General features: G+C 38.7%; 11 protein-coding genes and 1 pseudogene across 24 annotated transcripts in view; 5 read left to right on the top strand and 7 right to left on the bottom strand.

Annotated features, from left to right (window-relative positions):
* LOC122047602 (puromycin-sensitive aminopeptidase-like) overlaps positions 1-1,015 on the bottom strand; it is a 17,571-nt gene extending 16,556 nt beyond the window's left edge. The window contains exons 1-2 of one of the 2 annotated variants that reach the window (XM_042608988.1): positions 878-1,009; positions 534-638 (exon numbers count right to left, since the gene is read on the bottom strand). In XM_042608988.1, the coding sequence (XP_042464922.1) occupies positions 534-629 (96 nt within the window). In that variant the 5' untranslated portion in view covers positions 630-638; positions 878-1,009. Of the gene's footprint in view, positions 1-533; positions 639-877 lie in introns of both variants that reach the window. The other variant, XM_042608989.1, reaches the window with a different exon arrangement.
* Positions 1,016-7,249: 6,234 nt separating this feature from the next.
* Positions 7,250-8,140, top strand: LOC122049632 (annotated as a pseudogene).
* A 26,104-nt stretch (positions 8,141-34,244) lies between these two features.
* On the top strand, positions 34,245-47,559 carry LOC122047600 (N-acetylglucosaminyl-phosphatidylinositol de-N-acetylase-like). Of its 7 annotated transcripts, XM_042608983.1 has the most exons (15): positions 34,245-34,632; positions 34,712-34,765; positions 34,852-34,960; positions 35,034-35,116; positions 36,038-36,095; positions 36,591-36,761; positions 36,856-36,913; positions 39,148-39,218; positions 42,057-42,121; positions 42,228-42,272; positions 42,349-42,429; positions 44,226-44,293; positions 45,778-45,826; positions 46,509-46,669; positions 47,209-47,559. In XM_042608983.1, exons 6-15 carry the CDS (start codon positions 36,647-36,649, stop codon positions 47,279-47,281), a joined length of 786 nt encoding a protein of 261 aa, XP_042464917.1. In that variant the 5' UTR covers positions 34,245-34,632; positions 34,712-34,765; positions 34,852-34,960; positions 35,034-35,116; positions 36,038-36,095; positions 36,591-36,646; the 3' UTR covers positions 47,282-47,559. The 7 variants fall into 7 exon arrangements, with proteins under 7 accessions (XP_042464917.1, XP_042464920.1, XP_042464918.1 ...); XM_042608986.1 differs by lacking the exon at positions 36,038-36,095 and having other exon boundaries at positions 35,060-35,116; positions 36,617-36,761; XM_042608984.1 differs by having other exon boundaries at positions 34,245-34,765; positions 35,060-35,116.
* A 2,285-nt stretch (positions 47,560-49,844) lies between these two features.
* On the bottom strand, positions 49,845-50,882 carry LOC122049630 (RING-H2 finger protein ATL16-like). Its single transcript, XM_042610993.1, has one exon. It carries the CDS (start codon positions 50,765-50,767, stop codon positions 49,853-49,855), a length of 915 nt encoding a protein of 304 aa, XP_042466927.1. The 5' UTR covers positions 50,768-50,882; the 3' UTR covers positions 49,845-49,852.
* Positions 50,883-52,780: 1,898 nt separating this feature from the next.
* LOC122047599 (thioredoxin-like 3-2, chloroplastic) lies at positions 52,781-57,619 on the bottom strand. Its single transcript, XM_042608979.1, has 5 exons — positions 57,248-57,619; positions 54,955-55,029; positions 54,782-54,848; positions 53,203-53,220; positions 52,781-53,122 (listed from the first exon to the last, which is right to left on the bottom strand). Exons 1-5 carry the CDS (start codon positions 57,589-57,591, stop codon positions 53,024-53,026), a joined length of 603 nt encoding a protein of 200 aa, XP_042464913.1. The 5' UTR covers positions 57,592-57,619; the 3' UTR covers positions 52,781-53,023.
* Positions 57,620-57,789: 170 nt separating this feature from the next.
* Positions 57,790-65,735, top strand: LOC122047597 ((R)-specific enoyl-CoA hydratase-like). Of its 4 annotated transcripts, none has more exons than XR_006130599.1 (5): positions 57,790-58,364; positions 64,668-64,783; positions 64,865-64,986; positions 65,052-65,151; positions 65,563-65,733. XR_006130599.1 is itself a non-coding variant. In XM_042608977.1 (4 exons), exons 1-3 carry the CDS (start codon positions 58,053-58,055, stop codon positions 64,977-64,979), a joined length of 543 nt encoding a protein of 180 aa, XP_042464911.1. In that variant the 5' UTR covers positions 57,790-58,052; the 3' UTR covers positions 64,980-64,986; positions 65,052-65,735. The 4 variants fall into 4 exon arrangements, 2 of the variants coding, with proteins under 2 accessions (XP_042464911.1, XP_042464912.1); XR_006130600.1 differs by lacking the exon at positions 65,563-65,733 and adding an exon at positions 65,322-65,555; XM_042608977.1 differs by having other exon boundaries at positions 65,052-65,735.
* Positions 65,736-67,199: 1,464 nt separating this feature from the next.
* LOC122047596 (heavy metal-associated isoprenylated plant protein 3-like) lies at positions 67,200-71,369 on the bottom strand. 4 transcript variants are annotated; one of them, XM_042608974.1, is made up of 9 exons: positions 71,052-71,369; positions 70,600-70,735; positions 70,404-70,524; positions 69,474-70,047; positions 68,780-69,093; positions 68,470-68,689; positions 68,194-68,402; positions 68,014-68,101; positions 67,200-67,626 (listed from the first exon to the last, which is right to left on the bottom strand). In XM_042608974.1, exons 5-9 carry the CDS (start codon positions 68,786-68,788, stop codon positions 67,271-67,273), a joined length of 882 nt encoding a protein of 293 aa, XP_042464908.1. In that variant the 5' UTR covers positions 68,789-69,093; positions 69,474-70,047; positions 70,404-70,524; positions 70,600-70,735; positions 71,052-71,369; the 3' UTR covers positions 67,200-67,270. The 4 variants fall into 4 exon arrangements, with proteins under 4 accessions (XP_042464908.1, XP_042464909.1, XP_042464910.1 ...); XM_042608975.1 differs by having other exon boundaries at positions 69,474-69,831; positions 69,955-70,047; positions 70,404-70,735; positions 71,068-71,369; XM_042608976.1 differs by having other exon boundaries at positions 69,474-69,826; positions 69,955-70,047; positions 70,404-70,735; positions 71,068-71,369.
* Positions 71,370-74,256: 2,887 nt separating this feature from the next.
* LOC122047595 (3-ketoacyl-CoA thiolase 2, peroxisomal-like) lies at positions 74,257-77,915 on the top strand. The gene is made up of 14 exons (XM_042608972.1): positions 74,257-74,418; positions 74,613-74,689; positions 75,118-75,202; positions 75,285-75,411; positions 75,495-75,593; positions 75,674-75,741; positions 75,811-75,918; positions 75,999-76,076; positions 76,229-76,361; positions 76,448-76,544; positions 76,748-76,871; positions 76,948-77,056; positions 77,397-77,480; positions 77,564-77,915. Exons 1-14 carry the CDS (start codon positions 74,338-74,340, stop codon positions 77,671-77,673), a joined length of 1,380 nt encoding a protein of 459 aa, XP_042464906.1. The 5' UTR covers positions 74,257-74,337; the 3' UTR covers positions 77,674-77,915.
* A 391-nt stretch (positions 77,916-78,306) lies between these two features.
* On the bottom strand, positions 78,307-81,093 carry LOC122047594. Its single transcript, XM_042608971.1, has 4 exons — positions 80,935-81,093; positions 80,667-80,846; positions 79,915-80,102; positions 78,307-78,825 (listed from the first exon to the last, which is right to left on the bottom strand). Exons 1-4 carry the CDS (start codon positions 81,039-81,041, stop codon positions 78,626-78,628), a joined length of 675 nt encoding a protein of 224 aa, XP_042464905.1. The 5' UTR covers positions 81,042-81,093; the 3' UTR covers positions 78,307-78,625.
* A 22,024-nt stretch (positions 81,094-103,117) lies between these two features.
* On the bottom strand, positions 103,118-109,449 carry LOC122048811 (the record flags this gene model as incomplete). Its single annotated transcript, XM_042610334.1, has 9 exons — positions 107,368-109,449; positions 107,195-107,281; positions 106,615-106,767; positions 106,286-106,449; positions 106,056-106,203; positions 105,670-105,792; positions 105,501-105,588; positions 105,211-105,352; positions 103,118-103,151 (listed from the first exon to the last, which is right to left on the bottom strand). Coding segments are annotated over exons 1-9 (3,021 nt in total), but the record flags the coding sequence as incomplete, so codon positions are not given.
* A 10,986-nt stretch (positions 109,450-120,435) lies between these two features.
* Positions 120,436-123,411, top strand: LOC122047593. The gene is made up of 4 exons (XM_042608970.1): positions 120,436-120,838; positions 122,253-122,323; positions 122,403-122,535; positions 123,192-123,411. The coding sequence occupies exons 1-4, from the start codon at positions 120,685-120,687 to the stop codon at positions 123,269-123,271; spliced, it is 438 nt and encodes a 145-aa protein (XP_042464904.1). The 5' UTR covers positions 120,436-120,684; the 3' UTR covers positions 123,272-123,411.
* Positions 123,412-127,572: 4,161 nt separating this feature from the next.
* On the bottom strand, positions 127,573-130,182 carry LOC122047592 (trihelix transcription factor DF1-like). The gene is made up of 2 exons (XM_042608969.1): positions 129,529-130,182; positions 127,573-129,351 (listed from the first exon to the last, which is right to left on the bottom strand). The coding sequence occupies exons 1-2, from the start codon at positions 130,089-130,091 to the stop codon at positions 128,115-128,117; spliced, it is 1,800 nt and encodes a 599-aa protein (XP_042464903.1). The 5' UTR covers positions 130,092-130,182; the 3' UTR covers positions 127,573-128,114.
* Between the last annotated feature and the right edge of the window lie 13,108 nt (positions 130,183-143,290).

Below are 143,290 nucleotides of genomic sequence, written 5' to 3'. Positions count from 1 at the left end.
CATACAAAACTACAGAACGTGGATTCTAGAAAAGTATTGGATGTACGCTTTAAGGATACAAGAATTGGAAAAAAAAAAATAACATCATTTGGCAATTTTATGATTCTAGTACTGCGATCTGGGCTAAGAAAAAATAATTGAGAAATAAATGAAAATTTGTTCCACTGTATGATCGTCATAAAAAAGTATCTTGCAACTTACCAACACAGCATGTCAACGTAGAAAACCAAGGGGAAAAATGCAAGACGAATGTATTAACAATTCATTGAGCTTAACTGCTTATTAAGTTGCAGCACACATCTGGTTCATCTAGTACTGCAGGAACAACAATGAAGCATGGTCCGCTTAAACAGAAACTTCCTTATATTGAAGCAATATTACACATGTTTGAAGGTAGATGAACCCAATAACAACTGGAAGGTGGAAACAACATGATAGTCTCCTTGGAACAAGAACAGGTGCTAAAAATATAACTTCCAGCGCGAATGCAAAACAAACTAAGGTAAAAGAGGGAATTAGGTTGAGATGATCACATGAACGGAAGAAAAGACGCCGAGAAACCGATTCTTTACCAAACTCGAACCTTTCCACTGGACTACCAAACGAGCCATTTCGATCGAGACACCCATCGCCTATTTCTGATAAAAAGAACCAGATCAACTCCTAAGCATCAAAAATAGGAGCAAAAACAGACGCAGGGCGAGCGAGGGACAGGAAGAAGATAAGAAAAAGGAGCAAAGCAACTCCAATCTACGGATAACCCAGATACGGACGAGATAAATCTAAGAACATCCGGATCATACAACACGACAAATCCGCAGTTGTTGGTGGCAAACAGATCATGTGGAACCCTAATCAATGAATTCTTCCTCATTACCTCAAGTCCTCAACCGATCACGATCAGGACGGGATCGCCGGCCTCCTGCGGAAGAAGAGAGAATGGCCGATCGCCTGTGCGAGCAATTGGGTCCAATCGCTAGGGAAGGACAGGGAACGAACGGAATTTAAGTATCGCAGTCATTTTTTCTTTTAGGTCCTTTTCGTAATTTGACGTTTATCTTTTACTTTTTAAATTTCAATGTTATTGTATTTACTCGTTGCTTCCTCTGAGTACGATTTTCTCAAGCGGAAACTGTAGTCGGAGAGTATTTGAGAAAAACGTAGGGGGCAGGTGCATAAAAATGGCATTATTATTGATGGGATATTTGATTTTGACAATCACGTTATCTCTTCGAGTATGACGATGAGATAGAAAGGCAAAATATCTCTGGACTTATTACAAAAGCACCCTCTTAATTTAAGGCAGCCTTTTCATTATTATCCTCATAATTTTTTCCTTTTAAAAAGTTTAAAGAGTAACAGTGTCAATTTCATTTGGAAATGAAAAATAATTAGAAAGTCATCCCGCATTAGGTAAATATTAGGAATGAAGCTTTTTCTAAAAAAAGTATAAAAAAACTTTATCAAATATTTTGTATAAAAATCCCTCAAATTCCAATGTTATTATGAGAGGAACTAAAAAAAAATTAAGTATTTAATTTTAATCAAAATTAAGATAGATATATAGCATCCTGTCGCGACTTGTCCGTGGACGGTAAATCCTATGATATGTAATCTCTAATTTTTTTTCTAGTCCTCTTCCCAATTTACATATTGAATCATGATTGAAATACGATTAAAATTAAGTGTGATCTTTCTTGAATTTATTCTTCTATCTAAATTATAACTTAGTTCAATTAGACGGTCAGAAGTAGCCGACTGTGAATGACACTTGTATAGCACCGAGCAAGGACGGCTTGCCCACTATTTGCAATTTTTAGTATTATATTTCAACTCAAATTATAATCGAAATGGGAAGATAAATCTAAGAGAAATTATAACCAATTTTAATCATGATCCGTACAAATTACGAAAGGATGAAAAGATCAGATATTACGGACGAAGATCTGCATGCTCGTCCGTGTCTCCCAGATTTCAAATTAAATATATATATATATATATAATTTTAAAAAAATATCAATTTAATCAAAATTATGTAAACATTATTGATATATCGATCGAAAACATTTTTAAACTGTTCTAGCAACTACTTAAATAAGTATTGTTACCGGCTTAAATGTTAAACGCTGTTATATAAAAATATTTTTTATCAATTAAAATTATTTAAATTTTATGAAAATTACTTAAAAACATATGTAGGAGTCCAACAAAACAAAAGTAAAATATGTTATCCACCAACCCCTCAATCATATATAAAGAGATAAATTATCCCCAGGGCGTAGCACAGACTCCTCATGATTCTGTGGCTGAAAGATCCAGGGGTCGATCCCCGAGGTGTCATTGCCTGGAGTTGACGTCTCCGTCATGCACTTTCCACATGTGTACCTGCATTTACCTCCCTCCATATCCGTGGCACCGGCTCTATGGGGTCGCTGATGTGGCGGTTCCACATATATAAAGAGATAAATTGTCCCCAGGGTGTAGCACAGATGGGGAGTGCATGGTTCTGTGGCCGAAAGGTCCAGGAGTCGATCCCCGGGGTGTCACTGCCTGGGGTTAACGTCTCCGCCATGCACTTTCCACCTGTGTACCTGCATTTACCTCCCTCCATATCCGTGGGACCGGCTCTAGGGGGTCGCTGATGTGACGGTTCCACATTTTTTTTATATATAAAGAGATAAATTGAGAAATTATAGTTGGTCAATACCGAGAAAAAAATTTTCTTCTGCTTTATTGAGATCCAAACCTATCATCTTTTTGGATAGGATAACTAAAAAAACTCTGCTTCCACTCGTTCCATAAAAAATTTTCCTTAAATTTATATTTGAAACTTTTATTTTAAAATTAAAATAATATTTTTTCAATCTCTCTGTTTCCACTAGTTCCATAAATATAATAAAAAAAAATAAAAGAAAGGAAAGAAAATAATAAAAAAAAATTAAAGATAATAGAAATTTTAGGATTGTTGATATAATATGTAGTGAAAAATTATTTTCTAAATTTAATAAATTAAGTTATTTACTCTTAAATTTTAGATATAGACATATAGTGATACGTAAACTAATGTGGATACTCTTACCCTATAATAGTAGTTAAATCCCGCTGTAACCAATTCAACCATGTCCCGGGACACTGTAAAATAAATATATGAAGTATGATGGACTAGTTCATGTAACGTTGAACCCGGGATGATCGTCCCGACTCCATGAAAGACGGATGAGAACTTTTGATGGGTCGGACCGATTACCTTCAAAATTAATCAATTTAAATATTACATTATGATTGTTAAGTATTACACCTACTACAACAATATTGAAAATAATTAATCGCATCATCTATAATAGCATAGAAGTAAGCCTCCAAGGTTATAATGTAGTGGTACGGCATCTACGTTGTCACCGGGTACCAATGAGATTAATTGAATTTTTTTTTTTATAGCGTAGCTCTAAACACATATTAGAGCTGTTACAGCAGAACTAAAAATAGAAGTATTGTCGGTATAAAATATATAATGGGGGTTCATTCCATGATTTTTATAAAAAGGAACATCAATTCGTTAAATATGACATTTTTTTTACCTTTTAAAAATTTTGAAAGGGTCCATATTAGCTTAACAATATCAATTAAAAAGGAATATCAATTTACTAATCAAATTTTAACATTTTGACTCAAAATTATAATAAGTAAACAGGGCATTTTCGGCAATACATTTAATAAATATAAAAACATTATGCACATTTTAAGTTGTTTTTCAAATTAAGTAAGATCACGTTTCATATATATTAATTTTTAATATTTATATCCAAATTGATTACTTATTGCGTAAGTTTACAATAAATAATAATAAGTTTACTTTTATATTGTTATTACTGGATTAGACGAAAGATAGAAGGAAGTATAACATTAGAAATTATTATAAGGGAACTATTTATTGCTCGTGCATGTAATATCAAGTGTCAAATGAGTCATATTAACTATATTTGACATGATTAATATGGTTTAGAATTTTAGGGTGCTATTGTCTCTCAAAATTGAGAATACGAAGGGGCATTTGATAATTATGCATTTTTATCATTTAAAAAAGATTTTATTTTTCATAGCTGAAGAGTAGTAGGTTTTTAGATTTTTAATTTGATATATTGTGAATAAAAAAAAAACTTAACACAACTCCAATTAATGTAATTTTTTTACCTAGGAGTTGATACAGTTGGTAATTTTGTGATCAATTTTTAGCCTGTTCAATTTTCTCTATAAAAAAGTCACTATGGTAGAGTAAATGATCTCTTATGATTTACTTATCTATGTCATTCGTTACCTTAGCAGTCCCTTTAGAATCGGTCTCATATGATCCTATGGATATGAAGGAAAGTTTTCAGGTGGTCCCATGAATATGAAGGAAAGTTTTCAAGTACATAAGCGTTGAGCGCGTGATGGGATCGACCATGTCGGCCATCATCCTAAGGGATCGACCCCTAATCATTACGTCAAAATTATTATATATCCATCGTCTACACTATACCTGAGGCCATGATTTACTTATCTATATTTAATTGTGAGATTGATTATATTAAACCGCTTAAAATTAACATATCATATTTTTACTTCAATACAAAGTTAAAATAGTTAAATTTTTCTAGAATGATTTCCTTTCTTTCAAATGAAATTTAAACATATGAATTATATATAACAAATATAGAGTTAAGGATAGGCTAGACACAATATATTAAAAATCGATTCTATATGCTTTTTATATATATATATATATATATATATATATATATATTTCTAATGAAGAATGATTCAATTAAATAATTAACAAGATAATGATGATGACATTTTAAGTATATGTTTAATTAAATAATTAACATGTGACTAAACAATATTTATCTTTCTTTTTTTTATTTTTTTTTTAAATTATTTTTTTAAATGGTAATTTATCAAAAAGGGCATGTAGATTTATAAATTTATCAAAAGACATATGTTACTTTAGTATTTACCCAAGAATACATCTTTTTAAGTGCATTTCTCATTTTATTCTTCTAATAGATTTGACTTTTTCCTTTTAGTTTATCACTCTCTCTTCTATTTCCTCTCATGCAACAAATCTTATTTTTCCTTTTTTTTTTTTTACACACGTGCATGCATAGCATATGTCTAATAAACAAATCATATCATAACCACGACGTTTAGAGTTTAGTTAAATTTTTGATAATATTTTAATAAATATGGAGAAGTCTAAATAATCAATAAATAGCATATTTGAACTATTTGCAACCCAGAAATCGATAGAAACTTATTGATTATTTATTTTGACTTCTAAGAATGTGTAAAATTACAATAATGATGAATCGATAAAAATCCTCATGAGTGGGCATGATATAAATCATATCAAGCCCACGTTGGGGATGATATGATTTATATCATGTCCAACCTGGAGGTTTTTTGCTGATTCTTTCTTATTATATTTTAACACTTTCTAGAAGTCAAAATAAATAATGGATAGCTTATTTGAATTCCTTACAACATCAGTAATCCATAAGAATTGAAATGAGCGCAATCGAAGCTCTCTAGGTTCATCAGTAGATTTTAGTTAAAATTCACTAATGGACCTAGAGAATTCCAATTGCACTCATTTCAATTTCTGTAGATTTCTGATGTTGCTAGTCGTTCACATATATTATCCATTGTTTATTTTGACTTCTATAAGGTGTTAAAATATAATAAAAAATCAATAAAAATCCCTATACGTTGGCCCTGATATGACCATATCAGAGCCAACATGGGCCTGATAAATTTCAAAAGTGGTCATCCAAGAAAACATGTGATTAAAGGTTTAAGTTTTGAAGATGACAGGCTTATGCATGGAAATTGGACAAAGGAACCCACAATTGATATCATTCTCCTGTTCTTCAGGATCCTTGAGTTGTGTCACAGTGCAATTCCTGAACTAGATAAGAAAATTGGTGGCTTTACTTATGAATAGAATCAACAGATGAAGCAACATTTCTTGTTGTTGCCAGGGATTTTGGATTTGAGTTTTGTAAGAGGACTTAATATAGTATATTAATTAGGGAGAAATATTCATCTTCTGAAGATCTTATTGAGAGGTAACAATTTAGTTTACATGTTTTAATCAACATATTCTTTTTTTATGAAGATCTTGGTGACTTAATATTTTATTCTAATATAGGGAGTTCAAGATTCTCAATTTGTTGGAATTCAATAGCACAAGGAAGAGAATGTCTATAATTGTGTGTGATGCAAGTGAAAATTTTTTTCTTCTTTGCAAAGGTGCTGACGAATTTTTTTAACTTTTATACAAAGAATTTTTGTTGAATGATTAGAGATGTAGTTTGTGTGGATTGTCTTTAGTCATATCTAAAATCACTGATGTAGATGGTAAATACAAATTGAATTGTTATTGATATTTGATTTTTTTTTAAAACTATATTTTTTTTTAGGCATCATCATATTTTGGCTTCTGAAAAGTCTTAAAATTTAATCAGGAATAATCGACAAAAATCCCCATGCATTGCCCCGATATAAATCATATCATACCCAACGTATGGAGATTTTTATCGATTATTTTTATTATATTTTAACACCTTCTGTAAGTCAAAATAAATAATGGATAGCATGTTCGAATTCCTTGTAATATTAGAAATTCAAAGGAACTAAAATGGATGCAATCAGAACTCTTTAGGTCCATCAGTGAATTTCAGTTAAAATCCATTGATAGACCGAAAGAGCTCTGATTGCATCCATTTCAATTCCTATAGATCTATGAGTTTAAAAGAAGTTCAAATATGTTATCTATTATTTATTTTGGCTACTCGAATGTGTTAAAATATAATAAGGAATAATCGACAAACACCTCTATGTTAAGCATGATATGAGGCCCAATGTAGACATTATATGAAATATAGTATATAGGGCATGTTTGGTTCGGGGTTATCTTTGATAACCTTGATTATCCAACCAAGGTTATCCACCAAAACCTTGTTTGGTTTTGGTAATTGATGATTCCTAAGTTATGCTACATGCCTGACACATCAGCAAGTTGGGCATATAGCTCGGAATCAGAAAACCCCATAAAACTGGGGTTTTCTTTGATTCCCTGGTTAACCAAAATATTAAGACAATATTATCCTTCGTTATTTACCCTTTGAGACAAAAATAACCTTATAGATTTACCAAATTTTAATCTACCCCTCTAATATAATCAGCGATCTTCTGATCTGGCGATGGGATCGCCATTCCTCCTCCAACCCTCTCGCTCGCTGACGGAAGAAGCTATGGCGGCTGCCGGCCAGTCCCAGGATGACCTGAAGCGCATCGCCGCCCTCCGCGCCGTGGAGCTGGTGCGGTCCGGCATGGTCCTTGGCCTCGGCACCGGCTCCACCGCCGCCCACGCCCTTGACCGCATCGGCGACCTCCTCCAGGCGGCGACTCGGGACATCGTCGGCATCCCCACTTCCGAATGGGCCTCACCGATCTTGCCGCGCACCCGGTGGTCGCCCTGTCCATCGACGGCGCGGACGAGGTCGACCCGGCGCTCAACCTTGTGAAGGGCCGCGGTGGCTCCCTCCTCTGGGAGAAGATGGTGGAGGGCGCCAGCCGCCGCTTCGTCGTCATCGTCGACGACTCCAAGCTCGTTCCGCGCCTCTGAGGCAGCGGCCTCGCCATCCCCGTGGAGGTCATCCCCTTCGGCTGGGCCCTCACTCTCCGCCGACTACAGAACCTCTTCGACGGCACGCCCGGCTTCAACCTCAAGCTCCGTACGGCTTCAATCAACGCCAAAGCTAGCGCCTTTACCGAAAAAGAATCCGAAATTGAGCCATTTGTGACGGATAACAAGAACTAAATCGTGAACCTGTTCTTCGAGGATGGAATCCACGGAGATCTACAGGCCATCAGCGATGACCTCCTGAGGATCACCGGCGTGGTCAAGCACGGAATGTTCCTCGGATTGGCGACGTCCGTGATCGTAGCCAGGAAGGATGGGGTGGTGTTGATGGACAAAGAGGCGAAGTCAAATGGTTTCTGAGAGGCATGTGATCGAGTTCAAAGCTAAATTATGTGTTGTTTCAAACATCATAAAGAAACCAGTTTTGACAGTAAGGAAACATCAACTGTCTCCATTAAGCTTCGACTACTAATTCAATGATGGATAAACAATCAAGTTTCAGTAGATTTATTTTGGATTACAGCATTACAGATCTCTGTCTTGAACTGTCTTTTCTTTTCTTAGTTTTCTAAGTTGTGTATCAACTATCAAGTTTCAGAGATTGAAATGCAGTGGATAGCTATCAGGAAAATCTCAAAAAATAATAATCTCATTTAATCCTAGTAATATATCTAATCTGTGAAACACTTTTCTGTCTTTTTTACAAGTCCTCTGGTGTTTTCTTTTTCAGTTTTCTTTTTCAGTCTTCTTTTGAAGAAGCAGCGTGAATTGGTTCTGGTTGATTTTGCTCGAGATTTTGACAAAGTCAACCCTCAATTCCCAGAGTCTACAATTTCATGAGCCCTTCTTTTTTAGAATAATGCTACGCTGTTCATCTGTAATGAAAAATCTATTCTCATGGAGTCAAATTAAATTATTGGGAGTAATCTGAAATTTAAAAAAAGGAAAATAAATATTCTTTCCAAAATCTCGTTGGTCTAAAAAAAAGTCAAAAATCCCGCACATCTATTAAGGGAGTGCATTGAAAACTTAGTAAAGATTTGTATTTTTAAAATATATAATAAATTAACAGGAGACCTTTAAATAAAATTTTAAATTTCAATATCAAACCTTACCTTTGAGTATAGGGGTATAAATAATTTCAAAAAATAAAAAATATAAATTTTAAAAATAAAAATTTCTATGTATATTAATAAATAAATAAATAAATAATAATAATAATACTATGTATAGTTGGTTTTGTAATTGAGGGTAATACGGTAAAATATTAAACCAGGGTATTCATTAAAACCTTCAAACAAATAAGTTTTTATTGCATTACCTAGGTTGAACCAAACAACATTTGGTTATGTTTTATTCCCCATAACCTTGGTTATGTGATTACCTGGTAATCACATAACCAAGGTTATATATGATGACTTGAATCAAACGCACCCATAGAGTATAGAGAATAGGTTTAGGGTTCAATTTAACTAATCTAATTAATTCAATTTAACCGATCTAAGCCAACTAATTAATTTAATTCAACTAATATAATAATTAGATTAATTAAATGTAATTAATTAGATTATTTAGATTAGTTAGTTTAATTCAGTTAATTAGATTAGTTAGGTTAATTCGTTTAATTAGATAGTTTAAAATGCTAAGTTTAATTTGGTTAATTAGAATAATTGAATTAGATAATTAAAATAGTTAGATTGATTAGGCTAATTAGATTAGTTATGTTAAGTTGGTTAACTAAATTAATTATATTGAATTAATTAGATTAATTAGGTTAGTTAAGGTAATTACATGGATTAGATTAGTCAGTTTAATTCAATTAATTAGATTAAATAAATTGAATTAATTATATTAGTTAGTTTAATTTGGATAATTAAATTAATTACATTAATGAGTTAAATTAGATTAGTTAGATGATTTAGATTGATTAAATTAAATTAATTAGAATACTTAGATTAATTAGGGTAGTTTGGTTAATTAGATTAATTAGATCAGTTAGATTATTTAATTAGATTAATTAAATTAAAATAACCCCTTAATATCATAATTTCATTAATCCCCTTAACACCATAATAAGCTAAACCGCAATTTAGTCTGACAAGGGCGGATCCAGTGGGGGGATGGCATCGACGGTCGCCCCTCCTTACCGGCGGTGGAACCCCTAGTATTATGGGGTTCCACCGATGGAGATGGAGGATACCGCCCCTTGTTTATCGTGATCGCCCCTTCATACTTGAATTCCTGGATCCGCTACTGGAGCCTGATATGAATTATATAAGGCTAACATGGAGGTTTTTTTTTATTATTCCTTATTATATTTTAATATCTTTTATACGCTAAAATAAATAATAGATCGATGACATATTTGAACTCTTTGCAATATTAAAAATCTATAGGAACTGAAATGGATGCAATCGGAGCTCTCTAGATCCATTAGCGAATTTTGGTTGAAACTCATTGATGGACCTAGAAAAATCCGATTGCATCAATTTCAGTCCATGTAGATTCCTGATGTTGCAAGAAATTCAAATATGTTATCTATTATTTATTTTACTTCTAAAATGTGTTAAAATATAATAAGAAATAATCAGTAAAAATTCTCATACGTTAGGCCTGATATTATATCAGGCCTATGTTGGGCCTAATATGATTCATATCAGGTCGACGCATTGGGATTTTTGTCAATTCTTTCTGATTAAATTTTAAGAACTTTCAGAAGTCAAAATATGATGATGATCAATTTTTTTTTAAAAAAATAAATATTAATAACAATTCAATTTATATTTACCACCTACATGATGTGATTTCAGATATTACTAAAGACATAATTCATACAAACTACATCTTCAGTCATAACAAAAAAATCTTTGTGTAAAAGTTAGACCTACTTATTAGCACCTTTCAAAGAAGAAAATTTTTTCCACTTGCATCACACACAATTACATATATTCTCTTCCTTTTGCTATTGAATTCCAACAGGTTGAGAATCTTGAACTCCCTATGTTAGAATAAAATATCAAGTCGCCAAAAACTTCATAAAAAAAGAAAATTTATTGATTAAAACATACAAGCTGATTGTTACCTCTCAATAAGATTTCCAGAAGATGAATTTTTCTCCCGAATAAATACACTAAATTGAGTACTCTTACAAAACTTGAAGTAAAATTCCTTGGCGGCAACAAGAAATGCTTCATCTGGTGATTATGCTTTATAAGTAAAGTCACCAGTTTTCTCATCTAGTTCAGGAATTGCACTATGACACAACTCAAGGATCCTGAAGAACAGAAGAATGATATTAGTTGTGGGTTCCTTTGCCCAATTTCCCTACATAAGCCTGTCGTCTTCAAAACTAAAACCTTTAATCATAGGTTTTCTTGGATTATTACTTTTAAAATTTATCAGGCGACCCTGATATGGTCATATCAGGCCCAACGTATAGAGATTTTTAGTGATTATTTTTTATTATATTGTAATATTTTATAGAAATTAAAATAAATAATGGATAACATATTTGAACTACTTGCAACATCAGAAATCTATAGGAACTGAAATGAGTGTAATTAGAACTCTCAAGTACATAGTATATTTTGACTAAAACCCACTCAAAAGCCACCGATAAACTTAAAAAATTTCGATTGCACCTATTTTAGTTATTGTAGATTTCTGGTGTTGTAAGGAGTTCAAATATACTATCAATTATTTATTTTAACTTCTATAAAGTGTTAAAATATAATAAGAAATAATCAGTAAAAAAACCTCTAGGTTGGGTCTGACGTGAGCTTGAGATGATTCATATCATGCCCACTTATGAGGATTTTTGTTGATTCATTATTATTATAATTTTATATCTTCTTATAAGTTAAAATAAATAATCGATCAGTTTCTGTCGATTTCTAGGATTGTAAAAAGTTCAAATATGATATTTATTGATTATTTCGACTTCTCCTAATATATTAAAATGTTATTAAAAAATCAACTAAACTCTAAATGTCGTGGTTCTGATATAATTTATTTATCAGGTTTATGCTATGCATGTACACATGCAAAAAGCGAGAAAAAAGAGAAGAGAGGAGGGGAAAAATAAGATTGGTTACATGTATAAGAAAGAGGCAATAGAAGAGAGACTGAGAAATAATAGAGAAAAGAAAAAAAAACATATTTATTAAAAGAATAAAATGAGAAATATATTTAAAAGTGTGCATTCTTTGATAAATTCTAAAATAATATGCATCTTTTCATAAATGAAAAAAATTTATATGTCCTTTCATAAATTATCGTTTTTAAAATTATTCAAAAAATGTCTTTGTCTCTGGCGTAGTTGGTAGTCGCACGCCCTATCCACGTGACCAAGTAAGCTAAAAATGTCTCTCATGGTCAGTTTACTTGGGAGAGCGGAAGCCAAAATTAAGGAAAAGTTTATGCAATGGAAAAGTTTTCGTTATTTACTTCATTAAAATTTTCAGATGGAAGAGTAACGTAATCCATCACCGAATGATTTTGGAACCAAAATCGATCACTTCAAAATTAGATGGAAAGCAGCGTATGGAAAAGAAATGATGCATGTACCCCTTTTCATTCACAAAATTACACCATATATAAAAAAATGGCGCATGTACTCTTTTTAACTTATAAAATTACACCATGTACCTAAAAAATGACGCATGTATCATTTTTTATTTACAAAGATAGATCATGTTAATGGCTTTAAGGGAAAAACATATGTTGTATTTGTTGGACATGAATCAGGAATTTATGAAACGTGGGTAGAAGCTTCTGATCATGTTAATGGGTTTATGGGCATCATACACAAATCTTTCAAAAGTAGAGAGGAGACACAAAAAACTTTTGAGGAATACTTCGAAAAAAAATCTGCACTAACTTCCTTTGTATCTTGTCGAAATAAAATATCATGTGTAATTTCAAGTTCAAGGTTAAGGTCAAGTTCAGATTTAGAGAGAAAACTTTCAAAAACTTAAAAAATTATTGAGTTGAAAGATGCATTAAAAGAGATAAAGCATCAGTTAGATTCTCTTATGATCAGTGATGATAACTGTTAGCTAGAGCCCTAGAGCCAATCATTTGATGATTGTATTTTTGGACTTATTGTATCATATTCTATATAAATAAAGGCATTTGGATTTTGGTTATTATACTTACTTGTATTGGTACCAAATAAACTAAGTATAATAATGTCCTTGAGTAGACGGTTCTCACCTATATCAATCGGTTAGTTGAACCGATAGTGAGATGATATAGGGAACACCACTCTTAATCATTCCTAGTCGAGTATTAACATTTAGGGACAATGTTAATGTAATAAGACTAGCATGTAGGCCAACTCGATGACTTGATCTCACAAGTCATGGATATAGAGATATCAAGTTGACACATGGGTATACATTAGAGAATGTATACTGAATGACCCACCATGAGAAAGTATCATGGATCGTTATATGAGTGTCATATACTTTCTCATGTGGCTATTAGTATGACTACTAGTCCTTAGACCTGAAGTCACCATAGATCCCTACATAAGGAGTTATGTACTTTAGTTTCATCAAACGTCACCTGTAACTAGGTGGACTATAAAGGGGATTACTAGGTATATAACAAATTATGCAGAGGGATGTGAGTGATGTAGATGGGATCTATCCCTCCTATATGACGGGAGAGACATCGGTATTCTTGATAGAGTGAGACAACGAAGTGCATGGTCATGCCCAAATGAGTCAATATAGGATATTGAGCTCATTTGATTTAGTGAGTCTACTTGGAGTTCAAGATTTAGATTGGTCAGAGGATGACACGGTCTATGCCTCACATTGACCAATCTAGATGTCTAGGATAGAAGGACACTTGTCATATATTGTGAGGAGTCACAATTAGTAGTCACAAGGTGATGTTGAATCTCAACATTCTTGTAACTTGGGTAGTAATGATGTGTTGCTAGATACCGCTCATTACTTATGCTCCTAAATGAGTTTAGGGCATTGTCAACGTTACAAGAACCTATAGGGTCACACACTTAGGACAATTAGATGGAGATTAGGTTCATATGATGAATCAAGAGGATTAGATTCATTTGATGAATCAAATTGGATTAAGAGTAATCCTAATTGGGCTAACTTGAGTTGGACTCAAGTGGATTCATGTATTCAATGAGTCTAATTTAGATTATGACTCATTAAATCAACTTAATTTAATGAATTAGATTCATTATATTAAGTTGGCTTGAATCAAATGGTTAGATTAGATCAACCATGGAAGAGATTTGGTCAAGTTTGACTTGACTTGAGAGGAAGATTAAAAGTCAAGTTTGACTTGACTTTATGCCACCTCATTGTGAGTTGACATTGATGTGGACCAATGATGTTACTCCACATCATCATGGGTGCCACCTCATGGAAGTTACAAAGCCATTTTCTTTAATAGCTTCACATTAATTGCACTTAATGTAATTTTTTGGGAGTTACACAACTTGAAAGTGGCCGGCCACTTTTGAATGGGAATCAAATTGATTTTCCTCATTCAAGTGCATTATTCCTTCTTCTTCCTCTTGGAGCTCTCTTCCTCTCCCTCTCCTCCTCAACTTGGCCGAACCACACATAGGTGCTAGCACACCTCTTTGTGTGTTTTTCTCCACCTATGAGTCCGTGTGGATACTTCTAGAGGAGTATCTATCTTGATACTCTTGAGATCCGGCACCGTTTGGACGAGCGGGAACGCGAAGGGCTTCGCTTCAAAGGTATAACTCGTTTCATGTAGATCTAGGAGTAGATCTAAGTAGAAACTCGTACTCGTAATTTTTGTTTTTAAATCTTTTCTTCGCACGAGATCCGTTGGCTAGGGTGATTCGGGGTTTCCGCGATGCGAAAACGCGATTTTCGCGGCCCGAAAAACCCAACAATAACGATGATGATTAGGCATGTTGTTTGAAATTGTTATATGAGTTGAATTTCAAACACTGATTTTAGTTTGAGTTGTTGCAAGTGTCGTATCGAAATTAAAACGATGATTTAATCTAAATTGTTTTATCTACGTTGTTATAAGTAATGTGATTAAGTTGTGAATTTGCTTCATGGGATGTGCTTCAAAAACGTATTACAAGTGCACTAAAATGGGATGTGCTTCAAAAACGTATTCAAAGAATCCTCATATGCTCAAGTTGCCATTATATATAGTTGATTTTTGTATATTGAAAGTGCAGTTGATCTAAGTTGTCTAGTATCGTCAACCCCACAACAAGATATAGGTAGGTAAATTACAGAGGTATTTTACCCTAGAGCAGTAACTCTTTAAATAAGGGAAGTCAAACATTCAACTAGGTATTTTATATCATCCAACAGTTTCTTATAAATTTTATTCCATGAGGTCTTTGTTTTTTTGGATGGATGTTTGAAGTCACAGAAGAGTTATATTCCACTTCTATATTGTAAGTCGAGTATGGTTTGACCCAAAAGTATGATTATGAGATTGAATGACTATTCATTTAGAAGCCCTCATGAATTGAGGTTTTTCTTTTTTGTTGTAGTAAAAAGGTGATTATGTTCATTTCAGACGTCTTTTATAGTCCGTCCTTCAGTTATTTGAAGGGAGATAAATCACATGGTGAACTTATAGCTGATCGTCAAATAGCTAGGGGATGAGAGGAGTTTTTTCCTGAGGGTATGTGTCTGTCAGGAATTGATCTCTGTCCTATTATAATAAATCTGCTACCCTCTATCTAACTGAGCACCCCCGTGGGGATGAGGCTTTTCTTTTCTAGTTCGTTATGCTTATTGTGCATGATCCAATTTTATGAAAGTAGATATAATTATTAAGTGGTCATGAAATAAAATTATTTTATGTTCATATTTACTTTTTTCAGTTGGGACAAGATATTCAGCTTACATTGATTAATCCTAAAGTGATTGATTCCACCATATAAAAAATTTTCACCGGCCACTATGATAAATTATGAAGCAATCTTAAGTCAATTGTACATTAACAAACATTCACCCATTAATTCATTAATTCCATCATTAATTCCATCCTTAAATAATTAAACAACTAAAAAGATCTCCTACCATTACTCATGTCTTGAGCCCTCGTATTGTTTGTCCTTTAAACTTATTGTTATTCATCTTCTTTGAATTTATTTATGACAAAAATGATTAATAGAAAATAAAATATAAAGAGGATGAAAAGGGTACGAACTAACCTAAACGGGGATAAATATATATAACCAAAAGAATTTTATGTCGCATACCTCATGCACACCTGAATTTTTTTATTTAAAATTTTTTTATGCTTAATACTATAATCTAACCCCCAAACTCAAAAGGCAAAATATTATTGACATAATCGAAAGGTTAAAAAAATAAAATAAGAAATAAAAAAATCATGTTAGGGTTGGCCTCGTCTGCAGCGTAACTAATTTGTGTGTGTGTAAGTTTCTTATCGTAAGTGCCCACGGTGGGAGACTCTCATGCACGGAGACGACTCCAATGATCGGAGACACCTCCTGAGTGAGAGGCGCCCATACTGGTAGCCCAGTGTGGGTGTGCATATATATAGGATTTTGATATATTACATGCTTCTCTTCGCACACCTATGCAGGATTGAGGCTCCTAAAATATATCTAGGTGCCTCAATTATAAAACCAAATATTTTTTTATTTTTACTCAGGCGATTAGAATTGATTCAGGTGCCTCAATACATGTACATATTCTATTTTTTTGTTTATTTCTTTTTAGATCAAGGATTAAGCCAATTAGATTTTAATTTTACGATTTATGGGTTGGGTTATAGTGTTCAAACTAAAAAAATTAAAATGAAAAAAATAGGTGCATATGGGTATATATTTAGGGTGCCTAATAGTATTTTTTTAATTTATTTTTTAACTTCGGGGTTAAGCCAATTATATTTTATCTTTAGGACGTGTTTGGTTGGGGATTATTGCTTATAACTTGAGTAGGTTACCAACGACAACCTTTTTTCGTTTAAGTAATCAATGATCCCCTTCAATGCAACATTCCCGCCACATCAACAATCAGGGAATATAACTCAGAATCAGAAAACCTTAGAAACCTTAGGGTTTTTCACAATTATAGGGTTATCAATATTTTTCCCAAATTTCCCTTAGAGATGAACAGGAGCAAATTATAAGAGATGTCGATCGCTGCGTCATTGTCGTCGGCCTTTGCATTCTACTCTCCGAGCTCCTCTACGAGATCTTCTTCCGCCTCGCCCTCCCGAAGCTTCTCCGTGTCTGATCCATCTCCAAGGCATTTGCCTCTCTCGTGTCCGCTCACGATTTCAGCCACCTCTATGAGGGACGCTTCGATTGCGGCGGCTGATGACTCTTCATCTATAAGCAGAGGCCGCTAGGTATTCTGCACTATGCAAATTCAGTGACTGATTAGGCTGGTGGTTCAAGATCCCCGTCACGAGCGCGACTGTCGCCCCCCGGTGAGGACCTCTACTTCCTCACTAGCTCCAGGGGCATCTTCTTTTTTGCCTCCAATGGCCTCCGTGAGCTCGTCGTAGTCAACATCGCCACACACTTCGTGTGGCCGATCCCGCCCAGTCCCATGGGGGCGTGCGACACCGCATTGTGGAGGAGATCGGGGTTGAAGCTGGTAGTCGATCCCCCGTGGAGGAGATCGGGGCTGAAAATGGTTCATAACTGTTCCATGCTCTTCAAGTACCAATCAAACTGACTCATGGCGCGCCGACGACTTGCAAAGGAGGCGGTGTTGCTGCGTAGGAGAAGATGCCCGCATGAAAAAATCGGACATAAGGGAGAAGCACAGTAAAAAGGAAAATAATTAAAAAAATTTAAACACATATAAATATATATAAATTTAAAATATATATAATCAGTTAATCATATATCTAATTATATTTTAATATATATATATATATATATATATTGAATTTTAAATATTATAAATCAATTATATTTATTTATTATATATATTATCAACTTATTAATTAATATAATTATAATTAATAATATTTTATTTTATTTAAAAAAATAATCATATAATTGAACAAGGGGTAATATAGTAAATGTCAAATTAGATTATACCATTACCTAAGTTGAACCAAATAAAATTATGATTATGTGTTATTCCTCATAACATTGGTTATGTGATTACCTAGTAATCACATAACTAAGGTTATGTATGATAACTTGAACCAAATACATTTTTAGGGTTTAGGGGTTGAGTTATAATGTTCAAGTTAAAAAATACAATAAAATAAAATAAAAAATTAGATTCTTACGGAGTTATCCTTATATACCTACGACAAATTCTTCAATCTTAGGATGACATCCAGATTCTGGAACTACTCATCACGTTACATTAGATTATGACATTCTTACAGAGGTCTCCTTCTATCATGTTCCTGACATTGTACAAGTAGGCAACGGTTTAAGTTTGCAAATTGCTCACCTTAGAAACACATTTTTTCATTCATCGGGTCGACTCTTTTCCATGCGCAATACACTTCATGTTAAAATTTACTCTCAGTTCGTCAATTTGCTCTTGATAATAATGTGTTTTTTTAATTTCACCCTCATTATTGTCTTGTGAAGGATCCCACAACCAGAACCACCCTGCATAGAGGAGAAATTAGAGATGACCTTTACTACCTTCAACCTACATCCGCCAAAGCTCTAATTGGAGAACGCACAAATAAAATCTCTTGGCATGCACGGCTTGGTCATCCATCTCTATGTCTTGTTCAAGGAATCATTAATCAGTTTGACTTACTGACATCTTTGTCATCCTCATCTCATTCTTGTGAAGCATGTTTGAAAACAAAAAGTCATAAATTGTCCTTTGTTTCTTCTTCTCATATGCCCAATTTTCTTTTAGAAATAATTCACTTTGATGTTTGGGTCCTACTCCTATTTTATCAAATCAAGGTTTTATTTATTATGTGATTTTTATTGATGACTTTAGCAAGTTTACTTGGGTATTTCTCATGAAATGAAAGTTTGATCTTTTCGATATCTTTTGCCAATTCCAAAGACACGTAGAACATTTCTTTGACCGTAAAATACTCTCTCTCTACTCTGATTGGAGTGGAAAATATCAAGCACTTCATCGTCATCTAGGCTCTTTAGGCATTCTCCATCAAGTCTCATGTTCTCACACTCCCGAACAAAATAGTTCCGTAGAAAGGAAACATCGTCATATAATCGAAACCGTCTTAGCTCTTCTCAATCATGCATTAGTTCCACTTAAATTTTGGGATGATGCAGTTCAAGCTACAGTCTATCTTATTAATCGTCTACCTACTCCATTGCTTCACCATAAAAGTCTCATGGAAAAACTCTATAATCAGTCTCCTAACTATACCTTCTTACGTATCTATGATTGCGCATGCTATCCATGGCTACAACCCTACTCTAAACATAAACTAAATCCCTATTCTCAATAATGTGTTTTCCTTTGTTATAGTAATTTGCACCATGGGTACCGTTGTCTATATATACCGATATGACACATATATATTTCTAGGCATGTTATTTTTGATGAATCTCTATTTACTTTTGCAACCTCAACAACAACTCCATCTTCAAACGATGGTACCTTCTTGACACAACCTAATATCCCATCTGAATTACCATAGGTTACTTATCCAATTAAATTCATGGGAGATGCAAGAGGAGATGACATCCTAGGTACTGCTCCAGAACTCTCCACAAATTCTCCTCGGTCATCAGAATCAACCCAAATGACTACTCCATTGAGAGCAACACATACTGATAAAAGGAACGATGTTATGGAGCTTATTTTGTGTCCAACCTTGGAAGCATCGCCGGTCGAAGATAATATGCTCTCTAGTTCTGGATCCTCAAATACTACAAGTCTATCATCTAAATCACCATGGCAGCCTACTTCCTCGTCACCATCAACAAGTGATTCAGATGATAATGCTCCTCATCGCATGCCTCCTTTAAGTGACATCTATACACGTTGCCCCCCAATGACAACTCGACATCCCCTTCCACGAGCTCTAGTAGTTTCTTCAAAATCTATTGAACCAACTTGTTTTACACAAGCGAACAAAGATCCAAATTAGCATAGTGCAATGACTACAGAATTTAATGTACTTCTCTGTAATGGAACATGAAGCCTAGGTCCACGCACTCCCTCCATGAATGTTGTAGGGTCTAAGTGGATATTATGTCTTAAGCATCGAGTTGATGGTTCTTTTGAACGACACAAAGCTCGACTTGTAGCTAAAGAATTTAGTCAACAACTAGATATTGACTTCAATGACACTTTTATCTCAATCATCAAAATTACATCTATTAGACTATTATTATCGGTACCTGTTAGTTCTAATTGGTATGTACGACAATTAGATATTTTAAATGCATTTCTTCACGGTCATCTTGAGGAAACTGTATTTATGGAGCAACCACCTGGATTCATTCATCCATAATTTCTATCTCATGTTTGTCAACTCAAGAAATCCTTATATGGTCTTCGACAAGCTCATCGTGCATGGTTTCATTGATTATCTAATTGGTTATAAGCTCAAGGATTTCTATATCAAAGACTGGCTCATCTCTATTCCACAAATATAATGATGGATATATGATATTTTTTCTTATTTATGTGGATGACATCCTAATAACCGACAATGATTACAAGGTATCAGAACTTTATTAAGTCTTTTCAATTAAAAGTTTCCTACTCGAGATTTGGGTATTATTCATTTTTTTCTTGGTATTAAACTTATTCCACATGAGGAAGACTCTCTTCTCTCTCAAAGTAAATATATTACTAGGCTTCTTCAAAGAGCAAAAATGGATGGAGCACGTCCGATCTCTACACCAATTACTATAAGCAACTCTATAACTACATTCTCTCCTGCTCTGTCTGATCCACAAATTTATCGAAGCATTGTTGAAGCCTTATAATATGTCACTATCACATGCCCTGATATTACTTTTGTAGTAAATCGTGTTTGTCAATTCATACATGCTCCAACTGAATAAAATTGAGATAATGTAAAAAATAATACTTCGCTATCTCAAGGGTACTATTCTACATGGTCTTATTTTATATCGTCAATCGTCTTGAGATTTACGTGTTAGAATGTATACTAAAAGCCTAGCTTTTTGTATGAACATTTATTTTGAAATGAGAATCACATTGGTCAAATATCTGCATTTATGTTAAATGTAGTTGTTCATTTAATTTATATTGTAGATAACATGGTGTGTGGTGTCACACAGAAGATCGTGTTATTAGTTCCTTATAAATTATAAATAGAATAGTAGCTCACAACCAAGATGGATTGGGACAAATCATTGGAATAGTTGTAGTGTAATTTGGTATTAGTTTATCTTGACTATAAAATTACACTAATACACTATGTGTGTATTGAGCAGGACCATCTGAGGTTGTTTTTTTTATACTGACTGCATAAAAGAACAAAACCTCTGTTATTATGGATGTGCGTATTCTTAATCCCGATATAATAACAAGCGCATATACTTAGTATTTATTTCTTTAATTTATCAATGCGTGAGATTTATTCAGTTGGATCAATAGGCCCAATAGGTTGGGAAATAATATTATTTATATGGTGTGTTATTGATTATAGAAAGAAATTGTGTCCTAGTAATCTAGGTTGATGATGTCCCCTTGAGGAGCTCATAAGGATTGTCATGTAAACCATGCAGGTGGACCTAGTCCGGCATGACAATGAAGTTGAGTAGTACTACTCTTGGAGCTAGATATTAATTAAGTGAGTTGTCAGTAACTCATTTAATTAATAGACATTCGATATCTTAAACACAGGGAGATTAATGTACTCATGATAAGAAGGAGCCCATAATGTAATATGGGATTTGTGCGGTAGTTCAATAATAACTCTTTAGTGGTATGAGTTATTATTGATGAACTTGAGTTGGGTGTTCGGGTTGAACATAGGAAGCTTAAGCTCATCAGGAGGTCAAAACCAATTTCTCCTCTCGGTCCCTGTTGTAGCCTCTATAAAGCCTTGAATCCACCAAATCTACTTCTTACCGAAGTAATGGGCCGACCACTTCCTTGCTTTGTGCAAGGGCCGACCAAGCATTATTTGGAGCCCAAGAGGTGCCCGACCCCAAGCATATCTTGGTGTTCAAGATGTGGCCGGCCACACATAAATTAAAAGGAAGTTTTAATTTTGTTTTAAAACTTTCCTTTTATAGCCATCAACAAATGGATTTTAAAAAAAGTTTTAATTTTAAATTTTTTCCTTTTTTGTAATCATCTACAATGGTTTAAAAGAGAGATTTTAATTTTAAAACTTTTTTTTTGTAGCCATGGTTTTAAAAGAGAGTTTTAAATTTTAAAATCTTTCCTTATAGAGAGATTTTAACTTTGTTAAAAACTTTCCTTTTTTGTAACCATCTACAAGGGATTTAAAAGAGAGTTTTTAATTTTAAAATCTTTCCTTTTTTTAGCCAATCTACAATTACTACAAAAAAAAAACCCATATAGGGACGATTTTTTTGACTTTTAAGAGCGGTTTTCAACCACTCCTACACTTTTATCAATGGTTTGAAAACTACTCCTCTTGTCGCCATCCCTATATCCTATCGAAGCGATTTTCGTAACTGTTGGTAAAAATTAAAAAACCGCTCCAATTATACTTTATAGGTATGGTTTGAAACCGATCTTACACGTTATATATATAACAACGATTTCAAACCACTTCTATAGCTATATATTCAGAGCGTTTAAACCGCTCTAAAACTCTTTAAGACTACGTTTGGTAGGGTGTAATCTGCCTTGTAATGTAATCAGGATTACATTACAAGGCTGATTACTTTGTTTGTTTTAACTTTAAACCTGTAAAGTAATGTAATCTCGATTACAAAAGGTAGTGAAGTTTTGTAATCTGAATTACAAAACAAATACTATGTAATCCGATTATATTACGAGGTCACTGTTTAACTAAAATTTGAATGTCGAATATATCCCTAATCAGTCGTCGCCCGCCAACCGCCCGTCGACCGCTGCCCGCCCACCGCCGGCCGGCGCCGGTTACCGGTCGCCGGCCGCCGGCGCCGGTTACCGGTCGCCGGCCGCCGCCGCCGGTTGCCGGTCGTCGGCCGCCACCGTCGGTTGGCGATCGCCTGTCGCTGCCGTCGGTTGGTCATCGACCGTCGCCGTCGGTCGCCGGTCGCCGACCGCCACCACCACCGGTCATCGGCTGGCTGCCGGCAACCGTCGTCGCCGGTCGCCGGTCATCGGCCGCCGTCGTCGGTTGGTCCCCGGCCGCCTCCGCCGCTGGTCGTCGGCCGTTGCCGGTCGTCGGCCGCCGTCGTCGGTTGGTCCCCGGCCGCCTCCGCCGCTGGTCGTCGGCCGTTGCCGGTCGTCGTCGCCGATGACTGCAAGCTCCGACAAAGGTGCGGTGGCCATCGATAGAAGTCGCAGGATATTTTTATCATTTTATAATAATATGAATTACATTTCTTATAAAAAAATAATGGATACCAAACGTAGCCTTAGTGTTAGAATAGTTTAAACCGCTCTTACATACCATGGATATAGGAGCGATTTCAAAATCGCCTAAATGTCATGATTATAGGAGCACTAATCCTACAAGTAGACTCGCCGACCTCGGGCTTATACCGAGTCAATGGGTCAAGTGCCCGTTAACTCTATTTTTATTTTTATTTTCTTTTAAAGTTGGAAAAGAAATTAGTTGTTACTGGGATTTGAACCTAGGTCTCCTAAATTATAACCTAATATCCTAACCAACTAAACTACAGTTATTAATATTTTTATGTGTTAGTTAATTATTTAATAACTAGTCAATAGTTTTTTTATTATATTGTTTTTCTTAGTAATTAGGAGAAGATTAAGAAACATATTTATTCATTTATTTATTAATTTATAATCACTTACTGATAGATAATTTTATATGCTAGTTAATTATTAAATAATTAATTAATAAATTTTTTTTACTATATATTTATTCTTAATAAGTCCAACAATGTTAGGTTACGATTTTGATTACCTATGGAAATATGAGACTAAGATGATCTATGAAAAAGACTTTGGTTCTAGTTGATGTTGAAAAGTGGAAAGGAAAAAAATTAGGTTAGCTTTACTTGCTATTAGAGGCTAATAAAAGCAAAAATTTAAGAGAAAAAAATAATAAGGTTAATATGTTTTAAAAATAATGGTTCAATATAAATAATAATAATATTTAATAATATTCTGATAATAAATAATCTAATATTATTTTTTAATTTTAAAATAAATAATTTTTAATAAATGTCATTATAAAATATTTATAAAAAATATCAAAGTTATATTCTAGTGGTGCGAATTGTAGGATGGATAAAATCGAATAAAGAAAGAGAAAGGTTTTTCATAGTGAGATTTAGGATTTTGGAGTTGAATAGAGGAAGAAGAAAAGTTTTTGACGTGAGATCTAGGTTCGGAGTTGAATAGAAAAAGAGGAAAGATTTTTCACATGAGATTTAGAATTTCGGAGAGAGATAGAGGAAGATGAAGGTGTGGAGGTTGCGTGCGATGCCAGGAATGAAAGTTATGTGTTTAGGGAAAAAATATTAAAGAAAAAAATTAAGGAAAATACATATAAGAAAAGAAAAAAAATGGTATATATAAAATTAAGAATTTTCTTTTAACAAAAATAAAAATCAGAAAAGAATGGAAACCAATATAAATAAAATTAAGATTTTATAAGTTATTTAAAGAATAATTTGTTTGACTAATAAATATTTATATTAAATAAATAAATTTAAATTTGAGATATACAAAATAAAATTACATTAAGTAAATTGTACACTTTAATTGTTATTTTTTTAAAAAAAATATTGATCAATTTTAACTTCGATAAGAATGGTTTACAGAATGATTGCTAAAAGTGTACTGTTTGATAACTGTTATTAGAAATTAGAGCAATAGAAACAGTTAGTAGCAACGTTTAACATAGAACGGTTGCTAAATGTACCCAATATCAGTAGTTTCAAGATTGCTTTTAATAGTTGAATCATTAAGAGTGGTTTCAGCAACGGCTTATTCAAATCAGTGTTAGAACTATTCAACAAGAGCGGTTGCAAAACCATTCTAAAAAGGTAAGACATTAGAAATGATTTAGTTCTAACAGTTTCTATTATTTTATTTTCAAGAGCGGTGTTAAAATCGCTCCTAATAAACTGCTCCTATACAGGTATTTTTTTTGTAGTGAATGTTTAAAAGAGATATTTTAATTTTAAAACTTTCCTTACTTGTTGTACAAAGTTATGGCCAACCATGATAAGGAATAAAAGGAAGTTTTAATTTTTGTTTTAAAACTTTCCTTTTTAGTCATTAGCAAGGATTATAAAAGAAGAGAAGGTGGTGTCTTATGGGGTAACACATATTATTATTCTCCTCTTCTCCTTGGTTGTGGCCGACCCCCTTTCTTCTTATCCTCCCTTAGGACCGACCCTCTCATCCCCTCATCCATCAAGGGACGGCGGCATAAGAGAGGTTCTTCTTCATCTAAGTCCAGGGTTATACAAGGGATCTCTCTTCCTCAGCTTTGGTCGGAGGCAATCTCATCCTTACCTTGCTAAGGTTGGCGGAACAAAGAGAGGAAGAGGGCTTGTGTTCGGTTGCTTAGAAGAAAGAAGAATAAGAGAAGAAGGTGTCTATCCTAGAACATCCCTTTGGTGGCCGAAGTCTTGGAAGAAAGAAGAAGGAGGGTGGATTTCATCTTGGTAAATTGTCGCCCACACGACATCCAAGAGGAGGAGAGGAATACAACAGAAGATCAAAAGGTCTTTGTTTACAAATAAAGGTATAACTAATTAATTGTTTCCGCTTCAAATTAATTAGTTTGTGTTCTTTGTATAGGTCCTAAAATACTAACACAAGAGACTAGCGATTTCGCGTTTCATTTTTTGTGTTTCGATTTAGTGTTTTGATCTTGTGCTTCTATTGAAGTCTTTGTAGTTAAACCTAAGGTTACTGTAAGAAATTTAAATATCCAATTTCTTTGAAAGGTTTTGTCTAGGAAGTGGTGAATGATCTCATACCCAAGAAGACATAGTGTCTTGTCATGTTTAACCTGGAAGTCAATCCTTGAAATAGATATTTAATCAACTTCTATAACATGGGATGAACTTGGATTAATAATGTTAAGTATCGTTTGCAATCTAAATTTTAACTACTGAAGAACACATGAGTTGAACTTGAAGTAAAAATGTTAAGTTCTGTTTCCAATTTAAGTTTAACTCATGAGGAACACATAAGTTGTTAGGAAAGTTCCGTGCTTGTACAAATTTTTGTACAAGGGAAGCATAACGGAATTCCAAGTAGCAACCAACATTACATGCCTATAGTGATGCGGATTGGGCAAGTTCTCCTGAAGATAGACGCTCTACGAGTGGATATGCAATATTTCTTGGGTAAACCCTTATCTCATGGAATTCGAAAAAGCAACATACTGTCTCTCGTTCAAGCACTGAGGCAAAATATAAAGCTATAGTAAATACAACGTCTGAAATTATTTAGCTTCAATCACTTCTCTCTGAACTAATCTTGCATTAAATATTACACCAAAAATTTAGTGTGATAATATTGGAGCAATATATCTCACAGCAAATCTAATCTTTCATGCTCGTACAAAATATATGGAAATTGATTTTTATTTTGTTCAAGAGCGTGTGCCAACTCAATAATTATCAGTCTCTTATGTTTCTATGGAGGATCAAATTGCGGATATCTTTACTAAGTTATTATCCAAACAACATTTCAACAAGCTAGCAAGTAAACTCAACGTTAGAGATCTTCCGCTGAATTTGTCAAGGGGCAAAAGAGATAAAAGAGAATCACCAAGATTAACCAAATCAAATCATCAAATCAAATGAAATTAATATTAGGATTATTCTAATAATTTTGTTATAATTATTCGAATAATTCTGAGACTAATTCTTAGAATTATTCTATTATTTATTAATTGGTTACTTTTTAACCATTATATATTGTACTGTGCTCAGGACAAACATTAATAGAAAATACTAAGCTTTATTATTGTTCAAGTGTTTTGATATGAAGGACTTGGGAGAATGTGGACATATTCTTGGGATCAAAATAATAAGGGATCGCAAGAAAAGGAATATTGTCCTTATCCCAAGCTTCATACATCAATACTATCTTAGCTCGTTTTAGCATGCAAAACTCCGAGAAAGGTTTTCTACCTTTTCGGCATGAAGTACCTTTATCTAAAGATATGTGTCCTAAGACATCAAAGAAGATAGAGGACATGAAGGTAGTTCCTTATGCTTCAACTGTAGGGAGCCTAATGTATGCGATGCTATGTACGAGACCGGATATCTGTTTTGTCGTGGGCATGATTAGCAGATATCAAAGTAACCCAGGACAAGGACATTGGACTGCCGTAAAGCATATATTGAAGTACCTGAGAAGGACTAGAGATTGTATGCTGGTTTACCAGGTAAATGATTTGCTCCCGTAAACCAATTGTTGGTTGCTACTTAGAATATCGTTCTGTTTCCCCTATACAAAAATGTATACAAGCACATAACTTAACCTAGCTACCCATGTGCTCTACTGAAGTTAGACTTAAATTGCAAACGATGCGTAACATTATTAATCCAAGTTGCTCTTCAGAAGTTAAACTTAGATTGGAAATTATACTTAACATTTTTACTTCAAGTTTAACCGATGTGATCTTCCTAAGTTAAACCATATTACAGAAGTTGATTAAATATTTATTTCAAAGATTGGCTTCCAGGTTAAACATGGCGAGGCACTAGGCCTTCTTAGTTATGGGATCATCCACCACTTCCTAGACAAAGTCTTTCAAAGAAATTGGATATTTAACTTTTTACAGTAACCCTAGGTTTAACTACAGAGACCACAATAGAAACACAAGATCGAAACGTAAAATTGAAATACAAAATCGATAGCACAAAATTGAAACATAAAATCGCTAGCCTCTTGTGTTGGTGTTTCAGAATCCATGCAAAGAAAACTAACTAATTAATTTGAAGTGGAAACTATTAATTATACCTTTCTTTGTAGCTAATGACCTCTTGATCTTCTATTGTATTCCTCTCCTCCTCTTGGACGTTGTGTGGGCAACGATCTATCAAGATGAAATCCACCCGAACCACTTCTTCTCCTCCAAGACTCTCGAGCCACCAAGGGATGCCAAAATAGGAAACTACCTTCTCTTCTTTTTCTCCTCCAAGTAGCCGGCCACCAAGGAGAAGAAGAGGAGCCGACCAAGAGAGAGTTTCGGCCACAAGGAAAATATAAGAGGAGGCAAGGCTTAGGTTAATATCATAAGGCACCCTCTGTCTCTCTTTTATAATCCTTAATCTTGGCAAAAAAGGAAATTTTAATAACAATTAAAATCTCTCTCTTTTAAATTTTCTATTGTACATGGCAACAAAAGAAAAGTTTTAAAATTAATCTCTTTTTTAAAATATGTAGACAACTACAAAAAAGGAAAGATTAATTAAAACTTCTCTTTTTAAATCATGGTTACAAAAAAGAAAAGTTTTATCAAAAATTAAATCTCTCTTTTAAACATTATAGATAACTACAAATAAGTAAAGATTTTAACAAAATTAAAATCTCTCTTTAATTTTTTGTAAATAGCTATAAAAAGAAAGATTTTAAAATTTTAAAATCTCTTTTAAAACCATGAGGATGACTATAAAAGGAAAGTTTTAACACAAAATTAAAAACTCTCTTTTATTCTTATGTGACCGGCCCCTAGCTTGGACACCAAGCTTGGTCGGCCACTACTTGACTCCAAATTAATGCTTGGTCGGCCCCCTTGCTCCAAGCAAGGATGTGTCCGACCCATTACTTGGGTAAGAAGTAAACTTTGTGGATACAAGGCTTTATTGAGGTTACAACAGGGACCGAGAGGAGAAATTGGTTTAGGTCTCCCGATGAGCTTGAACTTCCTGTGTTCGCCCCGAATACCCAACTCAAGTTCATCAATAATAACTCATACCACTAAAGAGTTATTATTGAACTATCACACCAATCCCAAATTACATTATGGGCTCCTTCTTATTATGAGTGCGTCAGTCTCCCTGTGTTTAAGATATCGAATGCTCATTAATTAAATGTGTTACTGACAACTCATTTAATTAATATCTAGCTGTAAGAGTAGTACCACTCAACTTCATTGTCATGTCGGACTAAATCCACTTGCAGGGTTTACATGACAATCCTTATAAGCTCTTCAAGGGGACATCATCAACCTAGATTACTAGGACACAATTTCTTTTTATAATCAACAACACATCATATAAATAATATCATTTTCCAACTTATCGGGTCTATTGATTTAATGAACTAAATCTCACCCATTGATAAATTAAAGAAATAAATACTAAGTATATGTGCTTGTTATTATATCGGGATAAAGAGTATGCACATCCATAATAACATAGGTTTTGTTCTTTTATGCAGTCAGTATAAAAAGAAATAACCTCAAATGGTTCTGCTCAATACACACATAGTGTACTAGTGTAACTTTATAGTCAAGATAAACTAATATCAAATTATACTACAACCATTCTAATGGTTTATCCCAATCCATCTTGGTTGTGATCTACTAATTATAATTTATCCGGAACTGATAACATGATCTTCTGTGTGACACCACACACCATGTTATCTACAATATAAATTAAATGGACAACTACATTTAACATAAATGTAGATATTTGACCAATGTGATTCTTATTTGAGAAGACACGCCTACTTTAGTACTAACGGTGCAAGATGGGATACTATAAGAAACTGCAACACGTGTCACAAATGATGCACAAGAAATGTCTCATTGTAGTGGGAGGGTTGTTTTGGGAGAGTCATTGGGCTTGATCCCTGGTGAACATGAACTTAATCCCTGGACATATGATGAAGCAAGAGATCTTGGAACATCCGGTTTAATGAAGTGATCCAGTCTTATGGATTTATTCAGTGACTGGATGGATCTTGTGTATACAAGAAAAGTGACGGAAACATTATGGTATTTCTTGTACTATACGTAGATGACATTTTGCTCATTGGCAACAATGTAAAAGTGATTGTCAGACGTAAGGGTATGGTTGTTCAAGTGTTTTGGTATGAAGGACTTGGGAGAATGTGGACATATTCTTGGGATCAAAGTAATAAGGGATCGTAAGAAAAGGATATTGTCCTTATCTCAAGCTTCATACATTAATACTATCCTTGCTCGTTTTAGCGTGCAAAACTCCAAGAAAGGTTTCTTACCTTACGACATGGAGTACCCTTATATAAAGAGATGTCTCCTTAGACATCAAAGATAGAGGAGATGAAGGTAGTTCCTTATGCTTCGGCTGTAGGAAGCCTTATGTATGCAATGCTATGTACGAGACTAGATATCTGTTTTGTCGGGGCATGGTTAGCAGATATCAAAGTCACCCAAGACCGAGACACTGGACTGCCATAAAGCATATATTAAAGTACATGAGAAGGACTAGAGATTATATGCTAGTTGACAAGGCAAATGATTTACTCCCTGTGGGTTACACATATTCGGACTGAATGAGACAATAGTAAGTCAACCTCGGAGTTTTGTGTTTACTTTGGGAGGTGGAGCCATAACAATGGAGGAGTGTTAAGCAGAAATGTGTTTCGGACTCCACCATGGAAGTTGAGTATGTGGCAGCCTCTGAGGCAACCATAGAAGCTGTATGACTCAGAAACTTCATAATGGACTTTGATGTGATTCCTGGTTTGCCCAAAATTATTACAATTTATTGTGATAACAGTGGTGCAGTAGCAAACTCGAAAGAACCATGAGTCCATAAAGCAAGCAAATACATAGAGTGCAAGTGCCACCTAATACGAGGAGATGTTGTTGTCGCCAAGATTGCATCAAGATAACCTGGCTGATCCTTTCACTAAGTCATTCTTACACAGTATCAGGGTCATCTTTTTTTCTCTTCCCTCAACTTCTTGAGGTAGAGATCTAATAAAAGATGAACTCTTGATTAACCTCTTCTCTCTTCTTGTTTTTGCTATGTCTGTGCATCTGATGCTTGCACTGTTGCCATCTTTTTAAAATCCCTCGTTTCATGCTTTTCTAAAATGCTCCACCGTTTTTTAATTAGCCTTCTCTTTCTCTCTCATACTTCTCCCTTTTTTTGTTCTTCTGCGCCGAAAAATGAAGGAAAACCTTTCTTCCGTCGTCGCCATCCAACAAGAACTCTTTGTGCGACACCGATAATCTATAACCAAGATTTGTGCGACACCGACAGGAGGACTCTCTTCTGTTAGTAGCAGCAGCCAAGGGATCTTCTAGTAGTAGTCGTAGTCGAGAAGTGATTTTCTCCTTTCTTTACTGTTGACGCCACTCATTGCTGCTGCATCCTCTTTGCCGTCCAATCACTGTTCCGGCCAAGATAAGCCACCAATAGGAGAAGCTTCAGCCTTTTATTTACTGCTTATCTTGTTTTTCTACCACGAGAAGCTCTGGCCTTCTATTGGTCACTCTTCCTGGTTTTCTGCCACGTCAAAGAAACCTGCTGTTCACATTGCTCACAACTATAAATTTGCTCCTTTGATCCTAATCTCTCTTTCATCCTTCATCACAGATAAATTATCATTACACAACTCATTATTTTTATAATGTCATAACTTTCTTCTCCATCATTCATCATAGAAACAAATTTTGCGACACAACTCTCTTCCTTACCCCTAAATGACATGTCTTATTTACTCATCAAACTCAACAATGATAATTATATGTTTTGGAAGATGCAATTTATTTCGCTACTTCATGTTCATGATTTACTCAGAATTGTTGATGGTATGTCTCTTAAATCGTAAGAAGATGATTCAAACTATACTATATAAAGTAAGAAGGATCAACTAATTATGATATGACTGATTTCAACGATTAGTAAACCTATACTTCCTACAATTGTAGGGCTTGTTAGTTCTCGTCAAATATGGGAAGCTCTTGCTCAAACCTTTGCTTCACACTCTCAAGCACGTGTTCTTCAACTTCGCATGCAGTTACAATATGTGCAATGAAGAGATAAGTCTATCAATGAATATATACAACTAATCAAGACCATTGTCAATAATTTAGCTACAATTGACCATCCAAATTTAGATCTAGATTTATTAATACACGTTCTTGCGGGATTGACAGCTTTATTCCAAGTTTTGGGAAAACATTTAAAAATTTTAAAAAATCATTTTCCTGATTCCTCTTCCCGATTCGTCTCTCATTCTCTCCCTCCTGCGTCGACTGGTCAACTGTCGTCCGTGCCTCACCGCCAGTCGCCAGGCAGTTCCGGGGCCAACGCTACCAGCGTAGTAGCGGCCAGGGGGCACGACTAATACAACCAACCAACCATTTTGTCGTGCCCTAGACCTCTACCGCTGCTCTGACGCCATCGCTCTCATCACCGCCCCCTCTTTGTCGTGCCATGCCCATCCCAGAGAGCCCTACGCTAGACGCCACCTCCAGCGTAGTCCCGACCAGGTGCTACCACCGGAGAGCTTTCTTTCTAATTTGAGGCCATTATCTATTCCCCCGGCCGACAACTCCTCCCTATCCCGTCCATCCACGATATACTTCATTAGAAAGCTCTGAGGTTTCACAGCTTCTGCTATATTCCCTGTTGCAAGTTTTCTATTTCGATCGGGACTGAAGCGCGTCATCCACAACAGCTTGTTGTCGGAATCTCACTGTGAGCAGATTGTTGACCCCTTATGCTCACTATTGTTGTCGCCGTGTACTGCCGCCAGGGATCCACCATCGGAGAGGGATAGGCCGGATAAGGTAATTTCTGATTTTGATTTCTAGGGTTGTGTAAACGTGATTGTTTTAGTTTATGGAATAAGTGGGTAGATCCATTTTCATGGTTGATTGGAACATTAGGTTAGTGAATCGTGTGATTAAATGGATTTACAGATTCATTGGATTGATTAATTAGTTGATGATGGGAAGATGTGTTTAGTATCATATTTGATTTTCTGCATTGGGTTGTTAGTTAAAATGATGTTGTGATTAATTGAATCATGGAATTGATAAGAGATACTGGAATTATGGATTAACTCATAGATATGTGGATTAATTGATTAAGTGAAGAATTAATAGCTATTTGGATAAATGATACATGATGCTTAATCAATTACGGTGTTAAAAGATAATGGATGGGAGATTCATTCATTAGTTGAACTCATTAGTTGAATTGTTAGTTTATATCTTATTGGATAACTGAAGTATGTTAACATGAATGGTTAACTAATCGGGTTGGATTAATTCATAAGAAGATTAGCTTGAAGGAAGTGATGGTTTGTTAAATGGAATTAAAACATGGCTGTCTAATAGGTTTAGGATTAGATTTAGCTATTTGGCTTATGTTGGAAATTATATATATATATACACACACTGATATGAGACGGACATCTTGACATGAAATTTATTTCGATACGAATTATAGATAAAGGCGGGTACTTTTTTCCCTTGCTTTCATAGTTCATTGACCTTAGTGCATGACTTATTATTTTGGTTGATTGTTGTATTTACTTTGACTCTATTCACTCTTGTTCCTTGAGCTTACTCTTGTATATTGATCTATTTTGATATCTTTGTAGTCTCGTTATCCATGTTATTTATAATCATTTATGCTCGTACCATTATGCTAGCGACACTATATTGTAGCATAGCTATAAAATATCGGACTAAGTTACCAGCTTAATATTTATTCATGCATAGGTATTAGTAAGATCATACCGTATTGTAGGATACTTGGTATCCTACTAGACTTTGATTGTTATTTAGTCTCATGTATAAACGCTAGTGATGTTAGACCTACAATGTTATACCCTGTGGATTATTATCTCCCATTCGTGGTTGAGAGAGTTGTTAGCAACCGTTGTTATAGCCTGTCGATCATTGTCTCTCATTTGTGGTTGAGAGAGTCGTCAGCGACCCTTGATATATTTTGTCGACCATTGTCTCCCATTTGTAGTTGAGAGAGTTGTCAGGGATCATAATACATACTACTACCCATGAGACATTCATGGTAGCGAGTTCGCGTACAGTCCGTAGATATACAACTACATATATACTCTGTCTGCCCACGAGACAATTCGTGGTAACGAGTTCGCCTATAGATAATGACTGTTTACTTATCTGGCTTATCCACGAGACCCTTCGTGGTAGCGAGTTTACCTGTAGACGATGACTAATTGTTTACCTAGCTGCCCATGAAACTATCCGCAGTAGAGCGTTCTCCTACCGTTAATGTTTGTTATATACTTGTTATATGTTGGTCATATATTTGTTTATGTAGATTAGGATGTGTAAGATATCGTAAATTAAATAATAAGGTAATTTGAGAAATAATTTTATTAATTTTTTCAGAAATTTTTAAAATTTTTTCTAAATTTAAATGAGATTCGTATGAATTATTTAAGGGGATGAATTTATTAGGTGGGAAGAAGCCGATTTAAAAATACGTATTATTAGTTTTTAATTGAGGAGTTATTTAGGGTTTAATTTCCTTAACGCTATGTAAATCACGCGACTCTTCTCTTCTTCCTCTTTCTCTCTCGCGTGGACGAACCCGTCACCGACGTCCTCCTCCTCCCCTTTTTGCTCGCGAACGCGCCGGCGCTAAGCAACCACCGGAGCTTTGAGAAGGAAGCAAGCTACCAATTCTTCTTCCTCTCCTCTTATTTTCCTCTCGCTCTCGATTTTCTCTCTCGGACGATCCGACGCAGATGGAGGATGGATCTTCCCCGACGATCTCGTCCTCGCCGCGTCACCGGAAGAACGTCACCGGATCTCGACGGTTTTGACGTTGTCCAAGCTACCTCCGGTGGAGCGATCGCTTCCTCGACAGATTCTTGCGCGCGTTCGACAGGATTCGGCATCTAGGGCATCGCGAGGTACGGGACTCGCGTCGGCTCCAGCAGATCGTTCCTCTTCATTTCTCCTCCTTGATCTGTTCACTGGAGGGCATTGCAGATCGTCGCCAGCTGAGGTGGATCGCGCGACACCAGCTGTAGGTGATTGATTTAGGTAAGGCTTTGTCGAGAAATTCGGTGGATTCAAGAATCTTGTGTGAATTTGTTTCTTTTCGTGATGATCTTCCTGTTCTGGATTAGAGGAAGCATTGGGTCAGTGTACGGTGGACCTTCCCTGTTGTCGGTCACTGCCAATTCCACTTCTTGAAGCTGTGGAGGTCTCGGGTGAGGAGGTGTGGGTTCTATTGAGGTAAGTGTTGTCTAGTTTGTTAGGGTTTAGCAATCTACTACTTATAGATCAGTTCTGTACTGATTCTTGGAAGATTGGTGTGTGGATGTTCTTGTGTAGTTTCCGGACAGTGGATTGTAGGGCTGTGAGCTACTGGATTAGTTGCCCTACCTCAAGGTAAGTGTCTTCCAATGATGTATTTTTGGTTTTCTCATTTGTATGTTGCTAAATTAGGTTGTTTAATGGATTGTAGGGCTTTATCTATGCTTAGATTAGTTAGTAGTGAATAGATGTATAGATATATACATCCATTTGTATGTTAGATATTGGATATATACAGATACTAGATACTATGTTTACTTGCTTTGAATGTTGTATGTTTACATATCTTACTGAGCATGCTGGCTTTATGTAGTATACCTGTTTTCTGTTTATATATATATGCACTCTAAAGGAGTCGTGTAACGACTTGCATTGAATTAATGAAGCAAATTGATTGCTTATACTATAGACATTGGCTCTATGCTAAAAAAGGGTCCTTGAGTCTTTTCGCATATGGGTAAGTTTTGGTCATTTTATATGAGATAATTTTTCATTGAGTGAATTGCGGGTTGTTCACTCTATTCTTATGTGAGGTCATTTTGGATGGATTGGAGGTAGTTCACCTATATCTTATATTTATATATGGTGTATTTCATATTGGATGGATTATGGGTTGTTCAATATAAGATATATCTTTACCATGTGTTTATGATGCACTTCGTTCTATATGGATTGTGGATCGTTCATTCCTATATACAAGGATCCTTTATTGGGCAAATTGTAGGGTTTTTGCTCTTATATAATGTGTATATATATGTGGTTGATTCCTTGAGAAATTTAAAAGAACATTCTTGTAAGAGTGTAAAAGAGAAAACACGAGAAATGATGAAATCGTACAAGGGATTGTTTTTTAAAAAATTGTACTGACACATTAATGAGATTAAATCTTGATTATTTGTTATATGTTGGATTCTTTTATGATATATTTATATCATGCACTTCTTTCTTATACTTGCTTTGCATTTTATGTTCACTTCTAGAGTTTTTGGCCTCTAGGTTATATTGTTGTGATGATTACATAACACTAGCTACTAGCGGAGTTTTCCCCCCAAAGGTATGCATTAGTTAGTTTAGTTAGCCTTTGTGTATATTTTACTATGATATTATTGCAGTTCACACGTGACGAGCAAAGTTAGTGTCATGACAAGCCTAGCTCATGCAGGGCATGACAATAAGTTTACGGAGATAATGAGAACTTTGCCTGGTGTTGTATGCTTTGCATATGAGATTATGTTAACTGACTTGGTCCAAATCTTAATAAATCAATGCATGGGTGCCAAAGTGTAGATTTGGAGAAACTATTAGGAACACAAGGTACAGTGGAGGCTTGAGAATTTGCAAGTAAAAATTGAAGAACAAGCATTTAGTCAGGCTTGATTTAGGTTTGGTTAGACTCACATTTAATCATGTTGAGTTCAAGTTGTGCCTATAGTTGCAACTATCTGGCCTTGTTAGTCTGTAGCTTAAACTCTGGATTAGTATAAATTTATTATGCTTGACATGGTTGGGCTCTGTGCCCTAACTCAACTGCTTTGACAACTACTTACAGGTTTTAAAGCTTTGCCTTCGTTCTAGATCTCTGCAATATTCAATTTCCATCAAAGGATGTCTTGGTTATTGGCTGCTGTTGCTGCAGTGATCTTGTTTTGGGTCATTTCTCTGGCAAGAATTTTGTCTTCCTCTTCTTGTGTGCCATCAGATCCTGGATTCCTCCATTCTGGTGAGTTCTGCCTAGATTAATCTGCCTTTTCTTAGCTGATTCAAATGCAAAATCTTTCAATTCGTCTCTTTGACACACTTTTTCTCTCCGGTAGGTTTTGGAAAGAGAAGGAATGTCCTCCTGGTTATTGCTCATCCTGATGACGAATCCATGTAAGCCTTGTTCTGGATTTGCGATTAACTATATGGATCTTACTTCATTTGTCTCTCTAGTTCTTACACCTTCCAATCCAATAAATTCAACTTGTTCGGTGGAAACCTATTTTCCTTTATTTATGTTATATTGGTGGATTAAAATCTCGAGCCATTGTTTATGTTATATTGGTGGATTAAAATTGCCGCTTGTGGACTGACATAGGTGCTCCTCCGGCGTTGGCGCGCCTCGAGGCCCCATGAGCTCGGCGGCGCGACCAAACGCTTCGCGTGAGCCCGATGATGTGTTCGGGTGCTTCGCGTGAACTCGGTGACGCGCTCGGAAGCATCGCGTGAGCCCAACGATGCCTCCGAACGAGTCATGCAATCCCGGGAGTGTTGCAGAAAACGACGAAATAGGAGGGGGTTTAGAGTTTAATTAAAAATTTAGGTTAATAAATTTAATCAATTGTAACTATGATTAAGATAATTTAAATATGATTAATTAAAGCCTAATAGAATTACCCCTTATATATAATGTTTTTTTTATTTGTTTATACTTTTTATTTTTAAATATTTAGATTAAATTGTTTATTTTTAATTAATATATTTTATATTTAAAAAATATCGAAACCCAAGGTTCTAAAATTCGCTAAGTGTTGGTCGAGTGCCAGACCAGCGTCTGGCGCCTAGGCGGGGACTAGGCACCGCTAGGCGGATTCCACGACATCAACATAAATTACATAATAATTAAAACAAATTTCCTTTCAACTTCAATGAATATTGCGAGTGTATGATGAAACGACGTTTTTAAAGGAGGAGGCTTTGACCAACCTTCAATTCAATCCCTTTTAAGTCGCTAAGAAAGATTAGACAACAAATTTTTCTTCAAATCGATTTCTCCAGCCTTTTAACTCTATGATTTCTCCCAAATGTGAGGTTCTTCATTCGCTCTGATTTCTCCAGCTTTGTTACTCAATACGATGAAGATGAAGTTTGGTGTTAGCCGGCAAGCCAACAAATTAATTTTCTTATTGAACTAAAGTTCAGGGCTTATAAAAGTTAAGCCCAACAAAAAAAAGTGACATTTCAGTTTTTTTAATTGGGCTTTAAATTTAAAAGGCCAAAGTAAAAAAATCATGAAAATCCTACACTATTTCCACGGCGCCTAGACGATTCAACTAATTAGTCGGCGCCTAGGGCCGCCTAATCCTGCCTAGGTGCTAAGGCCGCCTAGGCTAACTGACTAGCATATTTTCGGTGTGGTTGGTTGGGCACCTAGCGCCTAGGCGGCGACCTAGGCCAATTTTTAGAACACTGCTGAAAGCATGTCGGCACAATACGGTACCGAAATTCTATCGTTTCGGTCTAGGACCAAACCCTCAGGGTCGAGATTTTAAACCATATTTGGAGTTATAGCTAATTGCTCTTGCATAATAAACTTTTTTTATTTTTTCCTTTCTAATAGAGTGTATGTGTCTATATATATATATATATATATATATATTATTTTCTATTAATCCTACAATTTAAACAATAAACCATAAAGTATACTAGGTTGTAAAATAACTTTACAAAAATTTTCTTTTAGCCTAAGAGATTCATGACAATCACACAAGATTTCAGAAGCATTTCTCCATTTCAACCAATCCCCAGTCACTTTTATATCTTCAACATATATCTCCATCCATGCTATCTATATCATCCGTTCTTTTCTTACTGTGAAACTACATTTGACAATATGATTTTGGTTATATTTAACTAGGGTTCGTTTACTATCTATTTCTTTTTCCCCCTACAATTTAGATTTCTAGATTAAACTATTATATCAATTAATACAATAACTTCTGCAAATGTAAAACCAAAGAGACTGAACTTGAATATGGTTGGTGGATTGAGCCGGTACTAACATAAAAATATAGGGATTTACCTACAGTTCAGACTCCAAAGAACCATATATATATTTCTCAACAATTAGATAATTAATAGCCATTTTGTTGTATTTTTAAGCTTCCCTCTAGATACAGTTCTATGGCATAATTTTCCTTCTTTCTTGCATACGATCATGCTATCTTTTCATTCTAGTGTATGTAGATATACAACTACACAGAATCAAGTTATCATATCATAAGGCTACGTTTGTCCATGCACTGACTTCATACAAATACAATGTGATGTAGCAATTTGATGGAAACATCATGTTTTTCGTAATATAATTACATAGCATTTACAATTCCTTTTTCTGATTCACACAGGTTTTTCACCCCAACTATTCTTTTCTTGAAATATGGAGGACACAATATCCACATTTTATGCATGTCAACCGGTATGAATATTTTGAATTCATTTGGCAGGTCAATTTGCATATTTGTTATATTGGACAATCATATTTGTCCTTTCTATTTAACAAAGAAGCATGGGGAGGTCGGAATTGGGATATTCAAAGTATTAGCATGTTTAAAGCGTCTAATTTCACTTTACCCAAAATACGTGGTTTGTTAGTGATGACTGTGGAACTATTGCTTTATGTCTTATTTGACATCTAAATTTTCAAAAATTTATTTATGCAATAAATCCTATCAAAACTACAAAGAAAAACATTTGTAGGATTTTTCATAGATTATCGTTGATATCATCAGAAAAATGCAGAGTTATGTGATTGTAAGATTTTTGGGCATAGATCTCATCATGTCCTCATTTACTTTAAGTTATATGACTATATCAAAGAAGTCATAACAAAATTGAGGAACATAATAACTCTAAACCAATCAGAGTTCTAACAAAATACCACAAAATTCCAGAATAGGTTTCTTAAACAAACTGTACAACCGTATAAATCTAAAGTGAATAAATTGTTTATTCATGTATGAATGAAAGAGAGACCATCAACTACTGTTCCAATGATAGTCAAGTAAGGATGAACTCGAGATGGCAGATTCCTTGACATCCTCCCAACAAAGGTAGCCAACAGGGGTTTTTTGATTGAGACACCAATAGCAAATTTAATCTAAGAGAAACATGATATAGAGCTTGCTAGTTATTTCCCAAGTGTTATGGAAGTTTGGTTCAAAAGGGATAAGTTTGTTTTTGGGGCTGTTAGAGCAGTTAGCAAGCTTAACTCCCATATGAAAAGTTCTGATAAAAGTTCTCCAAGTAGAAAGTTCTGAATGATATTTTCCAGAACCAGAGAAGACATGGCTGCAGTGAATAACCATGGCATAAGTGAATCAAACTCTAAAACCATTTTCTTAATCTGCAAGGACAAGTTCATTCAGAACAATGAATAATATAATGGGATAGAGAGGGGAATGTTGGTTTGCTTGTTCCTTCTGTTTTTATTTTAAGCCAACTTCTACATTCTCAAGAAATCTGAACCTCTTTGGTTACATAGGGAACTTTAATTTGTTTGATCCTACACTGTTTGATCCTGTCAGTGTATGTTCCGGATGCTGTTATGACTTTTAGGTATCTCATATGGAGGGGAATCCGATTTACTGAAACTACCTGCAATTCAATTTGAATCCGGTTGAGGTTAATAGGTTGTTATATTGCTTGACATGCGTGATGCCACGAGTTTTTCTCCTAATTTCTTAATTTAATTTTTCTTGGCACTATGAAAAACAAAATTTTGGAGTTGCAGATTGATAATTACCCTAGAGAAGAAAAAAATCACAGAAATTCTTATTGTTCTAGCAGAGGCTAGCACAACTTTTTTATTTGATTGGTTGAACCAAACTGATTAGAATCTACTGCAGTCTCAATTTTCTGTCTCAGTGTATGCAAACTGATAGATTGCTTGATCATGCGCAGTGAAGCTAACTACACATGTTATAGGGGACCATGTTATATGGGATTTGGTCCCCTGATCTCCACATATGCAGTTGTATGTATGACTGCCTAGACAACTTTTTAAAGCATTAATCAAGATTTAAAATTTTGACCCGTACCGAGGTTTCGGTCTCAAACCGGAACAATATGATTTTAGTATCGTATCGTGCCGTGCCAATACAGTTTCGGTATTTTTTTATTTATATATAGTAATTATAAGATAAATATATTTATGGTGTATATAAAAATAAGTTGTATATTGATTTATTATAAGTTCTCAATTATTGAATAATTTAATATTGTTAGAAAAAATAATTAAACATAGTTTTATTTAAATAGAATTGATATATCAATAATTCAAATTAAAATGGAAGTATCTATCATAATAATAATAATAATTATTATTATTATATAAATTAACTATTTATTCATTTAATTAATTGTTAATTAAATAATATATATTTTAAATAGTAAAAAAATATCAAGTAAAAAATTTAAAATAATAAAAAAAATATTAGAATATAAATATAATTTATTAGAATTTATTAATTTTTTATAGAATTTTTAAAGATTTTTTTAAAATTTAAATGAAGTTTAAAATAATAAAAAATAAATGAAATTTAAAACATTATTTTTTTTTCAGAATATTAATTAATAAAATTTATTAAATTTATTTAAATTTTAAATATATTTTTTATATATTTTATTAGGATAATTTAATTAGAGTTTATAAAAGTCTTTTCGAAATATTACACATCCTCTTTAGGAAATGTTTAAATTAATTAAATAAAATAAATAATTATTGAAAAGAAAAAAATTGCGGATGCGGGATCGCTCGCGATCCCGCGGGGGGTGTCTGGCAGCGACAGAAGCGCTGTCGGATGCCTTCGGTGGCTCCGGAAGGGTCGCCGGAAGCGTCTGGTGATGCCGGTAGGGTTGCCGGATGCTTTCGGTGACGCCTTTTGTGCCAAAGGCGTTGCGGGATGCCGCCGGAGGCGTCCTGCGTCTCCTCCGCTGCCGCCAAGAAGGGGACGTCTCCTGTGCCGGTTTCGACCGTTCGACGGAACGGTAAAAACCATCCGTGCCGGGCGGCACGGAATGACATTTCATACCTTGGCATCAATTAGATTCAATTATGATGTTGTGTAACTGATATAAAATCAAGATTTACTTGCAATATGGAGCAAACTTCCTCTAGCACTATGCTGATGTACCATTGTCATTCTATTGACACAGTTAAGTAGTGTCAAGTTTTGAAGATCTTAGTCTTTCAACATTATTTGAAGTTCGAATTTTAGTTGTTGCATATTTTAACTTCTCAATGGTGAATCAAAAGGTAATGCAGATGGAGTTGGAAATACTCGAAAAGATGAAATCTACCAGGCATGTTCTATATTAAAGGTGATTTTTTTTTTAATTTATTTTTTTTAAATGTTGTTAGAAGATGCTTAATTGTTTGTTTTATGTTTCCTATAGTGTTAGTTCTTGTTTTTCCATTTACTGGTAGGTTCCCCTCCAACAAGTGAAAGTCTTAGATCATCCGGGTTTGCAGGTATATGTTGCATTTGGAGAAATTTATCGGATATCACTTACCATGCGATGTATTTGATTTTGTTTGATCTTAACAGGATGGATTTAATGAAACTTGGGACCTTGGCTTTTTAGCTAAACTAATTCAAAATGAAGTGAGAGTGTGGAATATTGACTTAGTAAGCCTATTTAACTGATTGATTTTTTTCTATGAGCAATAACAGATGGCTTTCAGATAGTAGTCTGAGTTTCCTGCATGTGTTAAGTGTGCTATCTTGCCATTTTTATTTTTTAGGAATTGTTTGATCTGGTTATGTTCATTAAGAGAACTGGATAACATTTTTGTTTTTCAGAAAGTAGAATATTCTCATCTCACTACCTACTGCCACTTCTTCCAAAGGAAATGCCCCACCTTGAAGTAATTCAACCATGGACAGGCTTCCTTCCCCACTTCGAAACCCTCTCTTGAAATATCCTTAGTGCCTATTCCTATTTTGATGGCACTGCTAACACCTATAACCTTTACAAGATACTTTTTTTGCCTTATCTCCATCACTAGCTTTGCTTTGCATTAGATCCCATGTTCAAAGCATTATCCTTGTTCTCTGACGTCATTCACTCAGGTGGCTTTCCTAATAGCTTTGCTGTTGGAGCCCTCTTGGGTTTTGGCAGGATCAGCCACAATTTAGTTAGAAAGGTGTTTCATGACATGGTGTCCCATTGGAACTTGTAAGACGACACAGTATTAGCAGTGTAGTGGATAGATGTAAAAAAAGGATGTATGGAGTATGTTCATAATGTATCTTGTAAATATGTGCATGGGTACTTAGAGTGGGATTAGAATCTGCATCCTCAAGCGAAGTAATTGAGTTGAAGCAATAGAAATAGAAATCAGAGGATCATATTCTTGATCAGGCTTGGGTGCCCTCTTTGCTTGTGTTGATATTGGCACATTTTCCTTGGGATATATGCCCTTCATGTACAGATCAATTAGAGAAATGTGGTTTGTAATGCTGCTGCACATAATCCTGTGATTCATGCATGAATGATGGGTATCTTAAAATGGCCTGTTGGATTTTTGATGAGATAATTTTCAAAGATATTTTCACATTGACCATTATGATCTCTCGTTTGGCTACATATAAAAATGGGAGTAGGATGATGAAGTTGTTAATGAAGTTCCATTCATAGGTATTCTAATCAGTTGCGTATATGATTTATCAAATTGGAACCCCTCTGGCATTTTTGTGTTCGTTCCAATTGCTGAATCTCCTATTTTTGTTGCTCGTGTTAGTTGAGAGAAATAATGCTGTATTCATTGCTCCAGTTCAGTGTTGTGTAAGATTTTCATAAAGTGAAGCAATCTCAGACACTTCAGCTAAAGGAATAATGCAATTAGATTGAAGAACAATGTGGTATGTAGAATTAGCATGGGTTTATATCACCTTGTAAAGGCTTTAATTTTACAATAATCTAGTAACTTGAGAAAGTTATCTACTTTTCTTATGTTTTATTGACTTGAATAACAAACATGCTGGTTAGGTTCCTTTACAGTCACAGCTGAACATTTTATATGAACATACTCTATAACCATAGAATGTATAAACATTTCTTGAGGAATGCTCCATTGCAGATAGTTTCCTTATTGGGTCATTTCCAATATATAACTCGTAGATTAAAAAATGACTCAATCTGATATGTATCTATTAGTGACAACTGCATATACATAGTTCTCTTAGACATCTTAAAAATTATTTTACATCCAAAGAAGGAACCTATTTCGCTTCTTTTATTCTCAAGTTTTAATCATATGAACAGTGAAAAGATTATTCACTGTGTGTACTGAGAACATTGGCATTTTACAATAATCTAATAACTCGAGGGTGCTATAGCTATGTCTGTTATGTTTTATTAACTCTAGCACGCTGGGTGGATTACATTTTATACTCTAAATTATTCTCCTTTTTTCTTTCAGCTAATCTCATTTGATAAGTTTGGAGTGTCAGGTCATCCAAACCACCGTGCTGTTCATCATGGAATATGGTTAGGTTTTTTCCCTTAATTCGAGGAATGCTTATGGACAGAATCTTTCCTTTGTTTTCATTTTTGAAGAATATTTGTGTGCTAGTGAAGCTATTTCTTCGTGGCCAACAATCTTCACGGATGTTATTTCTTTAATTGTTTTCTTTTGACATTTGAAGTATTTTATACGATAATTTGGGTTCTATCAATATATCTTAATATAAATGCAGTAAGTGCCCTCTCAATATCATGTGCTAGTATTAGACAAGATATCCAAGAGTCAGATGTCATGCCACCTTGAATACTTAAGATCAGATTCTATTTTTTGCAATTCTGAAGCAATCTTGAGATGAAGTTGTTACCAGTATAGTGTTTTCCAATAACTCTTTTGATAACCATCAATATGTTAGCAAGAGGTTTCGTTAGTCGTTAAATTATTGTTATGTTCATGAGTCATGACATCATTTTAAAATAATGTGATTCAGAAACCTTGCCAAGATATAGACTTCTTAATGATGATTATTTATTTTATTTTATGTAAGAGGTCTAGAATGAGACAACTGATGAGGATATTCACGATCTCTAGCAATTCCATATTTCTTGTTATTTAATTTCTTTTATTTTGAGTGTGAAGTCATATAGGTATTAGTTAAATTAAGTTACGAATTGTAAATGGAAATATTTTCTTCGTAATCTCTCTTCTCTCCATTTACTTCCCCTCTTTCCCTTTATCCTCTCTACTTTCCATGCTTCTTGATTCTTTTCTTCCCTGTCCCTCTACCTTCGTACCTACCTAAACTCGTTCTGTATCAATTTGGTGCCATATCAGTTCCATATATTAGTTAGGTATTACAGCCTCCTATTCTGTGGCAATTTGGTTCATATGCTTCTATCTTGACCCCTACATTCACTGCCAGTGAGACCATCCAATCCACACCATAGCCTTCCCTTACCCAACAATGATCACCTTCATCTATTTGCTTCACACAAGCCATTCATCCATCACTCTATCACTCATATCAACTGTCAATCATCTTTTGCTGCATTCTCCCTTTGTGACAACATAATTCCATTTGCAGCACTTTATTACATGAAGAAAGTCAGATCAACACGAGTTTTCTTACCATGCCATCTCATCCTGGTTTTTTCCCTTAGCGTGGCCATGCTTGTATTAGATGAGATATTACGTTGCTTAATATTCAATAGAGGAATAAGATCCATATAGTGAATATCAAATAGGTGGCATTGACATGACTTGATGATGCCAATAAGATAATAAACTACAGCAGTTGTATTGCAATTAAACTTATGAAGGATAATTCTCATGCTAATCATTAATATCTTAAGATTTCATAACATATCCTTCCTTAGAAGTGGAATAATTTAATTGACTACTGAATAATCAAAAGGAACCTCAGAGGATTTGCTTACAAGACATTTTTTACTAATTACTTTCTTTACAAGATAGTTTTTACTAATTACTTTCTTTACTGATTGGTGAACAGCATGCTTTTATCTGATAGTAATCAGAAGCATATTGAAGCCTGGGAACTTGTAAGGATCTTTCTCCAGAAATTTGTGTTCATTTTTCATTTTTTTTTTGTTTCCAACTAGTACGTTTGCATTTTCTAAAGAATTATTATACTCCATCATTTAGCATGTGATAGCAATTATGTCGTAGAAGATATTTGGTCAATTGCTCACTAATTTATTTCATAACTGAATTTTATTTGTTGGAATCATTTTGTTTGGGTTGTGATATCACTTTTGAGTCTATACAGAGAAAGCCCTTGGTCACCTTAAGCTTTACTCTGCAAACTATTAGGTAATAGCTATATGAAACTTCAAAATTTTCTAGCCTCAGTTATGTCGTAGTGTAAACTGCCTAAATTAATAGTTCTATTCAAGGTTTACATAATTAATAGACAAATGATTATAGGATTACAACTTTTGCATTGTTTTAGGCCAGTGTCAAACAAGCTAGTCTATGATTATAGTATTAGCTAGCAACTTGAAATAAGATATGTTCAAGAAAAAAAATTATAGTGGATAGTTGTGATGATAAATATAATATGCTACCTAAAATTCAAATTGGGTTAATAGTTTGTAAAACTTGGTGTATACTAAAATGTTGAATTTGTTTCTATCCATGCTGTTAACCTTCAATCAACCTTCTTTCTTAGCCATATATAAAAGGTTGAATTTGTTTTTTTTATATTGTCAATCTTGATTTCAGGTCAGCCTAAGCATTTTCCGAAAATACTCTGGCCCGGTTGATGTCTGGCTATCTATTATCTTCTCTTCATTTTATTTACGAAAACAGATCTATTGCTTGCTCAACAATAATCCATCCCTAAGTTTTCTCGCAATGGCTGCGCACCGAAGCCAATGGATTTGGTATGTAACTTTCTATCCATGATTAAAAATATGATGGCGATAATAACAATATGTTTCAAATTTCTAAATATAATTGTATTTTTGCATCCTTTGGAATATATACTTCATGACCTATATGCTGTATGAGAAGGCAACAGGAATGAACAACCAAAATCATCCTTTCTATTTTGCTGTCATCGGTTCGAGAGTATCAAAAAGAATGTAGAAGTTTCTTGGGAGATAGAAAATTCACAATGCAAACAAAAACATGAAAATATCATACTGTGAGAAGGAAGATCCAAACATGACAATCTTCTCCATGGAGAAAAACCACAATCTTTTTCCTAAAGTTACAAATTTAGATTATTATACACCGACAATCTTAGATATTTCCTCATCTTATATAGGATGGATTCTCAATATTGAAGTTCTTTCACTTGCACATCATTTGTTTTCAATCTTAGGGCATCGACTTTATCTCCAATTGTTCAGTGTCGTCTTTCTTGTGTTATTAGTTTAGTTTTCTCCCATTTGGTGTTTGATCAAAGATGGCTTTACAGGTTTCGGAAGTTGTTCGTTGGCTTCTCCACTTATACTTACATGAACACACTTCGTAAAATCAATGTAGAGTAAGAACGTCGACAGAGTGAAGGCATTTCCATCTTTGAAGTGTGCCGAGCAGCGCATATAGAAGACGGAAAGCATATGCATAATGCTCCAAACCTATCCATTTGTTGTGCTTTGATTTATGGTCACTATGCTCCTAGCTCTCTTTATTTTTATGAAGAAAAGCTTCGTCGTCATTATATATTTATTATTGGATCTTATCTTTTTCAAGAACTCTATACCAAGCGGGAAAAAAAGATTAAGATGTCTTCACTAATTTTTAAGAGGACCTTTGCCTTAGCTCATCACTATCTAAATTCAAATTATGATTCCTAACATAATTTTGCTCGAGTCATTTATGTACATCTTTACGGCGTATTACTAATCATCATCAAGTTTCATTTGTTATAATTTTCTCTTTAAATTATCCCAAGATGCTTAAAAAAATTAAGAAGGCATTCTGCCATTATACTATTAGTATTGATTGTCTCGGGGCACTCTCGAATCATTTATGTACATCTCTATGGCGTATTACTAATCATTGATCATCATTGAGCTTCATTTGTTGTAAATTTTCTCTCTAAATTATCCTTCCAAGAACCTCTCTCAAGTCATCTTACCCTTGGTCATAGCTCCGCAATGCACCTGGACTTGAGCTTGCAAGGTTGACGCCACCCTTTCCATCTACTAAATTTGCTTAATTCATTCCGCCCGTTGTATCATTAGAGAATAATAATTTTATTGATATTTTAAATTTATTTTTAATCTATATCGAGTTTATTGTACATGATTTTATTTTTATATTTTGTAAAAAGTTGTTTTAGTTCCCTTCGTATAACGCAAGATGTATTCTTAAAAATTGAACTCGCTAAAAATTAATTATTCTCTTGTGATGAAGTTTTCTTTGAGCTCCTTGAAAGATAAAATAAGGAATCATTTCCCAACAAAACACTAATCATGTTTTCAACAATTAGATACTTGTCAAAGTCATTCTCAATGATCAGTTCATTTAATTAGTCAAACAATGCAAAGCCAGTCGGGCTCATGATCAAAGTCAACCATTAATTACTTCTCTTAACTTGTTCATTTTCAAAGTCTAATCTAGAGGTTGAAATGATGTCGATACTTCCAAGGAAAAGTCTATTTTCCCTCTCAAATTTTCATTTTAATCTCTTACCATTTTAGTATCTAATTATTTACATTATTATTTTATTCTATAGAAAAATAGTATATTGACTTTTAAATAGAATAAAATGTATATTTTTCCTTGTTTGGTTCCATGTTCTTCTCTCTTCTTATCTTATTTGAGCAATAGGAAGGTCAGATCATGTTTAACAGCTTAATTTCAAGATCCTACACCCTTAATCGATATTGTCATCTTTCATAGAACTAGCTTGACTAAAGATCCTTTCGTCAAAAGATGGATGGCAAGTTATGGTCTCGCCGGACACGGAGTGATAGACTCATGAGTAGCATCTTGGCTTGAGGCGGTTGATGGGCTCATAGATAGGAATAAATTTATCGCCGGATGGTGAGCTCGCAAACTAATGACAATGAGCAAGATTGTAGGCTCAGCAATGAGCTCGAAAGCATGTAGCAAGCTCATGATCAAGCTAGCCCCTAGGCGGCCGATGGGCTTGTGAGCAAGGGGTGTTTTTGTCTCGATGTTGGTCCTCCGACATTCAAATCAGTGCACAATTCGAGAAGAAAAGAGTAGAGATGAATAGTAGTAAATGAGAATGCAAAATTATAGAACATCACGTACCTTTATCTGTAAATGAAAATCTCTTTTATAGTGTCACTGTTGTATTTATACATACATCTCAAAGTATTTATACGTTTTTCAAAGCGTTTCTATAAAAGGACAGATTATAAAGTACTTTTGACATCTTTCTTTAAATGAGCGCATAAATCTATGTGATTTAACAAGTTGAAAACTTTTAAAATACGATTTACCTGTAGGATATTCGCTATCCTTTATAGCACAAACTTCCAAAAGAGTAAGATATGGGAAGAACATGAGACCCGCGTTAGGCTGACCAACCGTCACTGAGGGAGACCGTTGACTCGGCCCTATGGGTTGTCACCGATGACCTGATCTTCACTTGGCCTCTTATTTGGCCATAAAGGAACATCATGTTTGATCGACTCACATCCCCGGTCGACTGTGGGCGCTAGTCAAGTTACTCAATACTTAGTGATGAGGAGGGCTACCTATCCTAGGTTGAGACACAAAGTTCGACCGAGCGGGACTCCCTGTTGGACACCTACATCTGACTCGACAATGTGACCAGTTTGGGCACACCTCTATTATTGTTGGTGTCTTTAACTCCTTTTTAACTTTGATTACTATATCAATCGGTCTTTCTTATTTTAACCTGTTTTTAGGTTCACCTTGATAGTCGTGTGTATATATATATATATATATATATATATATATATATATATATATATATTATTTTTAAAAATATATTACTAAGTTTGTTAGGAGGCTAAACATTGAAAAGAAAACTTGTATTAACAAAGGAAATCCCACCAAAATTATATTCTCTAAATTAATTAATATTCCATTCTCTTTTTTACCTCTAAACTAATCCACTAATACAACGCCGCCGCACTGCTCGATCGCCGGTGAAATGAAAATAACCCCCGTCGGATTCTACTGGCACCGCTGCTCCCTTCCCCGGCTGCAGCCGCCGCTTCTTGGAAGTGCGGGTTGTCCTGCACTATCTTCTGCACTTCCCCGTACAGCCGCCGGTCAGTCGCAGCCACCGATCCCACCGAGAACGACCGCCGCATGGGCCCGGAGGGCGGGAGCGGGCGCCGTGCGCCGAGGCTCCGGTAGCGCCGGAGCTGCCTCAGCCGCTCGACTTCCCGTTCATCATCTTTCACGTCGATCACCACGTCGTCGGAGCGATTCCTCTGATCAAATCCACTGCTCCGGACGAAAGCAGGGAGCCTGTCGACGGGGACAGGGGCGCCGGCGCCCGCCGGCGTGATGGTGGCTCGGCAGAGCGGGCAGTTGGCGTTGGAACGAAGCCACGTGTCGATGCAGTCCACGTGGAAGACGTGGAAGCAATCCGGCAGCAACCGGATGGTCTCCTCCTCTCGGAACTCGCCGAGGCAGACCGCGCAGTCGCCGACGCCACCGCCGGCGCCGCTTTCCTTGCGGTACTGGAAGGTGGGGATTCGGCGTATTTCCGACGGCGCCAGGCCGCGGGCCCCCATCGACAACATCAAGAAGTTGTCGCGGAGGCGGCGCCGCGAGCCGCCGAGGGCGTCGGGCCTCCGCCGGCAGAAGCAGCACGGGGCGGCGACGAAGTAGTAGGCGAGGAGGAGGACGGCGGCGGCTAGGATGCCGAGGATGGATAAGGTCAGCACGGGGAAGTTACCGGACGACGTAGGGGGTGGCGGGGGTGGCGGTGACGGCGGAAAATACGGGAGCGGGAACTGGAACGGGAACGGGATGAGTGGTGAAAGATTCGTCGGCTGCCGAAATTCGTTCCGTGACATGATACAGGAAAAGGCGAAAACAGACGAAGAGGAGGAAGAGAGAGAGAGAGAGAGAGGAATCACTGGAAGAGCAAAAGGTTTAGCGCCATGATTAAAGAGACGAAACAAGGCAAACGCTGATGAAGAGGAAGGAGAAGGCGACGAGCACGACCACGTCTACCGGTCGGAACTTTTGTTGAACCGGAGGTTTGCTATGACTTAATCATCCCTCTAGCTATATTTCTCAATTTGATATAATCCGATCGAACAGAAGATATTTATCTTGATTTTACCGATATTCGAATCCTAAATTTCATGATGACAATATCTCATGTGATAACCGTTAGACCATTCCAAAGGGGCAACTATTAGATTCTATTGATCATTCCTCTAGTAATTGTTGTTCGCGACTAAATCAGGTGGATTTCACCTTCGATGTTCTAATCCATCGATCATCCCTCGAGTCGCATCTCTAGTGTTTCAATTCGCTGTTCATTTATTAGATTCGACCGATCATTCCTCAAGTTGCATTTCAGAATTCAATTAGATCAGTTGGAGTTCACGTTCGACATTTCCTTCAAGTCGCAGCTCTCTCGGTTCAATTGGATCGGATCGAGTCCAGCTGACTGAGAACGTGATAAAGGAGAGGCTTGTGGTTCATGTTGTTATAGGTTTCACTTTCCGGTGGATTAGGATTGGGCAATTTAATGAGGTTTAAGGATATGGGTTATTTTGGCAATAACAAAATTTAGATTTTTTTTTCCTAAATTAGGTATTCAATTTTTATAATACCCAAATCACATACCATGTTTTTTGAAATATCCCTCTTTCTTTCTAGGTCTATTAAAATATCAAATTTTTAAATTTTCAAATAGTATGAAATACATTGATTTTAATTTGGAACGATTCAAATCTCTAAATCCATCGATGAAACACTTATTAAAGAAAGAATAGGTAATACCGAAACCTATGGGGTTCAGTAAAATATCATTAAAAAAAAAGTAAAACCAATTCAGTGTGTGTGCATAAAAAGTTACGTTGTAAATAAGTCGAACCAAGCCGAGTTTTAAGATGTTCAAACTTGTTTGATAAAATAATCGAGCTGAACCAAGCTTTTGAAATGAGTATTCAAGCTTAGCTTGGTTTATTTTTTATGAACTTGAGCTTGTTTGAAGCTTGACTTGAATTTGGTTCATTTAGATGTTATCAAGCTCTCAATTCAAGCTTGACTTGAGCTTGATTCGAGCTTGGTTCATTTAAATATCATCAAACTCTCAATTTAAACATGTTTGATTGTTTGAAACTTTTAATTATTTGATTGATTATTGAGTTTGATAATTTAAATTTATTTATTTATTTTATTATTCATTTAACATATTTAAAAGAATTTTATTAATAAATATGATTTGTGAATATTATTCATGAACGTTGTTCACGAACGTTAACGAACTAAACACATATGTGTTCAAGTTTGTTTGTTTAGCTTAACAAGTTGATCAAGCTTATTTGTTTAATCAATTTTATGTATATTGAACGAACATAAATAAATTTTTACCAAACCAAATACCAAACTTGTTCACGAATGCTTGGTTCATTTACAGCCCTAATAAAAAGTACTTGTTCAGTGTTTTCATCTCTAAATTTATTCCAATTGAAAGAACAAAGGGCATTAGTCAAGTCCATGAAGTGGACTTTGTGTTTAGGGTCATGTCGACCAATTCGTGTTTCTTTGTCTTATTTTCTATTTGTGTTCAATTCCTCCAATCGATACTCAAGTGTCCACATGAGAAGAAAAAACTAATGTAAAAAGTCTTCATGTCCAAAAGCACGCGATATCTTGATGGTCCACTACGCAATCACAACAAAAAAACGAATGACCAAACACTAACCAGAGGTTGATGGCGATCCTCTATGCAACCACACCAAAATTAAAAGGGGTTTTTTTGGGTGAATTCATTGACCGAACGACCCGAGGTGAAGTCCAACCACTTCGCAAGGCAGAAACCCTAACCTGTGGCCAGTTCTAACAAGATCTTAAAACTGAAGATATAATCTTCCCGAATTAGTCAAAACCCAAAATCATCTAATACAGAAGATGAAGTTAACAGTTCAGTATGATACAGCAAACTGCAGTGTTGCTAATTAATCAACAAGATTCAAATCTTCTCGTCGATGTCGTTTACGAGAACAGATGAACTCGGAGTTTTCGTTGGTTGTGGAATTTCCCCTAGTTATCACACAATGGCATCATTAGTGAAATAGAAAAGTTTTACCAGATCACTCTTCATTTTCGATCATCTTTCGAATGTCATCTACGGCCATCCATGCTTTATATCCAGCTATGACCTCGTTCTGAAGTTTAGAGTCCTTCCACAACTGTACAGATCGAAATTATCAAACAGAAAAAAAATTAAAAATTGCATGCGACTTCAACAAAGAAAGGTTGCTACTTATACCTGTATTGTCGGCATTTTCTGCTCGAGTTCCACGATTTGCAACAAAAAGGGAAACCATTAGGAAAATTAATCGATTACACTACATTGATTGAGTAGTGGAGGAGCAAAAACAATCTCTTTTCCGTGCAAAATGAATGTTTATGTATCTCTAGTTGAAGAGATGATAAAAAAAACTAGCTAAAACATGATTGAAAGCATAATGATCTCATAGGTGGAACATATCGAGAAATGACGTCAAGTTTCTACTGTCATTCTGATAAATGCATCTCATAAGATGTCTGTGATAGCTTTTTGAACCATTGGAATAATAATTCATATGGTCATTTATTGGATCAAATAAAAGCATAGACTGGGTTTCATATCTTGTCCTATTTCGGTTGAGACAGGTAAAAATATCATTCCACTTGTTGGCCAACACACAAAACTCCTTCGAGACTCAAGGTGGAAGAGCAAGCTTTCAGGCCTTCCATGAGCTGCAACAAGAAGCAAGGGCCACTTCTACCCTTCCGCAACAGCAATAGGGTTTCACGATGAGCTTTTAGAATGAAGTGACTCACAAGATATAGAGCTCAGCAATGAGTTTCAGGCCTCCTTGACCCACAATTAGATGCAGACGCTTCTTTCAAACTTCTACAAGCTGCAACAGGGTGAAAGGGCTAAGCTTCCGTGGCTAGATGGCTCACAAGGAGAAAACGAGGATTTGTCTCAACTGCGTCAATGTTTAATGAGGTAAGCCATCACCTAGTCCTGCTCCTGCTCCTCTTCCTTTTCTTCTTCTTTATCTATTAGAGTTTGACATGAGACTGATCTAGATTTTGCAAAGCAACACCTTCCTCTTCCTAATGGGTGTCATTGGCATCATGTGTCGGCATAGGTGAAACAACACCATAGTATATCGTTTTTGGCCAGGGACCAAACCCCAGCTCCAAATGATATTTCAAACCTTAGATGGAAAGCAGAGAGACTTACAAATTCAACCCATTTGTCTTGGTACAGATGGAAGTTTGAATTCCTCATGTAACAATGACATCAACAATATCATCTAGATAGGAGGCATGTTCCCGGGGCCATGGTGCCGCGGTAGGACATCCAGGTTGTCACCTAGGTACCTGCGGTTCGAACCTGGGCTATTACAAATTCAACCCATTTGTCTTGGTACAGAAGGAAGTTTGAATTTCTCATGTAACAATGACATGAACAATATCATCTGGATAGGAGGCATGTTCCATCATCTGATGTATTATCGTTTTCACAATTTTGTTGCTAATGATGATGGTCTCACAACTTTTAGGAACAAACAATACGAGTCCTAAAATAGTCATTCCGCGAGATTTCATGGACAGATATGTTTCTAACAAATCTGTTAGCAATCTGTCCTCCCAACCACTTGGCATTAAGTTAGTTATGGCGGATTACAAACTGTTCAGCACTTTGAATTAATTATGATTAAACTTTTGCAAGCAAACAAAAGTGAGGTGAACAAAGTCACAAACATCAGATCAGACAATTGATAACCATATTTAAAGCAAATAATATCAGAAAGAAGATGGGACAGGACAATGGAGGTACAAGGCCTTACAGTAACTCCAGCACGATTTACAAGCCTTTGAGGAACTGTGTTGACATCAATGCTATAGAACCTTATGCTGCATCTCAAAACAACATAAAAATTTACTTAAAGAACATAAAAATTCTGTGAATTAGTCTAAAATTACAAAGGTGAATCTATTACAAGAAAAATCAATTCCTGACCTTGGGTAATAATCAGCTGCCAGTCTTTCCAATTTGGGTTTCAAGTATATACATTTTCTGCACCAGCTTGCCAACCTTAATACAAAGATAGGTCAAAATTCTAAAATATCACTAATATGATTAGGTGCCATGTGGAGGTTGTTCCTACAGAATAACTTCATCTGAGAAGTTCAACAGGTGAGGATGTTTCTTAGACGCATTTTCTTACATATGGAAAGGAACTTGTTCATTATTTGCATTAAATCAAATGCAACATTCAGATCAGTTGATACGTAGGTAATTTTAATCTATCAGATTTAAACATGCACAATTCAATGAAAATACAGTGATACAAACCCTATTACAAAGGCGCAATAGGATGACCATTCAATAAATAATTAGTCATTTTTTTTTTAATTTCTATTAGAATATTTCTTGTAGACAAGCACCTCCCTTGATTTTGCCTATATCGACAAACCAGTGGCTAATTGGTTCAATCACTCAAATTAGATGGCACATTGATCCAACCTTTGTTGGGTTGTTAGGAGTGGCACAAAGAACATAGTTATCAGTCATAGCCGCCATGGGCTCTTGACTTGCTTACCCAAAGTTAGTGCACTAAAGTTCTACACAAACCACCATCATTAACTTCATTTTTAAAACCATCTGTCTCAATTCCCACAACAATATTTTCCAACCCAAGCAAGGCAGTTCAAACAACCCTCTACTTGGAATCAGAGCTCAGTCAAATCGCCTAACAAGCACATCATCAAACAAAGTATCTACATTAATGGGAAAAGGCACTGCAATCATCACAACAAGGTTGAAGTCATCCCATCTAGTGACCTTGTCCTCATTCATGACCACCTACAGATCTATACCAGTGTGCCATGTCATAGCCTTCCCAACTATGTCACCTTGACTCAATCACCTTCAACAGCCACTCCTCCACTTGATGAAGACTCGAGCACATTCTCCTAGCCTTACCTGACTTGAGAAGTCTCAAGCGATCTGCAAGAGCCAGTTTTATGCAAGCTAGCACAAAAATTCAACATGAGAGGAATAGGAGAATAGGGGAAATGGGAGAATTTTGACAAGGTTTAAGAGAAATTTACTGAGAAACTCAGTTCATATCTGTTCAAATTGTTTTTAAGGACAACAAAATGATATGATCCAGCTTTGGAACGGGTCAATATGATGACCCATTGAACAATGAATTAGTAGTTTGTTCTATTTTCTCTGTTAGAAAAAGTTTAATTCCTCCAACAAGTTACCTCTCTTGGTCTTTTGTTGTGACACAATCTAATATATATTAGTCATGTGGCTTTTGGAACCTGCTTTGTAGTATCGTAAGAATGATCATGTGTGTGTATATATATATATATATATATATATATGCATGAACACTAGTGAGCTCATTTCGTTAATATTTACGAATAAATCTCTTCATTTATTGGTCCTATATTTTAAGTAAGTTATAAAGACAATCTTGTCACAGTGAAATCTTGAGCTCACTTTTTAATAACTAAGATTTACCACATTTGTTGCTCAATAAGATAATCAAACAAGTTCGAACACAATCAAGCTCGACTCAGCTTGTTACAACACTACTACTCTCCACTAGCATATCACCCATATCGTTCTTTCCTTATTCAGTTGTTCTCCCTTACTATGGGATTGAAGCCCTAACATATTTGAACAAACATCAATATGCACCTTAGAACCCAAGTGGTGAAAGGGGAAAAATGATACAAGAACCAAAATTTCAACCTCTAAAATACTACATAGTTGTTGGCTTCTGAGCTGGTTGTTTAGTTCTTAATGAAATAGACAAGGTAAATATTTATTGGAAACATGTCAAACTCATTTATCATCCAATTTGGGATCAACATTTCGGTCAATCAACTATAGAAGCCTTTAGTCAAGTAGGTGCCAATTTTTCCCATTCTTTCAGCTCTGAATGCCATTAATTAGGAGAACACTGAAACTGAACTCAGAAGCTCTTTAGGATCTGTTACCATACCATATTCTAACAGAACACTATGAATAATGGAATCGAAGAACAGATTGCCTGTGATCCACTTGTGCTATCTAATCTTTGGGTGAAATGTGAGCATAGAATGCCAACTAACTACCAACAATTTTTCCCCTTGGCTGAAACAATAACCCTAGTTTGACCAGCAGCTTAACTACCGTCACCAAAGAATCAAATCAAACTAGGGTGTTCTTCACAGAAAAGCCGAGCAGACATTAAACATACCAACTCACAAGTTGGGATCAAGATGAGGAAGCATTGAAAGGAAAAGTAGCGAACCATAGAATAATGACCCGAAGCTCGAGTCGATGTACTTCAGCGATGACCCGATTGAACTGCTCCTCGTTGGCGATAGGCTCTAGTGGGACGGAGGTAGGCGACTCATTCTCTTCCCTCGAGGGCACGACCTCCTCCTCACTCCACGAGGCAGTGCCTCTGGTGACGCCAGCAGAAACGGCCCCGCTGTGCGGCCTGATCGAGGAAGTCGAGAAGGAGGGGCTTTTGCGGTCAAGGCGGAGAAGGAGAAGAGGAGACCTCCGTACGTGGTGGTGGTCCGGCCGAGAAGGAGGGCAGTGGAGACGGCGAGAGGCGGTGCCGGGGACGAGGACGGCGGAGATTTCCATGGAAAAAACAGCGGACGAATTTGGCCATTTTATCCTCTGTTGACAGATATTTACATCGTGGCCCCAAAGTTTAAATATTTACCATATAAATGCTGTAAATATATTTTGTTATATTTACGAAAATATCTAAAAATAGGGGTGCAGTCGTACTATTTTAAAACTATTGGATCTTTTGCAAAAGTGGGTTTTCTTCTCCTCTCCACTCTCGTGCCGTGACTTCTTCCTCCCACTTTTTAAACCTCTCCAACCCTAACTCTCTCCTTCAATCCCATATTTTCTCACACTCACACCGTCGTCGCCGTCACCGTTGCTACTCCTCACGTCGCCACCGTCGTCCCTCCTCACTGTAGACGCCGCTGCCTCCGCTTTCTTCACAGCTGCCACGAGCCCAAAGACGAGAGCATCGCATCGTCTTCCTCGGGCCAAAATCGACTCCGTTTCCTGGAGTTGGACTATTTGTGATGACTCGCATTGGTCGGGTTTTCCGGATCGTCTCCGCTAGCCCTGACCCTGCTCTCCTCTTCTTCTCTTCGCGTTACTCTTCCTCCTCACCTCGAGCAACCGCGCGTCTTCTCCGTGTCGGCGACGTGCTCAGGGAGTCTAGGCGGTTCTCTGAGTCGGATGTGGCACGCTTCTCCGAAATCAGTGGCGACCACAACCCCATCCACCTGGACGACGGCTTCGCACGAGATATCGGCTGCTTCGACCGCGGCCGCGTCGTCCATGGAATGCTCGTCGCTTCGCTATTCTCTTCCATCATCGCTTCGCATGTCGTACGTCCTTCGACTCTTTTCTTCGTATTCTCCGTCTTATTCTATTTTGAAGGATGTTTCTAGTCCTTGGTTTTCCTTCGAACATTTGTAGAACATGTAATACATGACGACAAGATTTGTCTGAAATATTAAGGATAAATCTCATCGATAAATAATGGTTCTTTTCTTGGAAATTTTATCGAACATATGAAGGGGACGAATGACTGAACGATCTGCAGTGAAATTACTTGATGAAAACCCTTAAATGTGTGAGCATTATTAACTATAAAGAGGCAAATTTAGGATATATAGCAGCACAAAAAAAAAAAAAAAAAATGTCATAGCCACTGAATCAGTTGGATTCCAATGATCAACATATTATCATTAGGATTCCAGCTACCCTTTGGAACAACCTTACTCCTAGTGGTGAGAAAAGGCTGTGTGAGAGAGGGACACTTTGTGACAGAGTGGAGAAAACCATAAGGTGGATTGCTTGATGATCATAAGGAAAAACTGAAAGTGAGATAAGAAGGAACTCAATCTTTCACCTTCTATACTAAATCCATCTATCCAAATCCATTCCAGTGGCAACACTCATCATTTAGAGGACAAATCCCCCCTAGTCCACATCTGGGATCATCAACGACAAGCATTATATTGGATTATGGAGGCAAAGAGATCTTTTTGCCCATTTGACTACTTTTTCTTTCATTGTCATACATATTTGGGAGGAAGCAAAATTTGTCCAAATCCTTTTGCATAATCATCCGTGGAGTCCATTCTATCTATAATCCATTACATAGTTATTAAAGGCGCTCGCCTCGCTACGCCTAGGCGTAGCTAGGCGAGCCTCTTGCGCTTGGTCGCCTTAAGTGCGCGTGTGATTTTTCTCTCCTCATCGAAGATGCACATCAGGCCATTTTTCTTTTTTAAAGCCCAGCTCATACCTTTAGTTATCCTCTGAATTAATTATGTAGCATCCATGCGACATTTATTTCTCTACTTGTGAATGAAAATAGAGTGTTTTTGAACATGCAAGTATAAATATTTAAGGAAATATTAAATACATTTTTTATAAAATTAAAATTAAAATAATTTTTATTTTGTTTGAAGAAGAAACAGATTGAATCAAAAAAGACTAAATGATTTAGTTTTTATTAAGTATAATTGGACTTTGAGGCGTCAATATGAAATGCGAGACATTCTTGATCCTATTTCTTTGAATGTGATAGACGATAGTAGTGAATGGTTGATGGGGGATTGAATGATAACACTAATGAAGAAAATGATTTAGTATTTGATTATGACAATTTGATTGGGAGTGAAGTTGCACGAGTTTTTGGAGTTGGTGAAAATGTTTTTGGATCTCGAGTTTCATCTTCTTCAAAAGGACAACTACATCAAAATGAACTAAGAGAAGATCTTCTAAAGTCAACGTATTGATGAAGAGGAGGTAGAAATTGGTTTTGAGGAAACTAATGAAGATTTAGCTATACAAATCTGAAATATTTGTTGATGATGATTACGATATGATTGAGAAAGATGATGAAAATTTAAATATTTGTTTTTTTTTTAATTTGAATTATGTGTATAACATATTTATTTGCTAGTGAATTTTATATTTATATTATTGTTTAATATTTTATGGACTATAGTGTTGTTAGTGAAATAATTTAGCAGAAATTCCCTATATATGTTTGAATTATAAAAAAGTTATACCCAGAGTGTCTTAGTTCGGTAACACATGCGCCTCACCTTGTGTCGTGCGCCTCAGACCCCATAACACCTATATGCTTTTGGACGCCTCACACATTAAATAACTATGATTCGTTTGAGTGGTTCCATGGAATGGGAATCTATCCTCCCAAGTAATCATAAGTCCAAACCATGACAATTTTTACTTCATCAGGAATTTCTATCCAATTAATGTTCTGCCACATAGTTATAAAATTTCAATACAGATAAGTGTTTTTTTACATTATTAATAATCTTGGTAGTGCAGGCCTATTTATTAGCTCTTTACTCTTTTCATCAGAAAATAGGATAACTTAGCTAGCTTTAGCAAAACCACAATCTCCTCCTTTCAACTACTATAAGATCTATTAGCACAATTTAGGACTACAAATTTTTTATTCCTCAAATTGTGATACTCTTTCGTATCTTGATGCTGAAAATCATGTTATATATATGTGTATATATATTGCTTGGGTTTTATTGTCTAGCATTGAGCTCAATAGAGGGATAAAATTTGTAAAGCCAACCTCATATAGATGAAAGTTAATGCATAATAACCATGCTGGACAAATATTTAGCAAGAAAAATATGAGGACCGTCAAGTCTAATGAGTGATGACAAGGCTGAATGAATGATCCTTGATCTTGTAATCTCAAGTTGTGGCGATGCTAGGTAATTAAAGAGGGTAAGAAAGACTCTCTACTATTTTTCTCTCCTCATGTGAATCTCTAAGAATCAAGATAGGATTTATGAAAGCTAGATTAATTAAGTTTCCAAAGCCACTTTGGTTTGATCATGTTCATGTTTTAATAGTGTATTCCAACATTGGAGAGTAAAAATTCACTTGTGCCCACAATAGACTTTCCTTGAGAAGTAGAAATTAAACATATTTTTAGATTATAGAGCATCAACCTAACTTGCCACCCACCTAAATTTGGAAGTGCCTCTAAGATAGGTCTAGAATTTGATTGTAAAACTAAAGATTATATAAATGCCAAATATTTAGGTGTCAATGAAACATAAAATAAATAACAAAGTACATGAGACTTGGTTAGCAACAATAAAATAAGATAAAAATTTATTCAAGTTTAGATGATGATATAGTAGGGGATAGAGCCCAATGACATAGAAGGATCCATATAGCTGACCCCATCTAGTGGGATTAGATTTGGTTGTTGTTGTTGTGGTGTGACATAAGATAAATAATAAGAAAATGGATGTGCAATAGAACACTTTGAATTATCTTTGCAAAAATAAAGGGAGGGTCTAAATCGCATCTAGGATGAGGTTTGTAATCAGAGGGTCGTATAGTGTCAAGGAAAACGAAGTATGGGAGCATGTGCCTTTAGCTATAAACTTGTAGAGAGGGTTTGTTAAGGGTGTATGCTCTAGTGGTGGGAGGTATAAGAATGGTTAATAAATAAGAACAAGATCACCTTTTGCATAAGATCTTATGATCTTTAAACTATTGCAAATTTTTCTTCAATTTTCTTTCATGTTTTAAAGAAATTTTGTTCTTTCATAGGAAAACATGTTATTTAAGAATAGTCATCTAGAGAATACTTAAATGCATGAATTGAAGTTGATTCAAACCTTATGTACCTTACTTCATCTTTTCCACCGTTAGTCTTGAATTAAAACGAAAAGTGTCATTGAATGTTATGGAACAATTCAAGAATTTATTGAGGTTACTGATGGACAATAAAAGCAATGGAAGTTCAAGCAGATACTATATAAAGGCAATAAGTGAGAGAGAAACATCAATATTAAGGATAAAGATAACAAGTGAAAGAGAAACATTTTTGATACTCTTAACCCATTAGTGAGACTCATTGGCTATTGTGACATTGATAGATATGCTGGCGGTTAAGAGTGTAGAAAAAAGAGCTGGTACTAGAAATGTGTTTAGAGGCTCCTACATCTAGAATTTGAGGGAATGATCTATATATATGAAATAAGAAGATAATAGATGTACGTCTTTTGGGCTATAAGAGGTACCTTGGCCTGAGATGAAGCATTAAATAGCATAGAATTGAAAGAAGTGTAAATACTTCTTAGGAAGAACTACATTAGTGGAACCAAACTGGTTGTAGGTATGGGTTGATAGACCTCCTGAGACGTAGCATTTTACTAGACTATATGAATTGTATAAAGGATGGCTAGATGGGTACCATAGAGAGACTAGCAAGCATTCTTGAGATTGCCAAATTTATCATCTGGGGTCACTTAGGCTTGCATTGCCCACTAGATTGTTAGCCACAGTCTTTTGATAATCTCTTTCACTTCCATGTGAACCTCTAGATGGAAACTAGACCATTATAGTGGTGGATTGATCCACTGTTAGATTAGAAATGATGGGACTGAGTTAGAAGTTTGTGAGACCTGCATGTGCACGTGGGTGGAATAAAAGTGCATAAAATTTTACTCTTCATTGTCTTAAACTCAGGATGAGCATTGTGAAGGAACATGATGTTCAGGAGCTTATCAGCGCTATTGCATGACCCAACAATATGAATTGCTTTAGGAAATGACGCTAAAATCAACTGCAAAAGGTTAGGATTAGCCAATATGAGTATTGTCTTCCAATTATAAAACCAGACACCAAATTGATCAGGGATGTTGCCTTATATAGATCCTTAGTTTATGTGCAAGCCTTGTGACAAGAGAAGAAATAATAGAAAATGCTCATTGTGCAAACCTAGCATCAATCCACTCTCTTAGGTCTTGGACTTAAACATCTTGATAACTTGGGTGATGAGTAGTGAGGTGCTCTAGCTTTGACCGGTCACAAATTAAAACCATTACAACTCTTTAAGCATGGCTCTTCAAATTCAATTATTTGTGGTGATGATCATGGAGCTAGAAAGGATCAGGAGACTAGTGGTAGGAGACATCAAAAAGATAGTGAGGAATCCAACTTTTTGAATTGAATGGAGCTCTCGACTGCCGACAACCAACCTAAGTTCACAAGAGATAGGTATTCTACTACTGCTTAGAGGGTAACAAGCAGAAACCACCTCATGAATTACTGGTGGGATGCACATTGCCTTGCATATTACAGGCAAAAATCAATCCAAGTGCTAGAGGAAACCATTGCTTGAGAGATTGGAGGAAGAACACACTCTTCGGCTACTCAATGGTGTTGCCCATGATTAAAGAGAGTTTTTACAGTGCTAAGAAGAGAAGGGTGGGTTTTTATGTAACATTAAAGGAGGTGGCACTTGGAAACAACCTCTTACAAAGCAGGATAAAACTACGTACAATAGATCTTTCCTCGGGACTCCACATTGGTGGGACCTTCATGCACCGGCCTGCCCTTTTATTAAAGGAGGTTGCAATCAGAATAGGGAGTCACTAAGGAGGAGGAAAGAAAAGATCTGTGGGTTGCTTCTGTATTCATCACATTCAGTGGGATCACATGGTCTAAACGATCATGATTCAAATATTAAATGAAATTAATAATGATGATATGTAATGTAAGTAGTTATAGTACACCTCACTTAGTTTTGCACCTCAGGATGATGTGCAAATGAATCCATTAGTTTGTACATATTTTTCCTTTCTTGATCAACATTCTTACTCAAAGGAAGTTAATGAGGAATTGGATGTATATTTTATTGAATCCATGCCACTTGTTTCATAAAACCAATGCATGCTACACTGCTCCATGTGAAACAATGGCATTGTTGATGGAGACCAGCCCCACCGAGAACTTGGCAAAGCTCCAGCTCAGATGAATCCATACCACATGATACTCATCAGATGTAACACCTGGAGATTATAGGACTATGCGTCATCTTCGTGGGATGGAACCCTGACATCTTCAACTGTTGAGCCAAAGAGGAGGAGATCCCATGTCAGTGGCAGACTGTGATTGTTAAGCCATTATATAGCTTATGTAGGACAAATTTAGAAGTGTTGCTATTGGATCTCAAGATCAAAATAAAGGAGAGGTTAACTGGAGATTATCAGGGGAAAATCATATAAATACCACTAAATGATTGAACAAATGCACACTTACACCAAAATTTGATCAAGAGATTAAAACCCATAAAAGGTAAAAACCAAATTAATCAAATAAATAAAGAAAGAAATAGACCACAAAGACAAGCTAAAGCTCTACCATAAGATGAGGTTCTGAGACTCATGTGGGTTTGATCTAGTTCTCTAGCTGCCTAAGGATTCGACTGGTGATATCCATGTCGACAACAATTACTTTTTGAGAGGTGTCAGAGACTCTTTCAATGTTGAATATTTTAGGTTTATAATTATAAACATCAAAGGATAAAACATATGAAATAGCTAGGAGAAGAACACCAAAGCTAGCTCTAGAGAAAAAGTAATTCATGATCTTATGAATATTCTTTGGAATGATTTCTCTTTTATATAGAATAGATGTCTTTCTAAGGCACCTATGATAAAAACTGAAATTGATTTTTAGTTTGTGGTTTCCTAAATCAAAGAAGACCAATTTAAACTAGTTGTTTATTAACGGATTGTGCATGTGTGCCTTTGGTATTCTTGCCTTCCGTGACGCACCATGGTTTCATACTTTCATGTGCTCTCACATTTTTGTAAATGTACATGCAGCCAGGATCTGTATATGTTTCTCAGACTCTAAAATTTATTTCGCCAGTCTACATTGGTGATGAGGTTCTCGCTGAAGTGGAAGCAACATACTTGCGGGAACACAAGAAAAGATACATGTATGATGCAATCAATAATTCACTATATTCATTTCAAAATTTACTTTTGCCTTTTTTCTAATTGTTTTTGTAAGCGTACAGTGTGAAGTTTACTTCAAAATGTTCAACAAACGGTGGGGGTTCTCTTGTTATTGGTGGTGAAACGACAGCTATTTTACCTACACTGATATTACTGGACAGGAAGAATTTGGACTGACTGATAGGTAGATGATGATTTTCTTATCCATTTTTCTTTTTCACGTTTCTGACAAATTTTCTATAATGATAGGAAATTGAATGCTGCATAGGTCCTACAAATTCTTAAACGACTTGTCAAGCATCTGTAAGTGGGCATGCAAGCCTTATTAAGGCGCACGTCTCATCTGCAGGTATAAATTCTTGCAAAATCCTGGGATCAAATATACTCTGCATTAACCATTTTACAGCTTGTTCCAGCAAGAAGTTTGTTTCGTTTGTCTTTCACACGAATTTAGTGGATGCGGAACTTTACTGTATCCATAATTATTGTCAATTACTGATCGGACACGATCACCTGCAGGCAGGCAGGCAGGCTGCTAGCAGTAAGACAAATTAAATTTGATTATGCATTTATGTTAATGAAGTCGTGGCTGGTAGGTAACCTTAAAAAAAACGATGTTTGTACAGAAGCATTCAAACCAAGGACATGCATGAAACACGAACTGTTAACATTTGGAAAATATTTTCATCAGTTGATTTGCTCTAGTATGTATGTATCCTAAGTCATCAAAACCATTGGTACTTTTTATTTATTGATCCAGAATACGTGGGGAGCCGGAGCCGGAGCCGGAGCCGGAGCCGGAGCCGGAGTCACTGATCAGGATAAGACTCGCTTCGTAAGTTGAAACCAAGGAGACGACTTTGGTAAGAAAAGATAAGTTTGGGATAGGGATGCAAACGAATGGAATCAGGTGGAATAATATGAAAATATTAATATTTAAATTTGAGTTAAAAAAATATATATGATATTCATTTGAAATTTAAAAATGTAAAATAATTTTGACTCAAATATGATTTGAAATAAAATTTTGATTTGTTCAAATCTTAATTTAGCATATTTTTTTATTATAATTTGAAATAATTTGAATTTGAATTTAGTTACTTAAACTAAAATTATGAAAAAATAATTAGAATTTGATTCTAATTTGGTTTGTAAATATTTGAATGAAATATGATGGATTTGAATTCGGTTTAAAAAAAATTATCGAACATATTTGAGTTCGGTGTTTGCCCCTAGGTTGGAATCAGACAGTTGAAGATGAGAGGATCGCGATGATTGACAAAAAAAAAAAAATAAATAAAAATAAATAATAACCTTATTCAATTAAACCATGTATTGCTTTCTTAGGGCAAAAATAAAAAAAAATATTTTTTATTCGAATGGTTAATAGAGAATTCTTTTTTATTTTTTATTAAAATGATATTTTATCTTATTATATTTTTATAAAAAATATATTTTTATTTTAAATATTATTGTAGCAGATAAAGGATTTATTATAACATGAATATTTTAATTTAAATCAATACTAATAAAATTATATTATAATAATTAAAGTTTAAAATTTTATAATATGAATATTTTATTTTTGATTAATATTATATTGTATAAGTTACATAATTATTAATATATAGTTGCAATAGTTATGGAATTTAATATTATTAGTTACAAAATTATAATTAATTTAACGGTGATTTTTAAATAATGTAGTTGATTTTGCGATTTATCCAAATCATTTAGATGGTTTTGAAATTGTCTAAATTACGTGGTTTGAGTTGTTGAATTTTTCATTTTACCCTTTTTAAATATTGTGTGTGGTCGTATGCTTGTTGCAAGGGTGTGATTTAAATAGTTTAAGATAGGGATGTAAATGAGTTAAGTCATGGACCGTTCGATCAAAATTCAACTCGAACTCGAAATTGATCAAGCTCGAGTTGAGCTCAAATAAACTTGATTAGAAATTAAATTGAGTTTGAACTTAATTATTACCGGTTCAATGACTCCTTCAGTCAAATTAGTAATAATATATATTTTTATAAATATATATATATTAATTTATTTATTAAAAAAAATCAAACTTGTGCTTGAGCTCATAGTTAAATATCAAACTTAGCTCAATTCTATAGGTTCAAATGAGCTAGAGTTGAACCAGCATAAATCGCCAGGTCAAGCTCGAGCTTAGGCGGGTTTAAACTCGGCTGGGCTCCTTGACCACCGTAGTTCGAGGTGAACAACTCGTACATTTTCTCATACAAAAAATTCAACGCGAAATCAAAAATTCTAATTTGTAATAAGAGTGCTACACCGTCATCTTAACGACGTTCCAAAAGTGACGCTTGTAGCAGAAAAAGACCCACGAAGAGGGTACCACATCCGGGTCGTAGCGGTATATTGCTGTATCGTAATTTGTTTGATATCAAAACGCATGAACTATGTTATTTACATCGTACTTGGTTCACATCCGATTTGGTTCACATAACGGAGCACGAGTTGGGGTTCTCGTCGCTGAAGAGCTGCGGTGCGTGCACACCGTAGTACTCCATCGCGTATCCGGCCGGCGCACCCCCCGCCGCCGGATTCCAACTCTCCTCCTTCTCCCCTCCGCCGCCACCGCCTCCCTTTCCGCCTTTCTTTTTATCCACGCAGCCGTCTTTAGTCTTCTTCTCCCCGTCGCCGCCACCACCGGCGCCTTTATCCTTCTTAGGCTGCACCACCACGACGTCTCGCTTCAGCTTCGACTTCAGCTTCTCCGGCAGCGGCTTCGCGTCCATCGTCCCCTTCACGGTCACCTGATCCGTCTGCGTGTCGAATACGACGCTCTCCGCACCTGAGTGGCACAACAGTAATTAGAGTCGATACCAGGGTCGAATCGGAAAGGAGGCAGAAAGCCAAAAGCCTGCGAATATTCCTCTATGCTGCTGGTGAAGGTACGTTATAAGCCGTACATGTTCAATCCGGCGCAACGGAAAAAGACTGATGGAATTTCACTTAGCCCCTTGGAATTTCGATTTTCAAATCCGTTCGTTTCATCATCGATCGTAAAAACAATAAACTGATGCTTTGAAGAAACTTATAGACTGAAAATTTTGGAAAAAAAAATTGACGGGTAGAGTGAAATTTGTCAGCCAAAAGTCATTTCTACGTTTTCGAGTTCGCGAGAAATTTGCACCGAAAAAAAAAAACATGAAGAAATAAATTGGAAATTAAAACTCACCCTTGATTTTGAGGATGGTTTTGCGGATTCGACGGATGCATCCTTCGCAGTGCAATCGAATTTTAAGCGTCACCGTCGTCACCACCAGCTGATGATTTTTGGATCGTGAAAAAATAATTGAAAATTAATGTCAATAACTGTTTTGTTTTTGGAAAAAAAATGATAGAAATGATGGTATACTTTTTCCTGAGGTTTCTTCTTCTCGTCGGTTTGCTTAGCGGCTGAGGGTTTTTTGGCGGAGTTGGCGTTCCTGGGGAAGTTGGCCGGCGAGACTAGTTCGACCTTCTTGTGGCTCTTCGCTTCCACCTGATCTCGAAGCTTCCACGGATCCAGCTTCCCGACCACCGTCAGCTTCCCGATCCCAGCATCCGCCTTCACCGCCTCCACCCCTAGCTCGACGGAGATATCGATCGGTAGAGGAATGCATTAAGGAAGAGACGACGAGATGGCTCATACCTTGGGTGCCTCGGACGGATTTGATGACTTTTTTGGAGCAGCCCTCGCAATGCATGTCGACCTTTAAGACGACAGTGATGCTTCCATCGTCCTTCTTCTCCGGTTTTCCCTTGCCTCCGACTCTGTTTTCCTTTTCCTCATCGTTTTCTCCGCCTTCGTCCGTCGCCTCGACCACAGCGTTGCCGGCCATCGCCGGCCCGTCCTCGCTCTGTTGCTTCTTCTGCGGCGAAAGCCAATACGAGCATACAATGGATCAAAGAAACGATCGATCGGAGGATGCATCGAAGGAGAAGATGGAACTCGATCGTACCTTTCCCATGGCGGCCACTCTTCGCCTTCTCTCTTTCTCCTTTTCGATGTGGATCGAGAGGAAATGGAACTGGCGAAGGGTGGCCGAAGGCAATATATAGACATCAATAACGACAACGTACCCAACGAACACCCATATAATTCAGAATGCTCTTCCTCAAAACAGCCAATAGAAATTATCGGTGAAGAAGCGGGTGATTCTCACGCATTAGTTACGAGACGGTCATGCAGGCAATGATAATACGTGCGGTGGCGGTTTGGCGGGCGCAGGAGAGCCGTCCGATGTGGACCATCACAGGAGAAGAGTTCGCTACGCTGCGACACGTAGCAGCACCCGAATGGGTAAATAATTTTTTATACATATAAATAAAAAGAGAGTGGATAATACATTACTAGTATAATGGAAGTAAATATCTTGTTCAGAAAAAAAAATATTCTATAATAAATTATTATTATGCCTAAAAAAACATCTAAAAAAATTATGTTGCACACAAATTAATCACTTTGGTAGAGATGATAAAGTCGGGACAAATAAAGCTTATGAACTATATTCATCGATATAAACAATTAGACATACAAAATTTGATGTTCGCTTTGGTAGAGACGATAAAGTATCCACGAATTAAGCTTATGAACCATATTCATCAACATAAACAACAAATACTCATCTTAACACTATGAACATATTTTCTTACTCCATTGATGTTGACCAAGGTAATGAGCATCATCTTCATCAGTTGGAAACATATCTACTGAATCTCATGAGGAAGAATGGCATAGATTGGATGAACAAGTCGACGAGACTTCATCGGGTGAATCCTGATACACAAAAGGCACATGGTGTATAAGGCTCCATGTTGATCTTTCATGGCATACCTTTGTGTGTGATGTGGCAATGATATCTTTTTTGTGATCTAGAAATTGCTCTTATTTCTTGCAGATTCCCTAGCTTTGCAGTGACGATCGATTCATAGATATGGTTTCCTTTGGCAAGTGCATTGCTATGGCATTCTCAAACAAGATCTAGGAGATGATGAAATGAAAGGCCCTGCACTGTAAACATAAAGTAGTAAATAACATTCTTGAAAGTGTTGCTTGAGAAGCCATGCATTGTGGTTAATTACTTAAAGCTGTAGGTTCGATCTTAAACAAGTGACTGAAAAGGAGTTGATATACCGTGGAATATATACAGCGATAATATTTTGATGATGAACTTCTGATAGCAGAGGGGGAGCTGGAATGATCACTCAATAGACGAAAAAGGCCTTCCTGCAAAGAAAAATGCATAGAATAGATGAACTTTCTTCCACACTGAAACCCTCTGCAACATACCAACTTTGAATTGTAAACACACAAATTCAGTAGTTATCCAACAATTTCAACTTTCTGGAATAAATTTATCAGCAAAATGTTCAAACCCTAAATTGTTGTTTCTATATTTGTTCTTCTAACTTTGTGCCATTAGGAAGCTTTCTTGAGCTTGGTATTCTTTTTATGATTCAATCAAGGTTTAAATTCCATTTGGATTGACTGCGAGAGGTGTTAGATCATCCTCTTGGTTGTGCTCATAAATTTGAAGTAGAAGAACTTGACAATGAGTATATCATTGAAACAAATCGTATTACCTTGCAGGGTATTGTTTCTTTGAACATCTTACTAAACAAATTTGCAGGGCCACACGAGTCAAGACCATCTGTGTTGCTGAAATGTATATATCTTGAACATCCTCGGTAGTTCATTTTTTGCCTGCAAGGTACAAACTTTGGAAGCAAAAAAACACCTCAAAATTTGAACAACATAATTCAAGCAAAAAACAAACACCTGCTAGGTTTCAATGAACAGAAATTTCCAGCCTTCAAGGAGTCTCTAATAGCCAAATCCATGTCTCCAATAGTGGTTTGATCTTTCCAACCACCAGCATTGGCCAGGGCTTGCATCCTCCACACTCCAGAAGTCCCTGCAATTAAGTTAAACCTGAGATCAAGTACCAAAGATCAATTGCGAAGCTAGCAGAATTCACCATTGTATCTGAAAAATGTGTGGGTAGACGATGATCCCACGTCTTGTTACATGTCTTGGAGTTGTGTCAGCATGCATTCATCACTAAGATGAGCTTTTTAGGTCGAAACCAAGATGACTTCTTCTTTTTTTTTAACTCCAACATTGCACGATTGCGAATTCATATCGATGAGCAAAGATAACATAACATTTTAAAGCTTCAACAATGCATGAATTGGGGATCAAGAGAATGCGATTTTGCAACTAGGGCTCACCAAATTTACAACTGACCTGCACCAGAGCGAGGTCGGGGTTGGAACTCGGCGTCGAAGATGGCGACGAACCCCCAATCGACGGCGTAGGGCTACTCGAGGCCTTGGGGGAAAGCGGCGGATTGGTAGCCGCTCCGGCTGGTGTGGAACGCGTGCTTGATGCGGACGCCCTTGGATTCCTACGACCTTCGCTCTTGCTCCACCATTTCCAGCGGTTTGGAGCTCCGCCAGTCAATTAGTGGAGCCGTGAGCAGGCGGGTGGGGAAGGAGACGAACCTTGACGAACAGATCGCTGGAGTCGTTGAAGACTCGATGATGATCTTGTTCGACCGCCATGATAATAATGCTTATATTTATGGCGCAAAATGCTAAAATAATAGTGTGTTTTGTTAAATTTCTAATTATTCCTTATATTTTGAAAAATTAACGGCAAATTACTTAACAAAATTCCGGAATCACGTACCTAAATTTAAAAAATGACAAAATCATCTATCAATGCCCATCTATAATATAGAAATTGATTGGGAATAATTCTCTTAGCTTGTAACAATCAGTAATCAATTTGTGAAATTTAACTCCATAAAAATGACTTGTAAAAATTAGTACTTTTAATATAGTATTTTAAATTGATGTTTAAAAATATGAATATAATAAAAAAATTATATTAATAATACATAATATATAATTTTATGTCATTTCGAGCTCTTTAGATCCATTAGTTAAGACCAAGTTAAAATCGACTGATAGACCTAAAAAGCTCATAATAACATGAAATCAGGTCATATATATATTTTTTAATTATCTTGATTATATTCACAACTTTAAATATTAATTTGACATAATATATTATTTGAACAATAATTTTTTAACATGAAATAGAATTTTTTATTCGTTTCCTTTTTATAAATTGTTGCTCTCAAAATGACGTATGGAAATGATATTTAAGGAGATAATATAATCAGAAAAACTAGATGAATATATATAATCTAGTTTCATATTATTTCGAATTTTCTAGGTCTATCAATCACTTTTCATTAAAACTGAATAAATTTTACTGATAAATCTAAAGAACTCGAAATGACATAAAATTAGATCATATGTATTCATCTAGTTCTCCTATTAAATTCATGACCTGACACAATATATTCCAAATGATAATTTTTTGAACACGAATTGATTAAAAAAACTTGATTCGTATTTAAAAAAACACTGCTCTCAATATAATATGTCAAATTAATGTTTGAGAGCATGAATATATCAAGAGAAGTAGATGAACACATAAGACATAATTTTATGTCATTTCGAGCTCTCTAAGTCCATCTGTAAGTACTCCAGGATAGTTTTGATATGATCAATTAAGTCAAGTTGCATCCTACTATTTTGATATCTTGTGTCTAAGTATGCAAAAACTTAAGAACATAAAAAGTCGAGCAGAAGACACAATTAGCAAGAAGGATGACACGAGAAAGCAAGTTAACAAGTTTAGTGAATTCGAGGGATAATGTGTTGCGGAAGAGTACACCGATGGACGAGAGGGACAAGAAACTGAGGAGGAAGCCTATTCGAGGAGAAGATCGGAGTTGGGCGCGGGCGAGATCAATTTCAGATGACTGGAACATCACTCAAGCAAGTAAGATCGAAGAAGATTAATTTAGAGGTTGATCTTGAGGACCCGAGGCGCCTCACTTATGATTGAGGGTGCCTCAAGTGCCAGAGTAAACTTGTCAAATTTGTGTTTGAGGCACCTCCAATGTGTTTAAGGCGGCTCGGATGAAAAAGGCATGAAGGCGCCTTGAGCAAGTTTGAAGGTGCCTCAAGCAGAAGTGCAGAGACCCCTCCAATGACATTGAAGGCGCCTCCAACTAGTCAGAGCCGTTGGCTGATTGTTAGAATGTGGATAAAATTTTATCCACATTGGAGAGGTCCTAGATGACATTAGAGACGCCTCCAAGTAACAATATTTTTTTTCTAGAGGTTATAAAAATCTCTCTGGAGCTAGGAATTAAATAGCAAACACTGTAATCATTTCCTAGGTAGTTTGTGAGCTTTCAAAGTCTATAAGAGACTACTCTGCTTTCAATGAAGGAGAATTTCTAGTGTGCTTTCACTTACCTTAGATTAACAACCACTTAAAGTTGTAACCAAGTAATTCTTGTATCTTCTTACTTATTTTATGAATTTTCTTTTGATTATTTAATTAATATTGTATCCTTGCTAAGTTAAAAAAGTAAGAAATTTCTAACTTCTTCTCAGGTTATTTAGCCCTCCCCCCCAAAAAACACGGACCAACACCATCAAATATTTTTGGTCAAAATCGGATAAAATCAACTAATGGATCTAGAAACTGATATAAAACTATATCCTATATATTCATTTAGTTCTCCTGATTATATTCATGATCTCAAATATCAATTTGACACAATTATTAGAATGATAATTTTTTAAATGTGAATTGATTAAAAAAACTCAATTCGTGTTCAAAAAATTACTGTTCTCGATATTATGTCAAATTGATATTTGAGGATATGAATATAATAATAAAAGATAGACGAATACATAAGATATAATTTATTAAATTTAATATTATAAATTTATCACATGATTACTAACTTGGTTATGTGTGGGGGGCGTCAGATTGATTAATATTAATAATTTATTTAACTTAATGAATATACTTGTTTATGTATTAGTTTATTAATATTTATCGGCTACCTATTCATCATTATTTATTTATTTATTAATATTCATGAATAAACGGTCCGTGATTCCTGAATAATTTTCTGAGCAACATAAAAATTTAAATAGTTTACGCCCTTAAAATTTTAAAATTTTAGTAATTGTAATAAGAAAGTAGGTTGGTGGAAGCTGAATTTTATTATTTATTTGTATATTTCAACGGATGTGAAGACGTACACGCCATTAATTTCTTCCAAATACCCTCCTAAAAGAACAAATATTAGCCCCAGCACCTTTTCTCTCGCAGACCGGCTAAACGAATCGCATATCCACGTCTGGATGCGACCAACAACCCCATCCTCTCCTCCGTACATTCCTTTCTGAATCCCACGGTCGGATCTTTCCATTCTCAGTCGAATAGTCGATAGACGGATCGATTGAGTCCCCCTTCCATTGTCTGTCCGAGGCCGTGCTTCGGCGCGCATAGAAGCACTCTTGTGCGGTCATATTTATCCATTATGACTTAGCGTGGACACTCCTTCTTCGCTTAGTAAGTTAATATCTGTCTTTAAGGAGGAGATCGAGAGACTCATTTGAATCCGATCGAGAGGAGATGGAGAAGGCGATTACTCGGCAGCGCGTCCTGCTTCAGCATCTCCATCCCTCAGCTGCTGCATCTTCGCCTTTGATCTCGGTAATCGCCACCCCTTCTCCTCTTTCGCGATCAGCGTTCGTTGATTTCTCAGATTTCATTTCCCCTACCTTGATTCGTCTTGTAGAAGGTCATTTTTTTTGTTATTAGGATGATGGATTCGATCTGGGAAATCGACGTTCTTTACGGTTTTAGATACTTAGTTCCCCCGCTGCGTTTTGAATATTTGGTCGCAGGCTTGTGTGTGTGCCGCTGGGGATAGCGCTGCCTACCAGAGGACCTCTTGCTTTGGGGACGACGTCGTGATTGTCGCGTAAGTCATTTTTCATGATCATCACATCAGTGAGTTCGAGGAAAAAATTATGATATTTTTGAACTTTCAATCTGCAATAAAAGTTTCTCTTTTTGAAGATTGTGAATCACTCCTTGGGTGGTAGCGGTCTTGAGCTGCTTATTAAAAATGGCGTTTTCTTAATAAAAGTGAGATAATCAATAAGATACTTATTTTGATTGGGTCAAGATACTTCTCGCCCTTATGTAACTTGTCTTATCATGATTGCAATTCCTTTTTTTTCCAATATGTGTCTAAACTCTACATGCATTTGGCTAAGTTTCATTTGTCAAATTTTCATGAATTCTTTCTTTCCTGAATTTTTCTCCACTTGTTCTTTGCTATAGTTTATTATCTTTCTATCAGCATTGGTTCCATTCTGATATTTGTTATCTGAAATTCCCATCTAGTGCTTACCGAACTGCAATTTGCAAGTCGAAGCGAGGGGGTTTCAAGGATACATACCCCGAAGAGCTGCTTTCTGCTGTTCTGAAGGTCTGTGCTTCCACAGATTTTTGTTTCATGATATAGAGATCAAAGAACTGAAATAATCCTGGAAACTCTCTCTGTATTTTAGGCTTTGCTGGATAAGACCAAACTCAATCCAAATGAAGTGGGTGATATAGTGGTTGGTACCGTTCTGGCACCAGGCTCCCAAAGAGCAAGTGAATGCAGGATGGCTGCATTCTATGCTGGTTTTCCTGGTAGTTGGACTTCTTTCAGATTGATCATTTTTTTTGCATTTAAATATGTTTAATATTCTACATGGACATTCTTCCTTTCATAGAAACTGTTCCAGTTCGAACTGTGAACAGGCAGTGCTCATCAGGACTTCAGGCAGTTGCTGATGTTGCCGCCGCTATCAAAGCGGGGTTCTATGATATTGGTAAATATCATTTGGCTTACTTGTCTTCTTGATGGAGTTACAAGCTCTTCCCAATCTTCTACTGTTGTCTGCCTCTGCAGGGATTGGTGCTGGTTTAGAATCCATGACTGCAAATGCAATGTCTCGGGATGGTCCAGTAAATCCAAAAGTATGGTTTTTGCTCATTGAATTGTTTTTATTTTACTTATTCCTAATTCACATTGTCTGAAGGTTTTAGTTGAAAGAGTTTAAACAAGCCCAAGATTGTCTTCTTCCCATGGGAATTACTTCTGAGAATGTTGCACAACGCTATGGGGTGACCAGGAAAGAGCAAGACCAGGCTGCTGTGAGTCTGGTTATTGTTTATGTTAGTCTTGTCGTGTTGCTCCCAATCATAGATTTAGCCATAGCTTATTTTACATTCAGGTTGACTCTCATAAGAAGGCAGCTGCTGCCACTGCTTCTGGTAAATTTATTGAGGAAATTGTTCCTTTGACGACAAAGGTAGATAATCCTGTCACAATAATAAGATCAACATTAACTAACTTTCGCTTAAAGATCAACATTAGTATTGGCCCATGATGTGAATCTGGCAATCTGCTGCCCCTTTCCTATCCTTTACTTCATACTTTTGATGATGTTGATCTATATTAAAGATTGTAGACCCAAAAACTGGTGAGGAGAAGCAGGTGACTATTTCTGTTGATGATGGAATTAGGCCAGAGACATCTCTCTCTGGTTTGGCAAAGCTAAAACCAGTATTTAAGAAGGATGGAAGCACAACTGCTGGTATGCAAGCCTTTCCATTCTGTAGTATAAATACAATATCAGCTGATCCTTCACCGATGTCGTTTTGATGCTATACTTTATTGTAGGCAACTCTAGCCAAGTAAGTGATGGTGCTGGAGCTGTCCTCTTGATGAGGAGGGATGCAGCAATGCAGAGAGGACTTCCAATTATTGGTGTTTTCAGGTTGAATTTCATGTGCATCCCTTTAAGGAATTAAAATCTTTTCTTTAGAGTGAATATGCTAGATCATGTTTGAGATATCGCATAATGATGATATTCGTGTATTGCATGTAAGCACATTAGCTCTATTGTTTACAAAGCTAGTTAATCCCAACTTACTTGACATCAGCTCATTATAATTCATTAGTTATCTATGATTGTTTTAGGAGTTTTGCTGCAGTTGGAGTGGACCCTGCGGTGATGGGTATTGGCCCAGCTGTTGCAATTCCAGCTGCAGTAAAATCTGCTGGCCTTCAGATTGAGGATATCGACTTGTTTGAAATAAATGAGGTTTTATCCTTTGTGGACAAGTTGTGTTGATGGTCTTCTTTTCTGTATATTACCTGAAACTTTTGCTTTCGAATAGGCATTTGCATCGCAATATACATACTGCTGCAAGAAACTGGAACTGGATCCAGCAAAAGTAAATGTTAACGGAGGTGCTATTGCTATCGGCCACCCCTTGGGCGCGACAGGTACTTGTCGTAACATTTGTTCTCTGTGTCAATTACTGGAAACCATCTTTTTATTAGACCAATGTGCCTATTGCATGAAATTGGATGCATGTAGAGAAACTTTAGGAGCATGCTAATATCTCATTTGCGAGTAAATAAATTTATCGACATTTGAATTGTCTTCTTATTCTAGTGGTACATGGGTTTATCGAATTGTAATCCATGAGTTTTGGCTAATTCATACTACGCCTATGACATTCTTTCATCAATACCGTGATCCGCTAGCATTTCAGTTGAATTTTTGGTAATTCTTAGGTTCTGAGTATCATGAGATTCATGGTTCCGTTGTGGATTGACGCAGGTGCTCGCTGCGTGAGCACACTCCTAAACGAAATGAAGCGCAGAGGCAGAGATTGCCGGTTCGGGGTCATCTCCATGTGCATAGGTCTCCGTCTACATTCCCTCACTCTGCTCGTTTAATCATAGTTATGCTCTGGTTTGAACAATTTGTCGATATGCTGCTTGCAGGTACTGGAATGGGTGCCGCTGCTGTCTTTGAACGCGGTGATGCTGTGGATGAGCTCACCAATGCCAAGAGGATCCATTCCGGCAACTTATTATCCAAGGATGCTAAGTAGGACAACTCTCCAAGAAGTTCATTTATCGACATTGTTCCTATTGAAGGTTACTATTGTATGTGCTGGATTCGAGCAGATAGTTCGTAAAGGACGCGACCATTGATAGTCTGGAATAAACTTCAGTAGAATTCTGCGAAATTTGCATGTTACTAAAGTACAAGTTTTGCTAGCAAGTTAAACGTATGGCAGAGTAAGAAACATATGAAATTATATCACACATTGTTCATACGCATTTGGCTTCACTTACCAAGTGTTTTTTCTCGATGAATTTGTTGCATGATTTTCTAGTTATGAGTTTGAGTCGCAAAAATAATCTCGTATGGTGTAGATAAAATATATATAATGTAGTCTGATTTTTCCTTAGAACTCCACATAGATGAGAGCTTTATGTGGGGACCTGTTCAAGCAAATCCGATGAACCAACTTTCTAAGTGACAGCAAACAAGTTGGACGAGCTAAGTGTAGATACGATACTGATAAAGAGCCCTCCATAATGGACTCTGTAAACACCTCCATAAAACTATTCGATTCAAAGTCAAGTAGAGAAATAAGTAGCTTCCGACATTTCAAAATATAGAAATTCTATCTGAACATTTTCCATCATGAGGAACTCTGGTTAAGTAATTAGTCTTAAAACTAAAAAAGCTTTGATGGCGAATAAACCTTCAATTCAACTTCAGTTTGTGTATAACAAGAACTAAAAATAAGATAATTTTAAAAAGAATCGAAGAGTAAACCATATGGTAGCAGCATCAACAGTATTCTTATTAGCTACATTGTAATCTATGAAACTTCAGCATTTGTATGTTGAACCTGTTTCAACAGTATTCTTATTAGCTACATTGTAATCTATGAGACGTCAGGATTTGTATGTTGAACCTGCTTCATTCGTCGACTCTATTTGATCTTGCACCATGTTAAGGCAAGAAACTAAGTTGAGAAACCCCAAATTTCATTTCCCCGGTGTAGCAGAAGCAGCCTGTGGGAGTTGGCACGGAACACAGTTGGACGAGGCATTGGGCAATGGGCAATTGCCTGTGACACTTATCCGTACCGTCTGGTGTTTCTCATCGTTGGAGGGAACATGAACAAGAGCATCCAGAATGAGGATGTCCCAGTCGTTGTGACTTAAAAATGAGAAGGTTGTTTCGTCTGCAGAGCAAGGAGACAACAATTAAGTTTCAATGAAGTCATTGAAGACCATTCTCAGATGTTAGTGAACAAGCTCGATACACTGCTTGACAAAAAGGCCGTTCGGACAGATAATAAAGCAATACATAAAAAAAGTAAGGTTAAATATATAAAGAATATAATGTGTATATTTATCATACTATTTACACCTAAGATTTGTAATATCTTATAAATTTTATAGTTTTAAATATATCTATAGAATGTTAAGATTCAAAAAGTAACATATGCTTCACTTATTCGGTCAATGATTTAACTAAACTAAAACTACCACTTTGCTAGTTGAGCTCGGTAAAAACTTGAGCTCGACAAGATTTGTGTGTGTATGTGTGTGTGACTGTGTTGCATGAGTAGCCATGAAGTTTTCGTCATTTATTCTAAGTTTTGAATGTTTTAACAATGACTGGCCACAAAGAGAACAAACAAAATAAAAAAGTAGAAATAAAAAAAAAACTGTAATGGAAATGAAACCAAGTTTGAAGTGTTCAGTAGTTGGACCCAAGAAATCGACGATAAAGCAAATTTGCAAGAATTCAAAACCATTGACAACGGAAGGATATCGATTGAAAATGTTCTATTGCCATCCAGAAGAGGGAATATAAAAATTAACTTAGAGAATCAATAAGTTCCTCTTAGAGTAGTGTTAGGTGGATGTTCTTGGTGCTTTGACCTCTAGAAGAAAATGCAAAGAATGGAAACTTTTGAATACTTATTGCCATATGGGATGGCTGATAGTCGATCGAATTTTAATTAAAGCGAGGACTGAGATACTAATAGCAGGTTTCATTTTCCTAATTTCATGGAAGGTATAAAATTTTATCTAGAGCACCAAACAGAAGCATCGTGTGGATATCCTCCCTTGGTTCTCATTGAAAGAAAAGTTCTTGTAAGAAAATCCTACTACAAAACGTCATGCACGAAAACTTGTGTCTAAATAAGGAATCAGTAGCAAAAGTGACATCAAGCACCTTAAACATAGAGTAAATCAGCAAAGTATGCAAGTAAATGGAAATATGTACGATAAAAAAACAAGCTGCTGAACAAAAGGTAAACCTCCTCGACGGATTGCCTTCAACTGGAAAATGCCAGTTCCTTGAGGTCCAGAAACAGGAAATGTAGAAGACACTGAATGTTTTCTGCGGCCTACTGCAAGAGAAGCGTCATACCACGGGCCCCTTATAATCGGCAAGCCAAGCAACTCCACTATCTGTTGATTTTGGCTAGCCTTTTCAATTGCCTTACTGAATTAGATGAACATAAGAGGGAAACCATAAGATTCTCATCACGAAAACAGCTCAATTTAAAAAATAAAAAAATGAAAAAAAACCTATCAATCGATTATGAGTTCTTTGGTAAATTCTAACATGAATTTGAGCAGCTATGAGAATGGTAATCCATGTGATAAAATCATCAAATTCAATTAGCATCTACTTTGGTCACAAATTTTGGTAGGCCATTTATACTGGTTACAATTGTCTCAAACTTCTAGCAAAGATCAACTATCCTTATTATGATTCAACCTAATCCAGAATTTGGAACCCAATCGAAAAAAAAAAAAAATGAAATCTTTGTATACAGGAAAACCTAAAACTATTTCTTGGAACGAGGACTGCAGCTATGCAGAAGACAGACCATCAGGAGATATCCATTCGCTCTATCACAAGGCATAAAATAAGTGGTGCTGTAGCTGATCAATCGGCATCATGCAATCAAGTTAACCAGCAAGATCAAATTTTGAGTTCTAGGAAAAATCCACAGGGTAAGAGGAACTAGAAGTAACAAGGGAGCAGGAAGTGAAGTCGCACCTGCTACACCCATGGAAGATGGCTAGATCGTTGACGGCACTGAGAAACAAACCACCCGTCAGGCTAATCAACCCGATCTGGAAGAGTTGCCGACCCCAAGACTTTTTCGTTCTCCTCCCTGCACTGAAGCCGGCGCCATCAGCCTGTTCCGTAGCGGAGGAAGCAGCGGCCGAGAAGGAACTTCGAGATGAATTCGATCAACACAACGCACCTCCGAATGGAATCAACAGCAGAGAATATTAGGAGATAGAGGTGAGAGATCGCTTACAGACGACGCGAGATGAAGATCCTCGAGGAGGAAGAGGAGGCGTTGCAATTGTTGAGGTTGGAGAGAAAGGGAGCAAGATACGGAGCAGCCCGCCGGTGAAACGTCATCGCCTCTCTGCTCGCGCCGGCGGCGTGGAAGGGCAGCGAGTCCCGGCCTGCCGTCGCCGTCCTTATAAACGCAAGCGGAGATCGCTACTTCGATTGGGCCGAGCCGAAATTAATTGGTCCGAGTCGAAGCGGATTGGGCTTAAATTGTCTTCCATTTACACCCTCGCAATCTGGCTTCTGTTCGTTTTTTTAAAGTTTTATTTATTTTTATTATTGGTTTTGTTTTATCAATTTTTTTTAAAAAAAGTTTGGAAATAGGTAATTTAAATGAAGGAGATGTTCTGAAATATGTCAAGAGTTAAAGAGAGTAGTTTAAAAGGAGAGTGGTATTTTGACATATGTATTGAAGGATGAGTAATTTAAGTGAAGTGCTTTTCGCACCCCTCCTGACACATTCCTTTTCAAGCCCACCCCAATTTTTTTGCAAATATATCATAGCTGGGAATTGAACCGTGGGTGTCTAGGTAATAATCTGAATATCCTATCACAGCATCATAACCCGAGGATGAAGCTAGATCTTCTGGTCCAAAAAAATAGATTAGGGGATATACCACTTTTAATTGTGGCTGAATCGTGCTTTTAGCACCCCCTCTGACACGCCCCACTCTTGACCTTCCATTTACGCCCTCGCAATCTAGCTTCTGTTCGTTTTTTTTAAGTTTTGTTTATTTTTATTATTGGTTTTGTTTTATCAATTTTTTTTTTTAAAAAAAATTGGAAATAGGTAATTTAAAGGAAGGAGAGGTTTTGAAATATGTCAAGAGTTAAAGAGGATAGTTTAAAAGAAGAGTGGTATTTTGACATATGTATTGAAGGATGAGTAATTTAAGTGAAGTGCTTTTCACACCCCTCCTGGCACATTCCTTTTCGAGCCCACCCCAATTTTTTTGCAAATATGTCATAGCTGGGAATTGAACCGCGGGTGTCTGGGTAATAATCTGAATATCCTATCACAGCATCATAACCCGGGGACGGAGCCAGATCTTCTGGTCCAAAAAAATAGATTAGGGGATATACCACTTTTAATTGTGGCTGGATCGTGACCATGATCCTCTCCATGTTATAGTCTGGATCGGAACGGGTCGCCGAAGGCCGCCTAAAAGCCGCTGGAGGTGGGCAAGTGGCTAGGCTGCTGTGTTGAAATGTATACTAAAAGTCTAGCTTTTATAAACATTTATTTTGAAATAAAAGAATCATATTTGGTCAATATCTACATTTATTTGTTAAATGTAATTGTTCAATTAATTTATATAGTAGATAACATGGAGTATGATGTCACACTCAAAAGATCATGTTATTGGTTCTTTATAAATTATAAACAGTTGCTCACGACTAAGATGGAAAGGAACAAATCATCGGAATAGTCATAGTATAATTAAGTATTAGTTTATCTTGATTAATAAATTACACTGGTACACTCTAAGTGTATAGAGTAGGACCATTTAGGTAAGTTCTTTTTGTACTGACTTAATAAAAGAACTAGACCTTAGTTATCATGAAAGTGTGTGCTCTTAATCCTAATATAATAACAAGCACATATATTTAATATTTATTTCTTTGACTTATCAAAGGGTGAGGTTTAGCTCGATAAATCAAAATGCTCGATAAGTTGGGAAATGATATTACCTATAGTGTGTGTTGTTGATTATAGAAGGAATCTGTGTCCTAGTTATCTAGGTTGAGAATGTCCCCAAGAGGAGCTCATAAGAATTGTTATGTTAAACCCTGCAAGTGAACTTAGTCCGACATGACGATGAAGTTGAGTGATACTACTCTTGGAGCTAGATATTAATTAAGTGAGTTGTCAGTAACTTACTTGATTAGTGGACATTCGTAATCTTAAACACAGGGAGACTAGCACACTCATGATAAGAAGGAGCCCACAATGTAATTTGGGATTGGTGCGGTAGTACGATAATAACTCTCTAGTGGAATGAGTTATTATCGATGAACTTGAATTGTGTGTTCGGGGCGAGCACGGGATACTCAAGCTCATCGGAAGGTCAAAACCAATTTCTCCTCTAGGTCCCTGTCGTAGCCTCATTATAGCCTCAAGTCCATCCAAATGTAAGGCTCTTCTTGGTGTCCAAGAAGGGGGCCGGACCATTGCTTGGTGACCAAGCAATGGCCAGCCACATCCTCTTATAGGGGCCGACCATATTGCTTGGTGACCAAGCTTGTAGGGGTCGGCCAAGATTAATTCAAATAGGAGGGGTGTTTTGAATTTTTAAAATCATCTCTTTGTAGAAAACTATAAGTTTTAAAAGAGAGTTTTTAATTTTTAAAACTTTCTTTATTTGAATTAGGTCACATATTTTAATAGAGAGTTTTAAAAGTTTTAAAACTTTTCTTTTTTAACCATCCTCATGGTTTAAGAAAAAAAGGAAGATAAGTTTTAAAATTAAAATTTTCTATCATCATGTTAAAAAAGGAAATTTTGTAAGAGAAATTTTAAATTTTAAAACATGATTTTAATTTTTAGAACTTTCCTTTTTTAACTCTTACTTTAGGAAAGAGAGCTTGTAAAATTTTATAAGAGTTTTTCTTGTAAAATTTTATAAAAAAATATATTTCCTTTATTCCATTGATGAGGTGGTCGACCACCTTACTTGGTGCCCAAGCAAGGGGCCGGCCATATTAAAATAAATAAAATCATCATCAATTAATTTTGGTAATTGATTCAATCAAGAGGAAAGAAAAGGAAAATTAAAAGGGAAAAGGAAAAGCTAGAGGAAGATTTTAATTTTTGTAAAAATTCTTCCCTTATTTGCCTTGGACAACTAATATAAAAGAAGGGGTGAGGGGGCTTCATGAGATACAACTCTTATTCTTTTGCTTGGAGATCTCAAGTGGCCGACCCCTCTCTCCCTTCTCTTTTCCCTTTTGCTCTCTTCTCCTTGGTGGTGGTGGTGGCCGGATTTTAGAAGAAGAGGAGGAAGCTTTTGGGTGGTGTTCATCTTGGAGGATCGTCGCCCACACGACGTCCAAGGCGAGGCGAGAAATACGGCAGAAGATCTCGAGGTCATTAACTTACAAAGAGAAGATATAACTAGTAATTTTCTTCCGCATCATACTAGTTATTTTCTTTGTAAGAATTCTAAATACAATAGGCAATTAGATCTAGTTTTTTGAAATAGTTTTTCGAGTTTGTGTTTTCTTCTTTTTCGAATTTATGATTCGATTATTTTTTTGGTTAACCTAGAGTTATTTAAGGAAATTAAATATTAGCTTTCCTTAAAAGGCTTTGACTAGGCAGTGGTGGTTGCTCCCATATCCAAGAAGGTCATGTGCCTCGCCATGCAGTCCTGGAAGCCAATTTTAGAAATTAATATTTAATGGAATTAATAACATAGGTGGATTTGAATCAATAGTGTTAAGTTCCACTTGCGATTCAAATCCAAACCATTAAGAACAGATAAGTTAAATTTGGAATCAATGATGTTAAGTTCCGTCTGCAATTCCTAATTTAACTTCTAAAGAACACAATAGGTTATTTAAGGAAAGGTTCGACACTTGTACAAAAATTTTTTGTATAGTGGAACCGGTACGTTTTCCTAGGACTAACCAACAATTGGTATCAGAGCTAGGGTTTGCCTCTGTGTTTTTAGAATTCAAATAGATTATGCACATGTCATACATAATTTAGGCAGGATAATAGTAGGATGTGCTAACTCTTTGGTTGCAGGCTCCAACTATTATGGCTTATTGATGTTATGTGTGATTGGACCCTTGGACATGTCAAGAGCATTATTTAGTGTGCATGATTGTATGTATCAAATACAGTAGGAGCTGTATTATTTTTAGAATTTTATTTTCGATCTAGATTACATGTACATTCCCTCGAGGAAATAGAATCGATATATGTAAAATTCTATTTTTGTCGTGGATCGGATTCTTGCGAGGCGTGGTACTTATGGAGCACCAGAGGCGCAGTGGAATAAGAAGCAAGATGGATGCGACGACTCGATCCGATGGCGGTGACTAAAGATGGCAGCAGCTAGGGTTGGTGCACATGGAGGACAGTAACAAAAAAAGGCCATAATAGTTGGAAAATAATTTTCATATTTATTGCTTTTATTTACTGTGATGTGTGTTTGCATGTGATGTATGCTAGGATAGTTTAAAATTTCTCACTTTAAATAACTAAGTGGGAGAGAGATTTATTTTAGTAAATCTCATGGTCTCAATTACTGGTTTGTAAGTGATGCAAACAAACTTGCGCGCTGGCTCTTAGTGCCTTCCTCCATATCGGATGAGTTTGTTTGCGGATCACTAGATCAAACTTTCATTTTGGATGACTATAGGAAATTAATTAAGAGCGTGTGATCTTCCCCATCGGAAGGGGCACAATCTTATTAATGGACTTAGTGTCAAGTAATGGTATACACTTAGACATGTCTAATAGTATCCTCCCCATCGGAGTCACTGCTATTATTTGTGTGATCGAAGGAAACCAACTATTAATTTTATTTGTCAAAAAGTTAGGTTGACAAGATAATAAAATTAATGAGTTACACCCTCCTTTTACAAATGTTGAATTTGTATACGTCCACACTATCGTGACATACAAAATTCACGATGTTTTAAGGTGTTGGTTAATTTAAAATAGTATTGTTTGAGAAATCAATATTATTCTAAATTTAGAGTCCTGACCAAAGTTTTTTTTATGATTCTTAGGATGACTTTCAACCCACTGGCCATTATACTGAAAGAGAACAAACTTACTAGACCCAACTACATTGATTGGAAAAGAAACATGGACATTATCCTTACTGCTGAAAGCTATAAGTTTGTACTGACTGAGGCTTGCCCTGATGCACCTGACGGTGACTCTACCCCAGAAGAGATTGAGTATCATAAGAAATGGGTAAAAGCTTATGAGATGGCGCGGTGTTACATTTTGGCATCAATGTCAAATGTATTGTAACATCAGCATCAAGATTTACCAACAGCTTATGATATAATGAACAATCTCAAAGAACTCTTTGGGCACCAGAGTCGGACCGCTAGGCAAGAGGCAATGAGAAAATTAATGACAGCCACCATGTCTGAGGGAACACCCGTAAGGGATCATATCCTCAAAATGATCGCCTATCTGAACGAAATACAAGTTCTTGGAGGAGAAATCGATGGGGAAACCCAGGTCGATATAATTCTCCAAACGCTACTCAGAAGTTTTTTGAGCAGTTCCGCCTGAACTATAACATGAACAAAAGAGAGTATACGTTGGCGGAACCTCTGACAAAACTACAGGCAGCAGAAGGTATATTTCGTCAAAATTCTCAGATTCACTATGCTAAAAATGGTTCTACTTCTAAGCCGAAAAGCAAGAAGAAGAAGAAACAGGTCTTTTCAGCAAAGAAGGTGAATAAACCTCAGGGTACAGGACAGAAAGCTGGAATGAAGAAGCCGAAGGGCAAGTGCTTCATCTGCAAGCAGTTTGGACATTGGAAAGCGGTCTGTCCTCATAGGAACCAGAACAATAAAGGTATATCTCATACTCTAGTAGTTGAAACTTATTTAGCGGTGTTATCTACCAACACATGGTGTGTAGATACGGGAGCTACTGATCATGTCTGCAATTCTTTGCAGGGGTTCCAGGAAACCCGGCGACTATTTGATGGAGAGATAACTGTCTACATGGGCAATGCTACTAAGGTGGCGGCTGTTGTAGTGGGAGACGTCTACTTATCTTTTAATAGGAATAAAAATTTGATTTTAAGAAATTATCTTTATGTATCCAGTTTTAGAAAGAATTTAATTTCAGTTTCTAAACTGTATTTGGATGGATATTCAATTTCCTTTAGTAACAATGTGGTTATAAAGAGAAATAAAGTGATTATATGTTCTGGTGCATTGGTTGACAATTTATATACTTTAAATCCAATTTCTCCCACAAAGCAAAATATGAAAATTAATAACACATCTTCCCACAAAGCAATATATAAAATTTTTAATCAATATTGCCTTTAAATTTTGCTCCGACGCATTTGAAGGTGTACCTATTACTTCGTACTACAAATAAACATGTATCATATAACGAGTGACAAAGGTTAAAAATTATATAAAATAAAAAATAAAAAAATTTGCTAAAAAAATAATAAACAAAATTGATTAAAAAAGAAAAATAAATAAAAATTAAATAAAATTGGGGAAAAAATACAAGTAAAGAGGGGTAGAAAGGTCATTTCTAAGGGAGACAAAAGGTTTTTTTTTTAGGGGGGGGTTGTGCGAGGAGACGGGGGAGAAGCAATTTACTCATCAAAATGCAAATGTGACAAAATGAACCGATCGGGCTAGACACGGCCTAGGCATGATCGGGCCATTTAGGTGATGCACCGAGCTAAACTTAGCGTCAATTGTTTAGGAAAAACTGGCTCTCAGGGTGTAGCGTAGACAATGGGCGCATGATATCTCTGGTGTAATAGCCAGAGATCGATTCTCAGGAACTGACGACCTGGAGTTTACCCCACCATGCGCCTATGACCTGTGTACCTGCATGTACCTCCCTCCATATCCGTGGGATCGACACTAGGGGGCCGCTAAGGTAGCGGATCTACCTTTTTTTTAGGAAAAACTAGGAGCGTAAATGAACCAAGATGCTTATGAATTATTCGAAATTCAATTTGATAAAAACTCATTTGAACTCGTTTAATGAAGCTCGTTAAGATAAACAAATCAAGCTCAAATTTCACAATACTCATTCGTTAGCTCATAAACATGTTCGTTAGTAAGCTCATGAATAACTTTTAAATAAAAAAAATAATAGTTTTGATATTGAATTTATAGCTTTTACATTTACTTATAAAAAATATAGACAAATCTATTACATTTATTTATTAGAATATAATTATAAATTTTAATAAAATATTATAATTTTATCTAAATATATAATTTAGTTTGTATGAATATTTAAATTTATAATTTATATTTATTAAACTGGTTTAGGTTCGATAAAAGGCTCGAATTAACTCGTGAGCCATGAATATATTCGTTAAATAAAACTCGAGCTCGCCTCAATTATAAACGAACCAAACTCAAATATTTAAGAGTTTGGCTCGACTCAGTTCGATTACACCCCTAGAAAAAATAATAGAAGAAGCATATGACTCATCAAAATGTAGAGGTGACAAAAAGAATCAACCGGACTAGACATGGTTCAGGCATGATCTGTTAGGGTCGATTGGAGCTAGAGGGGGGGAGGGTGAATAGCTTGTCGTGCGCTCGTCGTTGGCTTGCTTCGTAATGATTTACAGTGGAATAAAACTACAAGCAACTCTCCAATGCTAATATAAAGGATTTACTTGGTATCCACCTCAAGAAAAGATGACTAATCCAAGGATCTGACCCTCACTCACTCATCCACTATAAAAATATTCCTTCTCGGTCATAGTCGAAGACGGAGAAGCCTCGTACAAACTCACACAGACAAAATACAAGAAGAAAGAACCAAGAAGCTAATACAAAAAGGAATCTTATGAGATTACACAATAAACCCTAGCTTCCTCTTCTTCTTACCTGAATACACCTATTGAGATGCTTGGAAGTGCAACAACACTCCTCTCTAAGCTTCCAAGAACTGGTGTATGTCGCTGAGCTCGGTGGAGAAGAATCGTGTGAAGATCGGGAACGCTGGAGGAGAAGATCTGTGAAGAAATTGCTCGTCATCGGCTTTATCCTACACAATGGTCATATCCAATCGATCGATTGATCGATAAGGGAGGCTGAATCAATTAGCTGATCGATTCAGACCGCCTCTGTGCTCTCAATGGAAATCCCTGAATCGATTGACCAATCGATTCAGGTTTCCTCGCGTCCGCGTGAGAATTCCAGCTCCAATTGATCGGTTGATCGATTGGCGGTGCCCAATCGATGTGCTAATCGATTGGGGACCTCTCTGTGCTCACGATAATGCTCCCCAATCGATCGATCAATCGATCAATTGGGCCAGCCTCCACTCGCGGTACACTTCCAATCGATTGGCTGATCGATTGGACTATGGTTCAATCGATCGGTTAATTGATTGACCACCCTTGACTTGGCTAAACTCAAGTCCAAGGTTCCCTAAACCCAACATCCGGTCAGCCGCGACATGTTGGGACTCTTGTGCTTAGCATCTGGTCAATCTTGACCTACTGGGATTTGTCACCAAGTGTTCGGTTAATACTTTGATCCACTTGGACTTTTCTTGTATCAAATGTTCGATCAACCTTAACTCATTTAGACTTATCGTTTCATGTCAAGTGCCCGGTCATCCTTGACCCACTTGGAGTTTCAATCACCAGATTGTTAGGATCCTTCGTACGGCTAGAGAGGGGGGTGTGAATAGCCGACCCCAAACTTTCGCGTTTCTTCCTACGATTAGGTTAGTGCAGCGGAAATACAACGTAGAAAGAAAACAAGAGAAGAAAGACAAACCATATAACGAGGTTCGAAGATGAACTCCTACTCCTCGGCGTGTCCGTAAGGTGGACGAAGCCTATCAATCCGTCGGTGGATGAGTCCCCGGAAAACCGGCTAACAAGAACTCCTTATGGGTGGAGAAACCTCGCCACAATCTTTTGCAAAAGCAATACAGGAGATACAAAGAAGAGCAAGAACAATATGAATGTAAAACAAACAAGCTTGCCTTCTCGTCTGGAGTCCGTTGATGAAGCAGCAGCTTCACGGATGCCAGCAGCTAGAAAACCAGAACGAAGCTCACGCGAAGCTTCAGCAAAGCTCAAATCGCAGTGTCGTGAGGAAGAGAGTTGTTATCTTCTTCGTCTCCTGTAGAGGTCTTATACCTGCACCTGCGAAGAAGACACAGAAGACACAGAATCTAGCCGTTGTGTCGCAACGGCTAGTGTGTGGACCGATCAGGCATCACCCTGATCGGTCTGGGGCTGGTCTGATCGGTCGTGGGGACCGATCAGGCTCTATGCTGATCGGTCCCCAGACCGATCAGAATAGAGCACAGAGAGTTGCCCAACTCTCGGTGCTGATCGGTCCCGGACCGATCAGCCTCACCGACGCATGGGGACCGATCAGCCCCACCGATCGGTCCCTGATCGATCCCACCTCTGCACGAGAGGTGGCCGTGTTCTGCTCTCTTCCGATCGGCCTGCATCGATCGATGTCTTACGTAACCTTCTGTTTGTTATCCGATCGGTCACCGATCGGACAGATACCAACGTATCGCTAGATCGATCCGCAGACCGATCCGAGCTTGGTTTTAGCCCAAACAAGTCCCAAGTCTCCTAAACCAACATCCGGTCAACCTCGACTGTTGGTACATCATGCTTAGCATCCGGCCACCCTTGACCTGCTAAGACTCTCCACCAAGTGTCCGGCCAATCCTTTGACCCACTTGGACTTTTTCTACACCAGATGTCCGATCATCCCCGATCCATCCGGATTTTCCCTTGCCTAGCTTCACTCACTGTGACTTTCACTTCACTCAGATTTCACACCGCCTAACATAGGGTTTCCACTGCCTCGCCTCACTCACCAGGACTTTCCAACCGCCTAACATCCCGCTTAGGACTTTCTCACCGCTGGCTTCACTCACCAGACTTTCCAACCGCCTAACATCCCGCTAGGACTTTCCCACCGCCAGCTCCCTGCAGACTTTTCCGTGCCAAGTCTCCATACTTGACTTTTCGCCCCCTGCTTGGACTTTTCCAAGCCAAGTCTCCATACTTGACTTTTCCAGTGCCAAGCTCCTCGACTTTTCGTGTCAACCAGATCAACCTTGACCTATGGTTGCACCAACAATCTCCCAAGTTTGTATTCTTGTCAACACATCGAATACAACTTTTCTACTCTCGTCAAACATTGTCAAACATCAAAATACAACTCGAGTCAGGACACCCTTTACCAACTCGAGTCAGGTCAACCAAGTCAACCTCGACCTAAGGTTGCACCAACAATCTCCCCTTTGATGTTTGACAAAATCCAAAATCAAGTTAGGTTAACCCGATAACCTAACTTAGGTTTTTCAACCATCTTCCAATGTCCAATGTTCTTTCCTTGAACATTCTCTGGACATTCTCCCCTTAGGTTAACCCGATAACCTAACTTGGGTTCTCCAATAATTCTCCCCTTTTTGACACACATCAAAAAGAATTCCAATGTTCTTCCTTGAACATTCCTTGACATTCTTCCCTAGCTTAGGTTAACCCGATAACCTAACTTGGGTTCTCCAATAATTCTCCAATGAACGCTCTCCCCTTTTTGACACACATCAAAAAGAAAAGGAGGGTATCAAGGTCAAGAGTTTCTTCCTAATGAAAGTCTCATACCTTTCATTGAAACTCTTAATTTCCCCCTTGATACTAAACTCAACAATCAACTTAGTGATAATCCCATATCACTAATCCTCAAAAGTATTTTGGAGTAAAACCCCCTAAAAGTCAACTCCCTTGATAATTAGGTAAACTCCCTTGACCATTGCACCAACAATGTCTGGAGAGTTTCAAAACTTTAGAAATCCACAAAACCCAACTTCCACCTGAAATTTCGGACCAACAATGAAAAATGGAACTCACTGGATCGGTCCGCAGACCGATCCACGCTCTCTGGATCGGTCTGCAGACCGATCCATACTCTGGATCGGTCCACAGACCGATCAGGACTTACCTGGATCGGTCCCCAGACCGATCCAGACTCTGATAGGAGATTTCGAAATTTCCTTCTCGAAATTCAGAAACTCCTAGAAAATTCCAGAAAATTCGAAAAATTGTGAAATTTTGAGGATACATTCCTCATAACATATACTATCATGGAAAAATAGTTTTCTATGAAAATAACTTCCATTTTTCAATCTTGATACAAAGTTCAAAAACTTTGAAATAGTTCAAGTTTAACTCAACTTTGTATCACAATCTTCAATGATGAATGCTATCACTAGGAAAACTTCATCTAGGTTTTTCAAATCCATTTTAAAATGCTTTTAAAACCATTTGAATTTGGGACCATAATCTTAGGGCTAGATGTACATGACTTGTACACAAGCTTTCCCTATGATCCTCAATTTCTTGAATTAGGGTCATCTAGGTACAAGGACTATGCACCTTGATCCTAACTCATGATCCTAATATCTCACACACATCTAAGGTGTATCAAACCACATTCAAGTCAATTTGATGTGAGATATGGATTAAGGTCAACTTAGGCTAAGTTCTCATGCATTTTCTAAACACAAATTTGATCTCAATATGAAAATGTGTTTTTCATCCTTAAATCAATTTCATTGATCATTAATGCACAAGATGATGACGTGACATATAATGATGTCATACATAATAACATGTGCCAATGTCATGATGTCATGGCATAAAGTTTGAAAACTTAAATAAAGCATGACATATAAACTAGCCTAAGCATTATCATGACATTTCAAATGATAATAAAATAAATATGATGTCATGGCATGACATATGGCAACCAATCATGGCAAGTTAGCACAAATAAATATACCTAGATTACCTATCTAAATATCCTTAACCACTTTGCTAACCTAGAATTTAACCCTTGATTGCCCTAAAATGCCAAAATCCTAATTTTGACACTTCTTGAACTCTAGATTAATTCATGCCACTTAAAGATCAAATTTATCCTCAAAACTTGGCATGTTTCATTTTTCCTCGAGAGTTCTCTAGATTTTCCCAAATTGTGCCAATTAAAATCATTCTTTTCCATAATGGCACATTTTACTCTTCCAAGGAGTAAATGATAATTCCATTTCATTTTCAAAGGTTCACAAAACCTTGAAAATGCTCCTTGAGTGTCAATTCCTCAAAGTTGGGTTAACTACCATTCTTATTGGAGTTGACACTCTCTAACCCATTTATGGGGTAGAGAAGATGCTCCTAGGAACCCAATACCTATTAGAGCTCATTGGGTTCACTAAATATTCACTAGGGATAACTTCCCTAGCAACCCTCCTAATGACCCTCTTAGGCTTTAAAGCCTTGGTCATTTGGGTCTCATCAAGGTCAACTATAGGGGTGACTTCCCTTGTGACCTTGGTAATGGTCTTCCTAGCCCTAGGTTTTGTTCTATAATCGAATGGAACATTATGATAAGTGGGCTTGACCACTTGGGACTTAGGTTTGTGATCCAAACCTTTCTTGTCCTTGGACTTGGGTTTTTGACTCTTAAACCCTAGAGATGACTTCTCCATGTTTTTAAGAGCCTTTTCTAAATTATCAAGTCTTGACCTCAAGACTTGATTTTCCCTCTCTAATACCTCAAGTGTTAATTTGTCATTTTTCTTTGAGGTATTCCTAGGCATATGTCTAGATGATTTGGGATTTCTACCTAGATTTTCCTTAGCCTTAGATGAGTTAATTCTAGGGTTGGCTTTCCTAGTGTTATCCTTATCTAGGCTCACATGTTTGGCACCTAAGCATGTGTATCGATTTCTATAATTAACATGCTTATCATTCTTGACAATAGCAATAAGGCTACTAGCATGCATCCTACTAGAATTGCAAGAATGTGCCTTAGAGATTACCTTAGGGTTTGCCCTAGCTCCCCCTATACATGTGCTCGATCTCTTGTCCTTGTGAGATTGCCTCCCTCTCGGACATTGGCTCCGATAATGTCCCCTTCGCTTGCATTGGAAGCACACCACGTGCTCCTTGCCCTTGCGTGTTGGGACTCCGGCTTCCTTGACCTTTGGTGCCGGTGGAGTCTTTCTTACCCTCTTCGGACACTTACTCTTGTAATGTCCATGTTCCCTACACTCAAAGCACATAATGTGTAATTTAATTGAACTTAAATTGCTTGAGTTACCTAGGGTTGAGGGTGGATGCGAGCTCTCTTCTTCATCCCTTTCGGAGGTAGAAGCTTCTTCTTCTTGCTCCGAACTTGAAGAAGAACTCTCCTCCTCTTCGTCCTTAGATGTTGAGTAACCCTCAACTTCTAATTCCTCTCCTCCATGATGTGAGCTACTTGGCTCACTTAGCTCCTCTTCATGGCTTGAATTTGAGCTTCCCTCATGGAACTTGGCCAAGTTATCCCATAATTCCTTGGCATTGTTGTAACCTATCTTACACAAGATGTTAGAAGGCAATGAAAATTCAATTATTCTCGTTACCTCTTCATTGATTTTGGATTTGTGAATTTGTTCTCTTGTCCACTCCTTCTTCTCAAGTGGTTTTCCTTCCTTATCCACCGGAGGAATAAAACCTTCTTGTACACAAAACCAATTCATTATGTTAGTCATAAGAAAGTACTTCATCCTTACCTTCCAATACGCGAAGTCACCGCATTCGTAGAAGGGTGGAATGGTGATGTCTTCTCCATAGAGATCCATTCTCTAGCTTTGCTCCCACGGGTGTTGATCCGATGAAGAGCGACCTCGCTCTGATACCACTTGTTAGGATCCTTCGTACGGCTAGAGAGGGGGGTGTGAATAGCCGACCCCAAACTTTCGCGTTTCTTCCTACGATTAGGTTAGTGCAGCGGAAATACAACGTAGAAAGAAAACAAGAGAAGAAAGACAAACCATATAACGAGGTTCGGAGATGAACTCCTACTCCTCGGCGTGTCCGTAAGGTGGACGAAGCCTATCAATCCGTCGGTGGATGAGTCCCCGGAAAACCGGCTAACAAGAACTCCTTATGGGTGGAGAAACCTCGCCACAATCTTTTGCAAAAGCAATACAGGAGATACAAAGAAGAGCAAGAACAATATGAATGTAAAACAAACAAGCTTGCCTTCTCGTCTGGAGTCCGTTGATGAAGCAGCAGCTTCACGGATGCCAGCAACACGAAGCTCACGCGAAGCTTCAGCAAAGCTCAAATCGCAGTGTCGTGAGGAAGAGAGTTGTTATCTTCTTCGTCTCCTGTAGAGGTCTTATACCTGCACCTGCGAAGAAGACACAGAAGACACAGAATCTAGCCGTTGTGTCGCAACGGCTAGTGTGTGGACCGATCAGGCATCACCCTGATCGGTCTGGGGCTGGTCTGATCGGTCGTGGGGACCGATCAGGCTCTATGCTGATCGGTCCCCAGATCGATCAGAATAGAGCATGCAGAGTTGCCCAACTCTCGATCGATCCACCCTGATCGGTCCAGGGTGCTGCCGATCGGTCATGGGGACCGATCAGCCTCACCGATCGGTCCTCGGACGATCCCACCTCTCTGAGAGGTGGCGTCTCTCAACTCTTCCGACGGCCTCACCGATCGATGTCTTACAGAACCTTCGTTTGTTATCCGATCGGTCACCGATCGATCTAACTACAGTATTGTCGATCGATCCGCAGATCGATCCGAGCTTGGTTTTGCCCAAACCAAGTCCGAAGTCTCCTAAACCAACATCCGGTCAACCTTGACTGTTGGTACATCATGCTTAGCATCCGGCCACCCCTTGACTTGCTAAGACTCTCCACCAAGTGTCCGGTCAATCCCTTCACCCACTTGGACTTTTCTCACACCGATGTCCGACCATCCCCGATCCATCTAGATTTTCCTTGCCGCTTCACTCACCGTGACTTTCACCGACTTCACTCACCAGATTTCCACACCGCCTAACATCCCAGTTAGGACTTTCTCACCGCCTCGGCTTCACTCACCGGACTTTCCAACCGCCTAACATCCCAGCTAGGACTTTTCCGCTGGCTTCACTCACCAGGACTTTCCAACTGCCTAACATCCCAGTTAGGACTTTCCCACTGCCTGACTTCACTCACCAGGACTTTTCCCGTGCCAAGTCTCCATACTTGGACTTTTCGCGTGCCAAGCTCCCTGCTTGGACTTTTCCAGTGCCAAGTCTCCATACTTGGACTTTTCCAGTGCCAAGCTCCCTGCTTGGACTTTTCAGGTCAACCAGATCAACCTTGACCTATGGTTGCACCAACAATCTCCCAAGTTTGTATTCTTGTCAACACATCAGAATACAACTTTTCTACTCTCGTCAAACATTGTCAAACATCAAAATACAACTCGAGTCAGGTCACCCTTTACCAACTCGAGTCAGGTCACCCTTTACCAACTCGAGTCAGGTCAACCAAGTCAACCTTGACCTAAGGTTGCACCAACACAGATGTCCGGTCATCCTTGACCCATCTGAATTTTCACTGCCTGCTTCACTCACTAGGACTTTCATCTGCCTAACTTTACTCACTAGAGCTTTCACCTGGCTTCACTCACCAGGATTTTCCTTCTGTCTGGCTTCACTCACTAGGACTTTCACTTCTACCTAACTTCACTCATTAGGGCTTTCACCTGACTTCACTCACCAGGATTTTCCTTCTGTCTGACTTCACTCACCAGGACTTTCACTTCTGCCTAGCTTCACTCACTAGGGTTTTCAACTGGCTGCACTCACCAGGATTTTCCTTTTGTCTGGCTTCACTCACCATGACTTTCACTTCTACCTAGCTTTACTCACTAGGGCTTTCACCTGGCTTCACTCACCAGGATTTTTCATCTGCTTGACTTCACTCACCAGGACTTTCACTTCTGCCTAGCTTCACTCACGAGAGCTTTCACTTAGCTTCACTCACCAGGTTTTCCTTGCCTAACCTCTAGTTAGGGCTTTCACAGTCAAGTATCTGGTCAACCTTGACCTAACTTGACTTCTTCTTCATATCGATCTGGTCATCCTTGACCAATCTCCCCAAACAGATGATTGCACCTATAATTTTCATATATTGTCAAACATCGAAACTCAAACATCACGACTCAAGCTTTAGCCAACTCAAGCTTAGTCAACTTGGTCAACTTTGACCAAGGGATATTGCACCAATAATTTCTCCCTTTTTTATTTTTGACAATACCTTTAAGTTAGGCTAATCTTATAGCCTCAACTTTCTTTCATGTCAAAGCATGAATGAGGATTTCCTTCATTCTCTTCCTTTCCTAGAGGGCAAACTCTCTTTTTGGGATGAAGGTCTAACTTAATCCTACATTCTCTCCCGTTGACACACATCAAAAACTCTTCTCCATGAGAGTTATCTACACATTGTTAACAACTCTCATTGGTCACATACCCTTCATTGTCTTCAATGCTCACTCTTGAGCAAAGATCCACTTCACAATGCTCATCCTAGAGCATTCATCATTTCACCAATGAAGGTCTCATACCCATTGTATCAAATGCTCACCCTCGAGAATTACTTCTTTTCAACAATGAAGATATCCAATCTTCTATCATTTCCTAATGGTCAACCTTGAGCATTCTTCAAAACGAAGGCTTAACCATCTTCCATGGTTTTTGAAAATAAATTTTCATATCTTTAAAGAGTAGCTCCCCCTAAAGACATGGTTCAAACTTCTGTCATTGCACCAATAATGACTTGGAATTTCTAAATATTTAGGAAACTCAAAACTTGAAATGTTGAGGTTCAAAATTCAATATAGAAATCAAACCTCACCTTAAACTTCAACTTAGTCTTTCTTAACCAATCCAAACTTATTTTCATCATGAAAACTCCTCCTAAATGTATACAAATACATTTCAAGGGGTTAGGGATAGTTAATAGGACTTGAAATGATTGAAGTGCTGAAATCAGGCTTTTCCAGCCAAAATCAGACTTCCCAATCGATTGAAGTTGGGACTCAATCGATTGAAACCACTTTAATCGATCCATTGATCGATTCTGTGAGCTTCTGTTCGCATAAATTCCCCTTGAATCGATCGGTTGATCGATCTAGCCTGGGTCAATCGATCGACTGATCGATTTCGCGATGCTCTGTTCCTAAAAAATGCCTTCTCAATCGATCGACTGATTGATTGAGGCCTCCTAATCGATCGACTGATCGATTGAGGCCTCCCAATCGATTGACTGATTGATTAGGTTTCTGATTTATTGAATTCAATTTCAGCGAAATTCAGAAATGCCCTAAAAATTCTATAACATTCAAAAAATCATGAAATTGTTGTAGACATTATTTAGGGTGTATACTATCATGGAAAAATAATTTTTTAAGAAAATATCTCCTATTTTCAAAAATTGACACAAAATTGGAGACTTATAAAAACTTCAATGTTTCTTCCAAGTTTGTGTTTAACTATACAATGATGATTACTATCAAAAGATACCCTTTACCAAGGTTTTCCAAAAGTATTTCAAAATGATTTTCAAAACCAATATCCAACCATGTTCTTTGGGCTCAATGCACATGACTTGTACATTAGTTTTCCCAATGATTGAAAAAACACATAACTGTTGGAGCAATCTCGGTGCCCTAGATTTTGATGTTTACACAAAGGTTTAAGTTAGATTTATTTTTGTATTTGATATGCATTGTAAGTATGCAGGATATAAGTACAACAAGGAAAGTCCAAAGGTGATCTTGGCAAAGGAGGAAAGTCCAAGGATGAGTCTTGGCGATGTAAGTCCAAGCATGTAGTCTTGACAACGTAAGTCTAAATGTGACTTGGCAGTCCCGGAGGTGAGGAGCCTCTTGGCAAAGGAAGACCCGACAACAAGGACAAGGCCGAAGGAAGCTCCAAAAGACAAGGTGTGAAGGATGGGGAGACATTTGAGAGACGCGAGGCTGATAGAGGAGGCTAGAAGGTTAGGTCTAGGTTGGTCAGGCGAGGACGAGTGCATGAGAGATTGTACTAAGGATAAAATCATAGGTTTGGGGGTTTTGATGTAACACTCGACTATAGCAGTCGATTGGTGTTTTCATCAGTCAACTGGTGCAATCGACTGGGAGCGAGCAAAGACTCTCTGTTCGCTCGACCAATGTGCAGCAGTCGACTGGTACTTTTACCAGTCGATTGATATCGAAATGTTAGGCTGTAACGGTTGAATTTCACATAGGGCAGTCGAATAGCACTTTCACCAGTCGATTGATAGGCGGGGTTTTCCAACCCATGACTTATATAACCAAGGTTTGGGAGCTTGGTTGAGGTTGATGAAAATAGATGTTGTTAACCCCTATTAGAGTCTCCAAGGTCTTCTTGAGTGATCAAGAGCTTGTGCGAGTTTGTGGTGAGGTTTCTCCACCCACAAGGAGTTACTCGAGCTAGCCGAAGGTTTTCTAGGGAGTCATCCACCGACGGATCGGGATCGCCCACCTTATGGACAGTCATGGAGTAGGAGCTTCATCTCTAAACCACGTTAAACAACGTGTCATTGGGTTTGCTTCTTATTTATTGCTTTCTAGGGTTAGTTTTCCTTTTGTTTGTTAGTATTTTTGTTTCCACTGTGACTAACAATTATAGGAATCTATTCACCCCCCTCTAGCGGATGTCAAGGTCCCAACAATAACTATGTGTTTTAATGAAATCAAAATTCAAGTAGATGCACTAAATCAACATCTTGAGTTTTGTTCATCATCATAACATCTCACTTGTATCTAATGTGCACTAAAACACATACAAGTCACCTTATAGTTATTTGTGAGATATAGTTCTTAGTTTTGCCCTAACTAAGGGTTCATGCATATATATCTAGGCATTTTAAGAGTTACGATCATCCACCTAGGATGCCACTTGTTAGTAAATGTTATTGTCCTTAATTATAAGGAATTTAAATCAATCATGATGATTTATGACATACATCAAAAATAAATAATTTTCAAAAGAAAATTTCTATAGTTATATGATATATGTATGATATGACATGATATTTTTATTTATTTTTCATAATTTCAGCATGAATACAAAATATGATATCATGACATATGATGGGCAAACAATCATGACATTTTAGCATAAATAAAATATACCTAAATAGTCTATCTAAGTATCCTTAATCCTTAGCTAAACCTAAAATAGATCCTAGATTGCCCACATCTTCTTCAAGAAGATGCTAAAACCCAACTTGACATTTCTTTTACTTCTTCCTAGTTGTGCCAATTAAAATTAAGTCCAAATTATCAAATTTTGGCACATTTTACTCTTTCAAAGAGTAATCAATAAATCCTTTTCATTTTCAAAGGTTAATAAAAACATTGAAAATTCTCCTAAGTGTCAATTTCATCAAGGTTGGGTTAGCCACCCCTTCCAATTAGAGTTGTCACTCTTTAAGTAGAGAAAATGCTTCTAGGAACTCAAAATCTATTGGTACTCCTTGGATGCTCTAGGTCTATTGGTACTCCTTGGATGCTCTAGGTACTCACTAGGGATAGCCTCCCTAGATATCTTCCTAATGACCTTCCTAGACTTGTTATAAGCCTTGGTCACTTCCTCTAGGTCAACTCTAGGGATTGCTTCCCTTGTGACATTTTTAGTGACTTTCTTAGACTTCTTAAAAGTCTTAGTCACATTTGTCGTTGCAAAAATACTCCTAGGGATAATTTCCTTATATTTTTGACTTGACCACTAGACCTAGGTTTAGTTTCATAGCTATATGAAACTCTATGATAAGAAGGAACATCCTTCTTAGTGTTAGGTTTGTATCCCAAACCTCTATGACTGTTGGATGACTCTTAATGTCCTAAACCTAGGTTTTTGTTCTTGAACAATTGTTTTTCATTTGTGATTTTCTTATGGGTCCTTTCTAATTTATCAAGTCTTGATCTCAAGACTTGATTTTCTCTCCATAACTCCTCAACCTTAGACTTTTCTTTAAAGCCTTGAGATTTCTTTTTCTTAGACACATATCTAAAATTTTTTTAGAGTTATTGCTTAATTTATTATCTATCTTTCTAGCCTTAGGTTGAGTGGTTTTAGCATGATAGACAACATAATTCTCCTTGACTCTATCATGTCTCCTATTTTTATAATAAATAACATTGAAATGATATAAATTAGATTTAGCATGCTTTTTATCATGACTTAGAGGAATTGCATCGATAAATGTTACCTTGGGTTTGCTATTAGAAGCTCCCCTTTGACTTGTGCTTCCTCCTTTGACTTTGATCGATTTCTTCCCCTTAGGACATTGACTCCTATAATGTTCTTTTTGATTGCATGAGAAGCACAAAATGTGCTCCTTGCTCTTCTTTGTCGTGGGGATGGTCTCCTTGGACTTCCCCTTAGCCTTTGGTACCACTTGACCCTTCTTCTTGATCAATTTTGGATACTTACTCTTGTAGTGCCCTTTTCCCTACATTCAAGACAAATGATATAATCTTTATTATTTACTATTGAAATTTCTATACCTTCATTTCTTGTAGGGATGACACTTAATTCTTTCGATCCGGATGTAGAGACTTCTACTTGATCCGGTAATGTTGTTCCACGCTCCCCCTCAATTCTTGAGGTGGAGGCTTCTTCCTCTTCATCCTCAGATGTTGAGCATCTCTCAACTTCTGAATCCTCATGCACATGAAATAAGGAGTACACTCTTTTGCTTTTAATCTTTATGCTCTCTTGAGGATGGATCTTCTTCTTCTCCCGATGTTGAGTATCTCTCAACTTCAGAGTCCTCTTCCTCTTGGTCTTTCTCCAATGAGTTGCCCTCTTTGGATTTCTCTTGTATTTCTGCAGTGGAGGGTTCTTCATGGATTTTAGTCAATTTGCTCCATTGCTCTTTGACGTCTGCAAATTCTCTAATTTTGCTCAAGATGTTGCTAGACAATAAGTTGACCAAAATCTTGGTCATTTTGTCATTGGCATCACATCTTTGGATTTGCTCCTTGCTCCATTTATTTTTCTTGATGAGCTTTCCTTTTGAATCTCTTGAATCTCTTGAAGCCTCAAAGCCTTCCATTAGAGCAAACCATTGTTTTATCTCCATCATGAAGAAGTTTTCGATTCTTGACTTCTAAGAATCGAAGCTTATAGTTGTAAATGGTGGAGGCACCCTTGTGTTGATGAATTTGCTTCAACTTCTTCACCCTCTAGCTTTTTGCCCTTCCAGGGATGATTCCGATGAAGAGCGCCTTGCTCTAATACCACTTGTTATGATTAATTGGAGCTAGAGGGGGGGGGGCTGAATAGCTCGTCGTGCGCTCGTCATTGGCTTGCTTCGTGATGATTTGCAGAGGAATAAAATTAGAAGCAACTCTCCAATGCTAACACAAAGGATTTACTTGGTATACATCTCAAGAAGAGGTGACTAATTCAAGGATCTGACCCTCACTCACTCATCCACTATAAAAACACTCCTTCTCGGTCACAGCCGGAGGCGGAGAAGCCTCGTACAAGCTCACACAGATAAAATACAAGAAGTAAGAACCAAGAAGCTAATACAAAAAAGGAATCTTAGGAGATTACACAATAAACCCTAGATTCATCTTCAATTTGCCTGAATACACCTCTTGAGATGCTTGGAAGTGCAACAACACTCCTCTCTAAGTTTCCAAGAACTAGTGTGTGTCTCTGAGCTCGGTGGAGAAGAATCGCGTAAAGATCGGGAGCCCTGGAGAAGAAGATCTGCGAAATCGTTCGCCATCGGCTTTATCTTGCGCAACGGTCATATCTAATCGATCGACTGATCGATTGGAGAGGCTGAATCGATCGGCTGATCGATTCAAAGCGCCTCTGTGTTCTCACTGGAAAGTCCTAAATCGATTGACCAATCGATTCAGGTTTCCTCACGTCCACGCAAGAATTCCAGCCCCAATCGATCAACTGATCGATTGGGGACCTCTCTGTGCTCGCGATAATGCTCCCCAATCGATCAACCGATCGATTGGGCCAGCCTCCACTCGCGACACACTTCCAATCAATCGGCTGATTGATTGGACTATGGTTCAATAGATCGGTTATTCGATTGACCACCCTTGACTTGGCTAAACTCAAGTCGAAGGTTCCCCAAACCCAACATCCGGTCAACCGTGACTTGTTGGGACTCTCATGACTAGCATCTGGTCATTCTTGACCTACTGTGACTTCTTCACCAAGTGTTCGGTCAATATTTTGGCCTACTTGGACTTTTCTCGTGCTAAATTTCTGGTCATCCTTGACCCATTTGGACTTACCATCTCGTGTCAAGTGTCCGGTCATCCTTGACCCACTTGGACTTCCAATCGTAGATGTCTAGTTATCCTTAACCCATCTGGATTTCCACTGCCTAGCTTCACTCACCAGGACTTTCATCTTCCTAGCTTCACTCACTAGAGCTTTCACCTGGCTTCACTCACTAGGGTTTTCCTTTTGTCTGGCTTCACGCACCAGGACTTTCACTTCTGCCTAGCTTCACTCACCAGGGCTTTCACCTGGCTCTACTCACCAGAATTTTCCTTCTGCCTGGTTTTACTCACCAGGACTTCACTTCTGCCTAGCTTCACGCACTAGGGCTTTCACCTGACTTCGCTCTCCAAGATTTTCCTTCTGTCTGGCTTCACTCACCAGGACTTTCACTTCTGCCTAGCTTCACTCACTAGGGCTTTCATTTGACTTTACTCACCAGAATTTTTTATCTGCTTGGTTTTACTCATAAGGACTTTCACTTCTGTCTAACTTCACTCACTAGGGCTTTCACTTGGCTTCACTCACCAGGATATTCCTTGCCTAACTTCCAGTTAGGACTTTCACAGTCAAGTATTTGGTTAACCTTGACCTACCTGACTTCTTCTTCATATCGATCTGGTCATCCTTGACCAATCTCCCCAAACAGATGATTGCACCTGCAATCTCCATATATTGTCAAACATCGAAATCCAAATGTCACGACTCAAGCTTGAGCCAACTCAAACTTAATCAATTTGGTCAACCTTGATCCAGGAATATTGTACCAACATAATCAACCCATTTAGGTAACTCGTTGAGCTGAACTTAGTGTGAATTGTTTAGGAAAAAAAATAATAGAAGAAACATATGACTCATCAAAATGCAGAGGTCATAAAACGAGTTGACCGGATTAGACACGGTTCAGGCATGATTGACTCATTTAGGTGACATGCCGAGTGGAACTTACCGTGAATTGTCTAAAAAAATCAACAGAAGAAGTTCAGACATGATTAACTCATTTAGATGACGTGCCGAGTGGATCATACCTTGAATTGTCGAAAAAATTTAAATAGAAGAAGCTTATGCCTTTTCATGCATACTCCGGATGACTCAAAAGTTAGTATAAGTGGGAGCTGTAATTCAATAAAAATGATATCATTCATCCCTAATAATTTAGTATTATCAACCCCATAAATTAGCACCCGAGTGGGAGGGCATACTCTCGGACAGTGAAACCCTCATGAAGTGACCCATGCCCAATCGAATAAGATTGTCACCTGAGTACCAACTACACTAGTCCATGGGGGCAATAAGTGGGAGTTCTAAAACAAATATGGTACCATCACATTAGTGACCCCCTCGCAATTATCTCATGTCATTGAAAGAGAGTTCATCATGAACCCAAATTGGTCAGTGCATGACCAGGAGTCCTTAGAGGTGATGAAATTCCCTACTAAGTTTCAACCCCCGATTACTACCATCATTATCTTATGTATTTGCTAACTAAGTCAGCCTTGAGGCCAACAAGTGGGAGTTCTTAAAAAATTGATTGAATGAGTCAGGTAATGTCACACCAGTAGATCCATATGGTCACCCTACGACTTTTATGAGAAGATAAATTGAGAAACTTTAGTTGACCACTACGGGGAAAAATAATGGGAACCCTAAGCTCTCACAATTGATTATCATGATTATAAATTCAATGTTTAATTATCCAAATTGCAACGAACAAGGGTGTGAAAAAGTTTATGTCCAAACTTATTTATTAAATTTTTTTTGAATATTCATTTTATCAAGTTAACAGCATTATTATTCTTATAAATTAATTAAATATTTATCTAATTCATAAAAATTATATTATTTTCTTAATTTTTAAATTCAATTTATAAAATTTAAGTATTTAAATAAAAAAGTTAAAAAAATAAATATTAATGAACTACATTTAGTATTCAAAATTTTATTTTATATATTACTTTAAAACATAAACCAGCTATATCGAACTAAATACTAATTTTACTCATAATTTTTTTAAAAAAAAAAATAGCCGAAGTACGTGTGAATCATACATGGACACAAAAATGATATACATGGATCGTACCTTGACAATAGTTTAAGTATTAAAATCTAATAGTTTTATGATCGGAAAATTATAAATTTTCATCAAATTAACTATGTAAATGTCAAAGTTGAGTTGTGAGGTATGTTTTTGACTCAGGGATATGGAAGGAAGAAGAATTCACACATTTACTAATCCTTTAAACACTTTCAAAGTTGTCATCTTAGTCGTAGTCCTTTCCATCGAGCACCGAACACCAAGCAACCAAACTTAATCCCTCTTTCATTCCTTGTTCAACTCTGTCCCTTTCGCTGGTACGCGATAGACATGGCCCGAAGTCTGTCAGTTATCTGAGTAAACGATGGTCGTGATGCAGGGTCAGATGCCCAACATTCCTCCATTAGGGTTTTCCATTCGGCATTGCAGTTTTCAGGAATTGTTGGGCGAAGCTTGTCGTTCAAAATTCCTCCTGCAATATCATAACACATTGTTCAAATAGTTAACCATTTTGTTACCAGAAAGTAGAAGATTGTCCATAATGTGCAAGTAAATTTGTCTTTCTAATGAAGAAAATAATTGTGGATCGGTATTACAAGTGAGAGTACAATGGTAGTTACCGATGATAGCGCCACAATGCATGTTTGCGTAGGGTTCTTCACCGGTCAGAATTTCCCACATCGCTATGCCGAATGAGAAAACATCGACCTAGAAATTACCACAATAAGGAGACAAATCAATGGTCGCTAGTAAATGTTAGCACCGTAGTACTACAAAAAAAAACCTAACCTTTTCTGAGACCTTGTTACTGCATCCATTCAACAACTCAGGTGCCATCCATGGAAGGGTCCCTCGAACGCCACCGGAAACTAAGGTGTTTCTTTTGATCCTCGACAAGCCAAAATCTCCAACCTTAAAGAAGATATGATTGAAAATTCAAAAATTTATAGATTGTATGACAAAAATATCAAATAATAATAAATATTTGAATCATTCATCGACGAATACCAATTAATATAGCAAGTTGTTAACAAGTTAATCCATCCATGCTGAGCAACCATGACGAAAGACATGTCAATTTTATTTTTAAAAACACAATTCAACTGAGTATGATATATAAGGTACAACGACATGGAAGTACAAGTTGAGTTGTATCATTCATAGACATGCCCTACCTTGCATACTGGCCGTTGAGAATCTCTCAAATTCACCAGCAAATTGTCGCATTTGAGATCAAAATGGACAATATTCCTTGAGTGTAGATATTCCATCCCAAAAGCAGCATCCATGGTGATTATAAGTTTTTTACGATGATCAAGCGGTCTGTGAAAAGCTCGACTTAGAATAAACAAGCAACTTCTATGTAAACAAAAATGATATTCCGAAAAAATTATAGTGAATTCACCTATCCTTTCTCGGTAGGGCATGTCTGAGTGATCCATTGACCATGAACTCCGCGACAGTGGCCAATGTTCCTCCAGTACCATCAGGAACCACCCCATAAAAAGCGACTACATTTGGATGTTGAAGTTTTGAAAGAATCTTTGCTTCCCTCCAGAAATCCTTAACCTGTAGAAGCAAGATTTTTATATTTACGATAGCAAAATTAGCTTGTTACAATTTTTTATTTTTATTTGTTGATTTAAATTTGTAAAACCTCAGGCACAACTGAAATAGTTTTAGGTTCTATCTAGCTTTCTATAAAGTAGATGAAGGATTTCGCTATAGACAAACCATATTTTCTTGCTCAGACGACCTCCCCTCGAAGCAGCTTTTTTTGATACGCTTGATCGCAACATCTGTTCCCCGCCACTTGCCATGATAAACAGTTCCAAACGTACCAGATCCCAGTTCACGTAGCTCCTCAAGGTCGGCATTTTTAATGATCTGACAAACTTAAAATAAAATTTTTAAGTAAAATACTCAAGCAATTGTAAGAGAATAAAAAAAAGTATTCTAAAATGTCTTTACTAACTGAAACAATGGAGATCTATACCAATATCAGTCAAGGGAAAAAATTGCTTAATCAAATTGCTTGAGATATATAAAAAGATGACAAGCAGAATAATATAAAAGCAATTCCATTTATTTTACTGCATTTTAGTTAGTTCAGTCGTATGTTTTTTCTACTGTACTAAAAGATAAAGATAGTAGGCTGAAAATTTTAGTTATTATTGTCTATAATATATGTTACAAACCAAAAGAAAGCTTAGTTCAAACATAGCTGAATTTATTTTAGACCGAATAAATTTTCACCGAAAAGAATTCCAGAAATTCAAAGTATAAAAATACATCAAAACATTTATTGTTTCACCTGCAAACCGTAGATCCCAGCTTCTAATTCAGCCAATGCAGCATCGCTTATAGAGATATCCAATTCTCGCGTTTCATCTTTCATGTACTATAATTATAGTGAAGCCACCATATTGAACATGAGTAACAGTGTTAACAAGTTAAATAAATAAGCTTGAGAAGAAATTTACCTACCTCATTTTCAGTTTGAGGAGAGATATCAACATTAGCCATTTCCAGCAATCCTGAAGAATGGTCATTTTCTATATCTTTGACAGACTCATGAAGCACATTTGTTGTTGTTAAAACTGGGATGATACAAGAACTTGCATCATCTTCAACAGAAACAACTACCTCTAGTGGAAAGCTATCAAGCATAGACTCTTTGCCTACTTCTTTCAATTGCTTATTACTGCAGAGAACATCTCCGGTAGGAATGCAATCAAGATGCCCAACCATAGCAGGGGGGTTCAGTAACAAAGACAGCTTATGGGAGAGTAAATCTTGGTCCAGATCAGCATCATTTGAACTTCCAAATTCTTGGTTAGTCTTGATATTCTGAGATTTTATGAGTGGAAGATGAGAGAGAGGTTCGCTCGATTGGATGTAAACTACACCACTGGAATTTCCGGCACCAGAGCTTTCTATACAGTTCATAGAATCGGTTAAGTGCAGTGATTCTAAGGAATTATTAGACTTAACGCAGTGTGTTTGAGAAGTTAAAAAAGATGAAGGCATGTGAAAGGATCTTTCAATTGTCTCAAACTCTTTGGAATAAGTTAGTGAGCCATTGGGACTAAGCATCATGCTTTTGTTTGTGGTAATCTCTGGTTTTTCATACAGACTGTCCATATGAATCTTATTATCTTCATTTGTGTAATTTGGAGTCCGGTAATGAGCAAACAAATTTCCACATAGCTCTACCCGTTGAGATTCTTGTGATTGAAAGTGAATATCCAGCTGATTAGAATATGGTGATGCATCAATGAATGTAGTAATTTTCTCTGAGGCATCAGAAATTTTCCTTTCACCCTGATTTCGAACAATCGAATCAGAACATTCAAGTGTGATTAGTGGCTCAACTAAAGCATCTGATTTTGTTACTAGATACAAATTGTCTTTGTCTTGTCCATGCCCTCTTTTTGAATCAAAAGCAAGATTAGATTCATGGTGTGTGAACTGCGGATCACATGAGTTTTTTATCTGTCTGGGACTCTGTAATGGCGTGGCTGCACGAGATATGACTGGCAGCTGAATGCCAAGAGGTGGCTTATTGCGAAACTTAGCTCCTACAAATATATGATCCTCACCTGAGTGCTTCTGAGGATACCTGGTGTCTTGCTGGATATTCGTTCTCGGCGAAAAAGGAGGTGATCGCATGGGTGTTTTCTGCCCGGAGTTGAAAAAGAATTCAGGAGCAGGACAACTCATGAAATCCGGTATGTCAATCAGATCGAGTTGAGGACACGACGGAGACTCTTTATGTGAAATTGGAGTAACATCGAGAAGACTGCCTACCTCACCAGGGAAGCTGTTTCTTCTCGAGTTCTTCCTAGGACTCGGCTCTAGCATGTTATTCACAGCAGAAACATACCCATGCTCTGAGCCGCCGTGCAAAACTAGTGAATCAAGAGAAGAAGGGATCTCGGTTTCATTAACTAATATCAGAAATAATCGAGGTCGTTTTGATCCATCTGATTTCTCAGTCCCACAGTACTCTTCCATCATATTCTGCAAGTCTTCATCCGATGCAACAGATATTAAAGCATCTAGTTCTTCACCCGGAAGCTGATACTTGATGGTATGAGGTTGCTTGCATATGGCGAGAGTTTTTTGCATGAATTCTTTCCAGGTAATGTTGTTACTGACCGAAATAATTCGAGTTTCACCACCGACGTACCTCAGTTTTGCATCACCTGGCCGGGGGAAAATTTTGCCCCCAAAGCTGCAAAGAAACTTCATCTTCCCACAATGAGAGCTCTCCGAGGCCCCAGATTCCGGCCAATTGTAATTATAAACCTGACCATGTTGGCGAAAAGCAAAACCGGTTTCAGAGTGCTCATCCCCATAGTGGCCTAAGGTCCTCCAATTATCTTCAGAGATAGTCCCTTCGCCCGAGCTAGAATTTAGAATGTCTGAATATAATTCACAATCTGATCCCCTTCTACCGATGGTACCGGTCGGATCTTCGAGGCCTGATTGGAAATTGTGGAGATCATTATTGGCAACCTTTTGCATATAAACTCGATCCATTTTGGGAGGAAAAGTTCTATCCATCGAGGAGGCTTAATTTCCAAGAAGATCAAACAATGGTTTTTAAGCTAGCAGGAGCTTTTAACCTGCAGCTGGAACCACCGTGATTGTCCATCATTGGATTCATAAAACGTTCATCGTCCTTCGTCACCTTGTGCCTTTCCGATGCATGAGCAAGAACCGAGCTTAAGATTGATTTCCAGATTTGCGCAGGAGTTTAGAAGGAATTAGGAAGAAAAAAAATGGATTTGGATCAACAAGATTTTCATCTATGGATGTTTGCAAAAAAATTCTCTCTTTTTCTTCATGCCATTCATTCCCTTTGCTCTGTTTGTGGCACGGATTAATTAAAAGCTCCGAAGATTAAGGGAGAAGAACATACATGCGAGAAATACGGCACCAAAGAAGCTAAATAAAGGGTGAATATTTAGTTAATTCGGTATATAAATTAATTGGATTAATCGAAAATTAATTTAATATTAGTTAATCGAATCAAATATTTAGGGATGTAAATAAGTCGAATCGAGCTGAATAGTATTAGGCTCGAGCTCGACTCATTTAAGTTATATTCGGGCTCGAGCTCGGCTCGAACTCGAATCGAGCTTTTATCACAAGGCTCGAGTTCGGCTCGTTTTAGAATTATCAAGCTTGCGAACAGTTCGAGCTCGACTCGTTATTAGTTTGATTATCAAAGTTAACGAGCCTAACTCGTTAAGCGAGCTCGGGCTCATTTTCGGACTCGTTTAGAGCTCGTTTTAGAGCTTCTTTTTGGCTCATTTTAAATTTTATTTTAAGACTCGTTTTAGAGCTGGTTTTTTTTTGTAGTTTTAGAGTTTATTTTTTGATTCGGTTTAAGGCTCGTTTTAAGGTTCGTTTTTTTAACTCGCGAGCCTATAAAGGAACATGTTCGCGAGCTCACGAGCCGAATATCCTTAATCTCGAGCTCGGCTCGATAAAACTGTCGAGCTCGAAATCGAGCTCGAGCTCGGCTCGATAAGATAAATGAACGAACTTTTATTGAATCGAGCTCCGAATAATTCGTGAACCATTTAATTCATTTACATCCCTACCAATATTCTTACAACTGAATTAATCGAATGAAATTAAAAATTAATTATTTCGATTAACACTCAATTAACCAAATTTATTTAAGAAATAATTTAAAAAATTAATATTAAATTAATCAAATACACACTCCTACTTGGATTCAACACGCTCTACTTCCTTTTCATCTTTTTCTTTCGTCTCTGTCAACAATCCACACCCGCATCGTGCATGAGACATCGTCGCCCGAAACTCAATTTCACATCCTAAAATTAGCATTTTGAACGAGTGGTGTGCCTCCATTCAACAGAATCACGAGTTCTAAGATGAGTCGCCAACAATCTGCGATGGCTGCAGCGACATTGTTGCGACGTCCAAAGGACTTCGATCAGCCGGTGTCATGTCATGGCTTGTCATCATGTTGGTTTCCAGCCAAAAAGAAGCAAGTTTGTGTGGTTTTATATGAATCTTGTAAAAAATAACTGGAGTTCATAATTATATATATTGACTGTTATTAAATAAACTACCCCATATATATATATATATATCGAGCGGACGAGTCTATATATATTTATAGATTCAAGCATGCGGACTCGTCCGTGACCTACAACCATGTCATATTAATTTATTTTTTTTAATACAATCTCTCTCGTATTTTTTTTTCTTTCTTCTTCTTCATTCTCGCTGTAATGAAGTGGTGAGCCTTGTAGTCGCTGGCCACCCGCCTGTCCGTCACCGGTGACCACTGCCTCCGATCGCGATCGGAGGCAGGCGGTCGGAATCCAGACGTGATCGCGCCAGAATCTGGATGCGATGGCGGCGGAATCCTGACGCGATCGTGCCAGAATCCTGACGCGATGGCGCCGGAATCCTGACGCGATGGCACCAAAATCCGGACGCGATGGCGCCTGAATACGGTCGCTTGCCCAACACGGTCGTGATAGCGCTGGATCGCGGCTGGAATCGAGCTGAGAGAAGGAACCCAATCTAGCGCGATCGCGGTCGGATTCCGGACGCTATCCCTGACGGGTTCACCTTGTTGGTGCAATATCCCTAGGTCAAGGTTGACTGAGCTTGAATTGAGTCAAGCTCGAGTCTTAATGTTTGGCTTTCGATGTTTGACAATGCATGTAGACAACACATGAAAATTGCATGTGCAATTGTTCATGTGGTGAGATTGTGAAGGAGAGTCAAGTAGGTCAAGGTTGACTGGATACTTGACTGGAAATCCTAGTGAGTGAAGCTAGGTGAGTCCTGGTGAGTGAAGCCATGCAGATGGAAAGTCCTAACTGGAAGTAAGGCAATGGGAAGTCCTGGTGAGTGAAGTCAGGCAGATGGAAATTCTGGTGAGTGAAGCCAGGTGAAAGACCTAGTGAGTGAAGTTAGGCAGTTGAAAGTCCTGGTGAGTGAAGCCAGACAGAAGGAAAATCCTGGTGAGTGAAGCCAGGTAAAAGACCTAGTGAGTGAAGCTAGATAGTTGAAAATCCTGGTGAGTGAAGCCAGGTGAAAGACCTAGTGAGTGAAGCTAGGCAGTTGGAAGTCCTGGTGAGTGAAGCCAGACACGAGAAAATCCAGATGGATCAAGGCTGATCGGACATCTGGTGTTGGAAAGACCAATTAGGTCAAAGGGATTGACCGGATACTTGGCATGAGGTGGAAAGTCCAAGTAGGTCAAAGGGATTGATCGGATACTTGGCACAAGGAGAAAAGTCCAAGTGGGTCAAAAGGATTGACTGGACACTTGGTGAGCGAGTCCTAGCAGGTCAAGGGTGACCGGATGCTAGGCAAAATGAACCAACAGGTCATGGTTGACCAAATGTTGATTTAGGGGACTTTGACTTGTTTTTGGGCAAAAACAAGAAGCTGGATCGATCGGTAGATCGATTGGGTAAGTCCCTGTGACAAGCTTTCTGTTGGTGCAGCGGAGACCGGCAAGAGGAGGGGGGGGGGGTGAATTGCTCCTGAAAAAATAAATATACCCTCCTCGTACTTTCAACTTAATTAGTGCAATAGTAAAAAAAATAGTAAAATAAAGACACAGGAGAATTAACCTGGTTACAACCAAGGAGGTTGTTAATCCAGAGCAGTAGAAAAAGCGCAGTAAAAAAATCTCCTTTGCTGAAGGCGGAAAAGCCTTTTACACTTTCAAAAGCTCAAAACTATTGCTAGGAAACACTACAGATTGAATGCTTGAGTTGATGTTGAATTCCTAGCTCCAGGGGCCTTTATATATGCCCTGGAAATCTTATCCCGAGAGTCCAAGGCGCCTCCAACAGGGTTTAAGGCGCCTCTAGCTCGATCTGCGGATAAAACTTTATCCGCAGCGTAAACAGTCAAACTGGCCTGCTCAAGGCGCCTTGAACAGGCTTGAAGGCGCCTTCAAGGGCGCCTTCAAGCTTGTTTAAGGCGCCTTCAAGCTACAGTAACTTCTGCTACAGTAATTGTTGATGCAACCTTAGGTCAGGGTTGACCTGGTTGACCCGACTCGAGTTGACCTGACTCGAGGTGTATTTTGATGTTTGACGAGAATAGAAAGGTTGTATCTTGATGTTTGACAAGAATACAAACTTGGGAGATTGTGGGTGCAACCTTTGGTCAAGGTTGACCTGGTTGACCCGACTTGAGTTGACCTGATTCGGGTAAAGTCCAAGTATGGAGACTTGGCACGGAAAAGTCCAAGCAGGGAGCTTGGCACGGGAAAAGTCCAAGTATGGAGACTTGACACGGAAAAGTCCAAGCAGGGAGCTTGGCACGGAAAAGTCCAAGCAGGGAGCTTGGCACGGGAAAAGTCCAAGTATGGAGACTTGACACTGAAAAGTCCAAGCAGGGAGCTTGGCACGAGAAAAGTCCAAAGTATGGAAGCTTGGCATGGGAAGTCGGAGAGGGATCGGCAGCTCGTTCTCCGGACCAGGTCAGAGAGGGCTCGGGAGCTCGTTCTCTGGACCAGACGAAGTCGGAGAGGGCTCGGCAACTCGTTCTCCGAACTAGGTCAGAGAGGGCTCAGGAGCTCGTTCTCTGGACCAGATGACGAAGTCGGAGAGGGCTCGGTAGCTCGTTCTCCGGACTAGGTCAGAGAGGGCTCGGGAGCTCGTTCTCTGGACCGGACGAAGTCGGAGAGGGCTCGCTAGCTCGTTCTCCGGACTAGGTCAGAGAGGGCTCGGGAGCTCGTTCTCTGGACCGGAGGAAGTCGGAGAGGGCTCGGTAGCTCGTTCTCCGGACTAGGTCGGAGAGGGCTCGGGAGCTCGTTCTCTGGACCGAATGAAGTCGGAGAGGGCTCGGTAGCTCGTTCTCCGGACTAAGTCAGAGAGGGCTCGGTAGCTCGTTCTCTGGACCGAACGTGGAAGTCGGAGAGGGCTCGGTAGCTCGTTATCCGGACTAGGTCAGAGAGGGCTTGGTAGCTCGTTCTCTAGACCGAGAAGGCTTTAGGGTTTAGGGCTGGGAAACTCTAAGGCATTGGATCAGTCTGGTGACCGATCCAGTGATACTCTGATTGTCTGGATCGGTCTGGTGACCGATCAGTAACCAAACAGAATGTTTCTGTGGGTTAACTTATCGGTCTGTAGACCGATCAGGAAGCGATGGACTTCAGAGAGCGATAGGAGGGGATCGGTCTGTGGACCGATCCACCTATAGTCTGATCGGTCCACAGACCGATCAGACTTCGAAGCCAACTCTCTGTGAGAGTTGGTTGATCGGTCTGGGGACCGATCAGCCTAGGGCCTGATCGATCCACAGACCGATCAGGAGTCTCCCAGACCGATCAGGTTGGAGCCTGATCGGTCCAGGCCTAGCCGTTGCGACACAACGGCTAGATTTCTGTGTTGCTCTTTGTCTTCTTCACAGGTGCAGCAGGTGCAGAATATACATCGAGGTCGAGGGCCTCTACAGTAACTCTTCTTCTTGTTCCTCACTCTTGCGATCTGAGCTTTGTTGAGCTCTGTGTTTCTGAAGCTTCGTGTGAGCTTCCCTCGGCTGGTTTGCTGATCAGTTGCTGCTGGCATCGTGAAGTTGTTGCTTCATCGAACTCCAGTCGACAAGAAGGCAAGCAAAGTGTTGTTACATTCATATTCCTCTTGTTTTCTTGCTCTATCTTGTACTCCTTTATTGCTGTTGCAAAAGAGTTTGTGGCGAGGTTTCTCCACCCAGAAGGAGTTGTTGTTAGCCGGTTTTCCGGGGTCTCATCCACCGAAGGATTGATAGGCTTCGTCCACCTTACGGACACGCCGAGGAGTAGGAGTATCATCTCCGAACCTTGTTGTATCATCGTGTTTGAGGTTTGATCTTCTCCACTTTCGTTTCTACATTGAATTTCCGTTGCGCTAACCTAAATTGTAGGAAGAAACGATAATTTGAGGTCGGCTATTCACACCCCCCCTCTCTAGCCGCTATCCGAAGGTCCTAACAGTAATTTCCAACTTCTTTTGACTCCTTTTCTTCTTCGCTTTGGCTTCCGAAGCTCCGTTCTTTTGGGTGATTGTGGCCAACCGGAATAGGGCTCACCCGAACCCAATTCCCGGCCTTCTCCTCGAGCAGCCTTCCGTCCCAGCTTAATGTCCCTCGAACGCCGCACACGCTCTTCACGCCCACCGGAGTACTCTTCCGCAGCTCTCTCGTCCTTCGGACGCACCGAGCCCGTCGGCTCCCTTCCCGTGTCATCCTTCTCGCTAGTTGCGTCTTCCGCTCGACTTCCTGTGCTCCTAAGCTCCTGCACACTCAGACACAGGGATCAAGCACAGCAGGACCTAACCAACTTGGTTGATCACATCAAAACTACCACGGGGGCCAACAATCTCCCCCTTTTTGATGTGCATCAACCCAAGTTCAAGTTAGGGTTAAAAATAGACAAAAAAAATAGTAATTTTAAATAAAAATTACTAAACTAACAAGTTAAGAATAATTTTTGCAATTAGTAAAATTGCAACACTTTTTTTTAAAAAAAAATAAATTTTAAGTTTTCTCTAACTCCCCCTAAACTTGTACTTTTCTCTCCCCCATTGATCACAACAAAAATGGGGTCTTAAGAATATTCAAGTGAGATTGAAGGTTTTTGAAAATTTTCTAAGTTAAAAATGAATTTTTGAAAAAAATTGCTAAGTTAAAATAAATTTTCAAAAAAAATTCTAAGTATAAAAAATCCTAAGTAAATATTCAAATGTTCCCAAAAAAAAATTTCTAAGTCAAGTGAATGAACTTTTAGAATTTTCCAGAAGAAAATTTCTAACCCAAAAAATTAAGTTAGAATTTTTAAAAAAAATTCTAAGGAATTTTTGTTTATTTTAACAAATATTTGATAAACTTTCAAAGCATTATTTAATTTTTGTTTAATGCTTTTTCAGAAAGTTAATTAAACATTTTCTTTCAATATTTTAGCTTCCAGGTCGTAGCGAGGCACTAGGCCTTCTTGGTTATTGGAGCAACAACCACTTCCTTAGACAAAGCTTCATAAAGAATTTCAATGTTTAATTTTCTCATTGTAAGCTTTTAATTTTTGAAAAATTAATTAAGCACAGATTTTGGAACCCAATAGAGGTTCCTACCTACAGGGTTATTCAGATACTTAGGGGGTACATAATTTTTGGGTATTCTTCTAAGTTGACCCTGATGGTTTCTAATGTACCAGTTCAATTTTTCATAAACTTTAATTTTTGAATTTGGAAATCTATTTAAACATGTATTATTTCTTAACTTCTCAATTTCTAATTTTAGATTTTTATTTTCATATTTTAAATTTTCATTTTCTTTTTCTAATTGATCTAATTCTTTAGACAAAGCTTTAATAAACTCAAAAGACTATTTAGAGTTTAGGGAACGTACCTTACTTACCTCATCTTGCGATGCTCCCCCTTCATCATTGCTTTCTCCTTCTGATGTTCCTCCCCCTTCATCTATGCTCATTTCTGAGCTGGACGTTTCTTCTAGCTGATGGTTGGCCATCAGTGCTAGTCCCGAGAATTCTTCGACTTCAGAGTTGGAGGACGACGAATCATCCCACGTGGCCTTTAGATTGTGTTTGGGGTCGAGTGGGCTTCTTGCTCCTTTCCTTACTTTTACTCTTCAGTTTTGGACAGTCATCTTTGATATGTCCTTCTTCGTTGCAATTGTAGCAACGAACCACCCTTTTCTTTCGCTGGAGCTTTTTCGACTGCAATCTAAATTTGTTAGAATTTACAAATTTATTAAACCGTCTTACCAATAATGCCGCTTCAGATTCGTCGATCGAAGCTTCGGAATCGGGATCGTCCTTCCTTGCTTGTAGGGCGACGTCGAGGTTTGACTTCACTACTTCTTTAGGCTCTGCAATTCGAGACTCGTGAAGTTCAAAGGTAGAAAACAAACTTTCTAAGGTACTTACCTCAAGGTCCTTAGAGATGTAGTAAGCATCTACTAAGGACGCCCATTCTGGAGTCCTCGGGAAGGCGTTGAGCGCATATCGGATAGAGTCTCGGTTCATTACCGTTTCGCCGAGATTCGTCAGTTGCGTTATCAGCTCCTTGATCCGTGCTTGGAGTTGCGCTACCTTCTCGCCGGTGTTCATTCGGAGATTCGTTAGTTGTGTTCGAAGAATGTCGCGCCTCGCTAGCTTTGCTTTCGAGGTACCTTCGTGGAGTTCTAGGAATTTCTCCCAGAGGTCTTTTGCGGAGTCGTAGCTTCCGATCCGACTTACCTCTTGGGGCGGAAGAACCCTGAGCAAGTGAAACTCAGCTTTTCTGTTGGCCACAAAATCCGCCTGCTCCTTCTTCGTCCATTGGAACTCTTCTTTGTCTTTAGGAGCTGAAAAATCGTATTTCATTGTTAGTAAGATATCGAACTCGGTTTTGAAGAATACCTCCATTTTTCGCTTCCATGTAGCGAAATCTCCGTCGAACTTCGGGGGATGGATGTTCGTGCCGGCCATTGTCTTGATTGTAGTGCTTCAGTTGGCGGTTAGTCCTTCTGAGGCGATCAGGCTCTGATACCACTTGTTGGTGCAGCGGAGACCGGCAAGAGGGGGGGTGAATTGCTCCTGAAAAAATAAATATACCCTCCTCGTACTTTCAACTTAATTAGTGCAATAGTAAAAAAAACAATAAAAGAAAGACACAGGAGAATTAACCTGGTTACAACCAAAGAGGTTGTTAATCCAGGGAAGTAGAAAAAGCGCAGTAAAAAAACTCCTTTGCTGAAGGCGGAGAAGCCTTTTACACTTTCAAAAGCTCAGAACTATTGCTAGGAAACACTACAGATTGAATGCTTGAGTTGATATTGAATTCCTAGCTCCAGGGGCCTTTATATAGGCCCTGGAAATCTTATCCCGAGAGTCCAAGGTGCCTCCAACAGGGTTTAAGGCGTCTCTAACTCGATCTGCGGATAATACTTTATCCGCAGCGCAAACGGTCAAACTGGTCTACTCAAGGCGCCTTGAACAGGCTTGAAGGCGCCTTCAAGGGCGCCTTCAAGCTACAGTAACTTCTGCTACAATAACTTTCTGCTATAGTAATTTCCAGCTTCTTTTGACTCCTTTTCTTCTTCGCTTTGGCTTCCGAAGCTCCGTTCTTTTGGGTGATTGCGGCCAACTGGAATAGGGCTCACCCGAACCCAATTCCCGGCCTTCTCCTCGAGCAGCCTTCCGTCCCGGCTTAACGTCCCTCGAACGCCGCGCACGCTCTTCACGCCCACCGGAGTACTCTTCCGCAGCTCTCTCGTCCTTCGGACGCACCGAGCTCGTCGGCTCCCTTCCCGTGCCGTCCTTCTCGCTAGCTGCGTCTTCCGCTCAATTTCCTGTGCTCCTAAGCTTTTGCACACTCAGACACAGGGATCAAACACAGCAGGACCTAACCAACTTGGTTGATCACATCAAAACTACCACGGGGTCCAACACTTTCTCCCAATCGATCGGTGGATCGATTGGGGAGAAGTGTCGCGGAAACAGAAGAGCTCTGGATCGATCAGCCGATCGATCCAGAGCCCCTAATCGATCGGGCGATCGATTGGGAGGTGCGATTTCGCACGATAAGCCCTGGATCAATCAGGCGATCGATCCAACAATTCCCGAGAGCACAGAGGCGCTCTGGATCGATCGACCGATTGATCCAAAGCCTCCCCGATCGATTGGGAGCAATCCAATCGATCGGGATCCGACCGTTGGCGTCGTATTTAGCTGTTGGCGAGCTGTTCTCTCTGTAGAGAACTCACGACCTTCTTCTCCAGCGAGCACAGATCTTCACAGAGCTTTTTCCATAGAGTTCTCACCGCCAGTTCTTGGAAGTTCTTCTAAGTCAAGAGGCGGATCTACAACAAGAAGAAGAAATCTAGGGTTAGGGTTTTTCTTGTGCTAACTTGTAAGATTTTTGCTTGTATTTTGTTCCCTTTCCCCTTCTTCTTGTAGTGTGAACTTGTAGGGCTTCTTCGCCTTTGGTAGTTACCATAAAGGAGTGTTTTTATTAGTGGAGGGTGTGTGGATCCTTGGATTAGTCACATCTTCTTGAGGTGGATACCAAGTAAATCCTTAGTGTTAGCGTTGTATTTGTTTTCTTTATATTTTTCACTGCATATCTTTGAAGAAACAAGCAACGAAGAGCACGACGAGCGCACCGAGCTATTCACCCCCCTCTAGCTACATAATCTGTCCCAACACACCTCCTAAGCTATAGTGTGGGTGGGTCCAGGCGGCCGGAGGCCGCCGGCGGTGGGCAGATGGCCAGCAGGTGGGTGGATGGCGAACGCGCGAGGAGGCGTGCGGTGAGTTGCTTCGGTTCGGCGAGAACGATGGGCAGGCGGCAGCAGCCGAAATCCATGTCGCGATCCCTGACAGGTTCACCCTCTGGGCTATAGTGTGGGTGGGTCCAAGCGACCGGAGGCCACCGGCGGTGGGCAAATGGCCAGCGGCCGGGCAAGTGGCGAACGCGCGAGGAGGCGTGCGATGAGTTGCTTCGGTTCGACGAGAATGAAGGAAAAAAAAAGATTTTATGAAAAAAAATGACGTGGCGCATGGTACGTACCATTCCATAAATAAAAGTCCGTAGGTTAACATTCCTATATATATATATATATATATATATATATATATATATATAAAAGTTTATTTGATAACAGGCAACAAGTTAAGTTAAGATCATTTTTATTTCTACAAATATTTTAAAAAAATATTTATTATTTCTCTCTCTATATATTTCAACAGAAAAATATAAAAAATTAAATAAAATTTAAAATAACTCCAACATTTTTTTATTTTAAAAATATATTTATTAATATTATTATACCAGCTGAGCTACTGAACTATGGAACATCAAAAGCCAATGATCCGATCTCGAGAGTCGAGCTTTGAGTCATTAAAGTTAAGGCCAGTTTGATGCGATGGTTATAGTGGCCTTTGATGAAAGTAGAAGAGATGCACCCCTTCTCCATATATAAAATAATGATCGGTTTGGTTATTCTTTCTATTTAAGCATGGAAAGAGTCTCGACGAGTTCTTTCACACACATCAAGATCTATTCATAGTAAAAGATGAATATGCTCGCCTTTAACGTCATCGTCAATCTATCCTAAAATCAACACGAAGAAGATAAATCACAGATGACTACTATACCCTATCATATTATGGAAAAAAACTTGATCCAACTATATATGAGATGGTGGATTTCGACCGCATGAATTCAGATCATGCCTAACTTGCTCAACTCATGATATATACGTTATGAAATGAGCTCATACTTGGCCTAGGTCGTGTCATGCCTAACTTGCTCGACTCACAGGTTAAGTCAAGTTTGATAGATCCAACCCGAACTCTATTAGTGCATATCGGAATGAGTTCATACTTGGCCTCGGTCGTGTCATGCCTAACTTGATCGACTCATAGGTTAAGTCAAGTTTGATAAATCCAACTCGAACTCTATTAGTGCAAATCGGACATAGCCCAAACTAGGCCCGATCCGGTTACATCAGAGGGATTACTTAACCCATAGTAGTCAGTCCTAGTAAACACATGCCCACGGATAGCTCAAAGAAAGGATTTATCTTTTCCTCTCAAAGAAGAAACGTCAGAGCTTCCTCTCGTAACTCGTAAGTCTTTCAGATCGCGTCAGGTCAGAGCTTCGATCGTTCTTGTACCCTCCGCCGGTGGCCGATCTTCCGTTAGATGACTCGTCCTTTCCTCGTCTGGCAATTTGATGGTCCTTGAGTAGGGTTTCGAGATCTGTACTCGGTTTCCTCTTCTCCGCCCCACCCCCTCTCCCCGAGATGGAGAGCCAGATGTACTGGAAGGCGAGGCTGTCGTTCAAGAACGCCACCATCGTCGTCTGCTTCCTTAACTTCCTTGCCTTTCTGTTGCTCATGCAAGGATTTTTCGCATCGCCGAAGCGGGGAGCCGACGGCGGCCGCCAGATGGATCCAGGTGGGTATCGAATTCATGATCTTGTTTGCATTTGGGAATTCAAAAATGTCGTAGAAAAATGCAGTTTTCAGAAAAAAAAAATGGATTGCTATTTGTACGAATTTACTCACTGCTTGTCCATTCACTATCATAGGCCGTCTTTTGAACTAGCTAAAGATGAAATAAAAACAAGAGATGGTTCATTGGATTATTATTATATGATGGTTCTGAGGAAAATCTAAAGTTAGTATGATGTTCTTGTAAGTTGTAGCAATCTATTTGATTGTATGTTTATGGATGGGCCTTGATAACATTGGGGGTTTTGAATTGAAGTTGAATTTGGCGAAACTTAATGATATAGTCCTACAGTGACATGAGTAAAGACATGAAGTAAACTAATATTCGGATTCCATAGACCGTGAATACGATACCATAGAATCTTATTCTTAACCACTTCAATTTGAAATGTCGTTTACTCTTGTTTGAGTTGTGATAATTGTAAATGTTTCTTGCCAGAAACTAACTTTGAGGCTGTGTTTCCTTTGATAGATATTAAGGAGGAGAGGGTGAAAAAAAAACAAGAAAAAGATGAAACACAGGCATTTCTTTAGAAAGAAGGGTAGGGAAAGAGAGATGAAACACAGGCATCTCTCTGCCTTTATCTTGTATGCACTTTCAATCTCTCTAACAGAACATATCGTAAATGTTAAATCTATAGCAACTTATGCATGTGATGAGGTTGCATATATTTTTCCAAGTGATTGAGATAGACCCACAGTGAACCAATGTGTGGTATCTTGGTTAGACTTTGTTTAAATTAACTGAGAATATACGAACTTAATAGGATCTAAATTATAAGAGGGGAAAAAAAAAGTAAAATAGGGAACCCTTCTGCACATCAAAGAAACAGTATCAAGAAAGACAGATAGGCATCTTGATTCCTTTACGCTTAACATGCGCTTCATGTTTTACTATAAATCATTAAAATGCATCTATATTAATAGGTTCTCCGAGGTTATTGTAATAGTATATGCTTGGATAGGTATTCCTTTTAGTTGTTTTTATGTTTTTTGATGTTTCAGATTTTAGTCTCAGGACTACTGTAGTTTAACTAGGTTATAGATGGAGAAGTGAGGAAACTTTTTTGCTATTTTGCAGATAATCGTGCGTATTGCATGGTTGTATGCATACATTCTTGTGATTATAGTGTACATGCTTGTCAATTGTGGGACTATTTCATGCATGTAAACTTGTTTTACTTCACAAATTTAATCTGAATAGGTAAGTCATCAAGTGCTGGGGCTCTTCACTTTTCTTTGAAGTAGAAAAGATGTCAGGCACTAAAACAATTCTTCTTTGATTTCTTTTGGTTCACTAGACCTTCCTTTGGTATGTAAAATGAATCTTTGGAACTTCAAAATAATTTATATTGCAGCACAAATACGGTACATTTTGGAGTCTGAAGAGATACGCCGTGCTATGGAGCCATTGGAACTAATCAAGAGGGTATGTACATATAACAAACTTCAGTTTATTGATTGCAGGATATGTGACATAACATGTACATTTTCTCTCAAATGATTAGATTAAGGAAATCGAACAAGAAGCACACACTCAACCAGATCATGAGATCCAGCAAGTTCCAAAGCAGAATGCAGCAGTTGATCTGGCAAAGAGGTTAAGAGACAGGGCAATGAATGATGCCAGCAGTCAGCAAGGTAATTATCTAGGTTTCATCTTTCAATCTGGTTGAAACCCCTTTTTTCTTTTGCACTCCTTTTTTCGCCTATCAAGATAAGAAAAATATAATATTGTGACTTCAACTTGTCATTGTGGAATTCATATAAATTAAGAACTAACCATTGCTTCTTTCCAGTGGTTTCATGGACATGAGCTAGTTTCTTGTGTAGGTAAATATTACTAAAAATGAGTCTTCATGTACCTTAAAAAAGTCACTTTGACGAGTTCCACGGGTGTTATTTTTTCACTATTCTAATCAAGTTCTAACATTTATTTTACTTCAGTTTTCTGTATTTGCAAGTAAAATTATGTTCAATTCAGTTAGCAATCCAATTGCAAATCAACCAAAATAAGGTTATAATTAGTAATATATGGTGAGTTACAGGGTTCATGTAGCCAAACCCAAATATTTTTACATCTCACATTTCCATTCTGACTATTCGGTGCATCTTGATACTTATTCAATGACCTCAGTTCCCTATAAACTTTAGTTTGGTTCACTTGAAAACTCCTGTTGAGCAATGTTGATTTTAGGTTGCTTGAAATATACACCTCTTGATCCACCTACATGGTGACTGAGTCTCAACCGCGCAAACACACACTGACCAGATATCGCCTTTTGTTTTCCTTTCAGCTCTCGAGGAATGGCGGAAGCGTAAGATGGAACGTGCAAGAAAGAGAGAAATCGAGAAAAACATCACAACTGCAAGTTAAAGGTTATTGCATTTTCTGTTGTGTGCATACCATGAAGCCAGCAGTTGCAAAAATCATGAGCTCTGATTACTATCGTCTTAATAACTGTTTACATTATCATCTTCTAATTGTTCATTAATATATTCACCTCTTCCAGTTAATTTTTAAACTCTATCCCAAGCTTAGCCACTATTTATTATTTTTATATCCTTTTTTTAATTATGTATTTCTTTTTAGGAAATAGGATTTTAGAAAACTTGTTAAACGAGTTGATAATACTCACAGCCAGTTCTTGGCAATGCATTTGCTTGCAAGCAATGCCATTGTTTTTTTTTTTTTTTTAAATTCAAGTGTTCGAGATTCATTTAATTAATCTCTTTCTCAATTCGCCTATCAGATAAATCTGGAGCTTATTTTATGCCCACTAAGAGCAAACTTTTCGAATATTCATTCCATTTTAGATTTGAATTTTGATCCTTTTGAATGTTTACACTATACCACATTTGTGTGGGAGTGATCTTATCACTACCTTGTCCCAGTACTTGTTGGATCTCTTGGATGTTTATATTTTTTATAATTTAAAAATATTAATCGAGGAAGAAGATGATTAAAAGAGCAATAATTAAGTTGAATATATTAAATTTAAATATAGATGAAAATATAATAGGATATTAAAAAATGTTACAAATTAAATTAAATTAATTCAATTTAAAATACAATTAATAGAGATAAATTCATTTAAAATGTGCAAATCATGTAAATATATAAAGGGCAAAATTGAAATATCCATATCCACTATAATTAAAACTTAGTTGGCCTTAGTGGTGATTTAGTTGGTAAGTATATGAGATAATAATTATAGTGATAGGAGTCAAAATTTGAGAAGAGAACTCCCTTTCAATGTCTTGGAGTGGACGACCAAGTGATGGTACCATATTATAATTAAAACCTACCTTCTCTAATAAATTCTTGGGGTGAGAATGATGTGAATTGATGAAATGAATGAATCAATTTTTTAATATATATATATATATATATATATATATATATATCAGAAAAAAAAAAATGCTTCCCTGGTGTATTGAATGAATCATGATTGAAGCATGAAGGAACTTAATTCCCACCTACCAAACCCAAACCCTGGTGTGCCTCTGGTCCCCAGCAAACACCTAGCCACCATAGACATGTCGTCTCACTGTGATCGGTCGGTCGATCTCTACTAGCAAAGAGTCAATCTACCTATTCGAACTATTGTCTTTGACCCTATCCGATCGAGTATGCTAATTATTAATTCTGAAAAGTAGATGATCCCCTCCTTCCTCTAATTCACATAGTGGATAAATTTTGTGTATTTAAAACATACTTTTATGACCACTCATAATATTTATTTTTATTGAGATTCGAATTCTAATTTTCTTATTTTTTCCCTCTGTTTCCTTCTCAAAATAATCCTCTGTTTCCTTCTCTCCGTAGCAAGTAATCCTCTATCTCCTTCTCTCTTCGCAATAAGTAAATAAGTAATCCCCTTGTCCGGACCATCTCCTTCCCTCTCCGCAGCAAACAACCCTTCGTCTCGTGCCCTCTCTGTAGCAATTAATGCCCTTCGTTCTTTCCATGAGACAGGATCTCTTGGATCACTTTTTGTGGTCCATGGGATGTGCCACTCATATTTACGGTCGGATTGTGGTCGCGATCCGGCCGCAAATAGTTGCGATCCCTTCCTGGGTTCACTGTCTCTACCAAGTTATAATTTTTATTCGGAGCGGACGACCGAAGGCTGTCTGGAGGACACCCTCACTCTGCGCCCAGTAACCTAGCTACTTATCCACCATTAGAGGCGGAGGTCACTCGCTCCGAACAATAATTAATCCAAGAAAATATCGTAATAATTTACGGTCGAATCATGATCATAATTCGATCATAAATACGAATGATATATCTTCTAGACTATAAAAAAAAAAAAAAAAAAAATCCAGAAACTCTGTGCTCTCTTTCGATCTCCAAAGGAAGCGCACAACATGCAATTCTACTCAAAGATAGTGCTAATTTTTTTTTTCATGTTACAGCGAAAAAGATGCAATGACATGGCGGTCTCTTGAGCCGCCACTATCCCACCAAGCAGCAACGTGTCCAGCCAGGCAATGATGCGGCTGCTCATGACGTGGTCACTCGCGAGGCTACCATTAACCGCAAGGTAGCGACGTGGCAACCTTACGAGTGGCTATTGCCTTGTGCGGGCGGCCACGTCGTTACTTGGTGGGGCAACAACCGCTCGTAAGACTGTCATATCATTTTATTAATTATATTATATTATCGGAACTAATATTGTAGCGCCATGCATACCCGTTGAGCTGGTTTTTGTCCTGTTAGGTTTGAGTAGGCTTGGTAGAAAAACTTAAGCGCTGCTGTGATTTCCACAACGTGATAGAAATATCCTTTCGCTGGCAAGAAGATTAGCTTCGATCATGGGGGTGATGGTGAAAGCTACCAGAACGCCAGGCTTCAACGTCAACTCCTATTAAAGCACAGACGATGACATGAACTAGATCACAAATATTATTTGACTTCTTGAAGATCCAATCTCCTCATAATAATTTTCGGTTTTTTTCCCAAAATATGTTTACATTTTCTTTTTGTGTGCGTATTTACCGACTTCGCTTTCATTTTTGTTTTTCTTTTGTAGTCTCATGATGTGTCACATGGTACCGAGGTAAATGTCTCTCTTATATGTTAGCCATTATTCCAAAGGTTAATAACCGTCCGTGATTTATCTCCTCCGTGTTGACTCTGGGACGGATTGACGGGGGCGCTGGAGGCGAGCGTATTCACCTTTTGTCACCATGATGTGTCACATGGTAGCAAAAAAATGATAGAATTTGTCATCCTAATAGTCCTATATGATCATCCCACAACTATTTATAAAGAGATAAATTAAAAAATTATAATTATCTTAGATAAATATTTAATATTGATAACACAACTCATTTAATATTGATAATGCAACTCATTTGATTCACCAACGTGGTCGTGTTTAAGACTAGGATGCAAATAAATCGAACCTATTTATGAGATGTTTGAATTGGTTCAAAAAATATTTGATTCATATTTGAAATTATCAAATTTAAATCGAACTCGACTTCGAATTCATAATATTTTATTTGATTATTCGTGAAGCCTTCATGAGCTGAACTAAGTTCAAACTCCGATTATTTTTATATAATTTTAATTTAAATAGGTTTAAATTAAAATCTAAATAATTCAAACTAATTATTTCAAATTGAGTTTAAATAAAATTATTTATATTTTTAGCTAATTCAAACTAATTTTTGGTGTACAAGTATTTATTCTTGTAAGTTAATATCGTTAGCCTCATGTATATTTCCCATGTATTTGATAGGGGTAACAAGAAGTTGGGTCGAGCAATGCCTAATAGTAAGCAAGATGCACCGACATATAATGAGTCGCAAGCGCCTGATAATTGTGTGAATGAATGCACCACTTGGGAATGAATGCACCACACCCAAGTTGCGATATAGTAAGTTCTTGTGCACAAGTAACACGGCCGATCGATCACCTTCGGAATGAATAACAACCACTTTAGTAGGCATTTAACATTGAATCCTTGCTAATTGTAGCTCTGATTGTGCTGGGATGCGTAAATCAAACAGTCCGCATTTGTAATGATTGAAACGGCCGAGTGGAGTATTGGCATATTGCTTAAGGGCATCATTTTGGGGTACGAGTCGCAGTAAGATAAGTTAAATAGTGCATAGCCTAAGAATGAAAACGCCCAATGAGTAACGCACCGATGCACCGAACATCAATTTACATCGAGCATATTGTGGCATGCCTACGAGAGGCTGCCTTGTACGCAAACAATCGCTAACTTAACTATACTTGTGGCATAAATGTACCATTTCAAAAGAGTTTTTTAGGGAGTGTAGAATTGCACTTGTTTGGAGCTTCTTGCATCGTTTGCCTAGTTATCATCTACTGAAATGTAACTTTCTTTATCGATGATGAATGGCCACTCGTCCTCTCACACCTCTCGCCAATCACTCACTCGTTCAATATCGTCTACTTGCCCACATGCCATGTCAATACCCGCTCGCTTGCACTCACTGCCCACGAAGGAGAAGAGAACACCATCATTTTGCATCTTGCATTCCCTTGATAAAGCCATGAGGGGTAAATAGACCCTTTGACATCTATTTCATACACCATAAGACAATCTGGTGCACTAAGCTTCCGTCAATCCGTCAATGCGAGTGTGACCCTTCAAGTCACAAGGCAATTATTCTATTTCACACACTATCATACAATTGTGAGTGAATTTCTACATTGAAACCCCTTTAGGAGATTAATCTCGATATGGTATGATCTTGCAACCTCAAAAGGACCTTCATGAACAACTTACCTTCCACAACAGTCCTAGCAGAGAACCCTCTCTATATGCTACAAAAACTTAACAGGTGTGCTATTGATAACTAGACTCTGTATATAGAAACAAATATGAATGTGGGCTCCCCAAAAAATCCCATGCAAACCTACATGATCAAGCAACTACCCTCTTTCACTCCACATTACTTAATTAATTAAATTAAATTAAGACCTAAAGATCCATGGCCCATCTCATGGCTTACAGTGGCCTCTTGTTCCTATTCCCTGCATGATACACACACTTCCAGAAATTCCATACAAAATTTTAATATATTAATATCATAAACATTAATATCATAAACTACAGTAGGATTATTATTCTACCCTCGATTATTATTAATAATAATATTAAATTACTAAAAGATGGTATTATAGTGGTGAAAGAAGAGAGCAATTCTGAAAAGGAGAAGATAGAAAAGAATATTTACCAGTGGATTGCGGCGTTTCCATGGCTGTCTTCTTCTTCCTCTTCTTCTTGTCTGCTTCGCTGCTCCTCGTCTTCGTCACCGGTAGCAAGGTGGCTGCTCTCGCCGGGCGGCGGCATTGTAATTGCTTCTAGCAGTTGAGAGTTCAGGAGGGTTGATGAAGAAGGATGTTTGGTGTTGGAGTAGAGCTGGTCGAGCTTTTGGAAGTAGGGGCAGGTCTTGGAGTGCTCCGGCCGGTTTCTGGCTTTCTCCTTCGTCTTCCGGAAGTACTTGTTGATGTTCTCCCACTTCTCCTTGCACCGCTTCGCGCTCCGTCGGTAGCCCATTGCGGTCATCGCCGCGCTCACCTCCTCCCACAGCGGGGCCTTCAGCCCGGGCTCCTGGAACCGGGCCTCCAGCTCTGTTCGCACGCCGATCAAAACCTCCACCTCGGCCTTGGGCCACCGGCTTGTGTTCAACGTCGCCGAGTCTTTGGGCGCCTGGTTGCCGCCGGCGCAGTAAGTGTCGGTGGCGTCGCGATTTGGCATTTGGATGGCGTTGAATTCCTCCGCGATGGAGAGTTGGGGGTTGGATGGGAGGTGGAGACGCTGGCCGGTCATCTTCTCGATGAAGGAGATGATCGCCGCCTCGCGGGAGGCAGCGAGGGCCCGCTCCTGGGATCGCGCCGCCGCCTCGCGGCTGGTGTTGGCGGCGTCTTGCTTCCGCCAGGCGTCCTCGCGGCCGGCGCGCTCCTGCTCCCGCCGCTCCATCACCTCCAGGAACTTCCGGTGGAGGCCCTCCTGGTGTTCCATCAGCTGCTTTACCAGGCTCTCGAAGAAGGCCGCCATCGCGCTCAGCTGCTGCAACCGCCGCTTCCTCCTACTCCTCCTCCTCCTCCGCCCCGTGGAGGGCGAAGACTTAACCGTTTCAGTCGCCTCTTCTCCAGCCGACGTCTCCCCGACGGCCGCATCCTGCGGCGGCGTCATGGCCGCGGCGTTTAAGACAGGGGGGATCGTCTCCTCACCGGTGAGAGCAGATCCAGAGCCAGTCTGGCCGACGTTGGCACTGCTTCCGGGCTTGTAGATGGCCTCCAGTTCACTGAAGATCTTGTAATTGCTGCCGCCGGCGACCTCCACGCGCTCGGAATCCGTCACTTCTTTTCTCTTCTTGGAGAAATTGTTGCTGCCGCCGGTCGCCGCCTCCTTATCCTTGCACCTCTTGTTGTTCCTGTCGATGTAGTCGATGTCGAGCGGCCTCCTGAAAAAGTGGATCTTTTTCGCTCATTAATTTCTTCCAAATCATTCGAATCTTCTCTTTTTAGTCGTTCTTTTCATCTACTTTTCTCATTTTCGCAATCATCAGCAGAGTTTTTAATTGCAAATTTTTCTCGTGAGCAAATCCACAAACAGATAATAGGCATCGCGAATGATTTACCAAGGAAGTTCTTCAATGGCGGAGTCGTCTTCTCTCTGCCAATGATGCGGGCGGTTCCCCGATACATCGTCGCCTCGCAACATGCTGCCATCGTCAACATTGATTCTCTCACGACTTCCTCCGTCGACGGCGAGCTTAAAGCTCATCGCGGACGCGAGGAACGGCGGAAGGCCGCCGCTGGCCGCCGAGTTGTCGGGGCAGGACTCCTGATCCATGGCCGCGCCGCCGAGTTGGTGTTCCGGGATGAATCGCCGTGGCTCCGCGAGGTACTGTTGCTGGTGCGTGGGAGGCGGGTGGAAGAGGTGGAAGTACTGGTGGTGCGGAGGCGGGGCCTGGTGGAGGAGCTGTTGGGTGATGGGTATGGAGTTGAAGTGGGAGAAAGGCGGCGGCATCTGCGGCGGTTGCTGAGGTTGGTACTTAAGAGGGTGGTGCGCGTGGCCGCCATCGGCAGGAGTGGTGTTGGCGGATGCGGCTGCGGCGGAGGAGATAGCGAAGAGAGAGGAATTGTCGACCATGAATTGCTGGATCTCGGAGACGCCGCCATAGCCACCGCCAGATTGCATCTCCTTCGCTCTTCTCCTCCTTCTTCTTCGCTGCTTCTTCGCCGGGCGGTAGTTGGTATAAGAGTAAGTCGGTGTAGTAGATCGAAACAAAAGGGTTAAAGAAATCGGCGCTCGGGAATGACGTCAGTGGGGAGAAGCAAGTGCCGTGCACGTGCCAGGCATGCGTACGGACGAAGGGTGGAATAGTCATTTCAGGCGTCTAGGAGGGTTTTCCTTCCTAGGAATGAGAAAAAAAACCCGATCTATTAATTCCGGTCCGGTTCGAGCACTAATCAAATTAATTTATTTTGAATCCAAAGTCCAGTTTGAACTATCTTGTCGACAAAAACAGCCCTGAGTAAAATTAGGGCCGAACAATTAGTTTAAAATTAGGGATGCCAAAATTAGACTTCATCCGATGACTTGACTTGAATCGATTTGAAAAATAATAAGTTTAGATGAGAGATTTTTAGATTCGGTTCATATTCGGGATGAGATATTTTTTAGTTAAAAATTTTTTAGTCGGATTCGGATTGATCCAGTTGACAATGAATTTAGAGTTTAATGGATTTTTAAGATTAAAATAAATTTTATTTTAAAAATTAAATTATTTTTATGTATATATTAATATCAATGTTGAAGTATTAAAGAATAATTATTATAGAAAAAAATAATTTTAAAAAGTCATTTTAAATAGAAATATTCGAGTTGGGTTCAGATTAATGGGGTTTAGGTTTGAATTTAAGAGTTTCAGATTAAATTTGAGTTCAGGTCTAATTCAGATTGAGATTTAAAAATTAAATTTTCAATCCGACTTGAAATCATCCCGACCTGTCTATTCGAATTGACACTCTCATTCAAAATAAAACCAATTCAATCAAAATTAAATCAATCAATTTTTTTAACTAAATTTTTTTAATAAAATCAAATAAACAGGATTCATAAAATATCAATTAATTTATATTTTTACCTAATTAATCAAACTTTATATGATTAATCATATGACACGACCTTGTCTCCTCATCAAAATCAAAATAAATTATCTAAAATAATTTATATTTATTTTTTAAAAAATGAATTTTTAAAATAATCAAACTAAAATTTTAAATTCTACCGGTTAATTTGATTTAATATATTCTCAATTTAAAACACGAGACGTTGCTAGACAAGAAATCGCTTATATTTTGGATTTATCTTAAGGGTCCGTAAAAATTTTCCATATGACTAAACAAATGAGAACGTACGAACTGAATACTAGATTATTAAAAAATATTATAAAATGTCATGGATGCCGGAATCATACATCTTTACATAAAATAATATAATTAAATTGAGATATATAAATAGATCCCAAACTCCATAAACGATGAGGATTATATTAAAATATAAACAAATATTATATATGAATTCACTAATTTATTATTTAACATTCATACATAGTATGATAAAAAAAACCACTTTATTGATAAATAAAACTCTATTTTAAACTGTTTTCTTTCCAATGACCTCTTATATATGTATAAAAATAAATACATAACTCTTCATTTAAAAAAAAAAACAAATAGAACAGTTACATTAACGGTATTTTTAGAATTGGAAAAACATAAATATATATATACATGTAAAAGGTATAAAATGGAGACTTAGTGACATCCTGAGAATCAATCTCTACTTAATCCGTACACACTATCATATATCTATCATATAAAAGAACGTCATATTGTTATCTAGATATTTACAATTTCATCTCAATTATCAAACATTTATAAAATATTTTTCTTCAAATGAAATGTGAAATCATGAAATACTGAATTTCTATATCAATCTTCATGAGTACTTTTTTAATTTAGCCGAATAACAGATAATAAACTTTTATAGAATTAGATCAATAAATCCATATTCAATATAACTTGGTTCATATGTTTTTTTATCGAAGAAACTAAATTCCACTATTGAAATTCTAGCGAATTTCTTTAATGGTCACCCTTTCTCTCATGTGAGTAGGCTAAAATATTTATTAAATATTACAATTTCAACTACCTAAAGGGAATTTTTTAACGATTTTAAACTTTTGAAGACCATTTTGAGAAAATAAAAGAGGAATTTTTATTAAAAAAATATTAATCATTTATTATTGATGATCTAGCAAATTTAAGTGCCGGATATAAATGGAATGGGATGGCATGAGCATGGCAGAGAGGTGCCTCGACGGATGGTAGCATGCATGTGGGGTGGAGCCCGAGAGAGGAACATGCAAATGGTGTGAGCAGAGGTGGACCCAAGCTGAGTCAGCAGCCACGTAGGAGTAGCAATGAGGTAATGCTTGAATGACTAAAAAGGAGAACAATTCATTATTGTTGTTTTGTTTAATTATAATATATAATAATTAAATAGTATAATATTAGTAGTATAATTTATTTTATATATCTAATTTTTCTCTCTGAGATAACAATAAACGTGAAATCCATCCTTTCTAACGTCTCCATATAGTCAGCTCCACGATCAATTTCATGACTGTGATGAGATAAATCGAAAAATTATAATTGACTGTCATAGGAAGGACTTTTTTTCTCAATTTTGTTAAGATTCTACCTATTATCCATTATAATAATATTTATTCCATAATAACTAACTCAATCATACTCATAAAGCTTCTAATTTTTTTTTTTATTTTATAAAAGATAAAATTTGTCATCCTGACCACCCCACGATTATTCCATACCATTTATAATAATATCTAACCTGTAATGACTAATTTAATTATACTTAGAAAGCTTCTAATTTTTCTTTTTATGTTATAAAACATAAAATTTGTCATCCTAATCACCCCACGATTATTCCATACCATTTAAAAAGAGAGTAAATTAAGAAATTAAAACTAGTCATATAGGAGACTAATTTTTTTCTCTAAAATAAATGATTAATCAGGTTAGGTAATGTTGAGCATGGATTATCCGGTCCGGTCCCACGGAAATTTTCCATCGACCGCCAGGATAAATCGGGAAGCACTCGCAGTGAGAGCTTAGGAGTCTAGCATCCTTTAGTTTCGTGTCTCATTTGGAGAAAAAATTTCTATAACATTATCATAATTAAGACTCGAACTACGAATATCTGGATGACACCCGGAGGCAATTAATTTTTTTTCTCTAGCAATTTGATGAGATTGCCGATCAACTTCCTCATTAATGGCCACCATAACTAACCTTACGTAGATGTTATAATTCACTTCGTATGAGTTCATCTACCTTCACTCTTTGTCGGTTGTTAAGGACAAAGAAATCTTTCTTCTAAAAAAGCTTTATTTAGCCTCAAAAATAAAGTTCAGTGAAAGAGACCGCATCGAAACCTAGATGCTTCCCCGCAAAATAAACCCGCCTCTATCTATTCCATTGCCTGCGTGCTACTTAAGAGGAGTGTTTGGGCGGGAAAACAAAGTGACATTAAGATGAATTAATTTGACAATTCTATTTCTACTAAATGGGATTTTTATACAATCACTCGCTACTCATTCATAACCTCTATTCTGTCTCTTTACGCCATTATCTTGTTTGTCTATTAGATTGACTAATCCATCGAACTGACCGTTAAAGATCCAAGTGTGTAATCTTTTGAATCCCTAACTTGTATTTGCATGACTAGACTAGCCCGATGATGGCGATGATGATGCTATGGATCACATAATGCAGGACGGTATCTATAACAAACATGATAACACATAAATCACACCAACCATTTGACAGAATTGATATCTATACATATGTTAACGGTAATAAATTGGGATCCATTTCTAATAGTATAAAATGTTTTATTAGATGTGTGACCATTCTATATAAAGGATTGTTGAATTAGAGAAAAATATTTTCATAATTTATTTCTCTGTATCATACCGTAGAACTAATAATATTGACTACTTAAAATTGTTGGTATTCCAATATAGTTTTGATGTGATCAAACAAGTTAAGTTAGGTTCTGCTGTATTTAACCATGTGTCTAAATGTGCAGGAATTTAGGAGCACAGGGCGTCGAACAAAAGACGCAGCTAGCGAGAAGGACGACACGAGAGAGATTTGACAGGCTCGATGCGTCTGAGGGACGAAGTGCTGCGACAGAGTACACCGACGGATGAGAAGGGAGCGTGCGGTGTTTCCGAGGGACGAAAAGCCAGGAGCGGAAGATTGCTCGAAGAGCAAAAGACGCAGCTAGCGAAAATGTCAGCACGAGAGAGGGCCGACGGGCACGGTGTGTCTGAGGGACGAAAAGTTGTGAAAGGGTACGCTGGCGGACGAGAAGGAAGCATGTGGCGATTCCGAGGGACGAAAAGCCGGAGCGGAAGCTTGCTCGAGAAGGGCGGAAGTTGGGTTCAGGTGAGCATTATTCTGGATGGCCAAAATCACCAAGCGAGCGGAGTCGGAGCAGAAGACCCGGACTAAAGCAAGCGTAGCCAAAGAAGCAAGCGTAGCCAAAGAAGCAGGCTCGGAGCGAAAGTCAACTAAAAGTTGACTTTCTCCTTCGGGGTGCCCGGAATCCAATTCTTAGCTAAATTCGGCGTGGCACGTACCGTTGCATCGGGGATAAAATATTATCCCATTCCAGGCGCCTGGAACCCTTCCAAGCGCCCGAGCAAGGCTATATAAACAGCCATGCTCCCAGAAGCTAAGCACAACCAGAAATATCCAAACAACACTTGTGCGCTTTAACTTTTCTGTTTAGCTTCGTCTTTCTGTGCGTTAATTGCTGTAAAGAGACTTCTCCGCCTGAAGGAGATTTTTAGTGCGCTTTAACTTCCTTTGATTAACAAACTCCCCGGTTGTAACCAAGTAAATTCTCGGTGCCTCTTTTCTTTTAGTCTCTTTATTATTGTTTTATGCAAGTGTTTATTTTAATTAAGTTATAAGTCTGAGAAAGGTTCGTTTGCTTCATTTATGCAGGGGTTATTCACCCCCCCTCCTCTAGCCGGCAGTCGAGGATCCTAACAAGTGGTATCAGAGCCAGGACGCTTCAGGAGGATTAACCGCCAATCGAAGCACCAAATCAATGGTCGGACCGAGCATATACCTACCAAAGTTCGAGGGAGAGTTCGTGAGCTGGAAAAAGAGAATGCAGGTTGATCCTGTCCGAATGGCGAATCAATGGACGCTGGGCACGTGGTGCTCTCCGAGTCGCTGATGGAGATCCCCGGCTTATCGTACGAAGCTCCGGCGAACCTGCACAGAAGTCGGGCCGGGAAGGGGTTCCCGGCGGCGACCCTCCGACGCTCAAGTCAGGCAAGCAAGTAGTGAAAAAAGTGGCTCCAAAGGTGTCCAACACGTACCTCCGGCGAAGGATGAGGGCCTTTATATAGGGCAGCGAAGAAGCGAGTGTACACATACCGAGGTGTACACGTGTCCACGGCCCATACCCCAGTAAGGGCTCGTCAGTGAGCTTACCTGACCCATACTGCTACAGTCCAAGCATGTCCTCGATGGGACAGCGGAACCCCCTGTCATAAGATTTGAAGTACGGCCTACACGTGGAGCATACCCGCTGTCAGAAAAAGATGTCAATTGTCCTTTTGCCCTTACTCCCCGGAGAGAGTCCGGCCGGCCGGCTTCCGCGAAATCTGGTCGGACGCAGGCGGTGGTTTACTTGGGAGATTCTTACTCATGTGCTTTGTGGGGACTATTAGCAGTGCTACCTAATGGCTTTGGCCGAGCGTGCAATCCGATCGGCCCCGCGATCTTGTCCACTGAGCGCCGGAACCCTGACTTTCGACGAGACACCTTCAACCCTCAACTAGACACCGCTCGGCCGCTCGGCCGGTCGAACCCGCCCCTCTCCGCCCGGCCATCTGCTACTATGGCTTCCACGTGGCGTTGACTCCTCCGGACGGGGGGGGGGGGGGAGGGGGGGCCCTGTTCTTACAACCGGATCACTTGCCTCCCCTTCAAGTCTAGTCGAAGGAGGTGATTAGTCTGACTGACTGGACTAGTAGCCTAGCCGGGCGGCATCTTCGGGCAATCCTCCTCCGATCGTCTTCCCGCCGGGATGGCCTTTAAGGTTGGTCAACAGCAACCTTCCTCGGATCTACTTGTAACCCGTGCCAATCTTCGACATTAAGGCTGAGCATGCGCTCATTAAATGCATCGAATGACCAAACGCCACGTGGCCAACTGTCGTCATCGTACGGCGGCGGCGATGTGGTGCTTTGATGGGATCGAGGCGATTCGAAATGGATGGCGCGATGTGCACTTTGACTCCCGTGACCTGGATCCAACGGCGGAGGCCGCCCGGCCTCCGCCATATAAAATCTTCGCTCTCTCCCATTCCCCTCACTTGCCTCCGCGATTTCAACCCGTCCCCAGCGCTTGGAGCTCCGGTGATATCGTCTCTGTTCTCCAACGCTCTCCGGCGCCCCTCCCTGGATCCCTTTCCTCTCTGTAAGGCTTTATAACTTTTCTTCCTCATTTCCGGTGTCTCATCCGCATTTCTTTCCCTAGTTCCAATCCTTGAAACTTCTTTTCGTTGTCTGTTGTTTTTCTCCTGCCTTTTTTCCTTTTTGACTCCTCCCGATCGACTCATGGCTAGTTCTTCCCATCCCGAAGAACAGCCCCTCGGTCCATGGTACACTACCATGCAGTCCCGATTCGAATAGGGGGACTTCGATATTCTGACAAACAATTTTGAAATCCCAGATGATTTCAAAATTCGTTTAGCCGGTCCTTCCGCTCGGCCGCATAGGCCACCGCGCGGAGCTTTCTGTGTCTTCCGCGACCAATTTACCGCCGGTCTGTGTTTCCCTGTACATCCGTTCATCATAGATGTTTGTAATTTTTTCGGTGTGCCGCTCGGCAGTCTGGTACCCAACACCTTTCGTCTCCTTTGCGGTGTTGTTGTTTTGTTCAAGATTCACAACATCCCCCTCCGACCGGAGGTCTTCTTTTATTTTTATTACCTCACACAAGCTGAGCCGGGCACCTTCATGTTCCAAGCTCGGCCCAGCTTAGTCTTCTTCAACAAACTACCCTCTTCCAATAAACATTGGAAGGATTATTTTTTCTACATCCGAATGCCCGATCGGGCCAACTTCCCGACCCAGTGGCAGGTCAGCCTACCCCCCACTCCCGAGCTGAAGAAATTCAAGACCCGACCGGACTACCTCCATGCTGCAAATATGCTAGCCGGTCTGCGCCTTGACATCAATAAGCTTCTTCACGAAGGAGTGATGTACATCTTCGGCCCGAGTCCCATACGGACTCCTCTTCCGACCAGCTTCGGTAAGAATTTTACTTTGGCATTTGTTTTGATTGCTAACTGATTTCTTTTCTTTCCTTTGCAGCGGACATCGTCATGGATTCGGTGATGTTCGGCGTTTTGAAGAGAAAGGCGGCAGCTCTGGAAGTCGCGGCGGCCAAAGAAATGGAAGCGCTGGGTATCCAGCCGGTCGGATCTCATGAAGGAGAGAGCGGGACTCAAGCTGAGTCGGCCGCTCAAGCTTCTCAGTAAAACGTGGCCAGCGGAGCCACCCCCTGGAGAACCAACTGCCCCCGAGGAAGGTTCCGCTCGGGAGGAGGAGCAGCCTCTGCAAAAGAGGCGCCGAGTGGAGACTCAGCTGCGCTCGGCTACCTCCGCGGTCCAACCCTCCAACCGGGCCACCACGATCGCTCGAGGCAAGGCGCCTGAGATCGAAGCCATTTCGTCCGACCGGACACCTTCTGAATGGGACGAACCGGCTGCTCCAATCGAGGCTACTCCGGTGAGCACTCTTCCGCCTGCTCGTCATTCAGTCCAACGCTCGACCATTCATTCGCAGTTTTCTGCGCCGGCTTCTGATCCCCTTCCGACTGCCGGTCGGACGACCCCCAGTCATGGCCGCACGCTTCGGGTCACTCTTCATCTCCCGACTGAAGAGTTGCTGCCGGAGGCCGACCAACCAACTGCGCCCGAGCATACTATCACCCTGAAGGGGCCTCTCGCCGAGATGTGGGCCGATGCTCGGGCCCGCGTCGCCATGATCCCCATCGGGAATTTGGCTAACAGCCATATGCAGCAGGCCACGGGGGTAAGTTTGTAATCTACCGACTTTTGTATTCATTCCTTCCGATCGGCCACTAACAACTTCTAATTTCTCTCATCAGAGATGGGTGGAGGAAATTGCGGTTTCCAACCGCTTGGCCTTAGTGGATGAAGAGCTGCGACAACTGAAGGCAGCAGTTGGTCCGTCCGGCCCTCAGGGCCCTTCATATTCCGAGCTGCAAAAGGAGCTGAAGAGAGCTCAAAATCTGCTGGCGGCCGAGCAGAAGAAGACAACCGATTAGGCCCATGCTTTGGCCGAGTCCGAGCGACAAGTCAAGTCGCTCGACACAAAAATAACCTTGGCCACCACACGGAAAAATACGGCTATCTCCGATCTGGAGAAAAAGAACGTGGAGGCTCGGGGCCTGGAGTTGAAGATAAAGGAGTTGACAGATTAGCTCGACAGGGAGAAGGCGGGCCACTCGGCCGACGCGGACAAGCTTCAGAGTCTGAATGAGGCCCTTACTAGCTCCCAGGCGGCTTTCAAAGAATATCAAGATGCCGAGCCGAGTCGAATCGCTGCCTTAAGACAGAGCAACATCCGCTCGCCTGAATTCTCGGAGAAAATATGCGAGCGGATGTACACAGCCTTCGACTTGGCTATGACCGCCACCACCACTTATCTGAAGTCTAAGGGTCTCCTTCCGGAGTCTACTATTATTCCGGCCGGCGATCAAGTGACGCTTCTGAGTAACATTCCCAGGGACCTCTATGATTTCATTAAGTAGACATCTGTAGGTGTAGTTGGGCCGCTAGGCCAAAAAATGACCATTTTTGTACTTAGGCCGCACGGCCTTAGGCTCTAATCTTAATGCAATGCTTTTCTTTCACGTAGTCTCTTTGCTAGTGAATATGTTGCCTACTCGCCCTTCCGCTTGGCTAAATATGTAACGTTTCGACTGCGTAATATTCCGCTCGGATTATGGAAATCATTCGCTAGATCCCGGTAAGTACCCTTGGGTGCTGGGCCGAGCGGACCATAGAGACGCGCTAACAATATTGAAGGCGAGTTTCTGGGGCAACTGCATCCCTTTTATGGTCATCTTCCGCTCGGATGATTTATAGACGCCGGCTCGTCTCTCGATATTTAACGTCGGAACTCGACGGTCTTCCGCTCGGAGGGTTTATAGTCGCCGGTTCGTCTCTCGATATTTAACGTCGGAGCTCGACGGCCTTCCACTCGGAAGTTTATAGACGCCGGCTCGTCTCTCGATATTTAACGTCGGAGCTCGACGGCCTTCCTTTCGGAAGGACGTCGGCTCGTCTCTCAATATTTAACGTCGGAGCTCGGCGGTCTTCCGCTCGGAGGGTTTATAGGCCTGGCTCGTCTCTCGATATTTAACGTCCGAGCTCGGCGGTCTTCCGCTTCGGAGGGTTTATAGGCGTCGGCTCGTCTCTCGATATTTAACGCCGGAGCTCGGCGGCCTTCCGCCCGGAAGTTTAGACGCCGGCTCGTCTCGATATTTAACGTCGAGCTCGGCGGTCTTCCGCCGGGGTTTATAGACGCCGCTCGTCTCTCGATATTTAACGTCGGAGCTCGACGGTCTTCCGCTCGGAGGGTTTATAGACGCCGGCTCGTCTCTCGATATTTAACGTCGGAGCTCGACGGTCTTCCGCTCGGAAGTTTATAGGCCGGCTCGTCTCTCGATATTTAACGTCGAGCTCGGCGGTCTTCCGCTCGGAGGGTTTATAGGCGCTCGTCTCTCGATATTTAACGCCGGAGCTCGGCGGTCTTCCGCTGGAGGGTTATAGACGTCGGCTCGTCTCTTGATATTTAACATCGGAGCTCGGCGGCCTTCCGCTCGGAAGTTTATAGGCCGGCTCGTCTCGATATTTAACGTCGAGCTCGGCGGTCTTCCACTCGAGTTTATAGACGCCGGCTCGTCTCGATATTTAACGTCCGGAGCTCGGCGGCCTTCCGCTCGGAAGAACACCGGCTCGTCTCGATATTTAACGTCGGAGCTCGGCGGTCTTCCGCCGGAGGGTTTATAGGCGGCTCGTCTCTTGATATTTAACACCGGAGCTTGGCGATCTTCCGCTCGGAGGGTTTATAGCGGCTCGTCTCTCGATATTTAACGTCCGAGCTCGGCGGTCTTCCGCTCGGAGGGTTTATATCGCGGCTCGTCTCTCGATATTTAACGCCGGAGCTCGGCGGTCTTCCGCCGGAGGGTTTATAGACGCCGGCTCATCTCTCGATATTTAACGTCGAGCTCGACGGTCTTCCGCCGGAGGGTTTATAGACGCCTCGTCTCTCTTAACCGCGGAGCTCGGCGGTCTTCCTTCGGAGGGTTTATAGGCCTCGTCTCTCGATCTTTAACGTCGGAGCTCGACGGTCTTCCTCTCGGAGGGTTTATAGACGCCGGCTCGTCTCTCGATATTTAACGTCGGAGCTCGACGGTCTTCCGCTCGGAGGGTTTATAGACGCCGGCTCGTCTCTCGATCTTTAACGTCGGAGCTCGACGGTCTTCCGCTCGGAGGGTTTATAGACGCCGGCTCGTCTCTCGATATTTAACGTCGGAGCTCGACGGTCTTCCGCTCGGAGGGTTTATAGACGCCGGCTCGTCTCTCGATCTTTAACGTCGGAGCTTGACGGTCTTCCGCTCGGAGGGTTTATAGACACCAGCTCGTCTCTCGATTTTTAACGTCGGAGCTCGACGGCCATTAAGGCTAATTTTAACACTGCCGTTCGGCGAAGCTATTTGCCATCCTTTAAGTATTTCTGCTTCCTGCATTACAAGGACATAGGCGACCAAAACATATATAAAATTACATCAGCGCACCTCTCACCCAGCTCATTACAAGGATTTGCGCTTCATGGTTGTCTCAAGTCCCAATCCATCTTCATCCGCTCGGCGGTGCTCCCCCTTGAATGCCGGTTGGATCATTGTCTCGGGGGAGGCGTCCGCTCGGGGATCATTGCCTCCGCTCGGGGATAATTGCCTCCGCTCGGCCACCTGATGCTGACGTTGTTTGTTGCTTCAGCCTCTCGGCTTGCGCATTCTCTCTCTGTTGCTCCACGAGCTTAGCTGCTCTTGCCTTGATTAGAGCGTCGAGTTCCTTCGTGGAGAGCATCACCGTGGGCGGTCATCCAGCCTCGTCCATTGCTTCCGCTCGGATGCAGGTGCCTTCCCACAGACGGCGCCAATTTGATCCTGTCCGAATGCCGAATCAACGGACGCTGGGCACGTGGCGCTCTCCGAGTTGCTGATGGAGATCCCCGGCTTATCGTACGAAGCTCCGGCGAACCTACACAGAAGTCGGGCCGGGAAGGGGTTCCCGGCGGCGACCCTCCGACGCTCAAGTCAGGCAAGCAAGTAGTGAAAAAAGTGGCTCCAAAGGTGTCCAACACGTACCTCCGGCGAAGGATGAGGGCCTTTATATAGGGCAGCGAAGAAGCGAGTGTACACATACCGAGGTGTACACGTGTCCGCGGCCCATACCCCAGTAAGGGCTCGTCAGTGAGCTTACCTGACCCATACTGCTACAGTCCAAGCATGTCCTCGATGGGACAGCGGAACCCCCTGTCATAAGATTTGAAGTACGGCCTGTTGGTGCAACCTTAGGTCAAGGTTGACCTGGTTGACCTGACTCGAGTTGTATTTTGATGTTTGACGAGAATAGAAAAGTTCTATTTTGATGTTTGATGAGAATAGAAAAGTTCTATTCTGATGTTTGACGAGAGTAGAAAAGTTGTATTCTGATGTTTGACAGAATACAAACTTGGGAGATTGTGGGTGCAATCTTTGGTCAAGGTTGACCTAGTTGACCCAAGGTGAGTCGACCTGATTTGGGAAATCCTGGTGAGTGAAGCCAGGTGAAAGTCCTGGTGAGTGAAGCCAGGCAAGGGAAAGTCCTGGTGAGTGAAGCCAGACAAGGGAAATCCAGATAGGTCAAGGTTGACCAGACATCTGGTGAAAAGTCCAAGTATGGAGACTTGGCACGGAAAAGTCCAAGCAGGGAGCTTGGCACGGGAAAAGTCCAAGTATGGAGACTTGGCATGAGAAAAGTCCAAGTATGGAGACTTGGCACGGAAAAGTCCAAGCAGGGAGCTTGGCACGGAAAAGTCCAAGTATGGAGACTTGGCACGGAAAAGCCCAAGCAGGGAGCTTGGCACGGGAGAAGTCCAAGTATGGAAGCTTGGCATGGGAAGTCGGAGAGGGCTCGGTAGCTCGTTCTCCGGACTAGGTCAGAGAGGGCTCGGGAGCTCATTCTCTGGACCAGACGAAGTCAGAGAGGGCTCGGTAGCTCGTTCTCCGGACCAGGTCAGAGAGGGCTCGGGAGCTCGTTCTCCGGACCAGGTCAGAGAGGGCTCGGGAGCTCGTTCTCTGGACCGGACGAAGTCGGAGAGGGCTCGGTAGCTCGCTCTCCAGACTAGGTCAGAGAGGGCTCGGTAGCTCGTTCTCAAGACCAGGAAGGCCTTAGGATTTAGGGATGGGAAGCTCTAAATCCACATGGGCATTGGATCGGTCAGCAGACCGATCTAGTGATACTATGGGTTTTCTGATCGGTCTGGTGACCGATCAATAACCAAACAGTGGCTCACTGTAAGTAATCTGATCGGTCACCAGACCGATCAGGAAACGATCAGGAGGCAGAGAAGGTAGGGGGATCGGTCTGTGGACCGATCCACCTATAGCCTGATCGGTCCACAGACCGATCAGGCTTCGGAATCGTCACTCACAGAGAATTGGGGATCGGTCTGGGGACCGATCAGACTAGGGCCTGATCGGTCCACAGACCGATCAGAGACCTCCTGGACCGATCAGGATGGAGCCTGATCGGTCCAGGCTTAGCCGTTGTGACTCAACGGCTAGATTTCTGTGTTGTTCGTTGTCTTCTTCTTCGTAGGTGCAGATATAAATCAGATGCTGAGAGCCTCTACAGGAGTTTCTTCTTCCTCCTAACTGCGATTTGAGCTTTGCTGAGCTCTCGGTTTGCTGAAGCTTCGCGTGAGCTTCGTGCTGGTTTTCTAGCCGCTGGAGCCGTGAAGCTGCTGCTTCATCAACGGACTCCGACGAGAAGGCAAGCAAGTGTGTGTACAATTTCTATTGTTCTTGTTTGTTTCCTCTATTGTTGTACTCCTCTGTTTTGCTGTTGCAAAGACTTTGTGGTGAGGTTTCTCCACCCAGAAGGAGTTCATATTAGCCGGTTATCTGGGGTTTCATCCA

This window comes from Zingiber officinale, chromosome 2B, assembly GCF_018446385.1.
Source record: "Zingiber officinale cultivar Zhangliang chromosome 2B, Zo_v1.1, whole genome shotgun sequence".
NCBI classification, from domain to species: Eukaryota; Viridiplantae; Streptophyta; class Magnoliopsida; order Zingiberales; family Zingiberaceae; genus Zingiber; species Zingiber officinale.
Note: the sequence above shows the minus strand (reverse complement) of the source record. Positions and strands in the feature narration are given on the sequence as shown.

Bases quoted from the DNA above. Each gene is read 5' to 3' on its own strand.
- LOC122047597 (XM_042608977.1), top strand. From the start codon at position 58,053: ATGACTCGCATTGGTCGGGTTTTCCGGATCGTCTCCGCTAGCCCTGAC. The intron at 58,365-64,667 runs GTACGTCCTTCG...ATGTACATGCAG, and splicing joins CCATCATCGCTTCGCATGTC to CCAGGATCTGTATATGTTTC. The intron at 64,784-64,864 runs GTATGATGCAAT...GTAAGCGTACAG, and splicing joins GAACACAAGAAAAGATACAT to TGTGAAGTTTACTTCAAAAT.
- LOC122047595 (XM_042608972.1), top strand. From the start codon at position 74,338: ATGGAGAAGGCGATTACTCGGCAGCGCGTCCTGCTTCAGCATCTCCAT. The intron at 75,594-75,673 runs GTAAATATCATT...CTGCCTCTGCAG, and splicing joins AGCGGGGTTCTATGATATTG to GGATTGGTGCTGGTTTAGAA. The intron at 75,742-75,810 runs GTATGGTTTTTG...TGAAGGTTTTAG, and splicing joins ATGGTCCAGTAAATCCAAAA to TTGAAAGAGTTTAAACAAGC.
- LOC122047599 (XM_042608979.1), bottom strand. From the start codon at position 57,591: ATGGAAATCTCCGCCGTCCTCGTCCCCGGCACCGCCTCTCGCCGTCTC. The intron at 55,030-57,247 runs GTTCGCTACTTT...CTTTGTATTAAG, and splicing joins CTTCGGGTCATTATTCTATG to GTTGGCAAGCTGGTGCAGAA. The intron at 54,849-54,954 runs GTCAGGAATTGA...TTTGAGATGCAG, and splicing joins GCAGCTGATTATTACCCAAG to CATAAGGTTCTATAGCATTG.
- LOC122049630 (XM_042610993.1), bottom strand. From the start codon at position 50,767: ATGTCACGGAACGAATTTCGGCAGCCGACGAATCTTTCACCACTCATC.
- LOC122047592 (XM_042608969.1), bottom strand. From the start codon at position 130,091: ATGCAATCTGGCGGTGGCTATGGCGGCGTCTCCGAGATCCAGCAATTC. The intron at 129,352-129,528 runs GTAAATCATTCG...CCACTTTTTCAG, and splicing joins GCCATTGAAGAACTTCCTTG to GAGGCCGCTCGACATCGACT.
- LOC122047596 (XM_042608973.1), bottom strand. The intron at 68,403-68,469 runs GTATGAGCCATC...CCGTCGAGCTAG, and splicing joins ATCCGTCCGAGGCACCCAAG to GGGTGGAGGCGGTGAAGGCG. The intron at 68,102-68,193 runs GTATACCATCAT...AAAAATCATCAG, and splicing joins AGAAGAAACCTCAGGAAAAA to CTGGTGGTGACGACGGTGAC.
- LOC122047600 (XM_042608986.1), top strand. From the start codon at position 36,647: ATGTCTTGGTTATTGGCTGCTGTTGCTGCAGTGATCTTGTTTTGGGTC. The intron at 42,122-42,227 runs GTGATTTTTTTT...ATTTACTGGTAG, and splicing joins AGGCATGTTCTATATTAAAG to GTTCCCCTCCAACAAGTGAA. The intron at 42,273-42,348 runs GTATATGTTGCA...TGATCTTAACAG, and splicing joins TAGATCATCCGGGTTTGCAG to GATGGATTTAATGAAACTTG.
- LOC122047593 (XM_042608970.1), top strand. From the start codon at position 120,685: ATGGAGAGCCAGATGTACTGGAAGGCGAGGCTGTCGTTCAAGAACGCC. The intron at 120,839-122,252 runs GTGGGTATCGAA...TTTATATTGCAG, and splicing joins CGGCCGCCAGATGGATCCAG to CACAAATACGGTACATTTTG. The intron at 122,324-122,402 runs GTATGTACATAT...TCAAATGATTAG, and splicing joins CATTGGAACTAATCAAGAGG to ATTAAGGAAATCGAACAAGA.
- LOC122047594 (XM_042608971.1), bottom strand. From the start codon at position 81,041: ATGACGTTTCACCGGCGGGCTGCTCCGTATCTTGCTCCCTTTCTCTCC. The intron at 80,847-80,934 runs GTAAGCGATCTC...TTCATCTCGAAG, and splicing joins ATCTTCATCTCGCGTCGTCT to TTCCTTCTCGGCCGCTGCTT. The intron at 80,103-80,666 runs GTGCGACTTCAC...CATCTAATTCAG, and splicing joins ATCTTCCATGGGTGTAGCAG to TAAGGCAATTGAAAAGGCTA.